General features: G+C 45.9%; 1 protein-coding gene across 1 annotated transcript; it reads left to right on the forward strand.

The window, feature by feature from the left end:
* The first annotated feature begins 19,161 nt into the window (after positions 1-19,161).
* On the forward strand, positions 19,162-116,039 carry SGPP2 (sphingosine-1-phosphate phosphatase 2). Its single transcript, XM_037029256.1, has 5 exons — positions 19,162-19,380; positions 56,230-56,388; positions 86,953-87,132; positions 89,548-89,637; positions 114,180-116,039. Exons 1-5 carry the CDS (start codon positions 19,162-19,164, stop codon positions 114,729-114,731), a joined length of 1,200 nt encoding a protein of 399 aa, XP_036885151.1. The 3' UTR covers positions 114,732-116,039.
* Positions 116,040-124,588: the final 8,549 nt, after the last annotated feature.

Genomic DNA, 124,588 nt, shown 5'->3' on the forward strand with positions numbered 1-124,588 from the left:
TGTGAGGGGTGCTATGGTCTCATGCCCCAAGGAGTCTGGAAAAGATTACTCCGACATTTCTAAGTTACCTGTTTTAGATGCAGAAATATAATAGACGGGCTCACTTAAGGCAAAGATCGACCTTTGACAAGGAAGCCACAGGCCTAGTATAGGGACCCTCTCTGTGGGGATGGCAAATGTAGCTCAGCCCCATGGGAAAGCCCAGAGGTGCATGGTGGCACGCAGGATGCCAAACCCACGAATTGATTCTCCCGTGGGAGATCGGGCCTGCACTATCCATATTTTGCTTTGTGACTTGCTCTTGCTAAAACTCCCTCACCCTGAGTTGAGGCAGAAAAGGCTTACTGCATATCTTTAAAGTAACGTCCTGAAGTCTGTGCTAATTCTCCCAAGGACTGAAGTGTAACCAGACCAATTACTCTTATCGTTCCCTTGCATTTGCAACATTTTTCCCTTGATAATCTGTAAAAAGTAATCAGTTACATCCTTTCCATTGCTTCTGTAAAAATTAATTGCCTAAAGCAAACCTAAGTATAATGAATGAAAACCTTGTTTGATGGATGCTATTAGAAAACCAATAAAAGCTTGTCAAGGCAAGGACTGGGCATTCTCCCCTTGAGAGAGTGGCCGGGCCGTCCCTTTTCCTCCACAGGACTCGGTAGTCCGTGTGAACTTACCTTGTCTCATCCATAACACCTCAGATACTTCGGACTGGTGTCCACATCAGCCTTGGACATACCACCTGCCATGACTTGATTTTAGTTAGAAATTGTTATGTCCTGACCGTCCTGTGTGGTTCCTTTGGGTCTCTGAGTTTGTAAGGCCACCGTGCAGGCCCCCCCCTGAGCTTGTCAGGTTTAGTGTGTGGCCCCCTCTCACCCACACAGCATGTTACAAATTATGCATTAATTCCACGAGGGAAAAAATTGTTAAACACGACGATATACAATTTTAAAATTCTACTTGACAAAAATGACATCATAAAAAAAAAAGATAAATGACAACCTGGAAAATATTGTCACACATATTGTGTGAAGAGAGCCATTTTTGTGACAGTACAAAGACTCCGTATGCACATTTTTAAAAAGTACATGGAAAAAGATAGAAAAGTGAGCAAAGGAAAATGATTAGGCTGTTCACAGCAGAGGGAATAGGATAGGGCCATAAAATTTTATAATGATAGAGAAGCAGATTAAAGTAATGAGATACCCTCTGCCTACCAGATTGGCAAATACTAAAATACTGAAAATGCCCACTATCAGTGATTGATTAGGAAATGAGTTTCATGGCCTCTGAGAGGGCTCGAAATTGGTGACATCTCTTTGCAGGATAATTTTGGGATATCTTTCAACACTAACAACGCTTGATCCTCGGGCCGGCAGGTCCCCTCCCAGGAGCTTAACCAGAGGGCGGGTACAGAATCTCCGCATCGACATCCGTTCATAGGTTGCTCACCACAGCCTTGTTTCTGAGAGCAAACCCTGGGAGCAACCGGAAGTGTCCAGCAGTTGCGGGTTACTGGTGCAAATTGTGGCATTTCTCCCCTATGTGCATGAGTTAACAAGAAAAAAACCCGAGCTTTAAAAACCAGGTCATTGCCCCACTATGCTGTATACCTGAAACTAATATGAAATGGCAAATATAATTGAAGACCAATTTTTAAAAACAGGTGGACATGGGAGGGAGGTGGGGAGCACTGGGCGGGGGCACAGGGCAGGGAATATAAAACAGAAAACTGTACTTGAATAAGAATTAAATAAATTTTAAAAAATAAAAATAAATAAAACTATATGCGCTGAATAGTGTCAATTTCAGAAAAAATATATGTTTTCTATTAAATTTTTTTTAAAAAACCAGCAAAAATACCCAGGTTATTACTTTCACAAACAAATAAGTCCAAGTACACAGGCGAATCTGTATCCGGTGACGTCAGGAGCTGCAGACACGGGTGGGCTACAAGGATCGTGAAGGGTCGGAAGCCCAGCCAGAACCAAAAGTGCCATTCGTACCAAGTGGGCTCCTAGGGGTGTGCGTGAACCAACAGCAAGGCGAAGTCGTCGTGAATGCTGACTCCTCTCCTCGCAGTTGGCCTAGACAGTGAAGCGGCGCCTAGCGCTGGGGAGACGAGGCGCAGCAGCGGCGTTAGCAGGCAGACGGGGTGGAAAACCGGTGAGCCCTAGACAGCTCCGCCCCACGCTCAGCTCAGCGACTTTAATAAAAAGTTCTTTCATTTTTACGAAATTCTTTAAAATCTCCCTATTTTAAAGCATCATAGAGTAGAAAATCAAATTAGCATCATTCTTCTACTGTATCTTTAGGAGTCAGAGGCTTGGGAAGTCAAGTTAATTATGCTAGCGTGAAACTGGTTGTCATGCGTCCAGCCAAGTTTACACCAGAACAATTCATTACTGAGAAATTCATTTTATTTCTGTAATATGAATAAGCTCCTGTGATATTCCACACCAGTAGATTAGAGTTTGAAAAAAAATATTGTTTCCGTAAGAACATTACACAAGAATGAAGTTGGTGAATGAAAGGCTAAATATTTATAAACAATATGTAATTATCCAAAGTACTTTATTTTTTAATTTAATCTTTATTATATTTTTCTGTTGCCATTTAGTTCCCTTATACCCTCTCCCTCTAGCAATCCTCACACTATTGTCCGTGTCCATGACTTCAGAGTACTTTAAAAATAGATATAGCACATTAAAATGGGTGGAACTACTGAGAAGCTTATGTAAATTCTATTAAAACTCAAGGACACAGTTTCCATAGAATAAAGACAGATGGCAACACTTCATTTGGAAACTGTTCCACATCTGTTTTCATCACTTTTGCATTTTCAATGAGAGCTACTTTCTTGCCCAGATTTATTTCAAAGTATTGATCGATACTAAGTATCCATAAATATTGATACTAAGTATCGATACTAAGTATCGATCAATACTTCAATAGTTCTTAGAAGTTTCCTCTGAATATATTTGCTACCAATTAAAACATTTTCTCCTCTTTAAAAGCACAAATCAATATATACTTTCTTAGGACCTATTATTTCTGTTTTTGTGGTTTACCTAATGTATTTATGGGAAGGAGTACATTTTGTTTAAAAAAAGTAGAGATTTTTCACATTTCAGTTAAGACAATTCTCACCGTGATTATTGTTTGCATGCCTGTGCGCTCCTTTCTCCCAACACCTAATCATCACCATCATCACCGTCATCATCATCTTTGTAAATGCCCTAGTAGGTGCTCAATAAGTATTTATTGAATCTAAGACAAAATAGGCTTTTTAACTGTGAGAGACACCATGTGTTGCCTGCTCAATGTCCATTCCTGCCTCTGACCCTCCTGTGAAGACAGCCTTGGTTTGTTCAGGTGGTGACAAGAACCTCTACCCAAAGCAAAGGGGTGAATTGTGATTGGTCTAAGCCTGTGATAAAAATCTCATTCCTCTCCCTTGGACAGTATTGCTCCAAGGGTGGCCACGTGACCCAGTTCTAGCCATGCAGATGGAAGGGATTCTTCTGAGTGGGGCTTCCCAAAAGGGTTTTGCTCTCTCAGTACAAAAGTTCTGACTCAGCCGGCAAACCCCTTTGCCCATCCCTCCCATCATTCCTTTGCTGAGAGCCTGGGCTGCTGGAGGAGCAGCAGCCACCTTGCAATTGTGACACGCGAGGACAAAAAAATAACAAATAAAAAATGGCAGAGATTCAGAGAGACAGAAAAGGTGTGTGCCAGCATCACTGAGCAGCCACACTGGTTCTGAGAGCAAAATTGCTTGTGCTACTCAATACTCACTAGTGGTAGTTGAGCATTCCATTACTTGCAACCTGAAGCACTCCTGACCAATACCACCTTTAAATGTGTATATTAAAGGAAAAATAAGTATCTTGCTATTGGGAATGAATTTCTGGATTATTCTAGGCTCCCATTCTCTACATACTATTAGTTAACTTTCCCTTCATAACATGTCATATTCAAGTCCCTTCTACATTAGTTTTCTCTTGATGTATGACAATCACCACAAACTTAGCAAAAAACAGCACTAATTTGTTATCTCACGGTTCCCATGGGCCAGGAGTCTGGGCTAGGTTCCCTGCTTAGGGTTTCACAATGCTGAAATCAAGAGGTTGACTGAGCTGCATTTCTTTCTGGACCCCAGGGTCCTCTTTTAAGCTCCCGTGGTTATAGCAGAATTCAGTGCCTTGCAGTTGTGGGACTGAGAAACCCACTGCCGGATTGTCATAGGCCAGGGGCTGCTTTCAGCTCCGAGAGGCCACCTGCATTCCTGGCTCCCTTCATCTTCAAGTCAACTTTGGAGAACATCTCACACGTCAGATCTCTCCGGGGCTTCAAGTTCCCGATCTCTTCTGTCTCTCTCCTCTAGACCCTGCTGTGAAAGGCTCACGTGCTTAAGTCAGGGAAAAAATCTCCCTATTTTAAAGTCAACTGATTTGTGCCCTTAATTACATCTGCAAAATCCTTTGAGAGCAACACCTAGATGAGCATTTGGTGCGCTGCATAAGGACATTTCTGCCAACAACGGAATGAACATACAGCATGGAGGTCCCACGAGATCATAAGGGAGCTGAAAAATGCCTGTCGTCTAGTGATGTGGTAGCTGTCATCACATTATATTGCAAGGCATGACTCAGCTGTTGGGGGGTGGTGCTGGTGTAAAGCAACTTACTGCACTGCCAGTTGTGCAAAAGTGTACAACTCTGTACAACACATAATGCTTGATGATAACAAACAACTCTGTTTCTGGTTTATGTACTTATTACATTATACTTTTTATCTTGCACTCTTTCTACTTATAAAACCAGTTTGCTGTGAAACAGTATGCCAGGTTACACCGGCAGCAGTCTCTCATACATCTCATGCTCACACATCTCTTGATCTCATCATTTTCTCTTGTGCTTCATTATATCTCCTGTTGTTTTGTACCATAACATGCTGTACAGGCCTGTAGCCTGGGAGCAATAGGCTATGCCATGTAGCCTAGGATGTGGTAGGCTCTGCCATCTAGGTTTGTGTAAGTGCATTCTGTGATGTTTGTACAATGGCGACATTGCCTCCACTGCGTTTCTCAGAACTGCCTTATTATTAAGCTCTGCCTGACTGTAATTGGGAATGTGTGTGCATACATCAAGGACTGGGAATTGGGGGGCTCTCTCAGAATTCTGCCTATCGAATCTTCTTGTGGGCATCCTCTTGTGGGCAGAGACTGGGCTTTGCACACTTTATTTTTTAAGATTTTATTTATTTATTTTTAGAGAGAAGGGAAGAGAAGGAGAAAGAGAGGGAGAGAAACATCAATGTATGGTTGCCTCTCACGTGCCCCCTACTGGGGACCTGGCCTACAACCCAGGCATGTGCCCTGACTGGGAATCAACCTGGTGACCCTTGGGTTCCCAGCCTGCACTCAGTCCACTGAGCTACACCAGCCAGGGCACGCACATGTTTTTTAAGTCCCTGTCTTTCCTACCACAAAAATCCCTGTGATGTTTTTGCTCTGCTGGCAATTCGCATCCCGGTTATGCCTTACTGTGAATCGGTCCCCAGAGTCCGGTCAACTATTTAGGTTGAATTCCTCATTTTATTTTCAACTCAATTTAGATTAAAGAGAAAAGAATGAACAAAGTTTCTGCTGGCCTTTTTTCTTATTCTTATTTGTACAATATCCAATTGTTTACGAACCCCATTTCACAGATGAGAAGGCTAAGTCTCAGAATAAAGAAGTGGATTCTTACCCTCGGTTATATAGCTACAAAGACATCTTGACTCAAAATCTAGTGTTCTTGATATTGAATTACAGACACAATCAGGTAAATCTGGTCTCTCTGTATGAAGACAAATGGCCCCTGTTCCAAGGAGCTATTATGACGATAGAAGCTGGTGATAAGCAAATATCACCCAGTTACTTGATTATTAGATCTCCCATTTCCATGACCTTTTCCTTCCACTGCTACGTAGATGATTTTGCCAACGTTCTTCAAATGAGAGAACGCTGGATCTGACAGCCAAGATACAGTGGTCTGTTGTTATGACCACGGTTTGGGGCCCTTGATCACAGCTACTTTGCAAGATGGCCTTAGCTTCATGTGGTCGGCTCTGCAGCAGCCCGTTTGTCATCTAAAAGCCAAACACTGATGTGTATTGTTAGCAGCATGATTACGCTCCTTCCTTAGTCCCAGGAAGCGAAGCCCTTGGCCAGCTGCAGGACCCACTGGCCGACCAGCTGCCATATGAGCTCCGCTGCTGTCAGACTCGCTTTTCTTCCTTGTGACCATGGTTAGAGGCACCATCCTCTTCTGAAGCAACAAAGAGCACACCTGAGGCAGATAATTCACTTATGTATGCTCCCTTAACCCACTTAAAGTTGGTACGATGAAGCTCTTTATATTTTGCAATGAACATATTCAGATTGAAATCACCTGAGGGAAAAAAATAGATCCTAATCCATTTAATGGTGTCACAGAAACCATACACATAACTATTTGTATTAAAATAAAAACAGCCCTGGCTGGTGTAGCTCAGTGGATTGAGCGTGGGCCTGCGAGCCAAAGGATTGAGGTTTGATTCCCAGTCAGGGCACATGCCTGGGTTGCAGGCCAGTTCCCAGCGGGGGACGCGTGAGAGGCAACCATACATTGATGTTTCTTTCCCTCTCTCCTTCCCTTCCCCTCCAAAGATAGATAAATAACATATTAAAAATAAAATAAAATAAAAACAGCCCATGGATTGTGACCAGCAGCCAGTGGTACTGGCCTCTGAAAATAATGGGCTTCATCTTCTTTAAAATCTTCATTCAGTACACGGAGACCTACTGCAGTTCTTAAGATGATGACTGGTTTCACTTTCACGTTTTTAAAATCAATACATGTAGTTTAGTGACTGGCCTAGTGCTGACTAACTCTGTGTATGTGTGTATTTTTGTAAATTAACACCTAGAGAAGTTTCATCAGTCTGGCCTCGGAGTTAAGTTTACTAATCTGAACAATATTTGGGCTTGAGTGGAATGCAATGGCTTATTATTTCAAGCTCATCCACACACAGTCTGCTGGTGGCCTCCTTTGAAGATCCCCGTTGGGCATTTTGGTGTCTCTTCCCTCAGCTCCCCGTCACATCACTCCCTGACTTCCGCCCACGCCCTTCTCTGTTTCTACTTTTCTTGGGGCTGTGCCTTCTGTCTTGCAACAGTTACATTCTCCCCCAGTCTCTACGTGTCAGAGTCTTTCCCACCACGGGTGGACCTTCTCAAATCCGACCTCCTCCGTAGTGTTTCCTTGGATCTCCAATTGTAAATAATTCACCTCCTTTGTTGCTGCCGCCCTGTCTTAGATCACAGTCTGACTGTTGCCAGATCCACCTGTTTCTTCCCCCACACTGTTCATGGAGGGTAAGAGCTATGTTAATTTTTCTTCTCAAATTTCTACCCTCGAAGCATTAAGACAGAGCTTCTCCTGTAGCGGGTGCTGAACCATCCAGCATTGAATCAAATCCTGTTTTGTTTGTTTGTTTTCTGCTTCTGCTCTGACCAACGAGGATTCAGAATAGCATCCTATGGTTTTTGTAGATCTTGGAGAAAGGCCATTGAGCAACACAGGCAACATCGGGAGAACACCTTGATGTACACTCAGGAAGTGTCGTTTTTAGACATTTCCCAGGAGCAGAATCACTAAATGAACAGAGCCCCACATCCTGGAGCGAGCTCAAACCAGCTGGGGAAGCAAGAAAACCATCCAACCCAATCCAGTGTTGCTTCAGAATAGATTACTTCAATCCTGCCTTCCTCACTGTGCTGAAAGCTATTTACCAGTTCAGCACAAAATGTTGGCTTTTCCGATAATTTCATAGGTGATTGCTGGGTAAGGGGATTAAATAGAACTTCTCCCCCACAAATGCTTCGTGGGAGAAAAACAATTTTTCTTCCTAAAGTACATGATTGTCCAATAGTCAAACTACCAGTGAGCTGACAATGCTCATTAATAACGGATTGAAGTTATACTTTATATAGCGAGTGATTTAACCTTTCCAAATCTCAGCTTTCTCATGTTTCAAATAGGGTAAGGGGCGCTTTTCCAAACTTTTCAGTTGCTGTGATAGTAACAGATAATGTTTGTAAAGGGACAGCTTATGCTGTCTGCCCTCCTGGGCCTGTGCCCATTGGACTTAGAATGGAAATACACCCCAGGCCGGGTCTCCAGTTTGCCGGCTCAGCCTGCAGATCTCACAACTTCCCAGCCTCCACTCACATGAGCCAATTACCATAATGAATCTTGTGAGACATATACACACCTATCAACAGGCAGGGTGTATGCAGATGTAGGCGTACATGTAGGCGTAGATTCTATCATGGGGTCTGTTCCCCTGAAGAACCCCCATTCTCGGTATTATCTCAAGTAGAAAGAGACAGAGGTCAGAAGCTCATTACCTATTGAAAAGCATGGAAATCTTTGCTTTTCAGCAAAGAGGTTAGGAAATCTACCAGTGACACTTAGATAGTCAGGAAATAAAGGGATGACAGGATGCTGTGCTGAGTCACAGGAAGTGGGTGAGTCACGGCAGCCTGCTCAGGGCTGTTAGCCAGACCTCCCGTAGGTCACCTGTGGGGTCATCTGCCCGGCTGCCCGAGCTGCCCCGGCAAAACGGCTTCTGCTTCGTTCAGTTTCACATCCACGCCAGCATCTCTCAGGGGAGGAATCTCGCCCAAATCTCCGCCAGTAAGAATGAATTTGGGGAATGTAGGCTACAGGCCTCCAGCATCTGTGCTAGTGGGGAGCTTAGAAGTATTGTTTTTAAAAATCAGACTTTAAAAATGAATCTAACCTATACGGTCAAGTTCGGTTGAGTTGAATAACAATGAACGAAGTCGCCCTCTTTCCTCCCAAGCAGCAAAGGTCCTCACTTACAGCTCTGATGGCACCAGCGGATGATGCAGGGACTCCTGCCCGTTGACTCTCCGAAGCGTCTGAGCGACTGGCACAGCACTTCCTCCTGGAGTCCATACGCCGTGGGAGATACTCACTATTCCTAGGCCAGTGATGTTGGGCCTGGTCAGCTACACTATCCCCTGACACTAACCACCAAAGTGAGTGCTGACCAAGGGTAGAAAAAGAAGTTGAAAATACAAGCCAGGCTCAGGAAACTATCTTGCATTTGCTAAGACAAGGGGACAGGCTCCTAAACCTTATGACTCAAAAGCTCACTTGTGTGAAAGGAATCTGCAAAATCCCCAGAAGAACTCTCCAGCCTTCTTTCTAGTGTCCAGCAAATCCACAGAAGCCAATCACCTCAGTTATGCAAATGGCATTTATCATGGCTAATCAACTCACTTAATAAATGAGAACGTGAATGTATAAGGTTCCATAAGTATTTATTAACCAAGTAACACACTGATGTGTTTTTTGTCAGATTTTATTGATTTATTTTTACAGAGAGGGGGATGGAGAGAGGAAGAGAAGCATCGATGTACAAGATAAACATGGATCAGTTGCCTCTCTCACGCCCACAACTGGGGACCCGGCCAGCAATGCAGGCATGTGCCCGGCCAGGCAATGAAACCTGAGACTTTTCCTTTTGTGGGAGGATGCCGAACCTGCTGAGTCACTCCAGTCAGGGCCACACTAAAATTTTAATGGGGTATAATATCAACATTAAAATAAAAACATTATAAACGCTGCAATGTTTATGACTGCAGAACTCCGAAGTCATGCGGGCAGCTCAGAAGTCAGAGTGTTTGACCGTCCTGTCTGCCTCCTGCTTTCACTTCAGTTGATAAGCAAGAAAGTTGCTCTCCGCTGTGCACTGGCCACAACGTGAGCGTTAAGCTCGGCTTTGTGGCATTCAAACGCAACTTTTCAAAAAAATCTCACCTCGCAGAGCGAGTTACCCAAATGATGTTAAGTTAGGCTATGTCAACAGTGATGCCGATACGAAAAAAACGGGCAATCTGGAGAAAATTCTATTACAGTTAAAGTAAGGGAGAAATACGCATCTTATTAACTTCACGAGATGGCCCTCCAGGAGAAGTAGGGTCTAGAATGATAGTATCCTAGTTTCACAGATGGTCATGGAGAAGAGAACTGCTCAAGGACGAAGGGACCTGGACTTGAACCTTGGTGTGCCTGACTCTGAAAGCCACGCTACCAGAACATTCTGCTGCCAGCCTTATTGGTAATAGGAAAGGGCATTATTAGCAATGACAAAGCACCAGAAGCAAAATTACAAATTAGCATTCTCTTAATGATCCTTCTAGGGAAGTATTTGTTATTGATGCAAGACAGCAATGTATCGCCAGTGTGTAAACATGAACTTGAGAGGACTGCTGTGGATGTTGACATGGGAGAACTTTAAACACATCAAGGAAATTCAAACACAGGATCATCTCCTGACAACCACCAGCTATGCTAAGGAAGAAGATTTGGAGGCCAAACTCAGGACTAGGTTCACTGATACAGATGACTGTCTGTCTGGCCCCTGCATTTTTATTCTGTAAATAAGCCGAGAGGCCACAATTTCTCCTGTGTCTAACTAACACCAGGAGGTGGGACTCCATTTGAAAACAATGGTGCTGGTCAGCACTGGCCCTCTTTGTTTTTGTTGGGAGCTGCCCTGCCTGGTTTCAGGATCTGTACCCGCCCCCATGGCTAAGGCTGAGTGAGCGACCTTCAGACCATAAGCCACTAAGGAGACAAAGCTTGTCACCCTGGCAGGGGCACTGCCTCCGCTCCTTTTACTTCGCCCTGCCTGGCCCCCAATGCTTGGTCAGTGAGCCAATGACAGTAAGACTCCCCAAGGGAGGATCGACCTAAGACAGGCATGATCACATGGAGGCCTCAGGGAAGGACTTGGGGGGCTGCAGCAAAAGGGGGTGATGGACCCTCACCCCTCGGCTTTGACAAAGCCTGAGTCCTCATTCTGTCTACAAAAAATCTCCTAATCTCTTGGCTGCTCTACTCCCGCTGCCTGACTTAAGCCTGAAACAATAACAGAAGGCGTTGTAGCACTGGGCAGGAACAAGAGGGTTCCCCGGGTCATCAGGCCTAAGAAAGAATACATAAAGTCCTATAAAACCTGCTTTGCTAAGAATGCTCTCAATGAAATAATAAAGGTCCAAGCAGGAAATGAGTTTGTTTTGCAAAGTTTTGTAGCCCTTTAGCTAATAGACCCTGACTCAGAATAGTCCCTTGTAGTTCTTTGTATGTTATCTATTGTTTGATCCTTACTGCTGATAATGATTAATGAACTTTACCTGTATTCCTGTTCTAATTGAACCCACTAAAGGCCTGTCTGGGCAAGGGTTGGGGCACTCTCCCCTTGAGAGAGTTGCCAGGCTGCTCCAAGGCGCTCCCTGCTTGAGAGAGTAGCCGTGCCATCCCTTGTCCTCCACAGGACTCACTAGTCTGTGTGACTTTGTCTCATATCTCATCCATGATGCTGCGGACACTGGGGGCCAGTGTCTGTCACTTTTAACTGCAGTGGATATAAACCCAAATGCTCCAGGGGCCAAGCTGGTGGTGCAGAGTGTGATCGAGGGAGGATGTAGAATAGTACAAAGTGGGGAGAGCTGTGGAAAACTCCAGAATGACGTCCAGTCCAAAGAGAGCAGCAGCTATTCGGCTCAGCTGTTGCCACCATGCATTTGGGCCTAGTGATATCAGACTTCCCAATTTTTTAAGAGAGGCTAGAAATTTATGTTTTACATGATAATACCATCTGATATTTAAAGGTGGGCAATTAATTCCATTTTTAAGATGGAGGTGTGGACCATACTCCAAGGCCTGTGCTCTGCCTGTGGGTTGCAGTGTGTCGATAGCCCTGACTTTTGTCTGCAGACTGTTCAGGGGGGTCTCTGGGCTTCAGAAAGGCTGACACCTGACACCATAGTGTAGCAGGGATTCGGAGAAGCTCCATTGGCCAGAGGTATGGCCAGGGCTTTGGTACAGAGTGGGCTCTGCAGTCCTGTGTGCTCAAGCCAGTTACAGACTGGCCACTGGCCCGTTGTGGACAGTAGTCATTGTCACAAATGCTCCACAGCTGAAAGGACCTTTAGAGCCCTGCCGTCAACAGCAAAGAACACTGAGACCCAGCGGGTTCCGCAGCTGTCCACACTGTCTGCTGCCTACGGCCCTTCTCACCACAAGGTGACCTACTACGTTGCTGAACTAGAAACCGAAAAGCCCCTAAAAATTGTGATTGTCTACAGGTGAGTTCGACAGGGGTATTGTTAACTTTGTGGGAAAGATAGGTAACACCTGGTAGCCCACATCATCTCTCGGTATAATTACTCACAATGATCTCTCTTTTATATGAATATCTCAAAAACCTGCTTCTCTCGCTAACCAAGTCTGGCCAGTTAAAAAAGTTATAAGAGGGAGGCCCTGGCTGGCGTAGCTCAGTGGATTGAGCGAGGGCCTGCAAACCAGACGATCGCGGTTCGATTCCCAGCCTGGGCACATGCCTGGGTTGCAGGCCAGTTCCTTGCAGGGGATGCACAAAAGGCAACTGTACATTGATGTTTCTCTCCCTCTCTCCTTCCCCTCTAAAGATATATAAATAAATAAAATCTTAAAAAAAATAAATAAAATTAACTTTAAAAAAAGTTCTAAGAGGGGAATAATTTTTTTAAGTAACCCCCCGAGTGGGCTCATACAGTTAATCTTTTTTGTTTGCCAGATATTCTAGGTTGTTTTAAATTAAATAACTGTATAAAGTTATAAACATAATACACGTCTATGAAAAATTGAAACGAAAGTCAAGAACTCAGAACTGAAAGTTCCTGTTAGCACCTATCCTATGCCAGGAGTTAGCTACTGCTAACGAATTGGTGCTTTTCCATTTTTTCCCTATTCTTTTGTACATACATGCACACACACATGTGTATGTTATTTATTTATGTTTCTAGCAGCTTTATAGTAGTTGAGATATAACTACCATGCAGTACATGCACATATTTAAAATGTACGATCTGATAAGATATATGTATATACCCACGACGCGCCAACCACAATAAAGAGAATGGACATATTCAACAGCTGAGGAAGATTCCTTGTGCCCTTGGTTATTCTTTTTAAAATAATTTTTCATTTTTCAATTACAGTTGACACACAATATTTTATTAGTTTCAGGTGTGTAACATAGTGGCTAGACATTCTCATAACCCACAGGGTTATGAACACCCCAATAAATCAGTACCCATCTGACCTCACATGTCGTTATTACATTATTATTGACTCTATTCCCTGTGCTGTACTTCACATCCCTGAGACTAATCTGTAACTACCAATTTGTACTTCTTAGTCCCTTCACCTTTTTCACCCACTCCCTTCCTCCCCTCCTATCTGGCAACCATCCAAATGTTCTCTTCTCTATGAGCTTTTTTCTGTTTTGTTTATTTTGCTTTTCAGATTCCACATATAAGTAAAGTCAGATTGCATTTGTCTTTTTCTGACATATTTCACTTAGCAAAATACCCTCTAGGTCTATTCATGTTTTACCAGATGGCAAAATTTCATTTTTCTATGGCTAAGTAACATTCTATTTTATATATGTACCACTTCTTTATCCACTCGTCTGTCGATGGACATTCAGGGAGCTTCCATGTCCAGGCTGTTGTAAATAATGCTGCAGTGAACCTATGAATGCATATGTCTTTTCAAGTTAGAGTCTTGGGTTTCTTCAGATATATACCCAAAACTGGAACTGCTGCATCTTTTCTTGTCTCTTTGTATAGCCATTGTTTTAAAGTCTATTTTGTCTGGTATAAGTATTGCTACCCCAGCTTTCTTTTTATTTCCCCATTTTTATGAAATGTATTTCCCCATTCCTTTACTTTCATTCTGTGTGTGTTTCTCAATCTGAAGTGTGTCTCTTGCAGGCAGCATAGGTAAGGGTCTTGTTTTCTTCTCTGTTTAGCCACCCTATGGTTTTTGATTGGAGTATTTAGTCAATTTATGTTTAAAGTAACTGTTGATAGATATGTCGTTATTGCCGGTTTATTATTTATATGTTTGATTTTTCTTTTTCTCCTTTTCAAAGAAGTCCCTTCAACATTTTTTGTAATACTGTTTTGGTTGTGATGAACTTCTTTAGTTTTTCTTCTCTGGGACACTCGGGTAGTTCAATATTTTAAACATAAATAGCAACATGATATACCTATTGCCACATAGTATTCTGGAATTTTCTTTATTAGACAATACATATTGGAGGTATATATCTATGAAGTTTTCCAACCAACTTTTAGCTTATATTCACGAATTTGAGTTATGCATGAAACATACTGAAAAACTCTTCAGTAAGACTTGGAGGCTTATCTATAGGTAGATGAAGTTTTAAAATCTTGTTCACTAAGTGGTACAGCTCTACCCAGACTTATATAATGAATATTCTTGGAAGGTATTATGTACACCGTATTTGTAAACTGAGTCACACTATAAAAGTACGCGGGAAACTGATTCAACAGTGAGTGACATGGATAGGAAATATTCTTTAGGAATAAAGTGACCATCCCTAATAGACCACTCGTGGACAAACACATCTCTTGTCTGAAGTTGGGGCACTCTCTGCATTGACCAAGTCTGATGTAATTGGATGAAATGTTCCCTTTTCTTTATTAGATGTTTAGATGTTTTATCAGAGCAAACGCCAAAGAAGGAGAAGGGCTTACTTTAAAAAGTTGGCTGGCAGGAGAGCTTGCCCCTCCCCCAGGCCCTTCGGGTAGGTTGCTACACTCTAAAACGTTCCTCACAACGTGGTCAACACCCATCAGTCCTCACTGGAGAAAACTAGTTGGTTTCCTGTGATTTCACTCAACTGGATTCAGGCCAAGAAGTCCAGCTGCAAAGCAAACTCTTCACCAAAATTCATGGTTGTGAGAGCAGGCAAACTGGGCCATTCCTGGAAAGTCTGCTGCCGGGAAATCCAAAACTCCAGTCTTTCTTCCGTTGTCTTCCTTCCTGCCATTCCTGTTTGCAGGGACATCTCCCACAGTTGTTTTCGTTTTTGTTTTAAATCAAATTTTCCTCAATCTGAAAGGTTTTCCTCCTCTAAAAAGAAAATGTTGTCATCATGTTTCATGATTTATTGAAAATGCCCAGTTGAAAAATAATGGTTTTCATTCATTAGAAGAGGTTCCTGCCTGAACAATACAAAGTGAGTCTTATGCTTTACATTTCAAAATTGCAGTCAACTGCATAACCCACGAATCCTGGGGCTCTGATCAATTTATCAGCAAGTGATATACCTTTCATCTGCTAAAGCTACTAATTTTCAGGTACTTTACTTGCAAAGATACAAATTAGTATTAATGAAAAAAACTCCCAGTAACCAAATTAACGTATAGTAGTAGTTCGTAAATTTTGAAACAGTTATGTGCCAGTTGGTCCAAAGGTTGTGGGTTATTGTTAAGCTGAAACGGTTATGTGCCCTGAGTTTTCTTGGATCTCAGAATGACTCGCCCTTACAAAGTGACTAGCTCTCCACGAAAGCCTAGGAAGCAATTTGATTCATCAGGAGGTGAAATATTCTTCATAGTTTCACTCTGAGTTCCAGAATCTCCTAGGAAATCTGGACTCTGCAGCCCTCTCCAGTACCCCAAGGGGCTGGGGCAGGTAGGAATCAGTAGTTTCTGTGGAAGCAAGAGGATGTCTGTCTCCAGCAGTAAGAGGTGGGTGGGGCTTTGGTGACCCTGTGCCAGTGACAGAAAGGTGGGCAGCTGCTCAGGTTTCTGGGTCTCAGTTTTCCTGTCCTGCCAGTGCCTGGCTGGCTGAGCTAGGCCTCTTCTGGCCACAAGTTACAGAAGCGGGGTAGGAGGTGGGGGAGTTGTTACCAAGGATCCGAGGGTAACTCAGGAACCCAGGGCCGGAAGACAGTCACAGGGACTGGAACCAGGCAGCATAGAGCTACCTCCCTGGAGTCCTTCGTTCTCCTTGCCTGACTTCTCTGTCTGCCGTACTTCTCTCCCCTATGGCACAGTTGTTTGCACCAGAGTGTGGGCTCCAGTTTTAGAATTTCTCTTCTGGTTTAACAAATACTTATGGGGGTCTATAAATCCAAATTCCCAAAGAGAAAGCCTTTGATGAGTCCCAGCTTGGTCAGGTGTCCAGCCAAGGGCCAATCAGCCTTGGCTGCCAACTCCTCCCCCATTCCTGTCCCGTCCCACGGGGAAGGCTGTGGATGGGGCAGGAAGGAAACTCTCCCACAAGAGCAGAGTGAGACCGCAGACCTTGCAGAAAGTACCCAATACACTCCGTCACATCCGGAGAAATCACCTCACATCTCAGAGCCTCCGTTTCTCTCCTTTATAAAACGGAGATACAACTACTTGCTTCCAAATGTTGCTGTAGAATCTACATGGGACAATTTTAAAATGAGTCCTTAACTCTGAGAACATTTTAAAATGTGAGATTTTACTTAGTCTAGAACGATGTTCATTGACTCAGTATTTATTGAGCAGTTAACTGCACACTGGGAATAATTTTCAACGCAAAAGTCAAGATTAAAGATTAATTCTGGGAATAGAATGTATTTTAGTAATGAAGAGAACAAGTATTGGGTCAGACAGACCTGGCTTAAATCATCCTCTGACAGCTATCCTGTGTGGCTTTGGGCAAGTTTCCTATCTCTGAGCCTCACTCTTCTCATCTGCAAAATGGGAACATTTCTTTTCATTGCAGCCTATTTGGCCCTCCTTGGTCTAGCCTCTGCCCACCCCTCTGAGTCTACCCCTGTACTCAATCTCTCCAGCCATGCTGCCCTCCCCCTGGTTCCTCCAACAGGCTGACCTTGGGCCTGACTCAAGGCCTCTACCACTACAGTTTCCTCTGTCTGGAATTTCCTGATCTTGATAAGGCAAAGTCCTTTTCTTCAGCTCTCTGCACAAATATCTTCTTCTTGGAGTAACCATGTAACCTAAATATGTCATGCTCCTACCCCACCCACAATGCTCTTCTTTCTCCAGAACATTTATCACTCCCTAAAAATATATGTTTATTTAATTTCCTGCTATTTGCCTCCCCTACTAAAATAGAAGTTGCGTGATTTAGGGGCCCTTTTTTAAAGGTTTTATTTATTTATTTTTAGAGAGAGGGAAATGGAGGGAGAATGGAACCTGTGAATGTGGCCTTATTCAGAAATAGAGTTTTTGCAGATGCCCTCTCATCACAGTGAGGTCACACTGGATTGGAGTGGACCCTTATCCAACGAATGGTGTCGGTCCTTATGAGAGTGAGATTTGGACACAGAGTCACGCAGGGAGACGGTGGGACAACAGAGGAAGAGACTGGGATGATGCAGCCATGAGCCAGGGACCTGCACACACAACAGCCGTCTAAGAAAGATAAGAAGTGAGGATTATCGTTTTCTCACAGGAAGAAACTGAGCCAACGGCCACTAGTGGCTGGATGTATCTGTTCTTCCAAGGAGATAAAATGCATTGTCTGAATATTACCATTCTTTGGCCTTATGCTGCATGTACCATGTTCTGCTTTGCCCCCCGCCCCCCCTGCCCCAGTTGTGAGAAAGGAAAACTGAAGACCAAATTTGAGAGACACATCACTCAGGTGAATTTATGGCGGACCATGTTTCTTCAACACAGACCAAGAATAGGTCCTGACCTGCTGCAACTCCAGCTTTCAAAACTAAACCACAGGGCGTGGTCCCGGTGACTGTAAATGATAGCCACGGAGCCGAGAGGAGCCTTCTCTCCAGGACTGGACGCCTGGGCATGGCACACCTGGACGGGGACAGCAGCTCCTGCTGCTTCTGTGTCAAGTAGAAAAGGGTTATCTCCGAAGGGTTCCATTGCTCTCTCAGCATCCATGATCTTGCCCTCCAGGCAAGTTTGGGAACCAGAGCGGAAACTAAGGCAGGAAGGAGACCAAATTATCCTTGAAAGCTACATTCCAGAGACTTCCTAGAATGATAGCACAACTCAGTAAACAAAGTAGTGGCAGGTATTTGCTGACAGTCATTTGTGTAAGCAAATGCTTAGTAGCCTGTGAATAGGCCACCGGGAAACGTGCAGTCTCTGCTGCGAAAGGAACACGGAAGGATTCAGTTGCACTTCAGTTGCTGGCTGATCACCTGGGCGCAACTGGACTGCTGCCTCTCGCTCCTTGTGAGAAAGAGCAGAGGCCCTTAGACGGGATCTAAGCGCCCCTGGAAATAGATTCTCGGGGCAGGAGGGCACACCAATGCCGCTGCTCTGCAGGGATCCTTAGAGCAGGCGGAGGTGCGGCCAGATGTCAAATCACCGCCCAGTCCTTCAGCACCTTGCTCTCTTTAGATCTAAAGGTCCCTACGGATCTCGTTCCGTCCTCCCCGCTCCATTGGGCAAATAGAGGCAGAGAAGGGAAATACGTGGGAGGAGGGGCCAGCGTCATCTTTCCCAAAGCGGAAAGCCGAGCAAGAATCAGGTTTTGTACCTGTGCTTTTAAAAGAGTTTCCCCAGTTGCCAAATCACAAGGTCAGGGGCAGGGATGCGGAGGATGACTCAGTCCGCTTTCAGCCTCCTGTGCTCTGGAGCAAGGTCGAGGAAGTTGGGCCTTCGGCGAGACGTTGCATCGCGCAAAGTGTGGGACGAACTTGGGGGCGGTCCCTAGAGGACTTCACTCGTCCGAAGCTGTCCGGGGCGAAAGTGGAGGGCTGGCTTCGGGGCGGGGGTGGGGGGCGGAGGTGGAATTCGGATCTCGCCTTGGGCGCCGAAGTGAAAGGAAGGTGACTGCGGCGCAGCGGGCAGTCGGGGCAGGTGGGACTCCCGCAGCTTCACACGTGCTCCGCCGCTCCCCATCAGGGGGCCCGTCTGCGCCGGCCCGGAGTGGGTGGAGGCGCGGTCGTGCGGGGAGAGGGGCGGTGTAGGCACCTGTGCTCCTCCGCCCAGTCCGGCCCCGACTGGCGGCGGGGAGCGCCCGAGCCGGACGGGGAGGAAAGGCGGGCCGACGTGCCCCGGGAAGGGTGGAGGCGCACACCTAGGCTCCCCCGCGCGGGGGGCGGGGCGGGCGCTGGGACCGAAGCGGCGCACCTGTTGGCGGGCTCTCCGGGCCCCGCCCGCCCTCCTCCCCCGGCGCTGGGCCGGCTGGTGCTAGGGCGAGCGAGAGCGACAGCGACAGCGACAGCAGAGGGCCGCGGCAGCGGCAGCGGCGTCCCGGGCGCACCATGGCCGAGCTGCTGAGGAGCCTGCAGGATTCCCAGCTCGTCGCCCGCTTCCAGCGCCGCTGCGGGCTCTTTCCGGGGCCGGATGAAACCCCCGGAGAGAAGAGTGCGGGCCTCGCGGAGGGCGTGGCGCGGGCTCCGGGGGTCGGTCACCACCTCCCGGCTGACAACAAGGGCGGCGGGGGACCGGCCAATGGGCTGCGCAGAGACCTGGCCCCGCAGGTAACCACGGGCCAGGTGTTCGTGGGTGTGGGGGGCACAGGGCAGGCCGCTCCGCTTCCTGCGGACTTGCTGGTCCAGGTGACTCCGAGACGCGGAGATGCGTGAGCGCGGAGCCTGCCGGGCTCAGAGGGCGCCAGCCCCGCAGCCACCCCGCTTCTGTCGCGGTGGGCAGAGGGGAGGGAGCCCGGGGGATCCGGTGACCAGGACGCCCCGCTTTAACGCTGCCGGGTAGCAGCCAGGTCTAGTCCGGTTTCAGATGCCATGCCCCCCACCCCAGAGCTTTAAATGAAGTATATTAAGAGACTTTCTGCCTTCATAAGAAGTTAAATTTATGCACGTGTATCGTCTCCCCAATGTGTAAGCGTTACGTAATTGAAAACCGGAGAGGAGATGTCCTTGGCGTTTAGGTGATAGGCTCCCCTGGGGAGAAATTCTGAGCACTCCCCCGGGATTCGTGAATTCCTGCCCCATCCCCCCTTCCCGGTGCACACTGACGGGGTGTAGCGGGGCTCCACGTGCCCTTCGCCCTTGCGCAGCTCCAGCTCTGAGGACAGAACCTCGGGCTTACATATCGCTCCTGGAAAGGTTTACACACACTGCCCCCTCCCCCGCGCTGACCACCTCCCTCTCCCACCAAAAACAAGGTCCGAACAGCGCTTCACTCTCCGCCTTCCCCAGAGCTGCGGGGGCCCTCCGGGCTGGCGGGACTCGTATCAACTGGCACCAGTGACTTTTAGCAGATGCGGTCTGCAGGGAAGCTCACCACGCTCCCCTCTAGGTGTTGGGACTGCGGTTACACAACCCACTGCGGCTTTGGGAAGCCAGCGTGTGTTGTCGCAGTGCACAGGGACTCTGGGCGGGAGGGACCAGACAGGCTGCAGAGACTAACGTGCCCCGGCTTCCGTCTGTCTGCCGGGGAGGAGGGCTGCTCCTGGGAGGGAGGGCTCTCTGCCGCAGTGAGGTGCCAGGAGCACCTCAGAAACTGCCCTATCCCCAGGAAGGTAAAAAGTGTGGCCCAGCAGACAGATGCATTTTATTAACAATTCCAGCTCTCCCCTTTGGCGGGGGTGGGGTGGGGGGGTGGCGATGGGGGGATGGAGGAAGCCACGTTTTTTTTCTTGGAAGGTTTGGTAACAGGAAGGCGACATTTATTTTTGTGTCGATTTCTAGTATCCGAGGACCTGGCTTCTATGCACAGTGGAATATTGTGTGCATGGAATTACAGAATTTGAGATGGTGGCGGGGGAGGGGAAGGGGACTTGTGTGTTTCACTGTAGAGAAATCCTCCTCTATAGTATTGTTTTCTCTTTTTATTTTTCTTTCTCTGTCCCCCATGAAACCCAGTAAATTTCAGATGAGTTTCGGGCAGCCGCTCCTCTTGCCTTGTGTTAAGAATGGGGCCGAGTGGAGAAATAAGGACAATTCACCTTCATGACATGCGGCAGGGCATCTTCTGTGTGCCCACTGTGGACACCGGCAGGCAGATGCCCAGGCTCTGTGTCCCTAATTCAGGAAGCCGAAGGAGGGGGCATTTTTCCACTGGTGCACTTCAAACTGTTTTAAACATCGCCCTGGTGATGTCTTCTGGAAAAGGTCCCTTGTCCTTTAAAAGCACTGTCAGCAGATTCCTTGCAGAGAGCAGTCTTTTTGTCTCTTGAAGAGCCTCGTTATTCACTGAACCAGGTGAGGGAGTTTCCCTCTTCCCCTCCAACACACAGGGCACTCACTATAGCGCAGGGAGAAGTCAGAGTGAGCTAAAAATTCATGGTAAGGAATTGCCACGGTGATGTGAGAACATGAGAAAACAACATGAGAGCATTGGATAAATGGGAGGTTCACGAATATTTTTAAAAGTGGGTTGGTTTCCAGTGACTTGGGAAGATTGATTTGCAAATTCAGGTGGAGTTCCCAAAAGAAAGTGATTGTGTACCTGCCCCAGAGACTTGACAAAACTCTGAGGGGAAAGTGGAAGAAACTTTCTGCAACAGCTGTCCTTCCCCTTGGCCTCTGGCCTCTGCCCTGCCTGGGGCCTGCCTGGGGCCTGCCTTCGCTGCCTGTCCTTTTTCTAAATACCACCCCCCCTCCATCCTTCAGTGTCAAAGGGCAGTTCCTCAAGAATAGAGACCTTTGCTCACCTTCCATTCTCACCCCACTTTTATAGGTTCTCTTTTTTTCTTGTGTTTCTTCATTACAGCATTTATCACAGTGTCCAAATACACCTTTTTAAAAAATCCTCCCCTGAGAATATACCTACTGATTTGAGGGGGGCGGGGGGAGAGAGAGAAAGAGATATCAGTCAGTTGCCTCCTATACATGCCCTGAGCTGGGAGAGAACCCCAAACCTGATCAGGAATGGAACCCGCAGCCTTTTGGTGTATGGGGTCCACTCCAACCAACTGAGCCAACTGGCCAGGGCGTGAATGGCCCTTTGTGTGGAGACCTGATCTCGCAGTGGAAGGCGAGGTCTAAGAATTTGGGAAGCATGTTTGGTGTGTTCTTTATTCCCCCCAACCTGCCCCCCCCCACTGACTCCACCCTCATGGCCTGACACATGGGAGCTCAATGGATTTTGTGAGTAAATGGGTGCAGATTGCAATGTAAAATCAGCCCTTTAAAGCAAGACTCAGATTTCTTGCAGAGAAGTGTCTTCTCGCTGCTCCAAGAGCCTGGGCCTTCAGTCAGCCAACTGCGGGTGGGGCGGGGGGGGTTCCCTCTTCGCACCCAACATAACCATATTCAATCAGGAGCAGGAAAAACGAAGAGAGGGCTAAAGAGTCAAGACCCACAAAGTGAAGATTTCTTTCAAATTTGAGAGTAAACATTGAAAATCAAATGTTCCCACAAGACCTAGAAGTACCAGCAGTGGATTTAGACCCTTCAAACAATAGGGAAGTTGTCTTCTTCATGTGTGTGACGTAGATTGTAGCAAATCTAATTTTACCAACTCCCACCTTTTCTATATCTAATTCTTAAACAGGCCAAGTAAACGAATGATTGAATGATGACTTTCCTTTACAAGTTCTCTTAACATTACACACTGCTAGCTTCGAGACTAACTACATCTTGTACAAATCAGAGCTAGGCTTGGCTTGTACAAAGCTGTCATTAAATAAGTCAGATGGAACTTCAGGTATGTTCCAATAGTCATGAGTTTCACAGATTTTTTGAGTCCTGAAGGGTTAAATGCCCTACTGACTTGCCAAGTGCCCGCACAGCCAGGTCTTTTGACTCCTACGTGGAAACTTTTTCAACTGTCCATCCTCCAGAGAGAAACTCAATGGCTTCACTTACTCTGTCTCATGGAGAAGATGTGAAGTGTTGGGACTTGGTTAGGAGTGGAGAGGAGATTGGGCAGGAAGAGAAATTGCCCTTGGTCTGCAAGGGTAACTATTGGAGGGTATTCTTGGCAGAAGCCAAGAGCAAGGAACAAAGATTCTGGGATGGGGCTGGGAGCACAAAAGCCCAATTAAAATTGTGTTTATTTGTTCTGGAGTAGAGCCAGCTTTGGCTATAGTAATGATATTTTGATTTTTATCATCTTTGCTTACTCAACACAGTTGCATTAAGTTAGCCTATGCAGTGTCTTTTCTCATCATATTCAACTAGAGATGATCTTTACCAAGTACAACTGTGCTTAATAAACACTCTTTGGTAACTAGTTGCTGAGACATAGTTCTAAAGTTGGGTTGGAGAGGGGATCAAAGGTTGTTTTTAGAAGTTCTTTGCTCCCCTCTTTCCCACTTGAAGCATTTGGGGTGCTCCAAGTCTGTCAATCTACAGCACCCCACCTTTGACTTGACTGGCTCTCTGAAGTGTGAAGAACCATCACAGGAATCCAGAGACATAGACCTGGCTCTGCCTCTGTGTCACCTGGAGCTCCTCTGGGCCTCAGTTGTCCCGTGTGCGAAATGAGCAGAGCGGAATAGAACCGCGGATTTCCAATAGCAGCTGTAAATTACAGAGGAGCTTTAAAAGCAAAACAAAACAACAACAAAAAACAATGTCCAGGATCCAGGTCAGAAGTGGGGCCTGGAAAAGCTGTCAGACGGCTGAAGGCTCTGAATTCTCCTGTCCTGGGACCCAGCACCCTAGTGTGTTCAGGAGGAAGTGCAGGATGGCCGAGGCAGCTGCTGTGGGCGCGGTGACATTTTGGCTTCATTATAACTCAAGTGACCAACAGGTCGAACTTTAGATGAACCGGTTTGAAATGGTAGAATAAGCCATTTTGCAAAGGTATATTTGATCATTTTTTTTCTAATTACAGATACTGTTCAGACTAGAAAATTGGGGAAAATGCAAAGAAAAAGTTAGACCCATGCCATTGCACCGCCACCAAAGATAATGACTCAGTAAATATTAAGCCTGATCTTTAGTGACTACAAGTCATCCGTGGTGGGGATTTACCAAAATTTAGTTGTCCAATGGGCCTTTGCTTCCAGTTTTCCATCAAAATAACATCTTTGTTCAAGTATCTTTCTACATATTTTGATTGTCTTTAAATTGAAATATAATGAACATATTATATTAGTTACAGGTATACAACATAATGATTTGATATTTGTGTGTATTGTGAAATGGTCACCACATAGCTACATTTATACCTTGTGATGAGGACTTTTAGGATCTACTCTTGGCCTGGCTGGTGTAGCTCAGTGGATTGAGCGCAGGCCTGCAAACCAAAAGATCGTGGTTCAATTCCCAGTCAGGGCACATGCCTGGGTTGCAGGCCAGTTCCCAGCAGGGGACGCATAAGAGGCAACCATACATTGATATTTCTTTCCCTCTCTCCTTCCCTTCCCCTCTAAAGATAAATAAATAAAAATCTTTTTAAAAAAAAGATCTACTCAATCACTTCCAGATATACAATATAGTATTGTTGGCTGTGGTCACCATGCCGTATGTTACAGTAACTACATCTCCATGACTTCTTTATTGTATAACTGGAAGTTGGTATCTCTTTTTTTTTAAAGATTTTATTTGTTTATTTTTGGACACAGGAGAAGGAAAGGAGAAAGAGAGACAGACATTTGTTCTGACTGGGAATTGAACCAGCAATCTTTTGGTTCACAGGCTCAATCCACTGAGCTCAATCCACTGAGCTATACCAGCCAGGGCCTGGAAGTTGTTATCTTTTGACCATGTTCAACCACCCCCCTCCCCCGCACAAGCACCAAGCTGTGCTCGGTATCGGAGTTCGGTTGTGTTTCTTGCTGTTGTTATTTTTACATTCCACCTCTAAGTGAGATCACATGGCACTTGTCTTTCTCTGTCTGATGTGTCACTTAGCATAGTCCCCTCAAGGCCTTTCCCCATGGCTATTGCACGTGGCAAGATTTCCTTCTTTTTATGGCTACATAACATTCCATTGTGTGTGTGTGGATGGCAGGAACGTTTTCTTTATCTGTTCATTCATCAGTGGACCCTCGGGTTGTTTCTAGGTCTTGGCTTTTGGAAATAATGCTGCCATGAACAGGGAGTTACATCTGACTTTTCAAGGTAGTATTTTGTTTTTCTTTGGATAAATTTCCAGAACTGCTAGATCATATGGGAATTGTGTTTTTAATTTTTTGAGGAACCTCCATGCTGTTTTGCACAGTGGCTGCACCAGTTGGCATTCCTGCCAACGGCGCACAGGGGTTCCCTTTCCTCCGCAACCTCGCTAACTCTTGTTATTTTCTTGTTGTTATAATAACAGCTGTTCTAACAGATGTGTGGTGATACATAGCTCATTGTGGTTTTAATTTGCATTTCCATGATGATTAGTGATGTGGAGCATCTTTTCATGGACTTGTTGGCAATCTTTAGAAAGATATCTATTTAGATTTTCTGCCCATTCTTTAGTTGTATGTTTTTTTGCTGTTGAGTTCTATGAGTTGTTTATAGCTTTTAGAAATTAATCCCTTATCAGATGTATGATTGAAAAATATTTTCTCCCTTCAATAGGTGTCTTTTCATTTGCTGGTAGGAAGATGCATATAAAATGGTTTTTAGCCCTAGCTGGTGTAGCTCAGTGGATTGAGTGCAGGCCTGCAAACCAGAGTATCGCAGTTCGATTCCCAGTCAAGGCACATGCTTGGGTTGCAGGCCAGTTCCCAGTGGGGGATGCATGAAAGGCAACCATACATTGATGTTTCTCTCCCTCTCTCCTCCCCTTCCCCTCTAAAAATAAATAAATAAATAAAATCTTTAAAAAAAAAAGAAAAAAATGGTTTTTAGCCTGGGCTGGTATAGCTCAGTACATTGAGTGCCAGCCTGCAAACCAAAAGGTCACCAGTCCAATTCTTGGTCAGGGCACATGCCTGGGTTCCAGGCCGGGTCCCCAGTGGGGTCAAGGGGAACGTGTTAGAGGCAACACATCCACGTATCTCTCACACATTGTTGTTTCTCTCCCTCTCTTTTGCCCGCCCTTCCCCTCAAAAAAAGTAAATAAAGAAAATCTTTCAAAAAATGGTTTTAAAGAGGTATTAGCAATTTGTCCTGCAGGAAGGGTATGTATAGTACATAACTATAAGTACAGGTTTTCTCAACCAGCCAGGGCTACACTTGTTTAATCTTTGGGAAAAAATAGTCCACTTTGACTTCTATCTCAGTTTTCTTCCTTTATTTCCAACATATATTGATCAGCAACTGTGTTTCTGGGGCAGTTGTCAGCCTTGAAGAAACAAAGATAAATAATATTTAGTTCCTGCTTGGAGAAAGCCACACACACAAAAAATGGTGCAATGTGAAAGATACTAGACTAGAAGGATAAATGCATGGCCAGACAATAGGGAGAGAAACTCATCATCCTAAGAGGAGCCCATGAAGTCTTGAGTCTGGTCTTAGAGTGAGTAGGAGTCAAATAAAGAAAAAAATGGGAGAATCTCTTTTCCTCTGCCTGGAAATCTCATGTGATTAAACATAAAGACACATAAAGTCCTTTTTGGTGAATAGCAACAAGTTCAACTTGGCTATAGTAAGAGTTCCAGTGGGCCATAGGTGGCCTACTGAAAAAGGGTAATTGGATCCTTAAAATGGTTAAAATGTTATATATAACATTTGTATATATACAAACACAACTTTTATGTTATATATACTTTACCTCAATTTCAAAAAAAACCACATAGGCTCGACCCCGCCTTCTGGGGGAGGAAGCATAACTTCCCCTCCTGAAGTGTGGGCTGTACAAGGTAACGTCCTTCCAAAGAGTACAGTATGGAAAGGTTGGGTGTGGGGGAGAGTGACATTATAGCATAGAACCCAGCCAGGTGGTCAGGGTTAGCATCAATGGGGATAAGTCCCATTGACAGCATGTCCTGTACTGAAATCATATACTCTTGATACATGTTGAAAAAAGCACTTTACTTCTGTGGCTTCCTCCCCCAAACCCACACCCTCAGTCTCAGCATCAGGCAAATCAGCCATTCTGCAAAAACACCTGACCTGTATTCTTCAAAACTGTCCAGGTCATCAAACACAGAGAAAGTCTGAAGAAACTGTCATAGTCAGGAGGAGCCTAAGGAGACATGATGACTAACTTATTGCAGTCCCCTGGATGGGCTGCTGGAATAGAAGGAAAAAGGGTGTTAGGTAAAAACAGAAGAAGTCTAAATAAAGTGTGGTCTTTAGTTCATAATAATCCATCAGTATTATAATAAATGTATCATACTAATAGTATAAGATATTCATGATAGGAAAATTGGCTGCAGATCATGTAGGAAGGATGCGGAGTATATAGGAACTCTCTGTACTATGTTTGAAATTTCTCTTGATGGTGAAACTGTTCAAAAAAATAAAATCTATTTAAATATATTTTTTAAAAGAGGTGGGTAATTGAAGGGAGTTCAAGATTGGACTCTTTTACAAAAGGGTAGGCAGGGTTGGAAAAAATTAACATGGTCTTGGAGCAGGCAACTTTAGACTAGAAAAAGCCAGGGAGGTGGATAGGGTTCCAGTAACCCCAGCGCCCAGCAGAGCTTAGATGTCAGAGAGAGGCCCTGTGGGGAGCTGATATGCCTTTGGTAGAGTGATATAGTCACTTCCAGGCAGGAGCAGTGGGGGGAATACGTCTCAGACTCATTCTCCGTATGTCTTCTCAGATCCTGCCAAAGCCTCTCTTTGGCCAGATCCAAAGAGAAGCCAGGGAGCTTGGGAGCCTGACTGATGCAGGCTACAGACGTCGGCCTCCCTGAAGAGAGAGGTGGGGAGGACAAATGGAGAATATCCAAGCCTAGGTTGCATGAAGAGGCCCGTGTGGTAATTCAATATTGGCTGGAATTTGGGGCTAGAGCCAGAGTAGTAGGTTTAAGCCTTAATGTGGCTTCCTGCAGAATTTGGATTTCACCCTATAGACAGGGGAGTGGCAAATCAGTTTCATCCCAGGTGCCAACTCAGACTTGACTCTGTGATAAGAAAGGTTCTCAGGGTGTCACACGCTTGATGGGAAAGAATGTGGGATGGATTGGCGATGCCAAGTGACATTTGAGAAATGACGATGCTACTGTGTGTTCAGACAACAGCAAATGTGGAGGAAAAACCACAAAATCAAGCCTTAATAATGTTTGGGTTCTTCATGGTACCCTGGACTATCTCCTTCACCCACAAACACCTTAGGAAACAAAAGACCACAGAGGGTTTCCTAAGACACTGGTTACTGTGGCTTGAATCACGGGCCCCACCATTATAAGCTGAGCAGATGGAGGTTGGCCTTCGAGTCCAGAGCAGCCTTCTGTAGGCTGGGCAGCATCTTCTGAAATGGCCCCGTGTGAAAACTCCATCCCATTGGGATAATGCTCCTAGGGAGTCTGAAAGCAAGACCCAGACATAGGAAACTAAATGGCAGAGCGGCGACAAATTTCAGAGAGAAAGTGAAAGGCTGGACGCAGAGGACGCGGTAGGACAGTGGACTCCAAAGCAGAGGGGAGAGCAGAAAGACCTCTGCAGTGAGGGTAAAGCCAAAGGAGAAAGTCTGAGTGGAGAGGGGAGCCTTGAGTGTAGTAGACTCTACTTCTGAGGACAGAATGTGGGGCTCGGGCCAGGGGCTGGCTGTGTATCTGCTGGCACTGTGTCCTTACTTTCTGAGGAGTCATGTAACAAACTCCTGTCCCCAGAGAGAACCTATCGGGGCGGGCAGGGGGTGTGGTCTCCCCTTGCAACCAGAATGTGGTGGTCCCTGCTGTTCCGGAGACTTGCACACACTTGTGCTTAGATCATTAGCTCTGTCACTTTTGTGCAGCCGGAAAGGGGGACCAGGCCAGGTCCCTCTTCCTCCCCTGTGCATCCTAACCTGTGCCTGGAACATGGCAGGTGCTAATAGTACCTGTCGAACAAAGCATGCCAAGAGTTTGGCGGGTGCCAAACTCTTCTTTCTCAGCAGAAACCTGATCGCCTGCTCTCTCTAGTCCTATCTGTTGTCATTTTACCCCTGAGCACTCTACCTGGCTGTGCCTTTTTTTACCGTCATGTTTCGTTGTCGTTGGCCCCTTTCTTTTTACCCAGGAAAAGGTGGAGGATTTTGATTAATGAGTAACTTTTTTTACTGCTTTGCTTTCTTCTGTCAGACACCTGGTGGGGGCAGGGGTTATAGGTAAGTTGGCGATGGTGAACTACCTGTCCACTTACACCATGGGATTCAATTACTATGGTCTAGGAAGGCTGTTCTCAGTGAGCTCAGTCTAATCTAAACTTCCCTTAGAACTGACACGTCAAAACTCTTAAATTCTCAGAAAGCGCTTTTACTTCCGTGGCTACACTTTGCGTTCATGATCAGATCCTGCTCTGGTGAGATTTACGTCTTGACAGGGGCATTCTGACATTTTATCCAGCACACCGTTTCCTGGGAGGAAGTTCTGTCGGTTTCCTGGCAGCCCATTTGGAGAGCCCCTGTCTGTGCTCAGAATCAAAGAAAATGCCAGCACGGGGGGGCTTCTGCTGCTCTTTATTATTCTGTTACCTGCCTGCTGAGATACACTCTGCATATTGAGAAAATGAGACAACTAAAACATCCAGCCACGACTACGATTCACATGTTTCTCACCGCAGTCTGGCTTCAAACACAGGATGGGCTAATTAGCAAAGTGTCACAAAAACAAAGGAAATATCTTTAGACATGGGCTAAGGTGGACAGAGAGGGAACGGTTAACACACTCCAGACCTTGAGGGGGGGTGGGGCTTGGGAATCTTGGAAAGGAAGTGATGGTGCACTTGAACTATTTTAAATATTACTCTAGCCCCCCAAACACTCACTGGCAGTTTCCTGCCCCTTAGTTTAATAAAACGAAAAACACTGGCTTCGTTCTTGCTTTTGTTAATGCCCATGTACTTGGCAACCACGCCTGCAGAGGAAATGTCCTCTCTGCCTTCTACGGGTATGCTTTGATTTTTCCGAGTGGCAAAAACTTTGTTTCCAGAGAATGTTGTGGGGATCAGCCCCTCAAAGCCGGCGTGATGGTGAATGAGGAGGCTCCAGAAGGTGTAAAATGTTGGCTGCTGAGAGGCCAGGGCTTAATGGGTAGAGAAACAGTTAAGATGAACGCTTTTGTTTTGCAGTTAAAAAAAGTGTTCTCTCTTGAAAGATGATTTAAGGTGGCCATGTGCTAGAAGAGCAAAGATTTTGTTAAAAGCATCACAAGGGCAAGGCAGCAACCTTGGAAGTTGGTTGGGTATTTTTCCTCTTTCTGAATTTTGACCTTTTGATGATTTTTCAGCTAGGAAGATATCAAATATTGGGTAATTAATTTTCATGCTTTTAAAATAATACACGCTTATGTCAGAAATAGTGGAAGAACACCAAAAGGTATGAAGAAGAACACAAAAATCCTGTCATAATTTTGTAACCCAGAGAAAAATATTAACATTTCAGAGTACTGATTCCTTTATTTCTAATCACACGTAATATATTTAAGCTATGAACGTGTAATATTGGAATTAACTTTTTTTCACTCATATTGTGAGCATTTTCCCCATGTCACCGAATATTCTTTAATTATATGATTTTAATAGTATAGTCACTTAATCATGCAACTATAACTTAAATTTTGTAAACCATTTCCTAATGTTTCTATTTAGATTGTTGCGATGTTTATCTATGTCTAAATATCAGATTATTTCTGACAGCCACAAGAGACGCTCCTTTCAGAATTCTTCACACTTACACCTCCCACTTCCTGCCTGATTGTCTTTTGGAGAATGTAGGGTCTTGGTTGCTGCTCCCCACAGCAATCTGTTGTGGCCACCTGCCTGCAGTGTCCGCTGCGTTATGGATGAGATAAGATACATTCACACCGAGTCCTGGGGAGGAAAAGGGGCAGTATGGCTACTCCCTCCGGGGGGGGGGGCAGGTGCGCTTCAGAGCGGCCTGGCCACTCTCTCAAGGGAAAAGTGCGCTGACTCTAATCTAGATAGGCTTTTATTTGGTTCAGTTAGCACAGGAATACAGGTGAAGTTCATTAATTATTGTCAGGCAGTAAGGATGAAACAATAGACAGCATACAAGGAGCCCTGCAGGCCTATTCTGAGTCAGGCCTGTTAGCTAAAGGGCTACAAAACTTTGGGAAACAAACTCATTTCCTGCTCATTTAATTGAGAGCATTCTTAGCAGAGCAGATTTCACAGGATTTTATATATTCTTTCTCAGGCCTTTTCCAGCACAGGGCTGCACTGCCCTCTGTCATTGTTTCAGGCTTAAGTCAGGCAGGGGAAGTAAGGCAGCCAAGAGATTAGGAGACTTCTTGCAGACAGAATGAGGACTCAGGCTTTGTCAAAGCCGAGGGGTGAGAGTCCATCACCCCTTTATGCTGTAATCCCCCAGGTCCTTCCCTGGGGCCTCCACGTGGTCGTGCCTGTCTTAGGTCAATCCTCCCTTGGGGAGTCTTACTGTCATTGGCTCACTGATCAAGCATTGGGGGCCAGGCAGGGCAAAGTAAAGTGGTCAGAGGCAGTGCTCCTGCCAGGGAGATAAGCTTTGTCTCCTTAGTGGCTTATGGTGTGAAGGTCGCTCACTCAGCCTTAGCCATGGTGGGGGTTACAGCTCCTGAAACCAGGCAGGGCGGTTCCCAACAGCAATCCATGTGTGCATACATATGGTCTGTCATGTGGCTGTACATCGGTTAACATAAGCTCACAACTAATCTATTTCTAATCTTAATTTTGTAAAGAGAAAATAGTTGGAGTCCAAGGGAGAGAACAGTAATAACTCGCTAACTCCCTTCAAGGTAACTGGGCTTAGACACATCATGCCCGGTCCCCCGACCTTGACTCTTCTTTCTGGGTCAGGCCCATTTTTTGTTTACTGTGTAAAGTTTGGGATATTTCGGTAGCCTTTGGTGGGAGTCTCGGTTTCTGAAAGGGTTGGGGAGGCCTACATTCCCTGGGAACTCTGAGCCAGGAAGACAATTTATCTAAAATCAGTAATTGTGTCCTCGTGCAAGGATTAAAAAAAAAGCATTGTTAATTTCTAAATGTGTTTATCAATTTTAGAGAGGAAGGGAGGGAGGGAAAAAGGGAGAGTGAAACATTGATGTGAGAGAGAAACATCAATGGGTTGCCTCTCATATGCGCCCCGACTGGGAATTGAACTTCCAACCCTTGGGTGCATGGGAGGACACTCCAACCAACTGAGCCACAGTGGCCAGGGCTCATTGTTTATTTTTAATTACAGTTGACATATAATATTATATTAATTTCAGGTGTATACACCAGCAATTAGACATTACATACCTTACTAAGTGGTCATTCTGCTCAATCTTGTCCCCACCTGGCACCACACATAGTTATTACAATATCACTGACTATGTTCCCACGAGGGTTCTGTTGCTACCAGTTCGTACTCCCTAACCCCCCCATCTTTTCCGCCCACCCTCCCAGGGCCCTCCCCGCTGGCAGCTGTCCGTTTGTTCTCTGTATCTGTGGGTCAGTTTCTGTTCTGCTGGTTTGTTTATTCTGTTTTTGAGATTCAACTTTTAAAAAGTGTAACTTATTTATTTAATCTTTCAAAGTTAGTGCTAAATATGTATTTATCGTGCAACCCACAATTGCACTCCTGAGCATTTATCCCAGAGATACAGGAATTTATCCACCAAAAACCCATACGTGATTTTTCACAGCAGCTTTGTTTGTAACAGCAAAAACTGGGAACAACGAAAATGTCTCTCACTAGACGCTGGGCCCAGTCAACGGTGGTACCGTGCAATATTGTGCCATATAAAAGGAACGACCCATTGACTTCCCCAGCAACTTGGATGGATTTCAAGGGCATTATGCTGAGTGAAAAAGCCAATCTGGAAAGGTCACTTTCTATATGATTCCACGCATATAACATTCTTAAAACGACAGATTTATAAAGATGGGAAACATTAGTGGTTGCCAGGGGTTAAGAATCAGGGGATGATGATAGGGGGTTGGGACACAGGGAGATCTCTGTGGTGACGGAACCATTTTGTAAGTTGATGACACAGTGGTGGTCACGTGAGTCCACACGTGTGGTGAAATAACGCAGAGCTGTACACACACCGTGCGGGTGCCAGATTCCTGGTGTAGGTAGGGTGTTTGTAATTATGTAAGATGTCCCCATTGTGGAAGAGCAGCTGAAGGCCGCCTGGGACGTCTCTGTGCTACCTCAGCAATTGCTTGGGAACCTATTGTTATTTCCAAATAAAAATTTGACAATACCAACACCGCCTTCCAAACGCTGGTCCCACCAGCCCCTTCACAGCTTGTACCGAAGGCGTTCTTGGCGCACCAGTGCGAGAAGCCCAGCAAACCCGAAGCAGCATCCGGGAGCTTTTCCTCTGAGTGCCCATTTCCAGAGCCACGGGACTTGATGGTAAACCTCCTGCCCACGGGCCCCCACCACCGGCCCAGGGAGAACGTGGGGGACGTTGCAGGGTCAGGAAAGCACATTTGCCCTTGACTTTAGTCCAGCTGACTTGTTATAGCTGCAGAGTTTTCTCATTAAAACAAGTTGTGTGTGTGTGTGTGCGCCTTGTTTTGTTAATCCACTTCAGGTCGGTGTGGTTAGTACATCAGTCTGCCCTCAGTTGTCATGTTGTCTCTCAGTATACAAACTGATTTGTTCAATATCTTCAACCCCCCTCCCGACCTACGCGCTACTCTCAGCCCTACAGCCCCTAGAAAATCTGACATCCTTGCCTTTCTGAGATTTACACAACAGTTCCCCTTTATCACCCATGCCTTTTTCCTGTGGCAGAGTATGAACTCAAATGAAATAAAACCATGAGAGACTATTTAGCATAAGATACTGTTCTAGGGGTCTCCTATCCCCATGTGTAATTCATGCCGGATACCGCCATTCTCTACCAAAACTGGTAGAGAAGATCATTGTTTCTGATAGTCCTAAAGAGTGGCACAGATCCCTCTGATTTCAGCTGCGCTCTGCATGCCAGTGGCTGAGGTCGTGGTGGGGGACGTACAGCTCTCACTGTAATGGCTGCTTTTCCTGGGCTCAAGGTCACCAGTATGCCCAGTCCCCAAGGGGTAGACCCATTCATCTGGTTGGTGAATTCCCCCACAGGCAGTTTCCTCACTGTATCTAACTCATCAGATATCTGATCAAAAAGATTTTTGCCCCACTATATTCTACCAAGGGAAAAACTTACCCACAATAGCCAAAGAATGTCTTGAAAGCAATTAAAATTCCACCTAGTTCTAGATATGGAAACACATCCATCCATGATATGCTAAACCAAAAGCAGCAAGTCTTAAGAAATACTATTTATAATAGGACCCAATTTTTAAAACTGTGTAAGTATGCATTGGAACATATTTTCTAAAAAAAATTGAAATGATGAACCCAGTATTACCAGTAGTTTTCTCTGGACATATAAAAATTTTTTATTCATGCTTGTCTGTATTTTCTGTATTTTTTCAGTAATAGAAGGTAGTAGTTTTATGTTTAGAGAAAATGAAGCCATCTTTATTTTATGGACAAAATTCTCTCCTAAAGATCATTTGTGCTTTTGAGGGATATTAGATGGTTGGTTACTAAAATAACTACCATTGTTCCGTGCAAGGACTTTCTACCACCACCACTGACTTTGTTACAAAGTCCCAAATATCAGCAGTGTTGGTTGGGATCCGAACCCGAGGGGCGTTTATTAAACCATGTGAAGGCCTCGCCAAGCCTTCAGAGATGGCACAGAATGGCTCCCTGCACATCTCTCCCAAACACACCACGGGAAATGGTAAAACACAGGTTCCTACTCTGTCCAAACAACCACGCGAAGTGCCAACAGCTTACCATGCCTCATGTCCTTTTGCACCAATGGGAATGTTTTGACATGTGGAAAATTCTCAGCTTCTAAAGATCTCTTCTTTTCTTGGCCAAAAGCGCATTATTAGGGAGTTTAGAAAAGTCTGAAGAAAAGCAGATGTTAAGTGGTATCACCCTTTCCCATCAGTCAATATTTGGCAAGCATCTTTTGTTGTTTTTTTAAAAGTTGTTTTAGAAGATCTCTTTTTGTTGTTTCAGGCCCAAGCAGTTTTAAGTGGTTTTAGCCCTTGAGTCACCGGCTGGCAGTGTCTGGGGAACATTTGGTGTGGGATCTCGGTTTCCTTTAATCTGGTGACAGTGATGAGAGTAAAAAGACCCTAAAGCAGGTTCAGTTTAGGGGCACGACAGCCACCGCTGCCAGTGTTTGGTGTGGTTTTTAATTGGATGCTACTGGAATTTATCAGTTTTTCTTGTAAAATAAAATGTAATTACTAATTACAAAAACTAAATGAATAGACATTTTCTTTTTAAAAAACAATGAATATTCTAAGAATATGAGTTTTTTCACTGTCCTGAGCAAATGTCAAACCATTTGTAGATGATATGGATTTTAATGTGATTTTAATTAGAGTTGTATTAAACCTCTGGGTTAACTTGGGGGTAATTGACATCCTTACGCTGTATCTACCGGTGAGTTCGAACGCGGTTAAGTTTTATGTGTCGATTTGGCAACCATGCCACACTTTGATTAGTTAATTCTACCAAATTGTCTAATTTCTTTGTGTTTGCTGTGAAAACAATGGAATAAAACGTCTGATTTTTATTTCCTCCTTTTCAATTCCTATACCCTTTGTTTGTTTGTTTGTTTCTACCTTATCCCACATACAAGGACCTGACCAGCACTGGGCAGAGCAGCAGTGCTGGAAGAAGATGTTCTTGCCCTTGACTTTAAGGGGAGCGGCACTGGCGTTTCACGACAGAGTGTTATATTTGATGTAGTGTCCCCCTCCCTTTTAGAGCTTGTTTGCCAAGAGATGTTCTCACAAATTAATACCGAGTTGTACTGAATTCTTTTTCTGGGTCTAAGGAGAGGGTCATATGTGGGTTTTTTAGAATTTCCTCTAATCTTATAAAAGGATGAGTTAAAAGAGAATTTCTTTGCTGGACCAAACTTTCATTATGACAGATACTTAATCTTTGTCATGATGTAATCAAATTTACTGCTTCTAGCAAATGTAAAAATATTATCAAATAGACTTTTGGCACTAACATATTTTAAAAGTGCCTTCCAAGCTGCCCACCCTCCCCACCCCCGTCCCCGCTTCCCTGGCCTTCTGGCTTGGTTGGGTGATATTTTTCCTAAGCACAGAAAAACACCAGACAACTTCATGGTACAGTTTATCTTCATGTGTCCATACATACCAGTATCATAGAATGTGCTGAATTATGTAAATATTCTTAAACATATAAAAGAGTCCATTCCTAGGGTTTAAACTAAATTAGCTTGTTTTGGATAAACATGAAACATGTTCAAAAAACAAGTAAATTCTTTTTGCACTGTGTGGCTCTGCTCATATTTGAACTCTGAAGTGTCTAGCAGTTTATGAGTCTAATAAAATAGAGCAGCGCTGGAGAGATTTGCCTCAGGGGGCCCTTAACTTCCTCCCCCCTCAGAGCAGGCACCGTTTATAGTGCTCAGTATTGGGAAGCTCTCCACAGCAAGCCGGCCAGAATCTGCAGACCAATCAGAGGGGGGCCTGTGCGAAGGAGCCTGAAACAAGAGTGACTGACTATTGAATCACAGTGTTATGCTAAGGGAGGCCTCAGGAGGAACTGGAACATTTGCAGCTAGTGACCTTTATAAAACACCCACACTTAAAAGGAAAATGACATTTTAAGTAGTTTCTCCCCTAACAATTGTAATATTCAAAGTGAAAATATATCACCAGAATGGCAATTGTCTTGTAGAGCAGAAGTCTTACATCTTGAAATAAAATTATACATGGCTGTGCATCGTTTTAAAAAAAACTTTCAACTTATTTTATTATTGAAGCAAAGGCCTTACAGAGGGCCACCTGGAGAGAAGGTAGCAAGGATGGGCTTTCCTGTCGCTCCTCCCACTGCTTCTTCTCCCCAGTAGCCTGGGAAGATCAGAGTGCTGCCAGAGGCGGGTTTGGTCAAGTTTGTTTTCCTGTGTTTATTTCCGGAACCATTGGTGGTGTTGATTGAGGAGGTTGGGTCGAGGGAGCCCTGCAGAGCCTCACTGCCCCTGCAGTAGGTCTGCGTGTCCCACGGGCTGTACTTTGGAGGGGGCATCGGAATGAATGGGCTAAGATGGTACTTTGCTCCTTACACTCCCAAACCACGTCTGCTTGGGCCTAGCCCGTGAGCTTTCTCACCTTGGTTTCTTTATGTGGAGTGGAAATAATCACCTACACCTCCTAGAGTTCTGAGATGTATAGCAGGCCATCAGGAGGTGTACCGCGCACCTTGTGTCTGGCGGCACGTGAGCCCTCAACCACTAGCTTCTCTGTCGTTTCTAGTGACTCCCTACCGCCAAGGCTCCTGCTCCTCCCACTGTTAAACCTCTGCCGTTTTGGTCCAACAGGTGTTTCCTACAAGGAGTCACATCTTACGGTGGGGCATGGGTGGCAGGGGAGGAGGAGTGTTGGACCATGCAGGCGGTCTTCCTATGCCAAATCTGCTTTCTATGCCCCTTCTGCATGGCTTCTACCTGAAAATTTGGGCTTATTTTATGGTTTACATGGCTGCATATTAAATTTTATAATCCTTGGGTGCTTCCTTTTGGTCGTGGCGTCCAGTCATTTGCCATCAAAATTCTTTTCCAAGTTCAGCTTCCTGTGAGCTTCCTGAGTGGTGGAAAGTGTCTTTCAAGGTGTTTCTTGCTCTGAGATAACACTTTTAATGTTCAGCCAGTGTCTAGGAGGCCCCTAAGAACACGTCAGACCCCGGACTGGACTCTGAGTGCTCAGCAGTGGACATGGCCGCTGCCCCATGCCCTTGAAGAGCCCTCAGCCCACTGAGGAGACAGGGACACATGTGGACATAACGTAGCAGAGGAGGCAAACCCTCCAAGGTCATCAACCATCAATGGAGCAAGACCTTGCACAGTTTCCTTCATTCCCCATAAGAAAACTCTTAAGTGAACACTTTGGAAGAAGTTGCTCTTGAGCTTTCTTGGAAGGTTTGAAACTTACCAAATATAGAATGAGTTCTGTTGACATTCTCAGATTTTAGACAATAAATGTGGATATCATATGGGAAAAATCCTTTTTTTTTAAATTACAGCATATGACATATAGATTTCATGCTTAAGGCTAGAACATGAGGGAGTTTAAAAACAGAAAAGAAATTGCGTGCCTGAGTCACAAGAGCAAGCTCTGAGTGTGTGGGTGTGGGAGTTCCTGTGGATCCCCGGCCAAACCCCCGACCCGATCCCGGACACACTAACTACTTGGTGACCAGGAAAAGCAGGACATGCACTGGTCTCCTTTTCCCTGGACTGGGTCAGAGTTGTGAGAATGAGGTGACCCCTAGACGGCCCCACATGGGTAATGGCCATCCATGCGGGGTGAAGATAGCAACTGGTGGCCACTGCTGAGACCAGCCTGGCCTGGGTGGTGGTCCTCTTTTAACCACAAAACAGAGGTCCCAGACCAGGGCCCGGCGGTCCAAATGTTGGCCCCACACAAGCTTTGTTCACACATGGTTTTTCTAGGAAGACCTTTCTAGGATTTCTGGCTTATGTTTTTTTTTGTTTATTTATTCATTTATTTTTAAGGAAGTGGAGCATGGGGCAGCGTCGGTTTGCACTCTACACAGCAAGCGGGGTTGGTTCCCAGGCGCACTCACCTCCCTGGACCAGGGCAGGCTCGCTCGGTGTCCACCAACCCCCTTGTCTCACACCTGCAATGGCTTTGCTCATTGACATCACTTCTTGCTTGACCCGTGTAGTCATTTGAATTTGCTCTTCCTGGTCTAGCGTGTTCCAGAGAAAAGGAGAATAGCTAGGGTCCCCAGGGTAGAAACCCTTGGGATACCCCCCAGAAACAATTGGGGCAACTTCTCGTGGGTGCTGCCACAAACTCTCAGAAGCAATGCCCAATTCAATACACCTCAATGTAACCATTTAAAACACAACTCTGGCCCAAAGTTTAGGGTGGAAGCCATTCTGAGGCAGCGCAGAAAGTAAGTCCACACTGCCTGATGCTACGCTTTGAAACACTGAGCTACCAGGACTCTCAGGAGGTATTGCTCTGGGCGGCCAGGAACCCTGGTATCCGGGCCGAGGCTGCACATAAGGAGAAGGAGTGACCGTCACTTAACCACGGGGGGGAGCCGAGGTTAATAGATCAGATTTGTAACCACAGATTGTTCCACTTCAAGGAGAAAACTATGAGAAGGGGGTAGAACTAATCTTTATTGCATTTTACATAGGCAGTTTAATTTTATTCTCCTAATGATAACATGGCCCTTCCTCAAATATTAATGAGTGCTGCTGTGTGTGGAGCTAGGCACTGGGGGTGGAGTGGTGAGTGAAGCACTATTGAGCTTCCAGGCAAGTGAAGGTGGCAAAACAATGACAACAATTAGAAGTAAGTGCAGAGAGGAAGCACAGCTGGACAAGGGGGGTAACTGGTGAGGGAAGGGGAGAGACGTGCCTCCAACACCACCGGGAAGGAACTTCTGTCATCTCCACTTCACTGCTGGGGACACTGAGGCAGGACGTGGCCAGGTGATATCTGGTGGAAGCCGGCCTCTGAGCCAGGTCAGACTCCGGTGCACATACTTGGGAACAGTCATTCAGCTGGGAACAGGGGTACTTACTGTCTGCATCTCAGGGGAGGCCCAGGGAGTCACCCAGGACGCTGTGTACAAAAAGAATTCAACATTGGTGACATGAATGTTTATCTGAATGTTTATGCCATAGAGAGTCCCTTTGTGCTGTGACAGGAGCACAGCACCCGATTTTTGCCATGACTTCTTGGTCTCTGCTGGCCAAGTGTGGTTGTCACAACAAAGGGACTGTATTCCACATGGTGAGCTGCCGGGACTCACAGGCACCAGGTTTGTGGGCAGAGGGACGGAGGGACGGCTGAGGGACCGCAGGCTCTGGGCTCCAGGAGCTAGCATCTGAACACTGCCTCAATGGTGCATAAACTTGGACAAGTCAGCCCTGGGCAGCTCAGTATCCTCACTGGCAAAGCAAGAAAAATCCTGGTTCCTACCTCAGCACCTTGCTGTAAATTGCATCTGAGATAAAGCAGGTCATGAAAACACTGCGTAGATGCTCACTCTGGGTACAGTTTCTCCCGGCGGCTTTTAGAGAACCTGCTCATCACTGGATGCTGTGCTCACATGACAGAGGTAACCTGAGAGAAACACTTTGTTCTCCGTGCAGAAACTCCCATTTACAAGGTTCTGAACTGGGAACAGCCCGGGGGCATGGCGCAGGACCTTGCTCCCGGGATGGCAGATCTCTGAAGCACAGCAGGCTCAACATTTTCTCTTCCTATTCGACATGCTTTTGCAGACGGCACAATATGGAACTGGTCAGACTCCTAATTATGACAGTGGTCCAGAGCCAGAATCCAATCATCCAGTTGACAAAGAACTTGGTACAGAGAACGGTGACCAGCTGTTCCCCATCTCCAGCGAGCAGAGAGTCGGAGGAAATGGGTTTAAGCTGCGTGAAGGATTTGGGTTATTTATGGTAGGATTTCCTGACAGCGAAGGCTGCTGAGCATTGGGACTGGATTAGAGACATCGGTTGTAGAATTTCTTTCCTTGGGGATTTTGCAGACGTGGTCCTGCTTGAGTGCTGACTGCAAGGGCCGCCTTCCAACTGCACTCTCTGTCTTGTCTCTCCCCTCTTCTGCCCGTTTGATGCCTTAGGCAAATGAACCTTCTCTGGAAGATAGCGAGGAGGAGAAGGGAAGTGGGCTCCCAGTTAACCCATCCAGCCTCCTGGTACATTGATGGCCGGCTTTAACACTCTGGGTGAGGACTGAGCGACGATGGCCTGGTTTAGTTAGCCTCAGACTGAGAAGCTCTCCTGGGCCAGGGAAAAGCAACTCTGGTTAGGTTTGGGGCTCGGATGGCTGTGGAGGACACCTGCCTCGTCCTGAGGAAGGCAGTCCTTCTGAGACTGAGCCGATTCTTGCCACAAGACCTCAGAAAAAGCTGTGCCCTATGAAATGGTTAGTGTATTTTCTCTGGATGACCTAAAAAAAATAATGATGGTCTATTTCTCACCCCATTGATGGTGACTACTTTGAAAGTCATATTAGCACCTAGAAAACACCTGTGACCATGCGTGGCGCTATCCAGCTGCCTCTTTATTTAGGTCAGTAAGTGCGTAGAAATGGATTCTGATGGGCCCCAAGAGCCAGAGCCCTCTGCGTGATCTGTGGCTGACCTGCAAATCTGGAACAGACCTCTGAGGGGCTGAGGCACTGAGCACTGGCTGTCCCGGGAGTCACAGCCACCTCCAGACACAGCTGTCCCTCCCCTGATCTCAGGGGGTGAATGCAATGCCTGCTGCTTCCCCACGGATTGCAGCCTCTTAGCTCTGGGCCTCTGGTTTCACACAGATGGCATTGCAAGGGCACCAAAAGTAGAAGAAAATAAATATCATATTCTTCTAATTAAATGAAAGGAAGGGAGGGAAGGAAAAGAATAATGAGACGGGGACATAGATTTAAAAGTACCTTCTCACTTCACCAAGCACAGTGGCAGGAACATACGGAAAGGTGTTGCTTCTCAACTGTTGCTTGGTGCCTGCTGGCGTGGAACAACATCGTTATCATCATCGACAACAATCGCATTTACTCAGCATGGTTCTGAATGCTTCGCGGACACGGCCACACTTGTTCTTCACAACTCTGTAAGGTAGATATTTTCTGTCGTTGAGGAAACAGGAACAAGGCCGGGCCACGTGGCTCGTGGGAGGCGGAGCAGGGGATGAAGCCCAAGGCTGTCCTGCTTCTTCGGATGAGGGCGCCAGCGGCCATTTGGTTGTTTCCGAAGAGCACGTGCATTCAGTGATCCTTTTCTTTGACGTTTAGCACCAATGGTCCCCTGTACTGAGAAAGTCCCTCTGGAACCTCCAGAAGTCAGACTTCTGCTTTCTCCGTATCTCGTTCGCCAAAGCAAATCAGGAAAATTTCTCTCTAACCTGCCAATAATCTCAAGATGAAGAGAGAAGAAGCTGGTGATTTCTGTTGTTCTCCGAGACAAGGGAGAACCCACCCCAGGCAGCCTGGGGTGCGTGCCATTTCTGTTGCCCTCTTTCTCTGGGGGGCAGTGTCTGGAGACAATAAGCCAAGGCGGAAACCTGACACAGGAGAGCTGCGGGGAGGGAGCGGGGAGTCCGGGGCTGACATGACTCTGTGTTGTGATCAACTTTGAAAGTGGCCCCTCGTGGGCGGACCTCTCAGTCTGTGCTCTCGGGAGCCCCTGGAGGGTGGAGGTTCATCATTCTCTTTGCTGTTAGATATGATTTGGGCATCCCCAATTTACATTTGTATAAGGTCATTATGGCTGTTCTGTGGTACTTGCCAGGGGCGATTTATGAAGTTATTTCTGGATATTTGACCAATTAGGCTTTGTTTTTTAAATGGAGATACAATTCACATGCCACTCAATTTACCCTTTTAAAATATGTAATTTGGTGAGTTTTAGTATATTACAAAGCTGTGTAACTAACTGTGAAGATGTGTAGATGGTACATCACTACGTACTTTTGGGATTTAAGATCAAACTGCTGTAAGTTGCAAAAATGATGGTACCAACTACCAACTACAGAGAGAGTAAAAGAAGACTTACTGAGACTATAGAGAAAACATGACAATTCTCCCAAATCAGCACATCCAATGGAACTTCCAGGCGGGATAGACATGTTCTGCATCTGCTCTGTGCAAACTGGAAGCCATCGGTCACATGGGCCTGTCCAGCTCATGAATGTGACTGACTGGTACAACTGAGTAACTGGATTTTTTTTATCTAGTTAAATTTAAACAGCCACATATGTCTACCATATTGGGCAGGGCAGCTGTATGGCAACTTACCAATTCGGTCTTATCTGGGATCATTGTCCCCCACCTCCCCAGTTTCCAGAATGATTGAAATGCTGAAGCATATGCTATACAAATTGTTATATTTAAATTTAATCCCAGTACAAAGAAAAAGCGCCAGAGTTCCCACAAGGAATCCAGATGACGGGCTTGGGTCAGGGGAGGCCTGAGGCCTGGGGATGCATTCTGGAAAGCCGTCTGAGTGGGAGTCCACTCGGTTGGCCCCAGGCACGGTTGACATCTGTACGCTCACAGGAGGGCAAAGGAAAGTTGTGAACTTGGCCTCTGCTTCATGGCTCACGAGGAATAAAAATCATGCCCAAAGCAGAGTATTTTCAGAGGACACAAAAGTGAGGTTGCTTCTCCTGCTCAAATTGAGAGTTGCATGTGATGACAGGAAATTGCCCCGTCTAAGGTTCTGTCACTGAACTGTTAGTTAGGAAGAATCCAGGAGCCATGAGTGATTCTTTAGGCTCTCATGGTTCAACTCACTAAGTTCCCCCTCACCCCCTCAAAGTTCCATTTAAGGTGTTTGTTTTTGTTTTCGAAAGTGTCCAGTGGCTTTCATTTTTTTTCCTTGAGGATTTGCTTTTCCATTCTCCTTTAGAAGAAGAATAGCCCAAGAAGAACCTTAAACTTTATTAATGTAAAATATGCAGCCCCTTTATTCATTATTCTTTACCTCCTAGTTTTCCTGTTTTTATAAAAACTTTCATGTTTGTAATTATGAGAATTATGAAGGCAAACATTTAAAATGTTTCTTATCACCCTGGCCAGGTAGCTCAGTTGGTTGGAGCGTCGTCCCAATATGCCAAGGTTGTGGGTTCAATTCCCAGTCAGGGCACATACAAGAGGCAACCAATGAATGCATAAATAATTGGAACAACAAATTGATCTCTCTCTCTCACTCAAAAAAATAAAATGCTTCTTATCCTAAAACTTCTGTGCTGTTTGGGAGCAAAAATAAATCCTTGGTATTTATTATGTATGATGTTATGAAAAAGCAAAATGTCCTCTAGTAAATAATTAATATTTACCTAAAAAAATGCAACACACAAGAGAGAAGACCAAAAATATTCACTTAGTTCTTGACGAACTTAGAAGAAAAAATAATTGACCTCTAAAGCTGCAGGCTCTTTAGGCAGGTGCACGATGGAGACAGAGATTCTATAGCTCCGGGTGTTTTCAAGTTATTGATGAAACTAACAAAGCAACAAGTATAATACATTTGACCTCCTGCCTTGACAGAGATAAGCTTATGTGACCTGGAAAGTTAGGGTCAAATTTAGAACTCTCAGACTCCCCAGAGTTCCAGCTGGAAGGTAGCAGTCAGGGGACCAGTCTGGGACCCCACAATGACCCCCACCTCACCCCATGCCTGGGACAGCCCTGGGGTCTGGGGATGGCACCCTGGTGTGTCACCCACACTAGGGAGGGCAGACCTGGGGCAGGACCTATGTGGTGCCCATGTATAGGCTGGGGCATTTGGACAGGGAATGCAGGGGTTCCACATGCAGTGCCTAGAGAATGTTCTAGAAGACCGGGCATCGTCCTTTGCTCTGTGTGGAAGGACGCAGCTGGAGGAGGTCAGGATGGTGTGTCTAAATGACAGAACCAGGGCACAGACTCGAATGGCCTGCAGCACCAAATCGTATATGGCTGGAGACCAGTGGCCAGTTCGGGGTTTCTGTGCTGACACTCTGCTCCCTAACATGCCCTTGAACCTCACCAACCTGGGACAGGAGAATAGGCTCTCCTGTCATCACCCTTCAAGGCCTGGCTCTACCTACTGCTGTCAGGAGGCAGAAGTTATTAGTTTGGTGTTTCCAAGGCTCCTGAGTGTTTGTATTTATATTTTTCAGCTTTATCGAGCTATAATTCACATACCATGCAGTTCTCCTGTTTCGTCGTTTTTTTTAGTGTATTCACAGAGGTGTGCGATCATCACCACAATCAGTTTCGGAGCGCTTTCATCCCCCTGAGAAGAAACCCGTAGCCGTTAACAGCTCCTCCCTCTCCCCGGCCTCAGCCCCTCCTCTCCTCTCTCTCTGGGTTTGCTGTCCTCGCTGAGGGCTTCCTCTTCTTCTCAAGCAGTTTCCCCTTGCACGTGTACCTAGACCCAGAGAGAACAGTAACATCTTATACATTCAAACATTGCATTTGTTTCCTCAATAGATGCAGATTCATGCTTCTCACACTTTCATGTACGTGCCAACCGCACCGCCCCCCCCCCCCCCCCCCCCGCCCCCTGCTAGTGGAATCCGGCTCAAATTCCCAGCGATTCCACAGGTCTGGGGTGGGGCCTGAGATTCTGAATTTCCCAAAGTAATGCCCACTCTGAGGATACAGGTGATGCTGAAGTCATTTTTTTTTTAACCAGAGCAGCCTTCATTGCAGACAGTGTGTCAAGGATTTGAGATTTCAACTGGCTCAGTGCGGCAGGGTCCTGTCATAGCGGAGAACGCGGGATAGGGAGGAAGTGTGCGTGCACTTCTGTGCTTGTGCGTTTATGTGCGTGCATGAGAGGCAGTAGGCGGGGGGTTTGNCGGGGGGGGGGGGGGGGGGGGGGGGGTTGCGTACATGGGCATCTATCTGTCACTCTGGAACTAGGCCAGTGAGGACCCCGAACATTCATTTCGTCTTTTCTAGTCTCGAGATCCAGGCTTTCCTGACTCCTCGTTACCCTTGCAAGCAGGCAGTTGCCTCGGGTTGTTTAACTTGGTCTGGCTCCCTTCCTTATCAAGGCCCCAAACCCACATTTCTCTGGGCAGCTTTGACACACCAGGGTCATTGGTTCTGGTCACACCGCGCTTTCTGGAAGTTGTGTTCTAGGAAAAGAAATGAGAACCACATTTTCCACGCTGTGGTGTTTTCAGTGTGTTCTGCGTCCTTGGGCATGGGAGCCCTGGTGCCTGTTTAGGGAGGAAGCCTCTGAAGTGTGGGGCCCTCGGGGACAGAGCTCAGCTGAAGCCCAGAGCCAAAGGTCTATTCAGGGCGGGTCCCTGCACAGCCTGTGGCATTCAGTCGCTGTCTGTGTGTGTGGACTCACTTTCTCTGGATTTCATCAAATTGTTTATGTTCCTGTGGTTTCTTGCTAAATGACTGTATCATCAGATCCCACATGGCAAAGGCCAGGCCAGAAAGAAAGAGCACACTTTCTTCCTCTTCCTTGTGGCCCCTAGAGAGCACCCAGCTTCCGTTTCGGACACAGCGGGGCTCCGACTGGCCTGCCTGCCAATGGCCCAGGACTGTAGCCATGGACGGTGCACCATTCCGAGAACACTGCACCTTGCTGCTTCCATCCTTCTCCTCATGCTGTTCCCTTCAGCTTAGTGTCTCCCTCCTTTCCTCTTTCTGTCACGGTTCCAGTCATCCTTCCAGGACGGTGTGCCTGCCTGTTCTAGGTGCTTTGTTTTTAAAAAAATCTTTTTACCTTTTTTTCATCCTTTTTGTTCCACTACAACTGGACACTTCTGACATTTTCTTATTTATACTGTTGAGAAGCATGGCAGATATAACTACCATTTATTGAGTGCATACTGTGTGTCTAATGTAGTATGATGTGATTTATATAAGTGACTTCATTGTATCTTTCTAACACCTCAGCTGGGGACCTGGCATTACAGCCACTGCATAGGTGAGAGCATGACCACTGCACGGGCGGGGGGGGGGGGCAGTATACCTACCGTAGAGATAAGGATGTCCCACTGCACAGGGGAGGAATACCTACCATAGAGGTAAGGATGTCTCACAACAGGGGGGTGTATATACCCACCACCCAGGTGAGGATACACTTGTAGCTTAGATAGCAATGTACCCACTACACAAGTGAGAGTACACCCATTGAACAGGTGAGGAAGTTCAAATTTCCCCAGCGTTGCACGAGCAGATCAGTCATTGGACCGAAGATAGGCAGACACCCACACCGTCTTCGGCTCCATGTAGATCCATGTATCTCAGGTGGAGGTAGCTGGGAATGAGGCCTCTGGCTTGTGTACCAACCCCAGGACTTCCCAAGCCTTGAAGACCTGGTTTCACCATTTTACAGGTGGATTTGGGACCCTCCCTCTGCTGCAGCACAGTGACTGTCCTTCCCGTTCCCTGGTCATTGTTCATTTCTTCAGCCCTGTGCTCTGAGCTGGGGTGCCAGGGCAGACCAAAGTGTCTCGCTGAAGCTTGTGCAAGATCTGGTAAAAAGACAAGCAAACAGCAATAAGGCTGAACAGGTGGTCACAGGGGATGTTGTCGGTGGATGTTTATTTGGTCAGGCTAAGGAGTGAGTGAGGCAAAGAGAGGAGCTGGGAAGGGTGCCCCCAGGAGCCCCCGGCAGGTTGTGTTTGCTGCCCTGGGCTGGGCTGTGCTGTGATCGCCTTGGAATGGTGAGTGAGCTGGCGGAGCACAGTGGAGAAGGAACAAAAGTTCAACAGTCCCGCTTGACCAAAGTCATGATCTAAAGTAATGTTTAGGGACCTGGGGACATAGAGTACATCCTACTTAAACACGTAAGAGGTAGTGGAATCGCAATTCTGCTAAAATACAGGCCACACGTGCTCTCACTTACACACCAGGAAGAGACCAGTGAAGCTGTTCACAGGGGTTGAGTCTCAGGGGTGGGGTCGTGGGGAATTTTTGCTTCGTTTTTACATAATTTTGAATTCCCACATGTTCTCAGGTAAAATGTGTTAACTGGGGGGGGGGGAGGAGTGGTATTAATCAGAGAATCAGAAAAACAAGTAACATAAAAAGTCCACGTGTTTAACTCAGAAAACCAAAAGTGCCCCAAAGCACAACAATCCCAAACCCCAACACTCGCAGGCACAAAGGACCCAGAGTGCGTCAGGGCAGGCTGGGTGGAGAGCACATTGTTCTGACCCGGCTTTCTTCTGGACGTCCTTCCTGTGTGCTCAGGACTTCAAAGCTTTCCTTAAGTTTGTTTTTGTGACCAGCAACTTCAAACTTCGCCAGAGCTAGCCTTGCAGGGGGACCTATAGTTTGAAAACCTGGTGGAGGTGGATGGCACTGCCCAAGGTTTAGAGGGAGTGAGGAGGGAGTGAGACCCTCTCGGCAAAAGGTCCTCCCCCTTCCATGCACCCCAGCCACCCCTGCTCTGTTCTGATTCCCCCCCCACCCCGGGGCAGGGGGTGAGGGAGGGTGCCTGTCAAGTAAGGAAATCATTCCCAAGTATATTCTCTCTCTCATTTGGGTTATGGGAGAGCTCGAGGAGTGGAGAGCTAGATTTTCAAAGCGGGGACGGGTAGCAGGAAGGTACTTTCTTGCTTCATCTTTGTTCCCCATGTACACACGCAACTACCGAGTCAATAGCCTTGGATAAGAGAAACTATAGGCTGAAACAGCCCGTGCCCGTTGTGCCCGGATAATCCAGAGAGATGGGGGCAGGAAAGCTTTCGGGTGAAATCTTCTTGACTTCAGTGGCGAACTAGCCAGACTTGAGGTTTGTTCTAGTCTGATTTCAATGTTTGTTTTTAAATCTCCGTACGTAAAAATCACCAAAGAGAAAACCTTGTGTGTGTCCACATAGCTTTCTTACATGTCAGTGGTGCCTTTTATAAAAGTTTAAACATTTTTTCTTGTTGTTGAGCTATAGTCAACCTATAACAACACCCTACTAGTTTCAGGTACACAACATAATGATCCAATATTTGCATAGATTGCAAAATGGTGAGAAGAAGACTTGTTAACTTCTGTCACCGCATGGAGTCACAGAATTTTTCTTCTCGTGGTGAGACTTTTCATGTTTCCTCTCAGCAACTTTCAAATAGGCCAAATAGCATTATTAACTGTGGTCAGCATGCTGTACATTATACACCCCTAGGACTTCCTCAGTTTGTAACTACAAGTTTGTACCTTTTGGCCTTCTTCACCCCCCTTGTTGGTGGTGCCTTTTAAAGCTTTAGAAAGTTTTTTTTTCTCTTTTGAAGGGATTTAGGAACAGATGAATTCGTGCTGCCAGGTTAGGGCAGAACCGGACCAAGCCTCCTGAGTTCTGAATTCTGAGTGTGTGCATTGGAGTGGAGGCGGAATTCCTGGATTAAAACTAATGAACTTGAGTTTAAAAGGCTTCTTCTTGAACATCCTCTAGCTCTTCCAAACATCATGTTGATAAGTTAATATAAACGAATCAGAAACATCTGCCGCAAAAATCCCCCTGAACACACGAGGGTTTAGCAATTAAGTGGAAGAACGTTTGGCGCAATGTGTTTCAGGTTTTAAGGGATCCAAATGTTTTGAAAAACAGTTAAGTTCTTAAGACATTTCGAGAATTTAAAGGGCAGCTGGTCCTCCCACCCCCTTTAAAAAGGGGGGTAGTTATTTCTGCTCTTTGTGTTGACTTTTGTTGCTCGTGGTGTCCACAGAGGAGGCCCTGCTAGCCGAGGCTCGTGTCTGCAGTTTCTGCAAATCCATGTCCCACCCGATCCCACACATTCCTAGATTTGCTTCCTAAGGTACTGTGTGTTTCAGGCAGAGTCCCCCAGGTCATGGTAAGGCAGTGTTTTCTCCTGTCAGAGGACCTGTTTCTAGTTACAAGTGGAGTGTCGTTGCTACCACAGATCACTGTTGCAATTTCAAGAATTTCACAATTTGTAGTATTGGCTCCCCCTTTTCTGATGGTGCCCAATAGGAGAGCTGGCTCTTGAGGAAAAGAAAGATATCAGCTGTTCTGAGGATGAGCTGAACTCCGACAGACTGTCCAGAGGAAAACAAAGCTGCAATGTGGAAGAGGCTCCAATAAAACCAAACAAAAGCCATGCTGGGTTCAGTCCCCTCCAGCCTCCATCTTATTCTTGAACACGGGAGGAGGGACCCGACAAACTAATGTTTGCAGATGAAAGTGATTAACGTGAAGTTCCCTTTCAAGCTCTTTTACTCAAAGAATGTGTCCTTTTATTGTATTGACTTTCAGTCTTGCCAACCTGAAATTTTAATCACCCGGCACAGAGCAGACATCAGTGAGCTCACCCAGCCTGTAATTCTCTCTGGACTTGAAGATGAAAGAAGAAACCCTTGCACAGTCTCATTCCTCTGGTTTCCCCTTCAAGGGACACTGTCAATCTTTCTTAGGCTTCCTAAGTGATCATTTAATTTTCTTTATAGGTTGGAAAGTCTTGATTTTCTAAACTTAAATTTTAAAAAAAGAATAATGAAAAGAGATGGGAACATGCTGGCCAGTGGTTCAGTTGGTTGGAGCATTGCACTGTACACTGAAATGTTGCAGGTTCAATTCCTGGTCCGGGCACATACCTAGGTTGTAGGTTCGATCCCTGGTTGGGCTACATACGAGAGGCAACCAGTGAGTGTTTCTCTTGCACCTCTCTCTCTCTTTCTCTCTTTCTCCCTCTCTCCCCCCTTACTTACTTCCTTCCTTCCTCTCTCTCTCAAATCAATAAACATATGCTTGAGTAAGGACTTTTTAAAAAAAATGATGGGCCCTGGCTGGTGTGGTTGTTTGTTATATGCATCATCCCATAAGGCCAGGGGTCACCTGTTCAGTTCCTGGTTGGGCACATGCCTGGGTTTCGAGAGGCCCCCAGTTGGGGTGTGTGTGGTGGGGGGGTGGGTGGGTGGTGATCAATCGATATGACTGATGTTTCCCTCATACATCAATGTTTCTCTTGCACATCAATGTTTCTCTCCCTCTCTGTCTCCCTCCCTTCCCCTCTCTCTACAAATACATAAAATATTTTAAAAATAAAAATAAATAAGCGATGAGAGCATATTAGCAAACAGTCTTCCATCACTAGTGTGTAGCAACAAATGAATGGTCTTTATAAACATGGCCCCTAAGACTTGCCGTGTTCAATTTTATGAAAACGTTGGGCATTGCTTGGTTGGTACTTGGGCTGTTAACATGCCAGCTGGTGTCTTATATGACAGCTCAGAACGAGTGTTTATTTCTCAGATGTCCCATCTCTGTGGTGTGTAATGGCATGTGTGCTAAGGCCTCGTCTTTCAGAGAGAGGTAGCAGGGCTGAAACCTCTGACGGTTGTGTTGAAAGAGGCGTCCAGTGCCTCGGGTATGTCCTTCCCAATCTCTGGGCCCTAGATTGGGAATTCTGGCTGAACACATGCAGAGTGTGAGAATCAGAGAGCAAGGCATTGCCAAGTTTTAGTCCTGAATCCTGTGCCTTTCGGGATATCCCCTCGACCACGGACAGTATTTTCTATGGGGAAACTCCAGTCGCATAAAGGACTGTCAATCTGGAGGTCATCGTCTCACACCCCTTTTCTCCCACAATCCCAAGCACACGATGATGTTGCCTACCTTGAAAAATGACCTTGGGCAAGCATGTGACAATGTGACTGTCCTAAGAAATTAATGAGATAAGTGTGCCGGTTGAATGTATATTATTGCAGATATAGTTAGCAATGACAAATTTTTAGGTTGGGTTAGAAAAGATAATACTTTAGAATTTCCAAAAGCCACCCATCTTAATAGGATACTCTCAGTTTTTATATTTTATTTTTTAACAAAAGGCAAGTTGCCACCTGCATTTTAGCAGAGGACATCAGGACAGAGGTTCCTGCCTGCAGAGTCAGAGGGCCTTGTTTCCAAGCCAGGACTCTGACAAGGATGCAAAAGCCCTTTTTAAGAAATGAGGCTTGTTTTCGTGATGGTTTCTCAAGGCTAAGAATGTTTTTTAAGGTCTGTGACCCCTAACTAACTTTGCATTCGTTATCCAAGAATTTATGCAAACCCTGGCGAAGGCTTAGTGCCTTCTGCATCGTCAGCTGGTGGTTTGTTCCGGCTGCCATTTCAGCCCCTCAGTGCGCCCTTCTCTAGTTTAGTAGTTTCTGTGCTCAGGGTGCTTGTCTGGGCTCCCTTCCTACATTCGAACTATTGTGGGCTCCTGCATGGAACTCACTCACTGTTCCCCTCCTGTTTGTCACCAGCTTTTCCACCTGTTGCTTTGATATCACATTGTCTGGTTCCCTTAAAGTCCCATCAGGGCTTTCTCCAACACCGACGGTCAAATCCGAGAGCCTCACTTTTGTGTTTAAAAGCCCTTCACTGGGGAGTCCTTGACCCTTGCTCCTCAAAGTGTGGTCCGTGGCTGGAAAATGGCAGCTCGTGTATCACCTGGGAACTCAGAACCATCAGCCCTGCCCCATGGGGAACTGCACCAAAATTGGCATTTTAAAATTGATCCTAAAATTGGCATTTTAGGGTCCAGGTGATTCAAAGGCACATTAGAATTGAGAAGCAATTTGTAGAAATCTTCACTGCTGTGGTGGTCAGTCGTGGCCAACAGCTGCGTCTCACTGACGTGTTTCCACCAGGCTCTGACCTGAGTGCTTTGCATACGTGGCCAACAATGTCTGATTTAAGCTTCCCAACGTCCCTGTGTGGTATGTACTAGTATTATTTACATTTCTGAAAGGGGAAAGTGAGGCTCTGGGAGATTAAGGCATTGCCGCAATTACTCAGATAGTGAGTGGTGCGCTGGCCAGGATTCGGTCTGAGACTCTTGGCTCCAATATCCAAGGTCCCCGCCACTGGGCTCAGAGGTATCCTCCTCCTGGCCCCTCCTGCTCTCCAGGTCAGTTCACCTTGTATTCACTGGCTTCCTCCTCTCCAGTCTCTCAAACTTCTCTAAAGCAACGTTATTATGAGAGGAACAGTGCTGTTTGATGTGCTCTCTACAAGAGAGCTTTGGGTCTTGCAATTATGTTTAAGTAAGACTGTCTGCACGTGGTCAGACCTGTATCATCGCATGTCCCTCAGCCCCAGAGAGTGAGATCCAACTGGGGAGAACTGCTGAGAGCCGCAGATGTCCTCCGAGATGTGAACTCTTCCCGGCTCTGTTGAGATACAGGAGTGTCTCAAACTTGACCTTTGGAGAAATACTTGTTTATAGCTCTGATCTGAACAAAGCGAGAACGTAGTAAGACTTTGTGATGACTTTTGTTCCGGAGTTTATCAAAAGACCTCAGGGCTGGTGTGCCTACAGCCCGTGTACTCAGGGCCAAAGGCAAACACCGGGATGGTGGTAGGGGAGGTGGCAGAGGCTGAGGTCTGTGGTTTCCAAACCCAACACTGACCTGCTCTGAGGGGCTGTTCCAGAGCAGGGCTGGGGGCGCCGGAAGTGGTCGGGCCCGAACTAGGGATTCTCTGGGCCCCCTCACTTTCAATCAATTAGTACAGACTTTCAGTCTTATTTTGTACAATAGGCCTGTGGTGCCATTTTATTTACGGGGACTCTTCCTGTTTTAAGAGTTTTTGTATCTTAAAAAGCAACTGAATTCATGCTACTCTGTCCTTTGCAGCCGAGGCCTCTGAAGTTCAGAAGGGCAAAGTGACTTCCCTGAGGTCACACGTTGTTTTGGCTGAAAACTATTTCTTGTTTACCTCCTTTGAAAACTCCGCTGGGCACTTGCTGCTCTGCTGCCCGTCAGCCCTTCGCATATCCGGGGCACCAACTTAGCAAACTTCTCTTTGCATTTAGGACTCCTTGGTGTGTGCCTGGGGGAAAAACAAAAAACCAAACAAAACGAAAACGCTGTTCAGGGGTTCAGAGCTGAGCTGAGCCAGAAAGACACATTCTCAGTGATCTTTTCCTTCCCGCCCAGTGAACCCACGTGGCTCCCTATCTCTCTGGATCTGTTTGTGTATTGAAGGCAGCCTTGCAGAGAACACAAATACCCCGGTAACAGCAAAATAGAGAAGCTTGTCTCTGGCCCGCAGGCTAAATGATTAAAAACCCAATGTTAGAAAAATGGGCACTTAAGGAACCCATGACCAAAAAGGCAGGATGCATTGGGAGACTGCAGTCACACTTTCTCACCTATGGAAACACTTTCGTTTTTCAACTTTTAGGAAAATAAGCCAATCAATAAAATAAACAAGTGAGACTATCAATGATATTTTGCAGTTAGCTAGAATGAATCTGTGAGTAATTTCTAGCTTATCATCCCTTGTTTCCTAGAAACTTCTTCGTTTGGCTTTGTGACAGATAATAGGCATACTAAGAAGACTTTGGTTGCTGAAAGTATCTCTCTACCCCTCAGCGTTCAGCGCCTTCCCGATCTTTTGTCTAAAACGTTAGCTGCTCATCCCTGTCTCTTAGGTCTGTGCCCAGAGACACTGCCTCACAGCCTGGGCCGGCAGCCCTTACACGTCGCCAATTTTACAGCACCGTGTCAGGAGGCTTCTGAGGCCTGGTTTCCTTCCTCTCAGCTCTTTCTATCTGCCATTCACCTTTCCTACCACCTCTGTTTCTAACCCATGTTTCCTCTCCCTGTAATTGTTCCCAATGGGACCAACACACACACTGGAACCAAAATTCTTGTTATTTCCAAAAATATGTTGAAGTTGTACACACTGAGATTTCCTACAAGGAAACTTAGATTCTTGTTCTAAAAAAAAGAAGTAGTAGTTAATTGCTTTATTTAGGTACATAATAACCCCCAACAATTTGGAGGTAAATAATAGCTCTCAAGTTTAATCACGTGCACAGAGTTTTTCTCTAAAAACTCCTGTAGGTGTTCTATCTATATGGGCTGATATTTAAAATTTTACCTTCGCTTCTTCTGTTGCTGGAAGATTAGAGAATATTTAGCGGCCCCTACCCCACACAAAAAAAAATTCCTGCGAGATTGTAAGAAGCATGTCTAAATATATTACTTAGTAATATGGAACACGAGAGCAATTTGCTGTCATTCTTGACGGTCTTTCAATTACTTACTAGGATTAAGATCATTGAACTTGGTCTTAGGTAAATCTCCAGGGTAGGGAAGTGGTTGTCACTGAGTGTTTACAATGTCAACAGCACTTGGGAACCATGAAATGACACAAGGGAAAGGTTTGACCCTTGTCAGAGTTTGGCTCAAGTTCTCCTTGTAAAGCTTCAATGCAGGACGGATTACCAGGTGCACCTGGTGGCTGGCAGGTTAAACTGATCTCCACGCTCAAGTGTTTGCCTGAAGGTAGGGCCTATTAGGTCTACGTGTGTAGAACAGAACTTGCAGAGATAAGTGTTCAGATTAGATAACAGAGACAGGACTTTGTCACTTATTGACTCACAGCCCCTTGGCCTTATTTTGCAAATCTAATCATATTATTTTAGCAGAGAAATGAAACGAGACACTTCCTTATCTAATTCATTTTGTGTATTATTATTTCCCCTGTTTAGGGTGGACCTATTGGCATTGTCTCTCATTTGAATTCAATTAAAAGTAAAGTACATCCCCAAGAGAGGAGAAATTGTGGCTTACAGCATGTGCTCACCCCTGACAGTTACTTTCAGCAGTACCATGCGCTGCTTGGCTTGAGGCTGAATTCTCGAACTTTCTGTGACTGGCTGAGGCAAATCCAGACAGATCTGCCCCTGGAGCTGAGGGCAGTGGCAGCTTCCCCCTGAGTCACAGGGCTCTGGGGTGGGGGTGGGGGCGGGGGGGTGCTGGAATAAAATCAGGAACCTTTTCGAGAGGAGAGAGAAGGAATGCACGCTTGGTAGGTGACCAATAGCATCAGGTGCAGTTATATTCTTGCAGCTTCCAAGGTCATCTCTTTTTTTTATTCCTTAAGTACAACATGTTCTTGGCCTTTTTCAAGGCCTCAAACACAGCGTTGGGCCTGTAGAAATTCATTGCCCCAAATTATCATATGCTTTCACCCCCCCTGGAAAAAAGCTCCTTGAACCCCAATGTCATGCCTGACTCGGATATCTGAGTTCTCTTGGCACCCAGCACAGGTTCTGGGCTGTCACAGGCACACAAAGAATGTGTTCAGAGTAAATACGTATACCTTATTCTCGAAATGCCCCCAGGATTCCAGGACCTCAGAATTTTTATAAAGCAAACAAAACAAAATCCACATCTGTAAGGGTCTTGACAAGTCACCCAGTGGTAGCGCTGCCTCTTCCTGCCCCCGCCCCCAATTTTTGACACTGGCATTTACTTTGTAGAGTCTGTGATGACCACAAGGAGAATGCTTAATTTCTTAACTCATCATGAATATGCCATAACTTCAGGGCGTTTACGATCTTTTGAATGGGTTGCTTATTCTTGTTTTAACCCCCTTTTCTACTCCAGCATAAGAGGGGGATGGGATAGAAAACGGGGTGCACGTTAGCAGGCCCTGTGTGCCTTCACTGCTTTTCTTGCACCGTCACTGTGGGATTGGCCCTCTTAGTCCCACTTAAAAGATAAACTGAAACATTCACCAGCAGCTGATTTTTCTTAAGTCTTTCTATTAGTTATCCATGGCTGCTGCAACTTACAAACTCCTGTATACCCGAAAAAAGGTTTTGGCTTTTTGTGTGTGTGTGTCCTCCTGATATTTCCGTCTCAGATGTTACCTATTTAACTTTTTGAAGAACGAATGTTTTCTGTGATTGTTCAAAGAAATTGTATCGATAGATATTCAACAACTACATACACCAATGCAACCATACGTGAGGAATGACGTATGGGAGGGGAGGCGGTGCCTTGGCAACTGAGACATGAGTTTCAGAGAGAAGTTTCCAGATTTGCTCGGTTGTCATGTGTTCAGTGAACTCACAGTCCTCTAACCTTCTGTTTCTTCAGGCTTATGTACAGAAGTACGTCGTGAAGAACTATTTCTACTATTACCTGTTCAGATTTTCAGCTGCGTTGGGTCAAGAAGTGTTCTACATCACATTTCTCCCGTTCACGCACTGGAATATTGACCCTTATTTGTCCAGAAGACTGATCATCATATGGGTGGTAAGTGTTACTGCTGCTCACGGATCGCTGCTACTGCTACAACCACCTGCCTCGGTAGTCAAGTGCTTTGCACGTGTGTTCCTTTTTTAATCACTTAGAGTTGAATTTTTGCCTGGTTTACTGTGGGGAAAATGCCAGGAAGAATTAAAACTCTACATACACAGCCTGTTGTTCTGTCTGCAAAAGCAGACAAAACTGTGGTGTCTACTTACCTCCCTGGGGGTGAATAAAACCAGAGGGGAGAAGTGATGTGCCAAGAAGACACAGCCTTTTTGAGAACCCAGCAAGTGCATCCTGAGAGGCCCATTTTAGTAAAATTGGATCAAAAACCGAAACTAGAACCTGTTGACTAATAACTCCAAGCAGTATTAAGTGGACTCTGTAAACATCAGAGAGACAAGAACTTGTAAGGCAGGGCGCCTCCCTGAGGGCACTGCTAGCGCGGCGTGGGCAGCTGGCTTGGAAACAAAAGCACAGTCAAAATTCCAGCTGGGGAGGCGAAACCCCTTTCTGAGGTTTTACTCAGGACTCTCTTGTTTAACTTTTAGAACCAAATTAGTTCTTTTTTTATTATTATGACTGGGGAGGTGGTGGATATTTGCAAGGCAGGAAGGCAGGCTGCCAGTGTACAGGCTTTGGGATCCGAAAGGCCTGGGTTCAAGGGTGGGCAGCTCAGCCCTGCACTTGTCTGGGTGCCCTTGCCCTCAGCCTTTACCTGTACCTGTCTCATCAGTAAAATGGTGGTAATAATGCGCATCTACCAGCATCTTCGTGAAGACAAACAGAGTGTGCACAGAGCTCTGGGCCTGGCCCATGGGAGGCCTGTTCACGTTGTTACTTGAGAACATGATAATTCAGTGACTAGTCTGTGAAGGCAAAAGGGTCTCAAAGAGCGAGATGTTCTAAGGTCAAAGATTGCTTAGCTGGGAGGGAGATTCAGGGACAAGGATGCCAGCATGACCGGGTTCCTCACTCAAGATTCTCCAGTAAGAAGGGAGGTGCAGACATGCTTGGCTGTGTAGGAAGGAGTCGGGTTCTTGGGAAGCTCTGCTTTGAGAAGTGGTGCGATCGTAAGCACGCGGCAGCCCCTCCCCGGACTTCGTATTTTCCACTTGTAGGACAAGTTAGAGTGGCCTTGATCAGGCGCCATTGACTCAAATGTCCCCAAAGTCAGGGAGAGAAGTAAAACAGTGAGGTCCTGCGTGGAGAGAGGTGGCAAGGGTGAGGGATGTTGTGGGGCGTCATAGTGTGAGCACGTGGAGCACTGAGGACCGACTGTCCCTCTGTGCCTCCTGTGACTGCCGTGAGGAGAAATGGGCCCGACTTGTCAGATTTGTTTTCACGGTCAATCTCCCACTTTTGTCCATGCAGGCTCACCTTTGACAACCATTATATGCCAATGGAACACGGAATCCTTGAAGTCCAAACATATGAGGCCTGGGTTGAAGCCTCCAGCCTAAAGGACCTCTAAAGTCCCTAGGGCTTACCATTAGAATTATTTGGCCCCCAATTCTTCCTGTTTTCTCCTTTTCTCCCTAAAACTACAAGCCACTTTTTTTCTTTCCCTGCTCCTATCTCCTGGCCAGCTCTCTTCTGGAAGCTAGCTTCTGTCTAAAAGTATGACCCACCCTGGCCGATGGGGCTCAGTGGGTTGAGTGCTGGCCTGTGAACCAAGAGGTTGATTCCCAGGCAGGGCACAGGCCCGGGGTTCTGGGATGGACCCCCAGTTGGGGGTGTGTGAGAGGCAACCCATGCATGTATCGTTCACACATTGCTGATTCCCTCCCTCCCTTCCCCTATCTCTAAAAGTGAATGAATAAAATCTTTAACAAGAAATAAAAGTATGATCCTTTCAGATAGAATATGCATGTTGCACAAGGTGAATGTCGGGGCCGTTGTCCCCTGCCCTGTCTGAATCCAGCTCCTACCCCTGGGGAGAAGGACACCACTGGGGAATTGGGGGCAGGGAGCGGGTATTCCTTCTGTTTTTAAGATCTGAAAATGCTTGAAAGGCCCACCGTGCTTGAGTTTTCGGAGACACTAAAACAAGAAATTCCAACTTGCATGATGGTTGAGTGGGGCAAATGATGTTCATTACTTACAATGACCTGGGAATATATTGTGGTGTGTATGGTCAGTTCACGGCTAATGATCTCCCGCACCCCCAGGGTGGGCAGCTCTTCCTGGGGGTGGGGGTGGTGGGAGACAGTGGTCAGAGGGCTCTCTGATTATCTTCATTGGTTGTTATTTTCCGCTTCGGAGTCCTCATTTCAAAGTGCGCAAAGGAATTCCTGTTGGACATAGGATTACCAGCCTTTTGTCGGGGAGTGAGCCAATAAAATCTTTGCCTGAGAAAGGAAAGTGCAATCTTTGATTCTGCAGCTTGTCCTGAGCTTTGGCAACCTGTGACTTGCTTTTAAAAATGGGTGCACGGCCAAGGCCCCAAGGCACCCAGACTGAGAGTAACATGCTCTGTAATTCTCATGTTCCGTGTGGTCAGCTGTGTCTGTAAGGCACTGTGTGTGGTCCTGGCAGTTCCTGGTGGAGAGAAGGGAGGTCATGGGTGGGTGGGGTGCAGGAGAGATAGATAAGTGGAGAGAGAGAGGGAGGGGAAAGGGAGGAAAAGGAGGAAGAGAGCAAGGTTGAGAAAGGTTGAGAGGTAGGAAGGGAGGGCGCTCTGCACTACACAGATAGTGATGAGAGAGGCTCAGCTTGGCTCCAGCGTTGATGGACGAAGGGAAGGGAAGGGAAGGGAAATTCCTAGTGGTGCTGGGAGTTGGAAGGGGAGGAGGGGTGGAGTGGGCTAAGGTTCTCCCGGCTTTATGGAGAGGCAGCCTCTCTCCTGGAAGGGATATCCCTGCATTAATGACTGCCTCCTCAAGGAGTGAGGATTAAGAAATGTTAATCACCTACAGGGTAGGGCTTGAAGTCTTGTCACTTTGAACATCTAATCACACCCAGCAGCCTTTGGAAGGCAGCTGCATTCAGGAGCTCCAGACCTCCTGTCAAATTTTTTAATTAATTTTACAATTGTTTTTGGAGGAAGTCCCAACAGGTTTTATTGCTTTTACAAATCACTTATTAAATTCAGGGTGACTCACAGAGTCTGAAATAGCTTAGCAGAACTTAGGCCCTCTGACTGCTTTACTGTCAGGATCCCAATCATTCCTCCCTCTGTGGTACATATTTTCTGGCTTTTGCTGGCCTCCATCTCATTACGGTTTTTTCTCAGAGCTTTTTTACCGTATTTGATCTTCATAACAGTATCATTTTCATCATCTTCCAGATCAGGATAGTAATACTTCAAATGCTAGTAAGCCATGTTATGTGTTGCATTTCACTGTAGTAGTGCCTTTTATATTTTGCCTTGTTTAATCCTGTCAGCAATCCTGATAAGTGGCTATTGCTGGCCCATTTTACAGATTGGTAAACTGACATGTAGAAAGGTTAGATAACTTGTCCAGGATCACATTGGATTAAGTAATGTGGCTTTCTGTGCTAAAAAGAGAGGACAGGCTACCATCTCTGTTTCTTAGAAGAACAGCTAAATGATATGAAAAGCATTCACTGCCAATTTTCTTTAAAGAGATATTAAAGCTGAAGCTTTAAGCATTAAAATGTTGTGCCTAATAGTCTCTTCTATTGCTTTTCTGCTGTGGCTGTGCATGAGGTTGGCCAAATTGCATGATCAATTTTATTCTACGTAAATGTCTTTTATATGCCTTCTTGGCAGTCAAAGGTATTTTTGTCCCAGAAAATAAGCTTTTGTTAAGTTAACTGAAAGATATCAAGTCATTGTTTCTGTCATCTGTCACTTATCAGAGTTTCTAATGTGTCATTGGTTGGATTCAGCAGAATCTTTGACTTTGGGACAGCAAAGGTGATGAATGGATTATCTAATTAGATGCTCATAAAAAGATATTCTAGACAGTGCTTCAGAAGGAATCATGGTCCAACTGAGAGAGTTGCTGATTTCTTGACTTCCATTTGCAGCACAGTGACAGCCCCACCAAAAATTGAAACAGAGGTTTTAAATGCTGGGGCTGTATCTTCCAAAGGTCAGGGGCAAGTTCATGGAAACTGCATGGTGTTCAGCTTTACAACATGAAGCAAAATTCACTTTTGGCTAAATAAGTTTGTTTCCCACTTTGTAAAATAGCAATGCGAATATCATTGACACAATTCATTCTTGGAAGACTCATTCTTCTGTTCTTATGATATTTTACTTGTTTATATTCTGCCTCTTTTCACAGACATTTCATGGCATTCAAGATGAGATATACAAAAAATAAGAAAAGTAGATAAAATTAGGAGAAATGAGGAGAGGATATTAAAGTCTAAAGTTAAATGTAACTTGATGATTCTAAGTAGAGCCACGAATTTCTCTTTGAACTTTGCCTCCACCAAATCAAAATGAAGTTTTATTTCTCCCAAGCATTTGAGGTCTTGCTTCCCAGCATATGTGTTAGTTTGGCTCAAAAAACTCTTATAAAAATTTTCAAAAAAAATAAAAAAGAACAATCCATTGGGAAACAATAGGCTTATTTCTAAGAGAGGAAAGGTTTTCCTGCCATATAGGATTGATAAACACGTTACGACCAGTGATTCATGTACCAAAATTATTTTCCTCGATATATTGCTTGATTTTAGTAGCCCCAATCACCTATGCGAGAGTACTCATTTTGACGTTTCCTCATGAGCTCTGTGTCTGGTCAATATTTTTTAAGATGTTATTTTTTTATTTTTAGAGGTAGGGGAGGGAGAAAATACACTCCGACCAGGACTGAACCTGCGACCTAGGCGTGTGCTCTGACCGAAATCAAACTGTTGGCCTTTTGTTTTGTGGTATGACACTCAATCCACTGAGCCACGCCAGTCAGGGCATAGTCATTTTTTGATCACTGTTAATTTAAACAGTGAAAAATGGTATCTCAGTTCATTTTCCTTTCATATATGTTTAGAGAAGATGAGAACATTTTTTAGAATTTTGTTAGCCATTTGTATGAACTCTTGTGTGAACTGTAAGTCTGCTTTTTGACTATTTTTACAAGGGACTTTGATATTTTAATAGATTTTCACCAGGTGAAAATTATAATGAACATAAAATGATAATGAACTATTGAGTTTCATATCTCAGAGGCAATGTATCTTTACATATAAGATTTCAGAAGTTCAGGACTTTGAGAAATGGTATTTAATTGTATGCTACATCAGCAGTGACCTAAGAAACTCACTTAAAATGAGATTTTAATGCTTTTATACTGTGTGTTCACTTGAGTTTAGTCACAGACCTCACTACTCCCTGTTGTCACCCTTTGTGACCTGCCTGGTTCTATTAAGGCATTTGAATTTGGGACTCCTGTCTTCAGGCATTTAATCTTTTTAGCCTTCTGTTTTCCTTACAGTAAAATATTGGGTTGACCAAAAAGTTTGTTTAGTTTTTTCCATAAGATGGCTCTAGTAGCACTTAGTTGACTTTAACTTCATTTGAAACAATTTTGTTAGATTGTATTGTGACAGCTGTCATATCAGCATGCATTTTAAAAAAATCAAAATTGGTGGATTTTGGGGCAGCCATTTTGATATTAAAGATGAAAGAAGATGTGCAACATTTTTTGGCGTTTATGCTTTATTGTTTCAAGAAGAGTAAAAATGCAACAAAATTCAAAGATTTGTATAGTGTATGGAAAAGGTGCTGTAATTGATCAGACATGTCAAAAGTAATTTGCAAAGTTTCTTGGTACTATTGACATTTTGGCCAGATAATTCTTTGCTGCGGGGCTGTCTAATGCACTGGAAGATGTTTAGCAGCGCCCCTGGCCTCTACCCACTAGAAGCCAGTAGCAGGAGATAGCCAACATACTCAGAATATCCAAATCAATAAAGTTACTGGTGAAAATGAAAAATGTGTCTTTTATTTTATGGAAAAAACTAAACAGACTATTTGGCCAACCTGATAGCTTACTCAGGGATGACCAGCCCTTAGAAGACCTGCTATGCCAACTGAACTCCAGTAATGTTAAAATTTGTCTTTGAGTTTCTCCTTGACTTTTTGCCATTTGTAAAAGAATGTTTTTACCTAACATCGAAAGATAGGTTCACCAGCACCCTAACTTATGTGTGATTGTTTTAAAATAATTGTTATCATATCCAAACTGTTCCCTACAGTTTCTCTGATTGTGTTGAAGGCCCTGGTTGCTCCTGAGAGTTTCCAGGCAAGGTTGATTTTTCTTCTAATAGTGCATAACTTTTTAGGAAGATTTTGTTTATTTATTTTGAGAAAGAGTGGAGGGGAAGAAGAAAGAGAGGGAAAGAAACATTGACCTCTCATATGTACCCCAGCCAGGGACCAAACCTACAACCCAGGCATGTGCCCTGACCAGGAATCAACCAGCAACCCTTTGCTTCACAAAATGATGCCCAACCAACTGAGCCACACCAGTCAGGGCTAATAATTCATAGCTGCTGCTGATCTTCCTGATTGGAAGCAAGGAGTGTATATGGGGAGGGGGCTCTGCTTCCACCTCCTGCAGCAACTTCAAGGTCTGGTTAGAGACTCATGGCTCTAATACCAAGAGAGGAACACCAGGCTGATGTTTATAGGCAGCATTCTTTGGTTTCCAGAAACCAAGACCATTCCAACTAGCTCTAGAAAGTGGGGGGGTTTGTTGTAAGATTCCGAGGAAACCCGTAAAACCCAGACCCACACAGGAACCGACGCCAGTAAACAGCTGTCTGCTACAATTAAGCCGTCATTCCACGTAACTGCGTCTTTACCTCTTGTTGCCAGCTGGTAACTGTCCAACCACCTTTCAGTTTAGATTTTCAAGGCAGTCTGACCTGGCTTGCTGTGCAGTGTGACTCCATCCTTCACTGGATGGAATATCCAGAGATTTGGACAATAACCCTAGCAGTGAAATCTTGCTCAAGGTTCTTCACGATTCTGGCCTGGAGCATCTGTAGCTTTAAAATGAAAGGAACCAGCTAGAGGACCCTTGGAGGCTTGTGACATGGATTTTAATTGTATGAGCCTTCTTTATTCACTCACTATGTGACACTGGACAGAGGTCCATCCATGACGTGGAATAAGAAGGAAGAGCGAAAGCGGGGCAGAGTGACATGTACAAAAGGAGGAGGAATGTTGTTTCTTTTGCAGACTGAATGCTAACGTGGTTTTACTTATTTCTTGTTGTGTTGTGAATCCCCGTGGTACCTGACAGTTCTTTTGAATGGTGTATCAAATCCATTGCTCAATAACGTTCAATTATTTGCTGTATTGTATCCAACATGATTGGAGGAGCACTTTAAAAGAAAACACTTAATTGCTTTATGAATATAATTTTCTTTTTTTTTTACACAATCAAACCCCTGGCGATAACAAAGCCATAAGAGATTCCTCTTGACAAGTCCTTCTGTTCCCATTCTTCCATGTCAGTCAAGTAACTGATGTTGGGGAGTGTGAGTTGAAAATGATGGATTTCACAATGATCTCTCACCTTCTGATGGTTGAAAGCTAGCTGGCTGATATCTACCCTACAAAGCAGACCTAAAATTTACATTTAAATTGTGCCCACACTGCCTAGATAGTCCCTACCTGCAGCAGAGTCTCGGGTCTTATTTTATAAAACAGTTTTATAAATTGGTTCAGAGGCCAACTTTGGGACAACACGTCAAAAGGCAGTGGTATCTCTGGATGTGGGACTGGCTGCCATCTGTCACAGGGGGTCTGAGGCACCCGGTGAGGGAAGAGAGGAAGACAGCCTGCCCTGTCCCTGTGATTCACAACCCCCAGACTGGGGTCAATTTTAGTGCCAAAAGATGACTTGCAGTGTGATTATCTCCTAATCCTCTGTTTAAACCACTACCACCGTTCACTTCAAAAGATTGCCCTGCTTGTTAAGTGGGTTCTCACTTGAGATTAATGAGTCTTGAAAAGCCTTCAACAATGGCCAGCTTGTAGCCCTTGCTGACTTGCATTGAACGGAACGGAATGAGGCGTCACAGATTCTGCCCAGTGCCTCTGAAGTGGAATCTTGTAATTTAGCCTTAGTTAAATATTAAGTAAATGTCTCTAGGGGGTTTATTATGCAAACTGTATTGGTTTTGAAGCACAATAAGGAAATCTTTTGATTTTAGTGGAGTTTCCTTTTAAAAAAACAACCAAAACAACCCTTTTAACTGGGCTCCTGTGGTGGAATAGACAGATTTGGATCTTTCTGATTATCACCGTGATTACCTGAAAAATGATTCCCTACCCTCTCGTTTTTGATGACTGGAGAAAGTGCCCCGTGCTTCCCTGACTCTCCTGCCCTTCCCCCCTTTCCCTACCCACTGCCCCACCCCCAGCTACTGTTCCTGCTCCCAACCCCCTAAGACTGCATTGGCGGTTTTTGGTCTGTTTTGGGTTGCATTTTGTCTTGGTTAAGCAGAATTACAATCCTCCCAGACAGAGACCAGCACCTCCCCCCATGCCCCAAGCATCTCTTCTGAATGCTTTCTCTTAATTTATCTCCTAGAGGTGTGAGTAAAGATTAGCTGGGTATGAAATTGTTTGAAACACCAGGGGCCTGGGGGCCGGATGTCTTTAAGGACAAAATTAGATTAGATCTGCTAAAATGATGCAAAAAACCTGAAACTCTTCATACACTGAGTCCCTCTCCTTTTCTTTTGTCTGCGGTGTAGGTTTTAACGTCTTATTATAAGCAACACAGGTCGAATTTGCCAAGTCATATGCAGACCCAACACCAAGGAGCTTCTGGCAGGGCAGAGCACAGGGTGTTCAGTTGCTCTCTGAATTCAGCTTCGGTCGGCTGGGATGAGAGGCTGAGGCTGCTCTCCGCCCACTGCCGAGGGGCAGATCGGTCCCTAGGGGTCCTCACCAAGCACCTCTGGGCTGTACTGTGTCCCAGATTCTTTCCCATTCATTTGTGAAGCAAAAGGAAAGAGAATGAGCGGAGCAATAGGCCATGGGGACCTTTCTTTCAGATGAAATTTTCAAATAAAATCATAACAACTCTTTTTTATTTTTAAACCAATTCCTTTTGCAGCCCAGGCTGCATTCTTGCCCTGATGTGGTTCTCAGCAGCTGCTTGCTGAGCCTCCTCTACGAGTCAGGTGCTTCATGGGTGAGAACCCCATTTCGCAGAAGAAAAAACTGAAACCCATCAAGTGGAGAGGCTTGCCCAAGGGGACATGTCCAGTGAGTAGAACAGGTAGTATTCACACCTGGGCCTCTCTCCCAGGGCCATCCGGATTGCCACTGCACCACCTGTCCTCAAATGGCTAAACTCTACTCTCCCTTGCCCCACCCCCCATTTGATTTTTCAGAAATGCACTCCGGCTTCTTTGGGCGGAAAGGCCCCCCACACCATCTAAATCCCATTTGTGAGTGTCCTCTATATATACATGGTCATAAGTCACAGATTTCCCAGACTTTTTTGCCTTCCAGCGCTCCATGCTCCGTGCTGTGGTCTTTAGGAGGACCCCCTCCCTCTCCCTGCCACTTATCAGACCGTGTGCCTCAGTTTTTTTACACTTTCCATCACGAAACCTGGGAAGGTGGAGAGGGCCTGGGTGCCTTTGCTCAGGGCTGGAGGCCTGAATTGGGAGACTGCCTGCTGGTGTGCTCAGCACTGGGCCAGTGCCCAGGCCCACTGCACACACGTACAACGTCCTGGTCCTGCTGTGTCCCATTGGAAGGTAGGGATTTGCCCCAAAGGGGACTGTCCTTGCCTGAGGGAACAGAACCCTGTGGGGAAGGCTCTGCATTTTTCTTGTCAGTAGTCCTGCCCTTCCCAGCCTACTTCCCACTGGGTACCCTCATCTGTCCCTCCTTCAGATGCCCCTACCCCAGCCCAGAGGGGCCTTTTGTCACCTCTTCTTCCTGGTGCAGATCACAGAGTTCACCTGTTTAGAGGACACTGCGCCAGATGCCAGCCTTGACTGTTCCGTTCCTTCCAGGCCCAGATGACAGCCCAGCCCCCTTGCTCTGGTGGCCCAGTGGGCTTACACAGTGACCGGAAGGCACTACATTTGCCTCAGGGAAGTTGGACCTCAGCCATTTTTAAGATTAAATTGGGAAACTGAGGCTTCCTAGCCTGACTCTGACTCCTGGGCTTCCCTTGGGACCTCTGGCCTCCCCAGCCACCCTGGCCACTGCTGGGGTCCGAGACCCAGCATTTTCCTCGCTTGGCTGAGTCCAGCCCTTAGGCTCTGACTGTGCCCCTGTATTGAATATTTAATTCTCAGAGAGCTGTAGTACCACTGCTTGGGAACAAGTTACACTGTAAAATTCATAAACGGAGGCCCCAGGTGGCTGTCTGCCCGGTGTGACTGTTGCTCACATGGCGGCAGCCTCTATGCCAGCTTTCAAGGTGACGAGAGCTCACGGTGCAGCCGCAGCCAGAATGCACTGATCCCTCACTGCGTGCCGGACTCGGGCTGTGGGCTTTAGAAACGTCGCTGAGTGAACTGCTGTTATGACTCTCCTTTTACAGGTGAGGAAGCATCGGGAGGCCGGCCAGTCGGGGGCAGAGCCAGGCTCAGAACCCGTGGCTCTTACTCCAGAGCCCTGGCTGTGAACCACTGCGTTCCGCACTAGCCTTTTTTTCCCCTTAAATAAGTGTAACCCAGCTTTTATTGTATATTCAGTGTGCTCAATTAATTTCTTTAAACAATGAAAACATAAGGAAAAGTTTCCTAAACCTATCTTATTTATCAATTGAGAGTAATTCACTTTTTTGGTCCGTCTGTCCATCTATGCAGTGTTTGATTGCAGTATATAATTTATATGCTACTATGTGATACATGGATTATAAATGATTAAACATGACTTGAACTTATTACAAATACATTTTAAAAATAGTAGAATGGGATGGGGATAACTTTGAATCTTTAACCTAAAAGGAATCATTGAATCAAGGGATAATGTATTCCCTTTAAGAATTAGGAGACCTGGCTTTCAATCCCAGTGCGAATTGCTCCGCCTCTGTTTATTTTACATCTGTTTATTTGTCCCATGTTTTAGTGTTTTAGTGGTCAGGTCCAGTGAGAAGCCTTGGGGGGGGCATGGCCAGGCTGGGATGGCTCGATCACACCCTATAATAGCGTGTGGGCTATTACAGGGTGTGATCGATTACAGTCTGGAGTTTACTAATAACTAGCCAGATGACCTTGATCTCTGGGTCTCAGTTTGACCATCTGTGAAATGTGGAGTTGAGCAAAATACCTGCAGGACCCCTGTTATTTGGAAAGTTTTACAATTATAAAAAATATTGATGGTGGTGTATGTATTAGGATATTCAGTCTGTTTTAATGCTATCTTCTGGCTTTAGGAATGCCTCCGGCCCTGTCAAATTTTTCTGGGGTGACATCACCCACCCACATGCCTTCACTGAGCTGGCTCCTACCAGGTTTCTTGGGGCTTCCAAGAGGAGCAATAGTTAGCGATTCTCTGTGAAAGGGGTCCCTAGGGAGATTGTTGAACGCACCCAGGGTCTGAGTCACTAGGAAGCACTTGTAAGCCAAGGGACAAAGGGACTCAGTGGAGTTCAGGGCTCTCCTAGTGCAGGCACAGAGCGATCACAAAGCCTGCCAAGTCTCACTCTGAGTTTCTGCGTGGGTGCATGCTTATAAATTCACTGTTTGCATTGCATGTGCTCATATTTAACTAGAAAGAGATGTTATGTTTTTATCCCTCTCAAAATTAAATTTCTTCTGGCATTCGCAGGCACTGAAGCCAGAAGGGGAAAAAATGTTTTGTTGAATTTGAAACTGTTTTTTAAATACATAGCAATTTGACTCTAGGGCCTGGGAAACAACATTCTGAAGGTTTCCCCCAAAACTCCGACTGGGAAATCAGCAAGTTGTGAGCAGCAGGAGGCTTGCTTCCTTCTAAACTGACACTGGAAAACAAATAAAGGTTAAATGAGTGAACTAAGACAGCTGATTTCTCTGGTTAGACCATAACAGAAGGCTCAGTCAAAGGAGGAAGCTTGCTTCTGGATTTAACTAACTCCGCTGTGGAGGGCACCCCTGTGTTAGGGCTGCCGGTGGGACGACACCCATCCCAGCCTGACCACACCCCCAGGGGCGCTTCCTAGATGTGGGCTATGTGCACTCTTCAGTGTTTGTCTGTGTAACTGGAGGAGACATTTAGCTAGAAAGAATGAACACAGGAGACACATCAAAGTCTCCATTTTTCGCTAGCCAACAGAGACCACGACGTGGCTGTTTAATTAAATGAATTAAAAAATAAGGAAAGATGGAGGATCATCCAAACAAGCTTTTGCCTGTTGGGGGCTGAGTTCAGAAATTTAAACTTGAATTTGTACTGTAGAAAGGACAAGACTACATTCTGTGCTTAAAAAAAAAAAGAAAGTTTTTAATCCACAAAGAATGTTTCAACATTTGCCCTAGGGAACAATCAAACGAGTGCATCTCTAACCCTGAAAGGACTAAAGCATTAATGTTCTGTCAAGAGTCTGAGTTTCAGGAAACCAGGTGCCTATTTTTAAAATGGTAGAGCTGCCTAAAAGGATAGTTAAATGTGTGCTAATTTGTTATTTCGGCCTCTTAACAATGTTAATTTGGCATAACCTTATACACTCATGAGGAGTATATTTTAAGGTAACTCTAGAGAGCAGATATAAAGGCACCCAGAGCCTTTTTAAAGGGTCCCTTTGAAGATGAAAATATAGAGCTCTATGCACAGAATGGGCTCTGGTTCAGGAAATATGCTTGGTAAGTGGAACAGAGGTTTTAGGATGGAAATTCTCCTAGAAAACCCTAGGAGAACAGATGCCCAAATGAAAAACGCAGGCCATGTTCAATATTCCTTTCAGGTCCTCTGGACAATTTTCACCTCAAATCCTGAGGTTATATGCATGTGAGCAAGAAATGTGATACAAGCAAGAAGACAAGCATGGCAATCTCTGAAGGCGTCTCCTAACACATCTCCCAAATCTTCTGTCCTTGCAAATACATCAGGTTTAGGTCCTCACTGTGTTTTGTTTGGGGATCTTGTAGCCATGAGCATAATGCATTATTATACTACTAACACCTTGTTGCTAAACTACATCTAGATGCACCAAAGCACAGGCTGGAAAAAAAAGTAAAGATTAATATGTTCTTCTTTTTTTGTTTTTTTACCATTTTTAATTATATTGTATTGATTATACTATTACAGTTGTACCAGTTTTTTCCCTTTGCCCTCTCTACCCAGCACCCCCACTCCCTCAGGCAATCCCCACACAATTTGTTCCTGTCCATGGCTCATGCATAGTTTCTTTGGCTACTTCCTTTCCTGCGCTGTACTTTACATCCTCATGGCTGTTCTGTAACTACTTATTTGTACTTCTTTTTTTTTTAAAGATTTTATTTATTTATCTCAGAGAGGAAGAGAAGGAGAGAGAGAGAGAGAAACATCAATGTATGGTTGCCTCTCGTGCGTCCCCTGCCAGGAACCGGGAACTGGCCTGCAACCCAGGCATGTGCCCTGACTGGGAATCGAACCGCGATTGTGTGGTTTGCAGGCCCGCACTCAATCCACTGAGCTACACCAGCCAGGGCTTATTTGTACTTCTTAATCTCCTCATCTCTTTGCCCATTTTCCCCATACCCCCTCCCATCTGGCAACCATCAAAATGCTCTCCGTATCCATAGTTCTGTCTCTGTTCTTCTTGTTTGCTTAGCTTTGTTTGTTAGATTCGATTGTTGATCATATATATTTTTGCCATTTTATTGTTCATAGTCTTGATCTTCTTTTTCTTAAATAAGTCCCTTTAGCATTTCATATAATAATGGTTCAGTAATGATGAACTCCTTTAGTTTTTTCTTATCTGTAAAGCTCTTTGTGCAGCTGTGCAGGCACAGGGTGGTGGTGCTCCAACATGCTCTAAAGCTGTCCACTGGGTGTGCAGGCCCTGAGGTTTCCTGGATGGTACAGGCCAAGGTCAGCCCCGACCTGTGATTTGCTCGGATCCACCCTGCCTGAGCCACAAAGCAACCTGAGATGGCTGCTGCTTGTGCTGGGCTTGGAGATTCCCAGGTGAAGCCAAGCTGTGAGTCTAGGCTGGTCGAGGCTAGTGCTGGGCCTACAGCCGTTTACCAAGAGGTACAGGGTCTGGAGACTACTGAGACTGGCTGTTGCTTGTTTGAGAGGATTTTGGAAGTTGTGAAGCCTGAGCCACCAGCCATTCATATGGAAAATCAGCTTGGGTGGGTCCATAAGTTGAGTGAGATAGAGTCTCTGGGGATCTGCAGGGTGGGGTCAAACAGTGTGAGCCAGGTTGACGGAGTCTCAGATATGGCACCAGCCTGCCAGCTCTGTGGCTCTGTGAAGAGAGGGCTCAGAAAAGGGACAAGGGCCTCTGCCCACTTTTCTGCCCCGCAGCTCTCACCTTTATAGCAGACACGTCAGTTCCTCCCTGTAGGACACTGCTGCCTTTCAAGCTGCTACCCCAGCGCTGGAGCTCCGGGGGAGCAGTCTAAGACTGGGCGTGGGTTCTTTAAAAGGAACTGCTGGGACTCCAGAAGTTTCTTGCACTGACTCAGTTCCTGTTGGGTTTTTCAGCCAGAAGTTGTGGGGACTTATCTTCCTGGCACTGAAACCATAGGCCGGGGAGCCTGGTGTGGAGCTGGGATTCCTCACTCCCAAGATAGCCCTCCCGAATTTCTATCCACCACACGTGGATGTGGGACTAGTCTGTTCTGCATCTCCCCCGCTTCTTCTAGTCTGGGTGGATGTGGTTTCTCTAATTCCATAGTTTCAGACTTCCTTTCAACTTGATTTCTGACAATTCGGAGTGATGGTTATATTTTAATTGTATATATTTTAATTGTAATTTTGATGTGATCGTGTGAGGAAGCAAGCTGTGTTTACCTAGGCTGCCATCTTTACCAGAAAGTCTTTGTTCTTGCCTCTTCAGACAATGAGATTGTACTAAAATGTAGGTGGTCTCATGTCAACTCTTCACCTCTACTTTGAAAACAGCTGGACATAAGCAAACTATAGAAATAGGTTCTGTAGTATTTCTGTATTTAAAATATGATATTAGGGGCATGTAAGTAGGAAAGAAGAAAATTTCTGTAAGTCAGTCATTGTGTCTAAAAATAATGTGTAAGGAAAGAAGCACACAGTTCCACAGATGGCACAGAACTTCCAAATATATTCTTATCTCAGTGTAACATTATTTTTGTGAGATATTAATATCTGCATTTACATATGATGAAATTGAGGATGAGATATTAATGACACCGGGATCGCAATCCAGCCCTTGTTTGACTTCATGACACTGTGTCAGGCTTGAAAGAAAGGATCTTTGGTGCAAATGAAGAATCTTTGGAAAGGGCCCAACGGTCTATAGACTATACATGAAAGATGTAGAGAAATATCCAAAGAAAAGGCACCTTTAATAAAAGCTCAAAAGGTTGACCTTAAGAATCAAAGTCAGTTATTTTATCAGCAAAAATGTATTTATTCAGAAATAGCAAAGCTTTGCAACTCAATTACATGCAAGTACAACACAACCTTAGGCAGAACAAGATAACGAAGGAGAAGACTGTCCTTTTATAGAGAAAAGGAGAATTTGGAAAGGGCTGTGATACCATAGAACCCATTGGAGGAAATCAGGAATTTGAAATGTAGTGTCTTCTCATTGGCTGGGTTGTAACTGTCTCTCATTGGCCAGGCTATTGCCAGAGGAGGGGAATATCTCCCTTCCTCCTGGTTGGGTATTAGAGTAGAGAACACCTTTATATTGGAGGTAAAAGGCGGGTGTCTTCCCATTTGATGTGATCAAGAAAGAGTGTTAGGGCATGAGAGTCCCCCTCTAGGCCCTCCTAACTCCAGTCTTGGTTGAGGTCTCCTTTATTAATTTTCACAAAGAAAACTATAACTAGCCACTGTGAGGTATACTGGGTAAATCTGAGCAGGATTCAAAGGCCTTTAAACCTGTGGTAAAGGCAATCATTTTTGTTTTCTCCTTGAAAGGGAAGTTTGCCCTGTTTCAATGCTGGAAACTCTGGCTCTGCCTGGCGTCGGCTTCTCAGAAAGCTCCTGGTAGCTTCTCTTTAGCTTGTCCTTAATCAAGGAGTTGCTGATGGCATTAGAGTCCTATAGGGGATACGAATGTCAGAGCTGATCTTAAAGTACTTTCCCCAAAGCCCTTTTTAAATCTACATTTTCCCCTGCAATCAAGATCTGATTAGATAAAGCACTCAATAAACTCTTGGCTTAAAAATAAAAGAAAGGAAAAGTGACCCTTTTGAATTTCACCTGAGCCCTGTCCTCCTGGAAAAGCAAACCTTCAAGGTTCCATTTGTGATCCAGGAAGTGACTTCCTACAAGGACCCAGCCTTCCCTGTATGACTTACACAAAACTCACAGATGCGCCCCTTGTTTACCTGTGGCAAGGTGAGACACAAACCCTCCAATTCCCATTCTTTGTCCTATGAATGACTAGCTGAACTTGGTCCTCACTGGCCCATCTGGACAACATACCTTCTACTGTGACTTGACCGAACTTTGAGTTAAGCCTCTCTCCATCCCCAGGCCCTTGCGCCTTGAAGCACGTTCACCCCAACCAGCACATAGCCCTTCCTGAAGGCCCCCCTGAGAATGAGCTGATCTGGGGGCAAACCGCTGACCTACTGTCCTAGCCACCTCCCCTCACTCAGGGAGCATCTTTCCAGCCTTCATTCCTCCTCTAAAGAAAAGCCCCCTTCTGCTTGAACCTGCAGATCTCACAATCAGAGGGGCCTCCCTACTGTACTAGGATGAAGTGAGAGGAAGTATAAGATGTCATTTAATATTTGGTTGTGGAAGGTGAGTTTGGGTTCCATTGGAATATAGTTATAGCCAATGCTTGTGCTGCAGGACATAAAAATGTATTAGGAAATCCCTTCCCCAGTCTTTCACACAAAGTCTATCCTTACCTAAATCCAGGCTTGTTTTCCATTTGACAGAGAACACCGGGACTCCAGCCCTAGAGGACCACCTCGGAGCTGCACTGTGGCTCTCGGGCTCCCGTATCACGCTGTGGCAGAATTCCCTGTGGCTTTGCTCCCCCCATGCAACACACGGTCTTTTGTCTTACAGAATACCTTCCAGGAAAGCATTTGAATTCTTCCTCGAACCAAAGCAACATATAAATAGTAAGAAAATGAGGAGAAGGAGTCATTTGTTGAGGCTAATACTTAGCATCCATTTGGGAAAGATGGCTGCTCAAACACACAGCGACTTCCTCGGTTTGTTTTTGTACTCCAAAGCACAAGCCTTGGCTGTAACCGTATTAGAACGCAACCCGCAGCACCTTCCACAGCCCAGTATTAAATGACATCTGGTATGCTCTCTCATTGTAAATATTTTAGATCTAGCTTTCCCAGAATTAATGAGAACCATTGAGAATTTGCTATATAATACCTATTCATCAACTGTATTTACACAGCTAATTAGCTTGTTTTATTGTTGTTTCGAATGAATAAATAGTTTACAAAGAATATAGGTATTAAAGAGTGCGACAGCATTTTAAAATAATGGGAACTTTATTTTAATTCTGTAGGAATACCTAGGCAGTTGATCAATAGTGATTTTCAATCAGTGTGCCACAAGAATTTTTAAAACACGCAACACCTGACTGGTCAGGGAGACAGACCTCTTTCCCCTTGGACTGTCAGATAAAAAATGACAACAGTCGATACAACAATGGCCGTCCAGTGTGAATGAATTAAGTCTTACCTATTTATTTTCGTCAGATTGGCAAAATATATATATTTCTAGTGTGCCACAGAATTTTAGTAATCAGTTTATGTGCTGTGAAAAGAAAAAGGTCGAAAATTGCTGGATTAACTCCATCAAATATGTGTTTATGTACTGGTTAATTTGGAGACATTAATGTAACGAGTAGTATGATCAAGTATGTAGTAATGAATCATACCAGAGCTTTTTTTTTACCCTTTAGTATGTCTTGGATGTTATATCTATTGAAGAAGTTACGTGGTATTTTATGTTAGCATCTTAATTATCTCCTAGAGTTATTTCCTAGAGTGATTAACACTGGCCACGAGCTGTAAATCCTGAGTTATTTACCAATATAGAGACTTGTTTACTCTTACTTTTTTCCATGAGCTTGGTAGATCCAAACAGCAGGACTTTTCAATGGAAACATCTAAATGGTCTCCCACACGGAGATCATCACAGGGAGATGTCACAGGGAGCTGTGACATGGAAGCTATGAAATAAGCACAACCAACGAACACAGTCCATGCCCCGTAGACCCTGGCAACGTCACTCGCTGCTTCCTGTAGTGAGTGGCTGAGCTCTCCAGGGAGCCACGGTGTGGGCACATTTAGCGCCCACCCCTAAGCCCACGGTGGAGTCATTTAGGGCAGACTTTTATTCCATATGGGCACTGGTAGCTCTGTATCTGCAGCAGGTTCGGAAACATCACCTCAATCCTGCATCCTCTCTGTTTTTCACTGGCTCATTAACCTTCCAATAAGCCTCCTTCCAGCTATTCATTCTCCCTACAGAAGGGAGAGTGACCTATTGCAAATGCAAAAATAACCATGAGCCACTCTTTAAAATGTGTATATGCCTAACCACCTTAAAAGTATCTCTCACCGTCAGACCTCTGCCTAAATCTCCACCTTTGTCCTCCTTGCTACCCTTTCTCTTCTCTGGAACCACAGAACTCCTGATGACGCCTGCTGCCCCACTACCTCCACAGTCCCTGTGTTTTAGACATGCCTGTGCTCTACTTCATCCTTCCTTCCTAGTGTCCCGTGATCTCGCCTGCCCCTGGCTGCTTGAGTCTCAGCACAGACATTATCTCTAGACAGACCACCTTGACCCTTGTGTCTGCACTCCCTCCTGGATGGCTCGTTATTGTTCCTCGAACCTGGCACGTAGTAGCAGCTCAGTGAATAATTACTGAGTAAAATAAATAAAGGCTGTTTCCACAAAGATAATTTAACAGCTATCCCCCATTCAAGGATAGACATAGACAGAAGTAATTACAGTTCAGGGTACTAAAGATACACTAGAAAAATCTGAAAGTACTAAGGTAGTTCCTAGAGATCTTTTAAAAACGGAATCATTCCCCACTGAAACGGCTCCCCAGTGGCCTTGATGGAGAGTCGGGACACAGCTGTGGTCGAGATTCCATCAGGGTTTTTCAGTGCGAAAGTAGTGAACTGCTAAGGAATCTTGGAACCAGAAACCGGATTTTATTTGCTTTTTTAAAAAGCATGGATCTTTTTCTTACTTTGCAACTGGTGAGCAACAATATTTTAGTCATTCATTCATTCATCTTACAAATAGCTGATGAGGACCTATTGCAAAATACCGCTCTAAGTACAGAGGATGAAGCAGTGAACAAGACAGACTCCATCCCACTTAAACAGACAGTAATAAGGAAGTCAACACTAAAATGGAAGATTATGTAATTATTGCTTAGGCCACAGTCAGGGTGATAGCAGAGGCCTGCCTTGAAGAAGATGGTCAAGGAAGAGCACTTTGTGTTAGTTTCAGTTAAGTCTCGAAGGATGAAAAGGAGCCAGCCGGGTGAGATGCTGGGGAACAGAGTTCCAGGCTGAGACCGTGCAAGACACGGTTCCAGACGCCTGGTCTTGAACAATACCAAGCATCCACTTGAGGTGGGGTTGGGGCTGATAAAGTAAAACTATTAGTCTACGTTGTCCCATATGCAAAAGGTCGCAGGTTTGGTTCCTAGTCAGGGCACATACAAGAGTGTGGGTTCAATCCTCAGTTGGGGAACCTATGAGAAGGCAACTTGTTTCTCTCTCTTTCTCTTTCTCTCTCTCTCTTAAGCAATGAGAAAAATGTCCTCAGGTAAGGATTAAAGAAATAATAAATGAATAAAAGTGTAAGGCCAGGTCATGTTTGAGTTGGTTTTCTCAATCAAACATTTGCTGTGATTCAGATCTGATAAGACATTTCGTCCAACAGTTGTTTTGTGGAAGTGCTTTCACTCGGCCTTAGGGAGGAATGTGGAGATTGCAAAAAAGAGGCCCGGGGAGAAGAGGCGGAGGCCACCCATGGGCTGGGAGGCAGGCTCTGGCAGGCTCCAGGCGGGCCCTGCTCACCGCCGAGGGTCACGGGGAGGTCACAGCCCTCAGTCCTGTTGGGAGAGGTCCTGACACAGCCCCTCCCAATAGGGTTGGAGTTAATCACTCACTGGCCTACTGGCACATCAATGGCGCTCTGCTCTCCCCCTCCACTTCACCTCTGCCATCCAGCCTCCTTCCCTTGCTCCCTGCAGTGAGCAGGCGTCAGGCAGGGGACCCATGGAGACTCTTGTCCCTTTCTCCTCAGAGACTGGCTCTCCAGGAGGAGAGTCATCTAAGGCCGGGGGAGGAGGACCCATTTCTTTCTGCCTGGGGGAAATGTGGTAATGAAGCCATCCTGCTGGTGATGAGGACGAAGCAGCAAAGACTGGACATAAGGAGAAAAGTCAGTTGTTCGGAAGAAAGTCACGATTGCAGCCAAGATGAAATTAGGAAATTTGGTTTCTGGAGTTGATGGGCTAGACAGTATTTACATGTCTACAACCCCTGGTCAAAAGCAGTGTAATCCTAGTTCTTAGACTTTTCATCTCAGGAGGTGGTGAGTGACCTTGTTTTGGTTGAGCTCTAAAAGTTGGTGTCAGTATGTTTTTGACCCCAAACAGGCTTTTCCAAGGTGTTTACTAGACCAGGGAGCCTGAAGACTCAGGGCACGAAGCCCGGGACTAGAACTGAGTTCTCAGAGTTTGGGCCTGACGAGGGGCATGTCTGCGCTCTTTGCTTGCCAGAAAGGTGTTACCTGCAGGTGGGCAGAATTGGACCCCGGGGTCAAGGGGACTACAGTTCATTCCATCATTCTTGCTGAGGTTTTATTCTTGAGATAGGGGACCACAGAACCCCTGATGTCAGAGCTCGGGTATGGAAGAGACGGCCACAAGGTTTAGACATTTCCGGGGAGAGAGGTTACATCTCAGACCAAGGTCAGTTTCCTTCCCAGGTGAGATGTGACTGCTTTTGTTCCCTGTGGTGCTGATGGTGGGGGAGGGGAGCAGTGATGTGATGACTGTGGAGCCTAACTTTCCTCCCAATGTCTGTTTTCAGTCTGGAAGGAACACTGTTTTCATGATGATGAGAAAAGTTGGGGAGCCGCACCGTGAGGAGTAAATAGGAGTTTTGATAAACACACAGCTGACGGAGGGTATTGTGGAGATAGTATACTGAGCCTCTTGGCTTTGGACCCATTGGGGCACACAGATTGGTAGCCATGCCCACTCACGGTCGGTCACCTTGCTGGTAGTCGTTTGAAATGCACACTGGCTCTGTCCAGTGTTGATAGCTCAGCCCAAGACATCAGACTGAGAGCAGAAATAGATGTTGTATAAAGACATAGTAAAGTCCATTTGGCTGCTCCCCCGTTAGTTGAGTAGATACGTATCCAGGGCACCCTCTCGGAAGACCGAAGACTGACATCATCTGTGCTGTCGTAAGTGAATTTTCTTCCCTATATCCTGTGATTATGGCTCCCGTAATTTTGTTAGCCTGCATATTGAGTTTTTCCTCATATGCATTTCCTTAGCTCTTCATTTCCTCTCAGCCTCTTCTCGACTGGTAATTGAGTTTGCTTGTGGACTGCCGCCGGACGGACAGAGTTCCTCGCCATGAAGTGCCCCCTCCCCACACCCTCCATGGGCACTTGTGTACCCTGAGGAATGCAGCCAGCCGGCCACTGGCCAGCCTGTTAGGGACCAAGATCACTGACTTAGGTCTGAGGGATTGAGGCTGGCCCTTTACCGTTCTTATCACCCGTTGGGTAGTTCAATGTTAAATTATTTGCCAACTAAGACAAGTGGGAAGATTTGGGCCTGTGAGAAGGGAACCCGATCCAGACAAACAGCCCCTAAACGTTGAACTTTCTCAAACGAGGAGCAGCAGATCAAGTGCTTTTTAAACATTGCTTTCATGATGGGAAGTGGTTTTAATGCCCGGAGGTCACAGCACAGGCTGTGCCAGCCTGCACCACAAGTCCCAGTTTCTGACTGCGCCTTAACGGTGCGGAACAGTCGACTGGTCACGTGGAAGGCAAGCCACCGAGACTCCCTGGACTGGGATTCAGAGCTGGCATAGATGAGGTTGCACGGCTCAGCTTTGTGGAGTCGTAATCCTTCCAGAAACAAATCTTTTATTTCTTTCTTCTGAGTGACCGCCACTCACACGTTTTCTGAGTTCCCTGAGACTGTAGTCTGACTGAATCATAGAGGCAACCTTCAGTTCCCAAGGTTCTTCAACCTGAAAGAGCATCTCTTTGTAGCGTGAAATGATCCAGCTCTGACTAAATATATAAGGAGTGTCCGTGGTGGCTTGAACAGCCAGGTGTTCGATGTTAATGACCTTCAGCCTAAATTCAGGTTCATGGTCCGTCAAGTCAGCAAGGTGGCTGCCGCCCCGACCTCACGCACAGATGCTGACCTAAAAAGACAAGGGAATGCAGGTGTGGTCACACTTGCTCTTGTCTCACTCTTTGCGGCTAAATATATTTCAGGGTATACTGAGCCTAAACCCCATTTTAAAGATATCCATGCTTTAAGGTTAGATATTCGTTTTCATGTATTACTTGTCAGATGCTAGATGGTGGGATGTGGAGAAAAGACCATAGGATTTGGAATCAAAAAACAGAAGTCAAGTCCAGCTCCCCTACACTGACGGCGTCATCTTTGGTGAGACGTTCACCCTCCGTGACCTTCAATTTCCTCATCTGTAAAATAGGAATGACGTGAACGTTACATAATGTCTATAAACATACACTTAAAAAATCACTGTGCAGGCGTGAGTTACAATTTAACCCAACTCCGTCTTAACAATGGAAAGGAGGCTCTGCTGGTTTGAAGTGACTTTTCTGAAGATATATACGCTACACCATATTTTCCTCTAGGACTTTTATGGTGTCACAACTTATATTTAAGTCTTCTACCCACCTTGCATTTATTTTTGTGTGTGGTATTAGTTGGTGATTAAGTTTCATTTTTTTGTTCAAGGGGGAGGGTGGAAGCAAGGGAGGGAGGTGGGTTTGGCTGGGGTCAGGGGGAGTGGTGGGGAGAAAATGCAGACAACTGTAATCGAACAACAATAAAGTAATTTTTAAAAACTATACTTAAAGTTTTTAAAAAAGCAACCAATGAATGCATAAATAAGTGGAACAACAAGCTGATGTCTCTCTCTCTCTCTGTCCCACACTCTCATTCTCACTTTACTCTCACCCCACCCCTCTCTCTAAAATCAATAAATGAAATTAAAATTTTTTTCAGAAGTAGATATGAGCTTGAAAAACAAAAGAAACTTATAGCAAAAAATGTGGTCACTTAATAATTTTATTTTCCTCACCTGCCATTTGTGTAGTTAATTAACATATCTCATGTGTACAGAACCTGGAAATACGTGAAGAGCAGTTTTCTGATGGTCTTCTGTGAGTTATAACGTGCACTCTGTAATTTCATTGTTTTGGTGCTTCAGGCATGGAATGAAATGTTGTTAGTTTAAAATTGCAACCGTTCCTCCCGGTTATTCACTCCCACTCCCACCTACCCCCTAAACATGCGCACACCCACATGATCCGTGCTGTAAAGGGGCCCTGGAGACTCGAAAGTAAATAAGAATGGGGCCGCAGGAGGAGAGGGTGTTCGTCTACTGAAACAACTTCTCATGCTGGATAGGAAGCAGTAGTCTCTAGAACGTTCCCAAATAACCATAACAAAGAAATGCCTTTAATTCACCCCCTGAAGGCAAATAGAGAGCAGTGTGTATTCATTCCAGGGAGGAAAATAAAACATGGTCTAGTGTCGTCAGACTATGTAAAATTGTTCATCTTAAAATCTTCCACAGCCAAAAGCTGCTCTTTTTTTTTCAAGATTTTATTTATTTATCTTTAGAGGGAGAGGGAAGGAGAGAAGGAGAGAAATATCAATGTATGGTTGCCTCTCGTGAGTCCCCTGCTGGGAACTGGCCTGCAACCCAGGCATGGGCCCTGACTGGGAATCGAACCGTGGTTCGCAGGCCCGCGCTCAATCCACTGAGCTACACCAGCCAGGGCCAAAAGCTGCTCTTGAAACAAATTTTGTACTCGTGGTTTTGAGTAAGTAGATTTTCACCAGCTTTCTCCCTGGCGTATGCACCCTCCTCAGTGCCCACTAGCACTGGGGGTCAGAGCCACAGCGGGGCGGGACATTTGAAGATAAAAATGCTAATAGTCCCCATAGCTACTTCTGCTGAATGAATATTTGAAGACATTGGCAATAACATTTGGAACAAAGGACTTAAGGGACACATCAAAGGGGTATTTCAGAGTCCATCTTAATGCCTAGTTTTTCTTTCTCTTGTATTAATTGTGGTAAAACCCACATACCATAACACTTACCTTTTTAGAGAATATAAGTCAGTGGTTTTTAGTACATTCACAAAGTTGCGCGACCATCTGACTCCAGAACATTTTTGTCTTCCCCCCAAATAAATCCCGTACCCTTTGTTACTCATTCCCCATACCTTTCTCTCTTCAGCTCAGGTGACCACTAATCTACTTTCTGTCTCTGGATTTGCATTTTCTGAACAATTTCATGTACAAATGGAAACATCCAATATTTGTCCCCATCATGTCTGGCTTCTTTCACTGAGCACACTGTTTTCAAGGTTCTTCCGTGCTGTGGCCTGTATCAGTGGTCCCTCATTGCTAGTTTGGTCAAATAATATTCCATTGTAAGGCTACACTACATTTGGTTTGTCCATTCAACTATTGATGGGTGTTCAGGTTGTTTAAACTTTTTGGCCATTGCGAAGGGTGATGCGAAGGAGATTCATGTACATACATTTTCAGTTCTGTTGGGTATGTACCTGGGAGTGGAATGGTTGGGTGTCTGATTTCTTTCTCCACATCATCACATTAGCAACCTGAGGAGAAGGGGAATGAATTTTAATTTGGACCAATTGAAAAACAGGATGGGCATGCCTTGGTAGAGAAGCTCTGTTAGTTGGGTTACATCTCATTGTTCTCAACTGTCCAACAGATAAAGAATGATATTACTACTCTCTGTCTTATCAAAAATAAATCCATGGATAGATTGTAATTTCCAGTGTTTTCACGCCATGAAAAAGAGATAGCGCAACTCCTATCACTTACCCTTTCCCCCCTGTGACTTCCCCACGTCGGAGGAAGCTGTGGGTGTAGCCAGAAGGAGGAAAGATGTTTGAGTTTATCACAGTTTGCATGTGGATGAATGGTGAGGGGGGGAGTAATTTGAAAAGAGCCTGTCCTTCATCGTGCAGTGGACTTAGCTCTTGTTGTAATAACATCAGAGCCTTCTCCCCCCGGGATGGGGTGCCGCGTGGGGAGGAAGAGCAGTGCGGCAGCCGGCAATCTCAGTGTGTAAAGAATGAACACGTGGCTTTGTTTGTGAAAACCCTGTGGCTGCTTTACTGGAAATCATGTTATTTTGATGACCCTCTGTTTTCTAAACTGTTTAGGTCAAGGGTGGAGAGTAATGTCCTGTTTGTCGGAGATGTGTTTGACACTGTAAGCTTGTCATTTGGACTGTAATAACTAGGAAGGCCACCACACTAAGAGAAAATGGGCCGTTTTCTCTTCCGGCCCCAGATGAGCCCAGCTGTCTAGGACAGACCCCAAGTTGGAAGTCCTCCTCCAGGCGGAGGAGGACATGCTTCGGTTGCCAGAATTGGTTCTCCAGAAAAGCTGTGTCTGCTAGAGATCAGCAGCAGACTGTCCAGAGAAATGGATGTTCTTTCCACCTACATATTTCCTTCATCCTGTAATCAGGGCAGAAGTAAGAAAATCTGGCTAATTCCTCTTTAGGAAATACTACTCCCCTCTCCCCACCCCCACCCATCACCACCAGCACTGTGCAGGGGACCCAGCTGGTTTGCTAAGGTGTCAGTGGTGTGCAACGTCTCATGGATTTTTCTTTTGCATATAGGCCTTTGGGGCCTTGGCCCAAAGGAATGTGAAAGATGTTGGAACTTAATTGGTCCTTTAGGTGCAGAGCCAAGTTCTCCATTTGGGGCAAGCCCTATCAAGTTAGTCCTTACACTCTTTAACTGCAACCCGACTGGAGAACACAGTTCTCTTCTGCTGCGGGACTCTTTTTATTAGACGTTGTTTCCTAGAACAGTTTAGGTTTACTGCAAAATTGAGTGAAAAGCACACAGAGCTCCCATATACAGCCCTTCTCCCCACAGGAACAGCCCCCTGCATTACCAACATTTCCTACCAGAGTGGGACTTCTATTATAACTGATGATCCTACGTTGACATATGATAATCGTCCAAGCCCATAGTTCACATTAGGGTTCACTGTTGTACTTGCTGTGGGTGTGGACAAATGTATACTAACATGTATCCACCAATACAGGGCCATACAGAATAGTTTCACTGCCCTAAAAGTTCTCTGTGCTCTACCAGTTCACCCACCCTTCCCCTAATCCCTGGCGATCACTGATCTTTTTACTGTCTCTCTGGTTCTTCCTTTTCCAGAACATCATGTAGATGAAATCATACAGTATGTAGCCCTTTCAGAGTGGCTTCTTTCACTTAGTAATATGTATTTATGTTTCCTCCATGTCTTTTCATGGCTTGAAATCTCACTTTTTAGCACGGAGAAGATGGCCATCTGTGACCCAGGCAACAGACCCTACCAATACCTCGAACTTAGACTTCCCATCCTCCAGTACTGTGAGAAATAAATTTCTGTTGTTTGTAAGCCACCCAGTCTCTGCCACCCCACCTGGTTAGGCCACCGCTTTTTGAGATGGGATTGGCATACAATGAACTGCACATATGTAACTGCTTTATTGAGGTATAATTTACATACCATACAGTTCACTCATTTAGGATACAGAGTCGAGTAATTTTCAGTGCATTCACGAAGTTGACATGTATTTAAAGTGTATGACTTGGCACATTTTGACATACATACATATCCCTGTGATCACTGTGATGATTAAGATAAGCATCCATCACTCCCAGAAGTTTCCTGATTGGCCATTTCTTTCCCCACCTCCTTCACCACCACTGATCTGCTCTCTGTCCTAGGTCATTTGTGTTTTCAAGAATTGTACAGAAATGAAAACATGCAGTATGTACTCTTTGTTGTTGTTTGTTTGCTTTTCGATCTGGCTTCTTCAGAAACTCAGTGTAATTATTTTAAGGTTCATTTATGCTGCAGTGTGGTATCAATGGTTTATTTTGTTGTTGCCGAGAAGTATGCAACTGTATGATTACACTCTAGTTTGTGTATCTGTTCACCTGTGGATGGAAATGGTGGTGTTTCCAGTCCGGGGCTGTTCCAGATGAGCTGCCGTGAATGTTTATGCACAAGTCTTTCTGTGACTCATGCTCTCGTTCTTCGAGGGCGAATGCCCCGGAGTGGCGCAGCTGGATCACATGGAGAGTACATGCTTCATGTGTGAGGAAACCGTCCAACCCTTTTTCGAAGCGGCCGTAGTGTTCTGCTTGCCCTCCAGAGGTGCAGATTTCCAGGGGCTTCCCATCCACCCCGACCCCCTGTGCGGTCGGTCCCTTTAATGGGAGCCGCTCTATCAGGTCGGGAGTGGTGTGCCCCACGGTTTAAACTCCCCTGCTCCTCCCCTCCCAGCATCAGCTCTTCAAGCCTTTGCTCCTGCTGTGCTTGCAGCCTCAATGCCTCTCTGCCCATCCCTCCTCTTAACTAAACAATCATCCTTTAACATCCAGCCCCAGTGGTGCTGGTCCCCCGGGTGGAGCAATGCCCTGGCTGGTGTAGCGCAGTGGATTGAGCATGGGCCTGTGAAGCAAAGGGTCGCTGGTTCCGTTCCCAGTCAGGGCACATGCCTGGGTTGCAGGCCAGGTCCCCAGTAGGGGACACGTGGGAGGCAACCACACATTGATGTTTCTCTCCCACTTTCTCCTTCCCTTCCCCTCTCTCTAAAAATAAATAAATAAAATATATATTTTTTAAAAGTCTGCCTCTGGGTATAGACACACCCATGGACTTCTGTGGACAGGTTGTCTTGAAGCGCATTTGTATTGTGGCGAGATCCCCTGTTTTCGTGGCTGTCTGTCCCACTCTGGGATGGGGACCTAACACAGAGCGTGGCCCCTCATGGCTTTGTTGTAATGAATGGGAGATGGGACTCACCCCCTGTAAGTGGCACTTTTTCTGTGTGACTTGAAAAATATGGCTCTAGTTTTCTCATTTAAGAGAGCTGTTCTTACAGGAATTGCTTTTGGAGATTTATTGAATCGAAACAAGGTAGAGCTCTGGTAGTATTTTAAGATGAAATGAGCAACTCCCCTGATTCTTAAAAACATCCTCAGTCATAGAAGGTGAGATTATGAATGAAGTCAGAGGCACTCATGAGCCTCAAGGGAAGTGAAGTCAATTTTGTCTGAATGAGGGCCGCCCAGTCTGTCTTCACTTTATGATCTTAGGGTCTCCTGTGTCCAAGGACTTTAAAGTATTTCTGAGCAAACTAGCATTCGTCACTATGCCCGTAATATTTTGTTCCCATTGCTGAGTGGCAAGGGTGCAGAGGTGAAAATTGGTCTCAAGCAGCCCGAGCGATCCTTTGTGGCCAATAACACCTGCAAGCTTGCCAACTCCGCAGGTAATGGTCCGTCTGAGGTGGTGTTTACTGATCCACAGGAGGGAGGCAGAAACAGGAAAGAGTGAGCTGCTTTCCGGGACAGCGGTTGCTGGTAACAAGGCGATGGTAAACAGCTTAAGTTTCAAAGTCCGATTAGGAATCTGGGCTGTGGAATTTGGAGTGATTGTCTGTCCCTGGGGCTTTAAAGCCTGTGGCTTGGGCCTGCTGTGCACCGACAGTGGGTCTCGGTTTGTAACCCAGAGCAAAGGGGCAGCTGAGCAGAAAAACATGTGCAGTGCCTTCCGGGGCTACTGACTCCGCTGCGGTGATGCTCGGGATTAACCCGCAGCGAAACAACTAACCGAGCTGAAAGGAAGCACCAGAATGTGGGAAAGCCTAGAGGCAATCGGGCTGGCTCATCAAAATAGTTCCCAAAGAGTTCTCCCATCGTGGGTTTTGTTCCAAAGCACGGTAACCCCATCCATCACCAGCTAAATAAAGCTCTAGTAAGATCAATAGGCTCATGGTAAGACGAGAAAGTTTATGATTAAAGCCGATGGCAAGACGACCTGCACAGGAATACTGGGTAAAACAGGGCTTCTCCAATTCCCGTGTGTGCAGGACCCACCCACGAGTCCCGTGAAAGTGGGCGTTTGAATTCAGTGGACCCCAGGCGGGGGCCTGGGAGCTGCATTTTAAAACAGCAGCCGTGTGTGTTGCTGTTCTCAGACCGCACTTTGAGTTGCAAATGCAGAGACTTAAGCAAATGGCTTGCTTTTTCCTCTTTTATAACAGATCATGAAATCGCCCTCTTGTAAAGCTCTCTGATAAAGTAAATGTCCGCTCTTCACAGTCCTGTTCACTTCTGGGGGTATAGAAATCAAATTCTGATTTCTGTCTCTGCTTTAAGAACAAACAGAAAGGGACTGAAAATGTCTTCATCAATAGCATCATGCAAAAGTCATAAAAAACCCCAAACCCTCCAGACTGAGTTGTCTTTATTTTAGGACTGAAAATATCATACCGTTTATGTTACTGATGCTTCTGATTACTGAGTGAGGTTAAGTCAAATCCACTACGTTGCCTGCACATAAGAGGAGTAACAGTAGCATTCAAAGAAATTTGAGGTAGATGATGTTCCATAGAACAGTCACTTTTCTGGCTAAGACTTGAAAGCAACCGCTCTCTGGTCTGAGTATTAGATGGTCTTCTAGTCCAGGATCATCCTGTGTTTGAATATACGCTATCAGGTGGTTGTTTAAGGCACAGACTTGGAAGCCAAACTCTCTGGATGCAAACCCAGTGAGTCCCACCATTTACTGACTGTATACAAGGATTTACTCATCTGCATGGGGGGAGGGGAGGGTCTGCACTCTATAGATGTTATCGGATTAAGTTAATATGTATTTGTAAAGCTCTTAGAATAGTACTGGGCACACATTCAAGCTGTATAAGTGCTTGTTAACTATATGACTAAAATAAATGGTTAAGATCACACCCTGGCTGGTGTGGCTCAGTGGATTGAGTGCCAGTCTGTGAACCAAAGGGTCGCTTGTTCAATTCCCAGTCAGGGCACATACCTTGATTGCCGGCCAGGTCCCCAGTAGGGGGCACGTGAGAGGCAACCACACATTGCGACTTTCTCTCTTTTTTCTCCCTCCCTCCCCCTCTCTCTAAAAAGAAATAAATTCTTTTTAAAAAAGAGTTGATGTTATGTCTTAGTTACTCTGTGGAATCCAGCAGGCCTGTTTTTCTATTTACCAATTAAATATCACTCTGCAAGGCTTTCACAGTGAGAAAGAGGATTTCAGTCAACAAACAGGGAATCCCTCCCCCTGCCCCCCAAAATTCATGAAACGTAGGAGCTCACTAATGTCGCTTATTTGGATAGACTCATTTTGGTCCTTTGGTTTTGCAGCTGGTGATGTATATTGGCCAGGTGGCCAAGGATATCTTGAAGTGGCCCCGCCCCTTTTCCCCTCCTGTCGTGAAACTGGAGAAGAGAATGATTGCGGAGTTTGGAATGCCCTCTACCCATGCCATGGCGGCCACTGCCATTTCCTTCACCCTCCTCATCTCTACCATGGACAGGTACAAGGTACGGTGCCCCACTCTTCTCCCTCTGGCCTGAGGTTCCCCACACAGTGAGAGTGCCGAGAGCGGTCTCACTTCCAAAGGTTCTTTTAAAGCTGCTTTGAGGGACTTCGAGGTTTATGACATGAACCCTAGGGGGAACCTACTGAGCTGCCTATGACAATTTCTTCCTGCGTCAAGTGACCCTATATAGCATCCAGATCAGGTTGTGCCCGAGAATGGAAGTGGACACCAGCAAAACAGGGACAATCCGGGAACCAGGGCGTGTTGCTGCCCCTGCGGACAGTATCTTCCCCCAGAGCTACCTGACGAGATGGCACTTGGATCGGTTTTCTCATCCCGTTCGCAACAGACACGAGGCATTTCTGATCCTAGCAAACTGTCCTCCAGGGCTGAGATGAGGCCACCAAATCCTTCTGCTAGACTTCCCGGGGGGGGGGGCAAACGAGTGTGCCCCGAATTATTCCCCAAAGGTGCCTCTGCGCCACAATGGGGCTCAGTCATTAGAAGTAATGGCTCCATGTTTTCTAGACTAAATTACAGGAGATCAATAAATGCTGAAAATAGAAGAATTTCACTTACTATGTGCTTAGATGCCAGTTATAGTCAGGCCTTTTAGAAGTTATATTATTGCTGCAATGAAGTTTTATTTTGTCTGCCAGGAAATTCTTGCTCTAGTTCGTGTTAAATTTCATAATTAATTGCCATAATTTTACCTTTGATTGCTGGAAAAGGAAGATTCCATTAAATCTAGCTAGCAGTATTATTCATAAATGACAGTATTGTTTTGCCCTGCCCTATACCTGAGAAGCTCGGGGATGTTCTGCAGGTTATACAGAGAGGGGGAGTCAGCCCTCATGTGGTTGGAAGAGGACAAGATTAGCACTGGGTCCTGGCTGTATGCTGGCTCTCATCTACCTGGTCACCCGGGGTTAGACCTGACTGGGAAAGGGACGAGTATACGGAATATCTTCAACCGAGTATAACCTTGTGTATAACTTGCTTCGACGTCAGGCCAGGATCAAAAAATGTCTGAGTGCCCCAGTCCTGTCTGAATGAATTGAAGGCGGACTCCTGAGCTATGTCATGCACAGTGCCCTCTCCCCCAGAAGGACATAGTGGGCCCCACATTGGCCCCCACTGGGCTGCTTTCAGCACCCAGGGTGGCCTGCGAACGTGCTAATTTACTCTGGAAAAAACAGCCAGTGGAGGCCGTATACAGGGAGACAACAACCATTTGAACATGCATTTAAGGCCACCTGGGCCTGTCTAATTTTAAGGATAAATATATTTAGCTATTTGAGTCATTGCTTCTAAATAGCACTAAATATGGATTTGTTTATATGAATATGGTTTGAACCTAATGCCCAGACTCTAATGTCAGAATGCATCCATTCATTCCTTTTTAGCACTCTTTTGATGACAAACTGACACCCAGCTCATGATAAGTCTTAAGAAAAACACACAGCTGTGTGTTACTGTATTCACATGTTACAGTGGAAGAATATGCTGGCCTTAGTCTCAGACTGGGTGGCTTCGGGTTCTGACCCTGTCACTTCTGGCTGTGTGACCTTGGGAAAGTCACTTTGCCTCTCTGAGCCCCAGCTCCTGTTTTCAGGATCAAATGTGAGGGCTGATGGGGAAGCATTTTTGTGCCAACTTTTAACACTAATGTAACTTGTTGTGAGTAAGGGTTTCTTCCTCTGTAGAATGCAGCTAATGATAGAACCTACTTCATAGCGTTAGATGAAGATTAAATGAGATTGTGACTGTAAAGTGCGTTGCATAACATAGATGGTTCTCTATTATTCTTCCCCGTGGAAGGCCAGACTAATGAGTCCCTGAAGCACGTGGATGGTAGCCCTGTGTCTAGTTTATAAGCAGAATACTCTTATGCTCCTTATACAGTTTGGCATTAGCCAGATTCCCCCAGCTGCTAACCAGCAGATGTTGAGGTTTAATGAAGTCTGGCCTCTGCCTTGACATCTGTACACAACCTGCCCATTCGTAGCTCGGCCTGTCATCCCTGTCCTTTCTCAGGAGGCCCGTGGTTGCCAAGCGGTGCCACATGGTGCTAGCTTGCCCCTTGTTCAACAGTGTGTACTTCATGAGTCTTACTCTAAGAACAGGTAGAAAGAAATAATTATCTACTCCATGAAAATAGCCAGAACAATCACTGTGGATGAGAGTCTTACAGCCAAGTTCTACTATGTCTTATGTTGTGAAACTTCCTCCCAGAACTATACTCCTAAGCATCTTCCCCCTTTTTCCCCCCGTTTCCCCCGTTTCCCGGGATCATCCAGGGCATGCCAGGCTCAGACGGGCAGTTGCTGGACCAGGAGTCCTGCTCCCTCCTGGGGTACCAGTTGCGTGAGTGTGAGCACCACCTAACACCCCTGTGTCCTCTTCTTCCCCGCAGTACCCTTTCGGCCTGGGACTGATGATGGCCGTGGTGTTCTCCACGCTGGTGTGCCTCAGCCGGCTGTACACAGGGATGCACACGGTCCTGGTGAGACTTGGTGGTTGGGCCTGGGGGTCCTGGTCTGCCTAGCACGGCAGCTGGTGTGCCAGGCTGCTCTTCACACAATGTTTTTATAAAGCTATTTGCATATGTAATTACATTTCACATCAGGCCAGTGAGTGGAGTAATTATTATTTTATGGCGCATCCACAATACCAGTAATGAATTATTAAGATGGTACCAAGGAGGACGAGCTGGGCTAGATCCTTGTGACTTTGGAGATTGGCTGAAACAGGGGCAGAGACGTGGGCCATTTATTTTCAGGTGGGTTTCCTGCTGCCGAAGCAAGCAGCGTGGGAACACCACCCAGGGTCAGCGATGTGATGAGTGGACGCAGTTCCCTCTTAGGTCCTCACAGGGATGGGCCTGAATTTCAGGGATCTCAGCTGCCATTCCTGGAGAGCCCAGACTCCCGGGCTTGCTCTCTTCCATACTGTTCTAGGGAGGTGGTGGGGTTACAAAGATACACACATTTGTTCATACACTCATTTTAAGGCTTTCTTAAAGAATTCTTTGCAGCTCCCGTGGTACGGCAGTCTTCATAAGGCCTGAGTTGTCTTCATTCCTACTTAATTCTTCATGATCAATATATTTAGCTGTTTGGGTTATTGTTCAAGTAGGGTTATCTGCATTTCAAAACCTGTCCACCCTTTTATGCCATTAGGACTTTTTCCTGGGCCTCCATGCTGAGTACAGTTACAATTACAATTACATAGAATTCCATTTCCTAGTGTCCTGGCCCACTGCCTGGAGGTTCCAGAGCCTGAGGCTGGCCAAGGTTCACCCAGGGCACTATTAGCATCATCACTGGTATAAGAAAGATTTCTTTAGAAAGGAACAGGCCCTCGTTAATTGTATTCCTGTCCATCTGAAGCTCAAAGATTGCATTGGCAGAAGACCTCCGTGGGAATGGGGGATGGCCACCTTTCACTGGCCCCCTTGCGTCTTCCTGGTGCCCTAGTGTTGGTTACCCCGGGGAAGTGGTGGGAGAGGGTCGTGGGCAGAGCAGGAAGGCAGACAGACCGAGGAGGGTTTGTCAGAATGCATGGAGGCAGAGACCTGGGGGGAAGTCAGCCCAAAGAAAGGGGGCTGGTGGCTGTGTGAGATCAAGGAGCAGCTTCAGGCCTTCCTCCTGGAAAGGCAGATCCTACCTCGGAGGCAAGCGGGCAGGTGCCCAGAGTGACTGGAGTCCACAAAACGGACGGGGTGCCAACCCAGCAATCAGGAGAAATGGTTTTAATGTGCTGCTTCAAGAAACTAAAACTAATGTAAAAAATACCCATGATAAACAAAATCTGCCCATTTCAAGTAAAGACCAGCTCCGACCCTGCAGGACCCAGCCTCGGTGCCCTGCCCCACCCTAATCCTGGCCCCAACCCCCAGATCTTGCTAATACCACTAGTGAGCTCACGAGTCCACTCACTGCATCCTGTGCCCGCTGCCTTGCCCCGCTGCACAGTGTGTCTGGGGGCTTCTAAAACATCCTGGGGATGGACGGCGGTAATATTTGCATGATAGTGTGACTGTACTTCATGCCTGAACTGCACATTTTTAAATGGTTGAGATGGTAAATTTTGTTACGTGTTTGTTTTTACCACAATTATATGTATGTGAGGATCCTGAGCACTGGTGATTTTTTCAGAGCTCCTCGGTTGATTTTAATGGGCAGCCCTGGTTGAGAGCCATTGATGAGGCTAATTACCCTTTAGAGTGGGGCGTGTGTGTGTTCCCGAACAAAACCAGAGTTGGAAGGTGGAGACGGCCACTGTGTAGACGCCCACAGCTCGTGAGTCACCCAGGTGGTGCCTGCTCCTTGCCAGTGGTTCTCTGGGCAGGGAGGGGAGAGCAGTTCACAGGGAGCTCATCTCACCCACAAGGAAATCACTCCCAATCAGAGGCGGGCGGCTTGCTCTGACGGCAGCGCCCCTGGACAGGCTCCAGCTCCAGCTGACTCCTGGGCAGTTCCGTGTGAACCAGGGGAGGCACCGGACCCGCTCGTACTGTCACCATCCTGCCAAACCAGCCCTGGCACTACCTCTACCTACCAAGATGCCTGAAGAAGACACCTGGGTATCCCCTAGCTCCTCCCTTCCCACACTCCATCAGCCAGGCAGTCACCACGCCAAATTCACTCTGACTCTTTTTTTTTTAGATTTTATTTATTTATTTATTTATAGAGGGGAAGGAGAGAGGGAGAGAAACATCAATGTATGGTTGCCTTTTGTGCCTCCCGTGCTGGTAGTTAGCCTGCAAGGAACCGGCCTGCAACCCAGGCATGTGCCCTGACTGGGAATCGAACCGCGATCGTCTGGTTCGAAGGCCCGCGCTCAATCCACTGAGCTACGCCAGCCAGGGCTCATTCTGACTCTTAAAGACGTCTTAGAATGGTTCTCTCACCACTGCCAGGGTATTATTTCCAAATCTGCTTAGGCTGGTCCATGCATGGAGAAGTCCCTCCATCTCTTACTGGGTGGGGATGATGACACAGGTGGTCCCAGTGGTGAGCAGCACCCACTGGGGACCCCAGTGGAATCGGCCTCTGAGAGAAGTCAGCCTTGCTCGTGGCAAACACGGAGATAAAACATGGGAGTCTTGGTGATATTCTTGAGCTGCTGAATATACCGTACCTGGGGCCACCCTTCCTCTGGTCACACCGTTCAAGGTAAGAGTTCCTGATTGCTCCAGGGGATTGTTTTCTTATATTTCCCATAGTAAAAAGTATCCTTACCAATGACTTACAGAGACAGTTTTTTGGTGTACAATCTCATGGTCTCTTGGTTTGAAGAGTAAACCAATTGCAGTCTTGGAAGGACTAAGTAGCTCTTGGAATCCTTCACGGGCGGGTCAAATAAACAAGCCTCAGGAAGGGCCAGAACCAAGGACCTGGTGGCTGCATCTCCCTCTCCCGTCAGAGTGCCAGCGCACACAGAATCTAGCCATGGCCAATGTCTTCTCCCAGATCAAACCCGTGATTAACTTCCTGAGATGAAACTTCGATCGAATCAGGCACAGCCCTGGACCAGTAAGCCTTGGCAGGGTGACAGGGTCATGGCAGAAAACAAGACCTCAGGAGCCACCCCTATGGACGGCAGAGGCAGTGCCCAGGGAACCCTTGTCCTAGACACCAGGGCTAGGAAGACAACTCAGCAAGGTCACCCTCTACCTGCATGAGCCAGGATTCCATGAAAGCAAATGACAGGAGCTAACTCACACCCGTTCGAGCTCAAAAGGACACTTCGTGGTTTTTACAGTAGCAGCATAGAGGTCCCCAGGCCTACGTTTTCACTGGGCGTCTCCCCGACTCTTTCCTGAGCTTCTCTCTTCACGGCAGCCCCATGCATCTGGGCTGCCTTCAGACCACACACAGGGATGCCTGGGTTTAAATTCGTTCTGCTTTACTCCTGAAAGGAGTCCAGTGGGAGAATTTCAGGAAAGGTATTTAATTGGCCTGGCCTGGATTACGAGCCCGTTACTGTACTAAACTCTGTCCTGGAGCTGTGCGGAGGGCTGTGTTGGGGCCACTGGGTCAGGAGCCGGTCTGTGTCAGTGGGGGCTGTGATTGGCAGCTAAGGTGAAGGTTAGGGTTGAAATTGGTATGTGGGCTTGGGGGGCAGGGCAGTTCTCCAAAATGAGCTGGGTGTGTCATCAGAAGAAGAGGGCAAACAAAAAACCCCGTGATGTTCTTTCTGCATTGGACACCATTGCATTTTCCTGCACTTTCAAAGACTCTGACACCGGACATTTTATTTGTGTTCGTGGGGAAAGGAAGACGAGAGCAAATCAGGACTAGAGCTGATCATACTGATTTCGTGACAGCCGAAATTAACTTGCACAGAATTTTAAATGATTTGACTGATAAAGCCATCACGCCTAACGTGTTACCAGTAAAGTTAGCCTGAATTTTTGTGTTAGATGAGTGAATGGGTGTCCCATTATTTTGAACTTGAATTAGCTAAAATGCTAATTCAAGTTCAATAGCTAAAATGGTGCTCTATTGTCCCTGAATTGTTTGATCTGTGAAATTATAGAAATATTAGATCTTGTTTTCTCACTCATTTTCCCCCGTAAGTATTGTTTTAGCTTTGGTTTGAGTTGGAGAATGTTGAAAAGGCTCCTGAAATATTAGATTAACTGCAGGCCAGACAAAACTGTGTTCTGGCCTTGGACTAGAGCATCTGTGGTATGTTTTTGCAAGTTCTTTGAAACCACTTAACAAAAAAACAACCTTATTTCAAACTGCCCTCCGTAATATGGGAAAGAAAGTTGATTATGGTATAAATTAGGTAACACCCCACGAAGCCTTACTTGCTGTTACTGCCCATCGGATGAGCTAGTCACGGAGCCCCAGAGGGAATTGGGTTGTGTGTTAGAGCCAGTCACCACACTGTCATGCCCATGTCTTCTCTTTACCTTGGAGAGAGAGATTTTTACCCTCTTTATAAGAGAATTATTCTTCGTCACCGAAGTAGTAAGGGCACAAGGTAAAGTATTCATCCTCTGTTGTTTATCACGTTTTTTTTTTTTAAAGCAAAACAGATCACTGTTAGCTAGCCACCATAGGAGAGGTCCAGATAGCCGTGCGTAGGATGACGTAAAGGGGAACTTCTGCCTCTGTGTTGGGCGAATCGGAATTAGGACTCAGTACCATTTCCCGTAAGAACTGCCCATGGCATGCATTCCTAACGACAAACAGAAGCCAAATAATTTTTTCTTCCCCTCTCAACACTGTCCAAAAAGCCACAACAGCGACACGATTTTCCATCCATCCTGTAGATATTCGGGGGAATGCTCTGACCCAAGGAGGGAAGCTGGACTGAGCCTGCACAGCAGTCCGCAGAAGATGTACAAAGATGGAAGTTGGTCGAAACACCAGAATCGTGCACAGGTCTGCACTCCCTGCAGGGCAGTGAGCCAGAATCCAAAGGGCTGAAGCAAGCACGGGCCGGAATCCGGCCTGCCGTAACAAACAAGTCGGCCTCTATCATTCTGTGGCTGGAGGCCTCGCCTCAGAAGCTATGCCAGTATGACACGTGGGCAGACCTGAGGGAGTGTGAGAATTAGCTGGCAATTAGCCTGATGGGGAGGGAGGGCAGGGAACTCTCCGAAGCTCATGGCTGGGCAGCCAAGCCAGGTGGATGAGGCCTGCAGCTACAGGGCTGGTCCGCTGACACTCAGTCAACAGCAGAGATGGCTCTGGGGAAGCAGGTAGTTGACCTCAGTGAGAATGACGCTGAAGTCCCACTTACATGCCACTGACATCCCAGAGTGCTGAAGAGGAAGCTCGAGTAAGTTCTTAAAGTCTAGGTTGTGTTGAGAATGCATCTACGTTCCCCAAGGAAATAAGCAAAGCAACCACATTCGGGGACAGCCCATATGCAATATCCGGCAGTCCCCTGGGTTGAATTTGTGTTCTAGGTGAGTTGCAATTACTAGTAAAATAAGATGTTGATTCAACCTTGCATAGAAGCCAGTCTGCATATCTCTGTTGCTTTTATTGGGTACGTGTTTTTTGGATGGTATAGTGTGTTACAGTTTCACAGAAGGGTGAAGTCTTCCTATAAACTTAGCATCATACACCTCTCTTAATGAAAAAGGCTTATGAAATCACCTTTTCTAGAATGAATCAAACCTTCTATTTATTTACATGATTTTCCAAAAAAGATTCTTTAGCCCCTTTGGAAAGTAGAAACACACACTTCCACCACAACGCTCACCACCGTGATGAGATTCTGAGAAACACAGGCTCTGCCCTGCACTTTGCCCTCACTACAGAGTCCGAATCACTGCTCGTTTGTCCCAGTGGGGACAAGAGGAAAGAGGTGACACACTTGCTGTGTTTCCTCAACTAATCACCAAAACCCGAGCATAAAGCCTTATATCTGAATCTAATCCAATCCTAAGAGGAAAATTCAATCTAGTTCAATAAGCCATTTACCGTCTCCAGAGGCAGAGAGAAGAATCCTATTTGTTTACTATCAGTCACTCAGAGCCATGAAGACAGAAGCCAGTCTCCTTCCGCCTTCCAGATTCTGCAAGAGTGCCTCTACCTGGTGGAGCCTGATTTCCAAAGGAGCCTGGGAAACGTAGGTTTACCCTTCCCACATCTCAGGCTCAGTGGGGAGGGGGGAAGGTCACAGGGTGCCCGCTGACCATTTTCCTCAGACTTTGGATCTTTCCTCACTGTCACCCAGTTTCCTGTAGGCATACTGTGGGACACTCTGCTGCAGAAAGCGTCCTAGCAGTGGGCGTCCTAGGGAAAACTGGGTACATTTTACCAATAGAAACGACAAGAATGTGGATTTCCTGGACTTGATTTTTTAAAAAGATTTTATTTATTTACTTTTAGACAGAAGGGGAGGGAGGGAGAAAGAGAGGGAGAGAAACGTCAACGTACATCAATGTGCGAGAGATACATTAATAGGTTGCCTCCCACAGGCCCCCAACTGGGGAGGCAGGTGCAATCCAGGCAGGTGTGCCGACTGGGAACAGTTTGCATACAGGCTGGCACTCAATCCACTGAGCCACACCCGCCAGGCCTGACCTTGGGTTTTGTTAATGTTAAATACAAATGTTACTATTTCAGTAGACAAAAGAACATTTGAGAGATTTTCAAACTCCCTGAAGTCATACTGCATTTTGGTGTATAAATGTCACTACGATAGAGGGAAGAGCAAGCTCTGATAGAGCACGTGGTTGGCTCTATTCATGTCTGTCTGTCCCGTGAGATTGTGTGTCCCTAGAGGCCAAGAATCTGCCTCCCAGTTCCCCAAAGAGATCCTACCAGTAAGTGCACAGTAAATGTCAAGTGGATTGTAATGGATGTCATCCGTTAGCTGACCGTAAATCACTTTTTTTTTGCTTCTATTTCTTTGTACTTTATTGAGTCAGGTTTGACAAGATTCATCCATTAGTTTGACTATGGCATTTATCATAGGAGATGAGGCCAGACCACACTTTATCCCTTCTATTACTGACATACATTTGGATTATTTCAAGACTTGAAACAATTGGAGACTTACAGATCATCTCATTTTTAACATTATTTTGTTTTACAGCTTGTAAGAATGAACGTTAACTGGTGAAAAATTTAATAGAGCGCGTCATACAACATTAAATACCGCCCAGGCATGGATGCTGCATTTTGGGCCTCTGGAATACCTGGAGGTGAACATGGCAGGGGTCTTGATGTGTAAGAAGGTGCAGTGGTCAGCGGCACGAAGCGCTGGGGCCCTTTGAGAGGCCAGGTCTTGGGCGAGAGGGAGGAATATCTGAAGACATGCTGCTTCAGTGCTTTGCTCGTGTCGTTTCCTAAACGGGGTCATAATGCATGTAGGAGTGGACAAGGAAGTGCTACAGTTCCTAATGGACTTGAGAATTTCATGAGTAGAGAACCTGGTACCTGGTTCTTGGGTATATAGGTGTGTAAGTTGTGTGTGTGTGGGGGGTCACATGCCACTCACTCGGCTTCAGTTTCTGAGACCTCGGTGGATGAGTGATGAGCGCAGTGTCCTGTCCTCACTGCCCCTGCTCAGCTCCAGTGGACTCGGGGCTATGGTTTCCTTTACGGAGTCAGTCCCTCTCATAGCGGGTCTTCCCCTTTTCCTGCTGCCTTCTAATTCCCAGCACTATTGTCTTTTCCAAAGAACCCTGCCTTCCCATGACGTGCCCGAACTGGGACAGCTTCAGTCTTGTCCTTTTCGCCACCCGCAATGATGTTTCAGGCCTAATTTGCCCTAGTGCACTCAAAAATCACCACCTGGGTTTCTGTAAGTACAGCGTTACCAGTTCCTCAGAAGTCCCCTCATGCCCCCTACTCAGCACCTTCCCCGGTGTGCCCACTCCCCAGATCTCTGGCACCATACCTTCGTTGAACTTGACATATATGAAATTATACAGTATGCATTCTTTTGCATTTGACTTCTTTTATTTACTGTTTTGTTGGTGATATTCACACATGTTGCATATAGTTTTAATTCATTTTTACTTTTGAATTAAAATTCAAAAATTCAATTTTATTTTAGTATTAAATTATATGACCATATCACACATTATTCCTTCAATTATTGATGTATATTTGGATTGTTTCTAGCTTGAGACTTACAGATCATGCTGCTCTCAACTTTCTTTTACAGCCCTTTTAGAGCAAATATGTACATTGTACTGTCGAGTATGAATGTAGAAGGAAAATTGCTGGGTCATAGGCAATGTTCAGCTTGAAGGACACACTGTTGTCATTTCACCCGTTCACACTCCTCCCAATAGGATATGAGATTTCTGGTTCTCCATGTCCTTGCAGCCCTGACTATACTGTGTCATTTCATTTGACCCATTGTAGTGGCATATGACAATATCTCTTTGGGCTTTTATTTTGATTTCTCTGATGAATGACATCCAGCCCCTTTTTTATGTTTATTGGCCATTTATATATCCTCTTTTGGGGGGGTCTGTTTGTCTTTTAGCCACTTTTTAAGTTAAATTGCTTGTGCTTTTTTATTGATTTATTGGGGAGTTGCCGGTCAGATATATGTATTGCGAATTTCTTTTCCAATTCTGTGACTTGCCTCGTTACTCTGTTGGTGGTATCTTTAGGTGAGCAAATTGTAACGTAGTACAATGATGAGTCTTTACCTATGTTTACAACTTTTTGTGTCCTGCTTAAGGTACTTTTGCTTATAACAAGGTCATGAAGATATTCTCTTATGTTTGAGAAGTTGTATTATTTTCCTTTTCTTGTTTAGATCTGTAATCTACTTGGAATTGGTTTGTGACTCATCTTTGTGCTACAGGAATACCTAATATACTAGGTACTGTTTATTGGAACACCGGTCCTCTTTACATTTATAGAAGCATCAACTTTGTCATAAATCATGGGACCATTTGTATTTTCTCCGTGTACTCTCTACTCTTTTGCATTAGTTCATTAGTCTGTCTTCATGCCAACATTCATCTCCTACTTACTGTAGCTTTGTAAAACATCTTGATGTCAGGCAGTGAAAGTCTCCAATGTTGTTCTTCAAAATTATCTTTGCTGTTATACTAAGTCTTGCCGGGAAAAGTCCGGCCATTGTTAATATAACAAGACCAGTTTGTCTGACATCAATGTAACCAGACAGCCAAGGAGAGTGCACTGTAATGCACATGTGTGAACAATGATGACTTCACTGTACTAGTCAGTGGGGGCAGAGACACTGTTGAGTGAGCATGTGCACTGTGTGGCTGTTGCATTCAAAATTACTGAGTGAATAGAGCAATGAATCTGCATCAAATTTTGCATTAAGCTTGAACGTTCCTCCATGGAAACTATTCAGATGATTCAGAAGGCCGCAGCTATGGGCAAATGCTGATTGGCAGCTTCATCATGACAACGTACCCACTCATGCATCACATCTTGTTCAGAGTTACATCTTGTACAGAGTTTTTTTTTTAAACCTCAACTCATCCAGGTGACTCAGCCCTGCTACAGCCCAGATTTGGTGCCCTGAGACTTCTGGCTTTTCCCCAAACCAAAATCACCTTTGAAAGGGAAGAGGTTTCAGAGTGTTGATGAGATTCAGGAAAATACAATGGGGCAGCTGATGGCCATTGGGAGAACTGTGCGAAGCCCCAAGGTGCCTACTTTGAAAGGGACTGCGGCATCATTGTCCTGTGTTCAGTGTTTCTTCTATCTTCTTCAACAAATGTCTCTATTTTTCATATTACATGGCTGGATACCTTCTGGACAGACCATATATGTGACTATCCAGACTTTCTATTTTCTCCTTTACAGTCTAAAGTGTGTTTTTCTAGGAATTTGTCCATTTTAACTCAATTGTCAAATCAGTTGCCGTGATGTTGTTTGCAATGTCTCTCATTATCTTTGTAGCATCTGTAACCATCTCTTTCTCTTCATCCCTGAGTATACATCTGCTCTTTATCAGTTTTATCTGTGTTTATCAATTTTAGTAGTCTTTTCCAAGAATCAACTTTTTATTTTGTAAATGTTCTCTATTCTACAAGTATTAATTTCTGTTCCTTATTGTTTTAATCCTTCTTTCAGAATTACTTTGCTGTTATCTTTCTAATGTATTTGAAGTGGATTCTTAATCACTGATTTATAACCCTTCTTTTCCAATATATCACTCAAGGCTCTACAGTTCCCTCTAATAATGTGTTTAGTTGAGTCCTACAAGCATTAGTAAGCTGTTTTTTTATTGCCATTCTGTTGAAAATATTCTTTAATTTCCCTTGCAGGTTACTTGGAAGTATATTACATAAATTTCTAAATATTAGGGAATTTTCTAATTATTGTTTTAAAATTTATTTCCAGCCTAATATCCTTGAAGTTAGGAAGATATACTATATAATTTCCATATTTCAAATTTCTTGAAATTTGCTTTATTTCCTATAGATGCTTCATTTTTTTTGCAGTTGTTGTGTACGATGTTTTATATGTCAGGTCACTTTTTGTAAATTGTATTTTCAATCTTCTATATCCTTACCCAGCTTTTTTTCTACTTGTTCTCTGAATTGCTGAGAAGGGTTTCAAAAAACTTCCCACAATGATTGTGGATTTGTCTACTTCTCCTTTCAGTTTTGTCAATTTTTCCTTCATATATTTTGAAGCAGTGTTATTTTTTTGGTATATATAGTTTTTTAAATTGTTATCTCTGATTTAGTCACCCTTTTATCATTATGAAATGTTCTTTGTCTCTAATAATATTTCTTATCTTGAAGCCTACTTTGTCTAATAATATAGCAACATCAGGTTTTAGTTAGCATTTGCAAAGCATTTTCCAGCCTTTTACTTTTGAGTTTTCTATATCCTCATGTGTTTACTGTGTTCTTAGGAATGGTGTATAGTTGGTTTTTCTTTTAATTTGACATTTTCCCTCTTTTGTTGTTATATCTAATCTATTATCACATGATGTAATCTGACATATTTGGGTGTAAATCTACCATATTGCTCTTTGTTAACTTTCTCCCTATGTGTTCTTATTTATCTTTTTTTGCCTTCTTTTTAATCAAGTATTTTGACTCTTCCGTTTTCCCTCCTCTATTAGCTTGTTATAAAATATTTATAATTCTCATTGTAGGCTACCCAAGAGATTACAGCCTGCATCCTTGATTTATGGGAGTCAAATACAAATCAGTATCTTTATCACTTCCTGGGAAGAAGAGTGGGTTGTTAAGTAAAACTTAATTCTACATCTATTTGAATCCACAGGATTTATTTTTATTGTATTGTAGTTATACGTGTTTGGTTTGTCTGCATATTTATGCTTCCTGTTTCCCCTCATTCCCTTCTACGGTTCTAGTCTTCCCTCTGGCATCTCATTCCTTCTGCCTAAATTTCTCTATTTAGTGTTTCTTTTAGCATGGTTCCCCTGGTGGTGAGTTTTCTCCGTGTTTGTGTGTCTGGAATGTCTCCATTTGACTCTCATTTTTGAAGGATATTTTTGCTAGGTATAGAATTCTGTGTCATGTCCTCCAGGGTCCCTGAACTCACGGCCTGCCATTTTCACATGCCCATAGTGTGCATGTAATCAGTGTAGCAGCTTGGTCAGACTGACAGGGAGCTTCCAAGGCCATGACTACCAAGCAAGGGTAACTGTTTTTAAAGTTAGGGTTAATCCATCGGTATAAGCTTTTTGGAGATCACATTGCAGAATACACTGAGATATAACATGTTCGTTCATAGCCTTCTAGGCTCTGAGCCCACTTTCAGAAGTTTCCTCTAAAGCATTAATTGCACAAACATGAAAGTACGAACAATAGTAGCAAACACTTCCGAAGCACAGACTCTCTGCTAGGTACCATTCCACATACTCTGCATGCGTGTACTACCTCATGGGGTAGTCACGGCCCCACTGTGAGGGAGGCAGTATTATCACTGCAGCTTCACAGATGAGGCTTGGGTTTGGTAACCTGACCAAGGTCACGTGGTTGGTAAGAGTCTGAACTGAGGGTTAAAGCCAAGCAGTCTGACTTCAGAATCTGTGCCTTTAACTAGCATCTATCCTGCCCCTGCGGATGTCCGTTCCTGCAGTTGATAGCACACAGTGAGACTACACTGAATGTCCAGCAATCGGATCCGCTTAAGTAGAATGGAATGTCATGCAGCCATGAAAGTCATAGAGCTCTGTAATGCTGAAAAGATGCATATGACATATTGTCCATGGAAGAAAGCAGAATATAGAACAGCGNTCACATTGCAGAATACACTGAGATATAACATGTTCGTTCATAGCCTTCTAGGCTCTGAGCCCACTTTCAGAAGTTTCCTCTAAAGCATTAATTGCACAAACATGAAAGTACGAACAATAGTAGCAAACACTTCCGAAGCACAGACTATCTGCTAGGTACCATTCCACATGCTCTGCATGCGTGTACTACCTCATGGGGTAGTCACGGCCCCGCTGTGAGGGAGGCACTATTATCACTGCAGCTTCACAGATGAGGCTTGGGTTTGGTAACCTGACCAAGGTCACGTGGTTGGTAAGAGTCTGAACTGAGGGTTAAAGCCAAGCAGTCTGACTTCAGAATCTGTGCCTTTAACTAGCATCTATCCTGCCCCTGCGGATGTCCGTTCCTGCAGTTGATAGCACACAGTGAGACTACACTGAATGTCCAGCAATCGGATCCGCTTAAGTAGAATGGAATGTCATGCAGCCATGAAAGTCATAGAGCTCTGTAATGCTGAAAAGATGCATATGACATATTGTCCATGGAAGAAAGCAGGATACAGAACAGCGTATGCAGTCTGGTGGCATTAGTTGTAAAATTGTGTGGGGGAGAAGATAGATTATGGACAGACAGCTCTGAAATGAATGTTTCATAGTGAGGCCGACTTGTTTTCAACAATTTTTTGTTTACTGGACAGAGACTGTGTCTTATTCTTCCTCTATTCTAGTGTACTTCTTGCTACGTAATAGCCAACCAAAAATAAAAGCACATGATAGCTGTTGAGTGAATACATAAGTATTTGAGATATATTATTATTTCCATGTCCTAGTAGAGAATGAAGATGTTAGACTTTACTGCTATGAACAGTAAGTCTTCTCCAGCTGGGTACTTGCATGTCTTATGATTTCTTCCCTTGTACGGTGCATTTTTCCTTTTTTATCTTTTTTTTTCAATATTTTATTTATTTATTTTTAGAAAGAAGGAAAGGAGGGAGATAGAAAGGGAGAGAAACATCAATATGTGGTTGCCTCTAGTATGCCCCCTACTGGGAACCTGGCCCCCAACCCAGGCATGTGCCCTGACTGGCAGTCAAACTGGTGACCCTTTGGTTTGCAGGCCAGTACTCAGTCCACTGAGCCATACCAGCCAGGGCTCTTCTTTTTTTCTTAATAGAACACCACTTAATATGGATTTTGGCAATAAGACAAATACATGGGCTTCAAAGGTCTTATATCTTTTGTCCTCTTATTGTTTGGGAATCAACTTAAAAATTCCCTCATCACTGATTTGCAACATTCTTCTTAGTTGCTATGACCCAACCTCCCAAATCCGAATGAAAAGGGAACCAAGTTCTTAGTAGAATTAATATCCATCCATCTCTCCTCTGTGGTGCTATTTCAAGATGAAAAATTTACCTGGAAGGGTTTTGGGAGTTGAGCTGGGCTGAGCTGCCTGTGGAGAGAAATGATAGTATCTCTCTAGTCACAAAGGGCAGGTGGACCCTTTGTCCGTAAAAGTGCCCGAGAATTGGTCTCATTACTCAAGTGTGCCTGTGGGCGGTCCAGTGAGCACTAATCAGGGCCCAGCAGACACAGAGGAGTGAAGTGGCCGCCTCGCCTCTTACCTCTGAAAATCAGCTCAAGGTCTAGAACTTAACCTCAAGGTGTTACTGAGTCTGTGTTTATGAAGGTCTGCAGTTCCTTAAAGCATGCTCCCCCAGGAAAGGAAATGCACACTGCACTTACCATGTTTTTAAACATACACAGGGCTTCTCGTCAATGCGGCACTTTATTCAAATCTTTCAATGCCTGAAATCTCCATAAAATTATTCCGCGTGCGTAGGTCTGCGGCCCGGTTTGGTTTCCACTCCGCACCCCTGAGCACTCCCCACACTCGTGAAAACAAAGGGTCAACCAGGGACCACCATCTTGGTCCTCACCATGTCTGGGTCTCATGTCTCCGTGTTAACAAAAGTGCATGGCTTTACCTTGTTTGTACTTGACACTCGATGACAAGGAAGTGGCCATCTCTGTCACCAAGGTTGTCCAGCTCCATCGAAGACCTTGCATGGCCACCTCTGACATTAACAGGACAGGCTGCAAAATAAGACCGATGTTTTTAAGTGTCCAGTAATCCCTAGTTCCTAGTGTGATCCAAGCAGTAAAGCATTCACTCGGGGAGTTCTGTTTTGGCACCTGGGGGCCAGGTCTCAAGGGTTCAAGCCCGCATGCCCTAGGGTCAGGGACAAAGGACTTGGACAGATTTACTTTGCTTTTACCATGACACCCACATCACCAGGTCTACAAAAAATTTTCAGACCTTTACCACCCTTTGTGCAGAAATGTTTCTACATCGGAATATCAATTTAGGATTTTCAAAGGTGGTTCTACCACTTTCAAGTATGCTATTCCTGTCATTCAGAAATTTTTTTTATTTTACGGGTTTCAAAAGTGCATTCCAGAAGCTGTGACGCACCATGGTCAGCATGAGGAGCCCACAGTGGCCTCTCCAATTTAGCGAGGTGAGGTAGTCTTACCATTCACAACAGGGTCTCCTGACCACAGCCTTAGCATCACCTGGGAGCTTATTAGAAATATTAGAAATGCAGGCTCTCAGTCCCCACCTGTACCCACTTAGTCAAAACCTGCATTTTAACAAGCTCCCCACAGATTCTAATGCAAGATATAATTTGGAAGCATGGAAGCTGTGTGCACTCACCCCAGCAAATATGGGGACAATGCCAGTTAAATTTCAGCCTGCACGGGACTGACTGTTCAGCAATGACATTGCATCGAACATGACTCTCTTCTGTTCTCCTGTCGCTCCGAGGCCCCTCTGCCCACCTGGGTTTGGGAAACATCGCTGACATGCTCGACCTCCCCTGTGGGTCTTCCAGCAGATCGCCCTCCCCTGTACTTGCCATTCTTGCGAGCTGCTTGGCAGCTGTTTAGGATGATGTTGTAACCTGCCTGGGAGCTTGTTTCGGCTAATGTCACAATCCCCTGGACCTGCCTGGTGCTGTCGGGCTACAGCTGCTCGCAGTGATGCGAATCAGGGGTGGGCTTTTGTCTGCTGCGTGAAGCCCCTACTGTTTGAACTTGTTAGATCCTGTGAGGCCAAGACAAGCAAGCGATTATTTTCTAAGTCATGCTGTAGATGAAATACTGTAAATGCTGTATACTATATACTATAAATATATATAGTAGAGCTAAACACCTGTCTATTTAATATTATAAAACGTGGGATAATACCTTATTATGTCATCACATTAAGAAACATAATGCCCACCTTATTTACTTTTTTTAGCACACCAGTGCCATTAGAATATACGAAAGAAAACCAAATAAAAGCTAATTATTGTTATATGGAATATTTGCATTTAGTCATTGAAGATAATTAGTCATATGAATACACATGGAAATAATTACCGACTTGCTGGAGCCTGATCTTTAAATGGTAAGGTCCTAACTGTGGCCCAAGTATGAAATGAATAGGTGTCAAAGGTTTTATTCGACTCCTTAAGCAGTGAAGGAACCAATAAGATGTAAAGAAGAACTAAATATTTACAGACAATGTAATGAGGAAATCATACGTTAAAATCCTGAGTTATATACAAAACTGGTCACTGTCCTACCAACTGTAACCTTTGGGGTCACTTCCACTGAGCAGGAATTATTTGTGTCTCTGCCAAACAAAATTCTATTAATTGTCACTTCACTAAGTCTGAGACCTTCAATGAATAGTAAACAGTGACTTAAAGTGCTTTCCGTTCTGTATCCATGGGTAGCCTTTGCCCCGGTGACATTGAAATATTTTTTGTCTTACATCTGAGTTTTATATAATTTTTCTTAACCCTCTTATAGAAAACCTGTTTTTGTTCAAATGTCACCATGATTACTCACGAAGGTTTCAATGTGCTTAGTTTCCAAGCAGGCATTTTTTTCTCAGACCACAGCGGGTGAAAGCTGTGCTGAGTTTCAGTGAGTTTTCAGAAGGTCTTTCCCAGAGCCTCCTCTTAGCCACTGTAGACTGACACCTAGGGACCCTTAGATGTGTGCTCAGATCTCAGAGATGCTCAGATCTCAGGCATGACACAGAACGGGAGGCTTCAAGGGCCGCAGTGCCCGCTCATAGCCGTGAGTGTCAAGGCGTTCTGCTGCTTATGCTCACACCACTTGGCTTGGAAAATCTGCTTCCTGCTTCTGTCAGGAAGATACTGGTATGTTTCAGTAGGAAATTAATGTTTATGAACGTAGGCATTCACTCTTTCTCCCCCAAACATATGCTAATTACGTGACATAAAGGTTTCTCTCTGCAATCATTTACATTCATATTTATGAACAATGCACCCCCTCTTGCAATTTGGCTTCTACTGAATCTCCTCGGCATTATTCTCAGAAACTCAATTAATTGTGAGCTAGCATGGTGAAGAGCAAGCATTCTGAGTGTGTTAACTAGGAACCATTGGTCTATAACTTCAAATTACTTTCTAGAATAATTGTAGTGTTTTGGGAGGAGGGTTGGTTTTTGTTGATGATGCTTTAGTCTGTTTCAATGTTGGGCTCAGCTCATGCTCAGAGCATTCACTGCATCTACGAAGAAGTGGGTCTGGCTTTCCCTTTGCTCCCGGCCTCAGCTCAGTGGCAGGGGCAGCCGAGGGCCCTTCACATTCTCAGCAGGGGACCTAGCAGAGGGGACGATGCCAGAATCATAGAGTTTCCAGCATAAATAGTTCTGAGCTTTGAATGCATGCTTTCCTAACAATTGAATGAATGGGTTTATCCGGGTCGCTTCTTTCTACTTAGCTAACCGTGTGTTGTGTTGGTCCGCTCACAAGCGTTCTTCACTGAAGATGTTTGGAGATAGAATGTAAATGCGTCGCAGTGAACCGCATTTGGGAATGTGCTGTTGGGTCAGACATCACAAATGCTGGGAGGACTCAGCGTGAGGGCCTGCCCTTGAACTATCTAGAGATGTTTGCCAAAAGGAGTGTTTCTGTTTGGCTAAGAGTAAGATCACTTTGTGTGTAAGCATCCACTAAAATCTGCCCTGATGCTCGGGAGGGCTCTGTCAGCATCCCTTTCTGAACACCTTTTGTCTCTCCTACTCTTTTCTGTAATGACACATAATGCAGGTTGAACTGTTATCTGAATACTAGGTTTTATAACTGAAGTGAAAATAGGTATAAAAATCAAAGGGTTTTAGATCTTTCTGCATTTTATCTTCAGAAAATGTTAGTTTCATGCGATAATTTCTGCAAACAATTTAGGAGTCTTTCTTCAAACCTTGGCTGGTAAATTGAATTAAAGATTGATTACATTCAAACAAGATGGTTTTCAGGACTGGGCTGGCAACGCGTCTTATGTGCTTTTGGTTTGAACGTGACTTACGCCATGGGGGAATGACATGTTGATGACTGTATAGGTTCTTGGGGGCATTTCATTTTTTGTCATGATGTGAAAATTTATAAGCATTAGCTATTTTTAGTTCTATTTTGAAACATTCTAATTTTACCATCCTAATTTCTTCTCCTTGATTACATTTTTATTATAATAAAACTAGTAGGCATTGACTATAGAAAATTTGAAGAATACCACAAAGCATGGGCAAGATAATCATCATTTGTAATGTCCAAACAGAAAAAAACTCAACATTTTAGTTTATTTCCTTTTGAGATCTTACCCATGCATGTAATTATATGCTACGTAAGATTAGGGTCATCCTCTATGTCAGGTTTGTATTCTGTTTGACGCATCTCACAATGGTTGGTTACCTGGAAACTAAAAAAGCAAAAACAAAAACCCTAAACACTCAAGGTTGTAGAAATATATCTTTTCAAGTGGAAATGTTCCTGTTATGTCATTAAAAAAACAGTATATAGTTTTATCTTATTTCTGGTGACCTGTGCCAAATACCTGACCGTGTGCACAGTTCCAAAGAAATCACCACCTGGTTTCAAATTTGCCAAAAACAAAATAGCAGATCCAATTCCATGATGGAGATTTGTGAGCTTTTATAGAATCTAGTAGCTTGGAAAACTTAATGTAAAATGTTGCTCGAGAATTTTCAAGTAGTATAAATTCTTCTTTTTAGAAGCTGTTTAGAGTAGTTTTTTGTTTGGAACCTAGAGCCCCAAACTAGAAATCTCATGAGCAATGGTTCAAGTATTTTCCTTGCAAAAATACCTAAATGTCTTTTTATCACCTTTTATGGATAAAAACCCAAGTGGGTGGCTAGAAGAAAAAAAAACACGACACCAGCAGCCATGCTGACTAAAATTACTTTTGTCTCAAATGCTGGGTCTGTGGACCAAAATAGCCTCGTTCCCTGAAGCACTGAAGGTGAACAGACTTAGCTGAGAGAGAATATTCCAACCAGATGTCTGGGAGGGTGGTAACTGCAAGTACAGAGGGAGACAGGGAAGGAAGACTCCTTCTCCTCCATGTGCCGAAACAATGCGTGTTAAACACTACGGACAGTCAGGCTAAGAGAACAGTGTTGCATTCACCCGTCAGCATGACCGGGTGTCTGCTGCGTGTCAGGCACAGTGATGGGGACTTGGAGGAATGGAACGGACACGCGGGAGAACGCATCTTCGCTGACCGGAGTTTTGTCATCTTACCCATGCTCAGGCGAAAACATGTGAACACAGAGCCTGCAGCAAAGCAGCAGAAGGGAAAGTGCCTTCACGGTCGGCCCAGGGAGAGGTCATTGCCGTCTGTGGTGGTACACGAAGACATCTGGGAAGAGAGGTAGCTTCTGAGCTGAGCCTTAGGTGAATGGATAAGATTTTGGTGGAGATGGTTAAAGCGAGCTGTCCACGAAAGGGCAACTGCGGAGGGTAAACCTCTATATGAGGAGGCACGTTTAGGAAAAGCAGACCTACTTGACTGGACCAGAAAGTAGTGAGAGAAAACCGTGGAATGGCAGCTTCATTAAACCCATAGCATGCAGGGCTCGGGCTCCTGATTGACAGGCTAATAGTTCTCAGCGTTTGTTTTCTGTTGAGACCGGCTACATCAGCATGCCTTGGAGTGTGAGAATGCAGACTCCCGGGCCACACTTGGGGTGGGAACCAGAGGGCAGTCCCCCCGGAAACTGCATCCTCAGATCTCCCGAGGTGATTCCAGTGCACGCTGACGTCGGGGGCATTTGTTATTGATACGGCCATCGGGAAGACCGTTGTTGGAGTCTGGGACAGGAGAATGGCCTGCAGGAGGCGAGATGAAGGTCTGGACTCTGAGGGCGGGAGTGGGAGCGTGTGAGTGATGAAGAGGAGTCTGTGCTGCGTGGGGGCTGGCGGATGTGGGAGCCCAGAGGAAGGAGCAGTCCGATCTCACCATCAGGACTCTGAGCTTCTGTGACCGGGCAGCCTGGGGTGCCACCAACGGAAGTATGTACATCAGAATTCCCCTCGGCACCTGCAGAACCTCTCTACTAAACTGTTCTACCCCTACCCCCACAGAAACGTCCCCACAAAATGTTTCTGGGGTTTTCCAAAGGAGTCCGGCATGAACCCCCATGACATCCCCAGAGCCAGCGCCACTCTGTCTGATACCCTACTGTCAGGGTGGCTTTGCTGGTTCCCCTGCTCTCATCCAGCCCATGACCTTGGGGTTCACTGTGGGGGTTCACTGTGGCCTAGGGTTCAAGAAAGAATAGGTTCTTCCCTTCAGAGAGCCCTCTGCCAGGGAACTTTCAAAGCAGCGTCGCCAAGCTCTCTGTATTTTCTACGAGGAGGCAAAATGACTCTTGCCTCCTCTCTGACTGCCTTAGGACTCAGACGTGAAGCCCAGTGAGGCTGCCGGAATCCATCTGGGTGGCAGAGTCCCTGCCCCGGTTCAGCATGCCTGGTTTCTTCTTCCCCTCGACATGTATGTTCCTTTAAAACACACAAGACGCCCTCAGTCATCAGCAAGTGAAGTTTCGGTGGGCCGCCCCTGCCACACCTACCTCACAGCCTCCAGTTCCCTGCAAAGACACTGCCAGGCTCACCTGGGATCCCTCCCTCCTTTAAGGGAATTGAAAAGGCTGGTCCCATTTGGAGGAGGAGAGGCCGGATTTCATCTCACTTAAGGCAATCTATGTACATGATATAAAATTCAAAAGGCATATAAGGGTACCCTAAGAAAAGTCTACTTCCCAACTCTGCCCCCCCATTTAAGTGAACCTGTTTTGTGTATTCAGGTAAAAATGTATCTAGTCTCCCACCCTTTTGAAATGGAAATGATGGCATGACCGCACCTTGGGTCCATTTAACTGGTCCCTACAGGTGAAACTCACCGTGTTTCCCATCTGTTGCCATGACAAACAAACTATAACGAACAATTCATGAAGCTTCATTTCAGACGTGGGCCAAGTGTACCTTTGTGGTCCAGTCCCAGACTAGATTGGGGGTCAGAGGTTAAATGAACTCGTCATTTTTTAAACATTGCCAAGTTCCTCCCTATTAGGGTTGTGCCGTTTTGTGCTCATCTGGCTAATAGACAAATCCCCTTTCCCCCCTCCTGTGTCCTCAACAGAATGTTGTCGCACTTCTGGATTCCTGGTAATGCTGAGAGGTGAGGGGCACATTCTCAGCACGGTGTAGGGGGGCGGGGGTGCACCCTGGGAACCTCCGTGCCCAGCACACTGCTGTACACACAGCAAGAGACACTTGATGGTGTTACTCAGTGTCATAGAAGGAGCCCACTAGCTTTTTAATTTGTGTTTTAAATGCAATTTTAAATTTCTTTTTAAATTAATGGTAAAATCAACTGTTTTGGTATATGGTTCTATGGATTTTCAGTTCCATCACCCCAAACCTCCCTGGTGCTGTCCCTGAGTGGTCACAGTCTCCCTGTCAAGCCCCTGGCAGCCACTGATCCCGTCCCCATCACTACAGTTGTATCTTTTGAAGAGTTTCATATAAATGGAACCATGCAGTACATAGTCCCCAGAGATTGGCTTTTTCTGTTCTGCACAATTTCTGGAGATTTCGGGCTGGGGGTGCGCCTCAGTACTTGGATGCTTTTTGTTGCTGGGGACTCTTCCACTGTGTGGCCGTAGCACAGTTTACCTGTTCTCCCACCGCATGGCTCTGTGGTTGCTTCCAGGTTCGGGGTGTTATTGATAGACCTGCTATAAACAATCACAGCCTAGTGACTAGGCTGTGCAGTTTTTGTGCGAACATCAGTTTTAATTTCTCCTCGGCATAATTGTCACTTCTTATTAGTAAGTTTAAGTACATTTCCTTATGTTTAAGGGGTGTTCATAGTTCTTTTTCTATAGAATGCTCATTTCCTTTACTCATTTTTCTGTTTGGTTGTCAGTGACTTTTATTTTAGACAAAGTTGGTTTGTGGGTGCTAATGGGGCATCTGGATAAAATGTGACACATTCCGTTAAAAAATGTGGGTCCCAGGTTTGAGAGAGACACCTGGAGACAGAGATTGGAGATTCACACAGATGGAGGATGGAAGCCGGAGCCACAGACCTACACAAACTCCATGGGAGCAAACACACAAGGCTAGAAGACAGAATCCATGGAAATGCCCATGCTTAGGGTGTGGAAACAGAAGAATCTAACCTGGTAGTGGTCAGAGAAGAGCTAGGGCGGTGCAGGGTAACACTAATAAAGGCTGAATATTAAAGGTCCGCTAGCTCTGAACAGTAAGGCTCAGTGACTTGACCATATCAGCCCACAAAGCAAAGGGTCATCGGTTCGATTCCCAGTTGGGGCACATGCCTGAGTTGTGGGCCGTATCTTTGGTTGGGGCGCATGCAGCCAATCTGTGTTTCTCTCACACATTAATGTTTCTCTCCCTCTCTTTCTGTCTCCCTGCCCCTCTCTCTAAAAATAAATAAGTAAAACCTTTTAGAAAGAAGGGAGGAAGGGAGGGAGAGATGGGGGAGGAAGAAAGACAGAAAGAGAAAGGTCTGCTAAATAAAAGTGTGTAAACCCACAGCACAGTGTCCAGAAGAACATCCCCTTCCACGAATTCCAAGCCATAGCCCTACAGCTCATTCTGATTGGGGCCCCTGAGGTCACATGGCCACCCCTACACCAAATACTGTCACCAGGAGATACAATGTATTGATTGGCCTACCTAGGTCACATGCTTCAACTCCATAATTTTTCAGAACCTTGTGGCTCCCCAAGGGAAAATATGAGGCTATTGGGGAAAAAAAACACAACCAACGAATGTCTTTAAGTGGCCTTTGAAAATGGTGCATCATCTCAATCTAGGAACTTAAATGGCACTTGTTTTTCAAGTTGAAGGAGTAGACGCAACTGGTATAGAAAATGCAGTCCAAGAGTGTGGTTTCATTTTGGTAATCAGGATGCTTAAATGAAGGATTTTCCCCTTTCCCCCCAAATGAGTCAACATCAGTGCGTATTCACAGGCATGGGGAAAGGGAGACCATGGAGATCCTGAAGGCTGCCCCGGGGGGTAACTGAGGAGAAAGATGGTGGCAGAATAAGAGCAGGTGAAGTCCCAGGTGCCGCACGGAGCACAGGGGAGCCGCGCGGCTCCCTCGGAGGAGGCAGGGGGCACCCCATCCACTCCTGCGCCTCCATCTGTTCTCCCCACTGCAGTCAGAACGACCCTTCAACGTGAGAATCTCCTTGTGCCCATGGAGAGCCGCTCCAGTGGCTTCGCTTTGCTCGCAGGAAGTCGTCCTCAGGAAGCGGACTGGGCTTCAGGGCCTCGTAGGAGGGGTCTCCTGCCCATTTGCTCTCTCTTCCCTCGCCCGAAGGACCACCAAGATCCACACAAACTAGCCTTCTCCCTCTTAAATAACAGAAGCGTCTCTCTGCTGGACTGCTAAGTCCTGCATGGGAAGCGATTACGTACTTGTCTCACGCTGGACCCTGTAGCACCGTGTGCGGCATACAGCAGGCACTTGCCCGTGCTCATGGGAAGGATGAATGGACGCCCCCTAGTCCTGAAACTTTCTGTAGCCTCAGTGATTTTTTCCTAAGGTCTGATTCTCACCCATTGTTTGAGATGTCATTTTTTTTTCAGAAAGTAAGCAAGAGAAATAATGAAACATCAAGTTATTGTAAGTTATTATAAAATGAAACATCAAGTCTTCACAATTCTATTTTTTTTAAACATTTGATTTATTTCTAGATAGAGGAGAAGGGAGAAGGAGAGGGAGAGAAACAGTGATGTGCAGGAGAAACGTCCATCGGTTGCCTCTCGCACTCCATCAAGTCGAGATCCAGCCCACAACCCTGGCATGTGCCCTGACTGGGAATCGAACCAGAGACCTTTTGGTTCACAGGCCAGCACTCAATCCTCTGAGCCACGGCAGCCAGGGCAGAATTCAATTTTATGTATATGTGAAAAAAGGGTGAAAGGCAACAGGCCAACATGTAGGCAGGGTTGACTCTAGGTAGTGGAAATAAGGATTTGGTTTTTTTCTTCCACTTTTCAGTGTTCTCCAGATTAAACTGCATACATATTACTTCCTAGTGCCTTCTAGATTGTCCAGTGCATTGGGAGAAATGTTTTAAATTTTCCAACTATAAATTTTCAAAACAATCCATGTGACACTTTGTAACAAAACTGCAGCCAGCCCCCCCCCACTCTGATTTAGATGTATTCATCCTTGAATTACACCGATTCATCTTATAGTAGATTTTGCAATGGGAACACTGAAGGAAGAAGATGGATGATATTAAGGAGTTAAAGATGGTTTAGGCAGGCACTTAGGGAAGAAAGGAAAGGCGAGAGGGAGGGAGGGAAGGAGGGAAAGAGGGAGGAAGATCTCAGTGCTGCACAGAAACAGTGGTTAAAGCAAGCGTGGAGCAGCTACTCGGTGAAAGTGTGGCGTGTTGGCGCTCTGGCACCGCCGGACCCCAGGGTCTGCTCAGACCACCCGAATAGGGGAGCCCTGTGAGTGAGGTGGTGTGGCCAAGGCTGGGCCAACCTCCTCCTTTTGCCCGCCCAATGCCGCCCCAACCCTACCAGCCAGGAAGAGATGATGCCAACTGTGTGAGGATCACAGCCGTGCTTGTCAGATAACACTAAATCAAACAGAATTGAAGGTGGAAGGAGCCATGTGATCAAACCTGTGCGTTAGGGAAACAAATATAGAATCTCTTCCAAAAGAAGAACTGGAAGAAAATGTATCATGTGGATTCCTTACGGTGATGCTCTTGTCATTATGATCAAACAATAGCATGCTTCTTGTTTGTATCCTTCCTACTTCCAAATGTTTACCACTCTACATTTTTTACCAATGTGTATTAAAAAGCGAGACAGTGTAAAAGTTGTATTTTACATGTCAGATCGACCGTATTTGAGACAAAATTACACCTGCGGACAGGGGAGCTCTCGCTGGCTTACCGCGTTCTCTTCTCTCCTCTCCTCCCCGCAGGATGTGCTGGGTGGCGTGCTCATCACCGCGGTCCTCATCGTCCTCACCTACCCTTCCTGGACCCTCATCGACCGCCTGGACTCGGCCAGCCCCCTCTTCCCTGTGTGTGTCATAGTGGTGCCCTTCTTCTTGTGTTACAATTACCCCGCGTCGGATGCCTACAGCCCGACCAGAGCGGACACCACCACCATCCTGGCCGCCGGGGCCGGGGTGACCATAGGATTCTGGATCAACCGCTTTTTCCAGCTCGAGTCTGAGCCCGTGGACTTGCGGCCTGCTATCCAGCACATCCCCCCACTCACCACCGACATGCTGGTTTTGGGTCTGACCAAGTTCGCCGTGGGAATCGTGCTGGTTCTCCTGGTTCGCCTGCTCGTGCAAAAGCTGTCGCTGCAAGTGTTGTACTCCTGGTTCAGGGTGGTCACCAGGAACAAGGAGGCCAGGCGGAGACTGGAGATCGAAGTGCCTTACAAGTTCGTCACCTACACGTCTGTGGGCATCTGTGCGACCACCGTGGTGCCCATGCTGCACAGGTTCCTGGGATTGCTCTGAGGCCCTGGCCGCTGGAAGCGAGCCCATTGGACGAGAGCCAAGACATAGGGAAGTTGTTGGGCGGGCAAGTCTTGACAACACATTTTATTTTGAGGCAGTTCTTTAAGTCACGTGTCTGTTTTGCTGATGGCCATGATAAATGCTGTTACTGTATGGGGAGGGGGGCGTGCTGAATTGTCTCGGAGGAGTGTCAGTCTGGAAGGGTCATGCCACATGGGAAGCCAGGCTGAAACCCATAGTCAAGTTCTTGAAGGGTCCCCGCCCTCCCTGTGTGTCAGCTCAGACGCTAGAGCAAGTCATGGGCTGGTGGGAATAGTGGCCACAGCTGCACCCGGCTCTGGAGAGGTGGGCAGCACCTGGGAGGCTGGGGGTCAGGCCTTTCTTCTGGGTGATGGCCTTGCCCGACACTGAGTCTCCTTTCCCAAACTGGAACTTTGGTCCAGGAGAAAGGGTGGCACCCTGTAAAACTGCATTCCTTACAGTGACGCTCTTGTCATTATGATCAAATTAGCCTGCAGCGTCCCAGTCTCTGCAGGTATGAATATTTAAACAGGGCTCTGTCCCCTTCCTGGCTTGTGCATTTGAGGGGATTCCAGGCACTATCGCTATGCTCTTCTGATCCAGGGATGCCCCCCTCCCCCTCCCCCCCTCCCCGCCGGCTGCTCCTGCTGTACTGGGCAGGGGGGTGAGTCTTCCCCCAACAGCAGGTACACCTGGGCTGCTCTCAGTGCCCTGCTCACTCCCACTTCAGGGTGACTTGGGATAAGCCCTCTGCCCGTCTTCAGCTTCTCCCGCTTCCTTACAAACTGTGGTCTGCAGGTAAAAGTGGATCGAGAGAGGAGCGGAGAATGTGGTTCTCCCTGGAGCTGGACACAGACAGACACCGCCTCACGGGTGCGGCCCGTCCTGACAGTATTCCTCCATTTCTCAGCTACTTTCTGTCCGTCTGTGCTTCTCTCCACCAAACAGAATCAGGGGCCCCTTTTCTGTCCTCCCCCCCATTATCTCTTGGTAATTTTCAGGGTAATTAACGCAAGAGTAAAGCCAGCCTCTTTTGGGAAAACAAGCCAACCAAACACAACAGCCTTTGCACGGAGGGTGTGTCCTCGGGACTGGTAGGCAGGTGACCCACCCCAGAGGGTTCTCTCGCAGGCCTGCTTTCTGGTTACAAAGAGTAAGGAACAAGTAGCAACCATTTTCTCAGAAGTTAGTGTAAAAACAGTTAACAAAGTACCTTTTGAGGTCCAGTGCTGGAGCCACCGCCATGGCAATTTATAACCCTCACAGTTCAGGGCTGTGCACTCACTGGGGGGAGTGGGGGGGTGGGGGGCGAGTCTGCCCAGGAAACGAGGCTCCTAGCTCTGCGTCCTGCGTGAAAGCAGAAACCCCCGGATCTCCGTCCCGCTCTCCAACGTGTCCCCTGGCCTCACGGCTGGAATGGTCTTCCGTGTTTGACTTAGTGCTCCAGTTTCTTGAGAATAATTTTTAGTAAGACATCCTATTCTTCCTTCAAATTCTCACATTTTTCAGTTAGAAGGCAGGGATTAAAATGGGCAGCCATTGACTATTTTACATCATACTGACTAGCGTTTGTGGCACCATGTGTTTGGGGGGCGGGTACTAGGGGAGAGCCCAGCTGAGGGCACTCCTGCCCTCCCTCCGCCCCCACCCCCAGCGCAGGGGGGCACTTTCCCTACTCCACCCCCCATGCCAAACCGCTGGATAATTACGAAAAATCATTTCAGCTGATTTTTCCGAAGCCACCCGACAAAAGGATTAGCCTTTGCCACTTGCGTCCTTTGTCATCACAAGCGGCGGTGTTGGCCATCCACCCGTGTCCTCCCAACGGTAGGAAGGCCAGTCCGCCGTACTGATGTGCTCAAGGCAGGCTGCGTGTGCACACTTTGGACTGTGCACACTAAAGAACGAGCCAAGGATTCTCGCCATTGGCCACTTCTTCAAGTTATCTTCTTACAGCAACTGGGGACTAAAGAGTGTGCACCGACGAGGCCAAGCTCAGTCTCTGCGCTCCCACTTCATCAGCCTCCTCCATCGCTTCTCACACTGACTGTCTGCACCCTCTCAGCCTTTCCCGTCCACACCAGCCCTTCCGGGTTTGCCTTGGTCTACTGTGAAGACACTTTGATTTTCTCTCTGGGGAAAGACTGCCCCCTGCTGGTCTACCCTCAGTCTTGCTCCAAAGCCCCTCTCTTGATCTAAGAACTTCAAAAATAAATTTTAAAAAAATTATCAATACTTAAGAAAAATCAATAGGATAAAGAAATTTGAAAAATGCAACTACCATCAAAATTTTTAAAAATGAACTCGAAAGGCAAGTTCACTGTGATGTATCCAGTATAGGCCAAAGATCCAGCCTGTAGCCGACCCTGCCCGTGGAACCCGTGACACCAAAGCCCTCGGGTTCATTGGCCCCTCCAGGAGCCAGGTGGGGACCAGACGCCTTTCTCCTCCCTGCCCCCATCCAGCCCCCAACCCACCACTGCTCTGGCCCGGGGCATCCTTTCTGTAACCATCCCTCCAGGTAGCGCTCATTTTGTGCCAATTTTGCTCAGACCTGCGTCTAACAGAATACGCAGAAGGGACGCAGACGCGACTCTTGAAGGGACACCCCGCAGCACGCCTGCCGGGCACGCCGGGACGTGGGGTCTTCTTGCCCAGGCAGGCGGCTGAGACTTCCCGAGAGGCATTAAAGCTTGTGGTGTCGCAGGTCCATATGCTCTGGTTTCTATTTTGGAAGCTTTCAGCTGTCTTGCTTATGTACTGTTATGTAAATTTATTCTTTTAAGAATAAAGTCATTTTTGTTTGATTTTGCCTTATTAACTGCTTTAAAAGCCAGTGTCGGCTTCCTTGGATTTTTTTCCCCTAGACTTTTTTTTTCTCAGGGTTTATTGGGTCTGAGTTCGAAGGAAGGGACAGCAACATAAAGCAGGCTATGTCCTTCTCTGTCACTGTCATAAGTCAGTCACGTGCGAATGTCGGTGAGTGCCACATCAGTCACAGGTGTGATTCGCAGGAAGTAAAGGTGTGTCTATGTGCTTCAATACCCTCTAACTCCTCGATGCTACAGAGCATCCTTTTACCATCATTATAGGCAAATGTCACTATGTAGTGATGGGTAAACTTTATAGGTGTTGCTAGTTAAGGTCATGAAAGGTATCCTGTTTGCTGAACCAAATGGACACAACCCTATTTCACATCATTACAATGACATGCTCTACCCTCCAGCATCACGAACTTGCCATTTGAAATGGTATGGAAAGCTGACTCTCTTATTTACAAGGCCAAGGAGAGAATGTACTGTTTGTACTTTGAACAATATGTATTGCAAACTGATTAGGGACCGTGGGCAGAGCAGACGAGACCCTCACCCGCCCTGTGGAGTTTTCTCGGGAGAGTGGAAGCCCAGGTTCAGAGAATCATGATTCAAGATCCAAAGTGTTTTAAGGCTGTTGGGGGGAGATAACCACGCTGCGGGGGTTGAGAGGAGGGGCATGAATTCCAGCTTGGGGGCTGCAGCAGCTCAAGGGAGGATCGGGGTGAGGAGCACTGGCCAGCGAGGTTTGCACGGGGAGTATGTTCAGGGGAGCAGGTGCGAGGTGGTGCTCCATGGAGGGCTCAGTGTGTCGGAGGCCCTTCCCCAAATGCGTGGTCCAGCTCACACAGCGAGCATCCCAGCCAAACCCGTGCTGGCCTTTGTGTGTGGAATTAACAGCGGTGGCAGGCNTAAGGCTGTTGGGGGGAGATAACCACGCTGCGGGGGTTGAGAGGAGGGGCATGAATTCCAGCTTGGGGGCTGCAGCAGCTCAAGGGAGGATCGGGGTGAGGAGCACTGGCCAGCGAGGTTTGCACGGGGAGTATGTTCAGGGGAGCACTTGCGAGGTGGTGCTCCACGGAGGGCTCAGTGTGTCGGAGGCCCTTCCCCAAATGCGTGGTCCAGCTCACACAGGGAGCATCCCAGCCAAACCCGTGCTGGCCTTTGTGTGTGGAATTAACAGCGGTGGCAGGCTCAGCAAGGGGCTCTGACATTGCAGAAGCAGCTCACAAGAACAGGAAGGAAGCTGGAGAAGTCACTTAGTCCATTTCCTTGGGTCCATGTGGGGCCATTCAGAGGAGGTGGCACCGGGAGGTGGTTCCAGTCTCCTTTCATTTTCCTCACTGGAGCACAGCAGTCTGCAGGGCAGACTCCGTTCCCTCCGGCTCTGGCCCTCTCAGACGCAGCTCATTCCCCTGTCCTCTGTTGGCTCTAAGCAGAGGTGACGGCAGCTGGGGACTCTGTCTGTGTCCCTGGTGCCTTCCTCCCTGCTCTCTCTGTTCAGTTCCCTGAACTAGTCCTGTGGAATTTCATTTAAAAAACATTTTGCATGAGCCTGGCTCTTTGGGGACCTGTGAGTGCATCATGTCTCCCTTTAAGGATCCTGAATGGAGCGCTGGGTCTCCAGTAAGAGGCTGACCAGGACCAGGTTGATCAAGATACATCAAGTGTAGATGTATCTCGTTTTAGAGAACAGATGTTGTCCTAAAAGCTGCCTCTGTTTGGACTCTTTAAACTTGAATTTTTAAGTGCACCAAGGGGGTTGCTGTTTAAAATCACATGGCAATTCATCATTCCTGAAAACATAAGCTCTTTAATGAATTACTGCGGCTGTGCCACACGCCCACTGTTTCCTTGCAGTGGGGCACACCTGCGGTGCGCACTTGGCGAGTCCCCGGGCACGTGTGGGGAATGAGAGCTGAATGTGAACCCTGAACAGAATGCTACATTCTAAAAAACTGTAGCCACATGAGACAAGGGAGCTTCGTGAAGCCAGAGATCCGTTCTCCTTCTCCACGCCTGCCTCTGTGGCATGCAAAAACTAACAAGAACAGCAAGGATGCAGCCAGCAGTTCTGGCAGGAGGGCTTCTTTCATGCACACGCTCAGCACATCTGCTGCTTTTGTTCCTCGTCACTATGATATCAGGGTCCCCTTGGGTGGAGCACAAGCCAGATTCTTCCCCAGTGGAGGTGTTCAAAGAATGGGAACGCCTCTGGGCAGAGCTAGCCTCAAACTGTTGGGGGGTGCAGGGAGACTTGGGGCCCCCTCCATGCCATCCACCTGCATCTGTGAGTCTGAACGGGCGTGGGCGTCCAGGCTGCAGTCTCTCTCGGTCACATGGGAGCAGGATGGGTGGCACTGTGAGGGAGCAAGTCACGCCCAGGGCATACCCAGTGCAGATCAGTTTAGCAGTCTCAGGCACCAATCAAACACTGGGCTGGAAAGCTATTTTTGTGGAGGAGAAAGACATAGTTTAATGTAAATTTTTCATGAAATCAATGAATTCTGCTATTAAATAGGTATTAGTATTATTTTCATCAGTTTGTTCTTTTTCCTTTTCACCTCTCACATCATTTTCTTCTCTAGGAATCCAAAACATACAACTTCCACCTCCTGACTTGGCCAGACTCTCCTCTGTCTTCTTGAACATCTGGAACACTGTTACAGTGTCCTTGCTGACAATGTCACTGACTCTGCCCTGTTCAAGCTCTTGATTCCTGTTTTCCTTCCCTTCTTCATTAAGGCCTGTGGTTCCTGGCTTCTTTGCTTGCCTGGTAATTTTTATTGGGACCGTGAATTTTACATTGTTGGGTGCTGGACATTTTTGCATCACTATAAATATTCTTAAGGTTTGTTCTGGGATGCAGTTTATTCCTTGCAACTAGTTTGATTCTTCTGGGTCTTGTTCTTAGGCTTTATTAGGCGAAACCAGAGGCACGTTTAGTCTGAAGGTGGTGTTCCCAGGACTGAGGCAAAAGCCACCTGAGGACTCTCCCCATGGCCCCCACCCCGGTTTCTGAGGGTTTCTAGTCCAGGCCCGTGGTGGCTCCAGGGAGCGCTCCCTCCGCTCGTCCTGGGTGGTTACAGGTGGTCTCTGTAACAGGCAGTGCCTCACATGCATGTGCCGATCAGCACCTGACTTTGGGCTCCGCAGGTGGGGTGGGGGCTCTGTGAATCTCTCTGCAGCCTTCACCCTCCCTGCCAACCCCGGCTGCCTGGGCCTCTCAGCCCCGTCTCACCTCCTGCACCACAGCTGCAGAGGTCCATCCCTGCACCACAGCCCAGAAGCTGGCCAGGAGGCCAGCTGGGTGATCACAGGACTCACTTTGCTTATTTGGTGCCTCTCAGGGATCACTGACCTTCGCTGCTGAGGTCCAGTGTCCTGAAAAGCACTGTTTTACATATTTCATCTGGGTTTCTGGCTGGGGTGTACGAAAGAGGAACAGGCTCCCTGGGAAGAAAGAAGAAAAGGTGTGTGGACCGGCTAGATGCTTACATAGCTTGGCAGTCGGAGGGGAAGTCAGGTCTGGCTGATGCATGCCGGTCCTCATTGTGCCCCGGCACAAATGCCAGTCGGGGCCTGCCCGGGGCAGGCTGGGCCCAGCGTTTCCGTTCACTTACCCTCACCCTCTTGCTCCTCCTACAGCGTGACTTGCTTATGGGGCACCCCTCTATCTGGCTCATCTCACTTTGCCCCCTCAGGATCACCCCAAGTGCTCTCGTTAAATGTTCCACCCAACACAACTAACAAATCTCGGATCGTTTCTTGATGGTCTTCTACCCTGCATGTATCCGGCCCAGTGTGGACGTTCAGCCAGCTTTGCACCCTTTACAACCGGGTCTCGGCAGCCCTGGGGCAGGCATGTTTTCATGCCTCATGACAAAAAGGTGCGCCTTGTGGAATGCAGAAAATTTGGGGGGCCATCAAGCACACCCTCCACCTTTTCCGTTTTCTCTCGAAGAAAGGATGGGTTTGTTCGTATGTCTGACAAATCCCATACTGATTTGACGGCTGTGTGGCGCTCTCGCAGGTGCCTCCTGACACTGGGGGGACTTGTTTCTAATGCAGAATCATGTCACATTCCTGAACTCTTGAAATAGAGATGATCCAGGCCACACCTCACGGACGAGGGGTGGAAAACCTGAGTGTAGCCCTTGCGAATATTCTCACCGCACTGTGTTGGTCATGGGGAGAAAAGCATACAGGACTTTGGCCAGACACTGTCCAATTAAATGCTTTGCCGGAGGTGACGTGTTCAGCCCACAGTCTCACTGCAGTGCTGACCACCGTGCTTTCTGTTCCCTGCAAAGTCGGAGGAGACACAACACCCGAAAACAAGCCGGCTGCCCTGGGAACTAGAGCTGCCGTGGGCGTGGCTCCTCAGACCTGGCCCTTCAGCTCCTCTGTCCACTGTAATCAGGGGCCCCAGGGGGCTGCTCACGGACCGTCACAGCGGTGTGCTGTTGCCTTGAGTTTTCTTATGTATGGCAGCCTCTATCTTCCCCTCCAGGAATACAAAGTTATTCTAATTCCTTATTAACACAATAAGCCATAACTTGGAAGAGATCTGGTGTGTCACAAACTTTGGCATTTAAGAGCATGTTTTGCTGAAGGCAGCTGTGCCTTTTGAAGGCCACTGGTCTGTTTTTGGATAAAATGGACAAAAGAGCCAAGTCAGTACCCCAGCTTTGGGGTCAGTGAGGTTTCTAGGAGACAATAAGCACAGGCAAGGGCATGGAAGTGCGATTGTGAGCAATGCCTTCACCAGCCCAAGGGGCCGTCCCTGCAGACGGCAGGGACGGCAGGAGTGGCAGCGAAGCTCACTGGCTCCAGGTCAGGCGGCTCCTGTTTCAACAGTACAGGCAGGTCACTCAACATCCCATACATGTCTAGGACTCTACACTATTGGGACAGCTCAGGCACCAAAGTCACATCTGAGAACATCCAAGTAACCCCATGCATCTGTGAATGTGACCATCAACAGCAAATGTGGGCACTTGCACAGTCAGTCGTACAGCCCTGGGACTCATTTTGGGGGGTCCCTAAGCCAGTGCTATTTTAGGGGAGCTATAGCAAAGTCCACTGGTGCACTGTTTGTAACGGCAGAGTTGGAAACACCAGAATGTCTTCAACAGAGGAACAGCTAAACAAAGCATGGACATGTGTCACAGAACATTGCACTATTCGTTTCAAAGAACGAGGTCGGTCTGTAGGTCCTGAGCTGGAAAAATGGGGCGTGTTAAGTGGAACGTCAGCAGCGACGCGAGGTTAAGTAAAAATCAGGACTCGCCGCAAACCAGCAAGCAGAGCAGGACCCACACGCTGTGGGCATGTGCGTGGCCGGCTGTCCAAACAAGGGAGAATGTCAGAAACCACACGAGCCAAACTGTTGAGAGCGGTAGGGACTTCAGGGCAGTGGGGGGAAGGGTGCAGTAGTGGGAAGCCCTTACTTTGTAGAACTTTCCTGAAGTGCCAGTGTTAAGGTTCTCAACTTCGTTTTTCAGTATTTTTATATTAAAAAAAACTGGTAAAAATACCTCAACATTTTGGATAAGGAGATAAAGTCCAAAACTCCAAGTCACCCTTATTCAGTGTCTCAGTCCTGCTTATTATCCATGTAACTTTGGGGCACATCATGAATCTCTCTGAAGGTGTTCTGTTCTGTAAATCAGAGGGAATTCCTATTCAACCTACCTCCTACGACCAATAAATTAAAACATTTAAATGTTGCAATAAGGCCCCATGTGAAAATACTTGATAAAACTCAAGTCACACAGAAATGCTGGGCTGTAGTAGAAGTTATCGGTAAACGAGAACACGCATCAGCTAGATTTCCCCTTTAACACCAGGGCCCCGTTTCTCCGAATGAGTGTCTGCTCCAGTAAAGGGCTTTCGGCAGCGCCCAGACTGCTCTGGCTCCAGCTCAGATGCCTTGCCCAGGACAAGGAAGATGACCTGGCTGGGGAACCTCAACTCTTTAAGCTGAAGGCTCATTTCCTCTTCTCAGGCACCAATATTGTTTTTCTCCCTACTGCTTCCTGCCTCAGAGGGCAGAAACATCCACATGATGGATGACATTGATCTTCACCCTTCCATGCTGGGATACACAATTAGGTTTTGCTGGCTTTTTTATTACAAGTAGTTTCTGACCACTCCAGAGACACCCAGGTGGCTGACTGCTTCCAGGATGCATGGCTCCACCCACTTCAACAATGGCTATGAAATGACCCTGAACAATAGTGAAACTGAACCTAGGGCAGAACGTCTTCTTGGGCAGCTGCACTGACCCTAAAATTCATGCTCCCCTACCCTATGTAGGGATATGCTGGTGCTGCACAAAATTAAAATATGTGTTGCATTAACTCCCCCTCCCCAGCTTTACTGAGGTATAACCTACATCTTAAAGGTCACTCAGTATTTCCATCACCTGAAAGTTTCCTCTTAACCCTTTGCAGTCGATCTTTTTAAGAACTTTGTGTATGTGGAATCACATGCAGCCTTTAGTGCCGGCCTTTTCGCCTTGCATGGTGCTTTGAGATGCAGTCCTCTTGACTATCGGTTCAGTCACTTTTTTGCTGATAAGTATTCCATAATACTGATACACTGTAATTGTTTATCCATTCATCTGTTGATACACCTTTGGGCTACAGCTACTATAACACTGTGTGAACAGCTGCATAAAAATCTTTGCAGGGCCACACATGTCAAATGGGGAGTAAAATGGCTAGATGGTAAAAGTATGTTTCACATTTTAGGAAATTGCCAAACTATTTTCCCATGTGGCTTTACCAACTTACATTCCCACAAGCAATGCATCAAAGTTCCAGTTGCTTCAGTCTGACCAACACTCAGTATAATCTGTCTTTTCCATTTTAGCCATTTTCCTGTGCATTGCAGTTTTTATTTGCATTTGCCCAATGACCAGTGGTGTTGAGCATCTTTTCATGTGCTTACTTGTCCTCTAGTGAAATGTCTGTCCAAATCTTTTGTCCATTTTTTAAAAATTGGGTTGTCTTATTA

This window comes from Sturnira hondurensis, unplaced genomic scaffold, assembly GCF_014824575.4.
Source record: "Sturnira hondurensis isolate 20B ecotype Veracruz unplaced genomic scaffold, ASM1482457v3 Scaffold0020237, whole genome shotgun sequence".
NCBI lineage: Eukaryota > Metazoa > Chordata > Mammalia > Chiroptera > Phyllostomidae > Sturnira > Sturnira hondurensis.

Excerpts from the sequence above, each read along its gene's own strand:
- SGPP2 (XM_037029256.1), top strand. The coding sequence starts at position 19,162 with ATGGCCGAGCTGCTGAGGAGCCTGCAGGATTCCCAGCTCGTCGCCCGC. Across the intron at positions 19,381-56,229 it reads GCAGAGACCTGGCCCCGCAG|GCTTATGTACAGAAGTACGT; the intron begins GTAACCACGGGC and ends CTGTTTCTTCAG. Across the intron at positions 87,133-89,547 it reads CTACCATGGACAGGTACAAG|TACCCTTTCGGCCTGGGACT; the intron begins GTACGGTGCCCC and ends TCTTCCCCGCAG.